Source organism: Diadema setosum, chromosome 20 (assembly GCF_964275005.1).
Source record: "Diadema setosum chromosome 20, eeDiaSeto1, whole genome shotgun sequence".
Lineage (NCBI taxonomy): Eukaryota > Metazoa > Echinodermata > Echinoidea > Diadematoida > Diadematidae > Diadema > Diadema setosum.
The window spans coordinates 2,260,701-2,382,789 of record NC_092704.1 but is presented as its reverse complement, the minus strand read 5'-3'; the positions used below and the strand labels follow the sequence as shown (position 1 = coordinate 2,382,789).

General features: G+C 37.4%; 3 protein-coding genes and 4 pseudogenes across 3 annotated transcripts; all 7 read right to left on the bottom strand.

The window, feature by feature from the left end:
* Nucleotides 1-2,801: 2,801 nt before the first annotated feature.
* Nucleotides 2,802-5,251, bottom strand: LOC140244000 (uncharacterized). The gene is made up of 2 exons (XM_072323654.1): nucleotides 4,952-5,251; nucleotides 2,802-3,779 (listed from the first exon to the last, which is right to left on the bottom strand). The coding sequence occupies exons 1-2, from the start codon at nucleotides 5,249-5,251 to the stop codon at nucleotides 2,802-2,804; spliced, it is 1,278 nt and encodes a 425-aa protein (XP_072179755.1).
* Nucleotides 5,252-5,256: 5 nt separating this feature from the next.
* On the bottom strand, nucleotides 5,257-11,615 carry LOC140243999 (uncharacterized; annotated as a pseudogene).
* Nucleotides 11,616-20,259: 8,644 nt separating this feature from the next.
* Nucleotides 20,260-22,784, bottom strand: LOC140243998 (uncharacterized; annotated as a pseudogene).
* A 14,657-nt stretch (nucleotides 22,785-37,441) lies between these two features.
* On the bottom strand, nucleotides 37,442-67,511 carry LOC140243658 (uncharacterized). The gene is made up of 4 exons (XM_072323323.1): nucleotides 67,439-67,511; nucleotides 67,181-67,398; nucleotides 38,382-39,615; nucleotides 37,442-37,526 (listed from the first exon to the last, which is right to left on the bottom strand). Exons 1-3 carry the CDS (start codon nucleotides 67,509-67,511, stop codon nucleotides 38,473-38,475), a joined length of 1,434 nt encoding a protein of 477 aa, XP_072179424.1. The 3' UTR covers nucleotides 37,442-37,526; nucleotides 38,382-38,472.
* A 10,598-nt stretch (nucleotides 67,512-78,109) lies between these two features.
* LOC140243996 (uncharacterized) lies at nucleotides 78,110-89,070 on the bottom strand (annotated as a pseudogene).
* Nucleotides 89,071-89,077: 7 nt separating this feature from the next.
* LOC140243995 (uncharacterized) lies at nucleotides 89,078-99,021 on the bottom strand (annotated as a pseudogene).
* A 12,003-nt stretch (nucleotides 99,022-111,024) lies between these two features.
* On the bottom strand, nucleotides 111,025-112,759 carry LOC140243994 (uncharacterized). The gene is made up of 2 exons (XM_072323653.1): nucleotides 112,457-112,759; nucleotides 111,025-111,972 (listed from the first exon to the last, which is right to left on the bottom strand). The coding sequence occupies exons 1-2, from the start codon at nucleotides 112,754-112,756 to the stop codon at nucleotides 111,025-111,027; spliced, it is 1,248 nt and encodes a 415-aa protein (XP_072179754.1). The 5' UTR covers nucleotides 112,757-112,759.
* Nucleotides 112,760-122,089: the final 9,330 nt, after the last annotated feature.

The following is a 122,089-nucleotide window of genomic DNA, read 5'->3' as shown; positions in this document are numbered from 1 at the left end:
AACTTCAAAAATATATATTTATATGTAGTGACCAATATATCATTTACAAGGTATTATTTTGTACTTTATGACAAAGACCGTAACTCAAAATCTTCAAAAATGGACTTATCGGTTTTTGCAAACAAGCTCTTCATATATATATATATATATATATATATATATGTAAAATTTTGTTAATAAGTGTGCATAAGTGTAATGTTTCATATCGGTATCGATATGGAATTAGATTACATTGAAAGGAGGCCCATGGCAGTTTTTAGGACCACGGATATTTTGTTCAATGGGAAAGTAAATGAAGTTTTTGATTCTGTATGAAAAACGAAATCAGAAAAAATGCAGAACATCGACAGATTATGGGTCCGTCCAGAGTATGAAGTTTCCTTAAACGTCCAACACACACACACATGTATATATATATATATATATATATATATATATATATATATATATACATTATGTAGAATTGTTATAAATGATATAATGATTGTTAGTGTTGAATATTTCTGTTGATACTGGCGCATTAATCTCACGGCTGTTATTTGTGTTGTATGTTCTTAAAATTCCGATTTGTAACTTTCGATGTATACCTGCAATTATCTAAAGAGATAGTTGACCTGGTTATGTATAAAACATTTTCTTGAATAAAGAAATGATTCTATCAAAATACATACATATATATATATATATATATATATATATATATATATATATGTGTGTGTGTGTGTGTGTGTGTGTTCATGTATATATATATATATATATATATATATATATATATATATATATATATATATATGTATAGACCTATACATCTAAAATGTTATGTAATAATATGTACATTCCCGCTGGTGTAAATTGGATCGATTATATTGATCGTGAATGATAGAAAGAAACTCCCTAACAACAGGTTCTGGCTCTGGGGAAAGTGAAAGGAAGCCTTCTTTTGAATGAAAGAAAAAAATAAAAACCATTTCCTTCTTGGCAACACCAATAGGCCATATGACATGGGTAAGGGCTCAAGCTCACAGAGAAACAGCTCATAGACTTCAGAAAGGCCAACGGTACCCTCAGTAGAGTAAGCTATTGAAAGAAATCCTCAGTCCTCAGTCCAATTTCTTTCAATATATATATATATATATATATATATATATATATATATATATATATATATGGAGTGTGACAGGTGTGTTTTCAGTTGTTAAACCCCTGGGCCGTCGCATCTTAGTAGTGTGTAGGTGAGAGAAAGGATGAGACGATAGACGTAGCTTCAATCCTCACGGTTTGATTTTTATTCTCAAGCTTTCGGGCCCTGCCCTTTATCAAGACTGAGGATGAAAGAAATTGGACAAAATAATGATGATGGATACAGAACATGATATAGATATTGTATACAAAAAAAAACACATAATGATGATCAAGATAATTGAGAAAATAATAACGATAATGATGAGGCAAAAATAGCAGAAAATAACATATATACATACATATATATACACACACACACACACACACACACACACACACACAGTTGTGTTGTGTTGTACTGATTTGCAATTTGAGGGCGCCAATTGACAATACCTTCGCAGAGTATGGTCACAATAATCATACATTTTTCCTACTTTTGGAGGCCCCCGCGTGTTAAATAGAAACCAGCAGGTTTCATAGATATATACTCGTCATTTCATTCCAGTGCAAGAAGTTCCACGTGAACAATCGAATGTACTATTTTAGGTTATATGCACTAAACGATGAGTATCATAACCCCTCATGTTCTCAAAACCGGTGTACAATGACCAGGTGAATCAAGATGTAAATGATCTGCCCTTGTACATACTATATACATTCTTATACCATGGAACTGACATTGATAATGGACAATGAACTGTGGTTGGAAGACATCATGCAGTTAGCACATTAAAAATACTGAAGAAAGCGTAATGCTTACTGGGAGATGTCATTATTCTAGTATACAAAACAAATGTATATAATGTTTAATTTCAGTCGTTACAAAACTTGTGTCTGATCTAAAGTCTAGCAATCTCATTCTCCCATGTATATTTCTCTTTAAATAGCACTGATATGTAGAAGTCTTGTTTAAAGTTTCGCCTGTTATGTATTTTTTTTCAGTGATTCAGTGATTCCAGCACATCAAACCCTGCTGCACATAAATAAATGGATATCCACAAGTAAATGTCATTCAACAGTAGATCAAAAAGGCACATTATAATGAGATTCACCCCTGGCCAGTCGCTTTTTGTCAGTGGCTTTAATACCGGAGAGCAAAGCAACAGTTTCTTTTTCTCATACCTCTTGTGAAATGGAATGAAAATTAAAAACGTATAGGCACTTTCGGGATCTGTATATCTCTCTTCTGATTTATCTTTGAATGATACAGATAGCGTTTCCCTGAGGGTGTTTCATAACTGAGAGCTGAGGTGTTTCATGGCTGAGAGCAAATTTGTCCGACAACTTTGTCGGACAAACGCTTCATGAAATACCCCCCCCCCGCCCCCCCCCCGCCCCCCCCCCCCCTCCAGAACTGATCACCAGTCGCTCGTAAGTTGTTCATAACTTTACGAACAGCTTTATGAAACAGGGCTCCGGTCGTTCAATACCGTACCCTCTTCTCTGTTATTCTTTGCTGGTGTCTTCCATGCTGCTAGATGTTGTAGCTGCGCTTCCTTGTCATTCTACTGAGTTATTTATCACTGGAGTAGTCTGATTGGCAAGTAATTAGCCCACACTCGGGAGTGGAGAGTTCAACTTAAGTTCTTACAACTGACCTATTGCCAACTAGTGCATTGTCAATGGTTCGTTTCCTCGCATAGCGGACTGTTCAGAGGAATGGAAGGGCCATCGGGAGGCGTAAATTTGCGATCGTCTCCTGTCAGGGAGCTTGAGGGCACATTCAGCATACATTTTTTGATGCATTTGTATTTAAGTACACATGAGATGCACACCACCATCACTGCTAAAAGAATTAACGTAACGGTAACTATTACTTTCACATTGTTATTGCCAGATGAGTTCGGTTCACCTGTAAAAGATGATGTAATCATGGTAATATTGCTAATTTCATCAGCTGATCCTTTTGTGCTCTTTGGTGAGTCAGTTGTAGAGCTGAAGTCTAAATTCGGGCAAAATCCCTCATGCCCTCCATTTATTGACTGCCTGGCGAGAGAAGGCGGCTCATGACAGACGGGACCATCGACGTAGACCCCGTGATCTCCCTGAGAATGTAGCCACATGTACCAAAGACGGAGGGCTTCCAAATGACAGTCACAGTTCCAAGGATTGCCTTCAAGAAACAAAACTTGAAGACGACTCAGTGTCTGTTCCATTACATTCTCAAGTCTTGTCAAGTTGTTATTGTGCAAGTCCAGAGTCGTGATTCGTGGGAGGATGAGGACTCTTCCAGCAGAAACCAACTGGTTGTCAGAAAGGATGATCGTTTGAAGTCGACGCAAGTGAGCAAAAATGTCGCTTGATAATATCTTCAGTTTGTTATACGCGAGGTCGAGAACTTCTAGATGTCTCAAATTATCAAAGACACCAGGACCAAGACTTGACAGGTTATTATTATTCAGGGCGATGAACTCCAATTTTATCACAAACTGGAAGGTGTCCGTCTCGATCTTTGCGATCATATTGTGGCCTAAGTATATTTCTCGAAGATCACTGTTCGAGCCATTCAGAGCAAGTCGGTGGAAAAGTTCGAGATTGTTACTTTGAAGGTTAATCGTTCTCAGCTTTGATGCGCCTGCGAAAGTGCTGGCTTCCACCTGCATGATAAATAATCATGAACAGCAATTGATTTGTAACGGTGAGAGTGTTTAGATTTTGTTACACACAATGACTGAAAGAGGTATATAGCCTTCAAGAAAAAATCCACTCTAGAATTTTGTTAATTTCATAAGAAAGAGAACAAATCCTCGCAAAACAGTGTAAAATGATTAAAATCGGATAGGAAATAAAGAAGTTGATTACATTCTGAAATTTCAACATTTTTCCGAAGACACTACGTCTTCTTGACCAGTCTTTATGAATATTCAAATCAGCAAGTTGATGATGTCATGCTCACAATTTCTTGTTCATTTCATATACAGAATTAAAAGAAATTCGAAAATCTCATATTTCAGCTGTAGAGATCCATAATTGAATGGAACAAATGTTAACTCTTATATATTTTGGTATGGGAATGTGTTTAAACTCTTGTTTAAACTGTATTAGCTAAAACAATTTCCCGAATTTCATAGTGAGCAGCTGGTTTTTGAGATGGGAGGGGGTGGTCTATAAGGTAGATAAAGCCTGTAAAAAGCCAGATAAAGGGGGTTCAGGAAGGGCACGTAAGTTTTGCCTCCCAAATCATGTTTTTTATACAAGAATCCACACAGTGATTTCATTGATTACATTTCCATTTTCACCTGAAGAATAGAATTTGAATTTGTGATTTTTCTTTGAAAAAGTTAATTCTAGTTTGGTTACACACATCCTGATCATATCTTAGTTGCTGTTTTTTATTATTACTAGAAACACTGAAATGACGATTTTTATTTTGTGTGTATTGTTCAACACTTCTAAATTTCACCATTTTACTACGAACTCTTTTTTTTTGTCACTGCTTGTTCGATTTTGATGAACTCTTTATTTCTTCTAAGTTAACCAAAGTTAACTTGAAAAATCAAACAGTGTAGTTCCCTGGTGACAATTGGTAACAACGGGTAAGCCTAAAAACTCGCTTGCGCTGCTTGAAGCAGATGCATTTTCTTTCAGACGACAACTAGTAAAAGAAGTCACTGGTCTCATTACTTGAAACTTTCTTAACTTCCACCACATGTGTTGTTTTTTTTTGTACATATCGTGTCAGAAAGTTACAAAAAAGAGCATAATCTGGGAACACTGCTTACATGATGATGTATAATATGTGCAAGTATCAACTTTAACGGCGTCTTACCTGTCTGATTCTATTATTGGACAGGACGAGAACCTGGAGGTCAGAGAAGCCCTCGAAAGTTCCAGGTTCGACTCTCTCGATCTGATTGTGACTCAAGGAGAGGTGGGAAGCAGCATTACATTCCATGGGTACCTCACTCAGCTGTCTGTAATTACAGTCTGCTTCTCGCGTTCCCTCTGAATAGGTACATTTGGTGTCGCATGAAGCAGGGCCCGGAGTTGTCCGAGTTGTCATGTCCTGCCCGCTATAGTGATCTAGCAGTACAGCAACCAGACACATGAGCATGATGTTTTTGCCCATCGCTGTTACTGGCGTTGTTCCTCGCAGATCTGGAGAGTAGAAATAGAGTTTGAATTTTATGTTTATAAAAAAAATATATATATATATTTCCAAATGATTCATTTTTGGAAAATAAGATTTTGCTATACGAGTGGCACGTTTCTCCTCAATAGGGCAAGCATTATTTAAGGCAATTGAAACACTGTACCACAACAACTTCGCCGATGCCAGTGTTTTAGAACACATTGTAACAGGAAAGTTAAAGCTAAACTGTTTGAATTTTACTCATGTTATCTGTATATTTTGTGAATGTTGTATGTTAATTGGACAGCGCTTTGATCAGGTCCCTGTAAAAGCGCTCAATTAGAAACATTATCTTTATTATTGTAGCCACCGTCTGTAATTCCTCAGAATCTTGTATGCGAATTACATTATGGTTTGACGGAATATTTAATCAATAAGAGTATACGTTATAGAAAGTTTCATTAACAAACCTCTTTGGTGATGTACTGTATTCAAATTCTATGCATGCTTTATCCCCAAAAGTTGCCACGTAGGGCTTGCCCGACCTAGCAATGAATAAGTAAATTCTTGCCTTAGAAGCGTAATTGGCAATTGGAGGGAGGAGGTGAATAAAAATGTTCGTTATCAGGTAAAGAAACAATCATAACTTTTGTAATGCTTTAAAGAAATTCTATTATCTTAGAATGTATTTTCGCACGTTTTAAAAGGGCAACAGTCACTCGATGCCCTCAGTTATCTCACCGGAAATGTTTGACATTGATAACAAAGTGCTTCGTTTTTGGCTGGGTTCCATTATTGTGTGATCCGCTCCGCACGCCATGATCTGCCACACTATATTATCGCGGACATATCACAATTTGCGCCACAACTTACATCGTCATTAAGTAATTGTGGTGATCGTGTGATCAGATCTTGTCAAATCTTGACGTCCATCGTCGCAATCGCGTTGATTGTATACAATTTTGTACTTTTCAAACGAGCATTGTGATTACCGTTACTAATCTCAAGATCCGAAACGATTTGTTAAGATATGTTCACTAAAATTACCCCACGATTCAGTCGTGGTGCAAATTGTGACGGACACCAACTACCAGTCACTTGAGGCATGTGTATATAGCATGTCGCATGTAGCGGATCGCATGACAGTGGAAAGCCATCATTAGTAGACCTATAGTGATATGGATATAAGATACGAGTCACAGACTTTTGAACACTGCAATGATGCTACGATGGGTAGCTAACGGGACAGAAGAAACACAACCTAAAATGAACGTTTGTTTGAGCCAGATAATCGGGTTCTTCGATTGTCAAAATCAATTCAACATTCTCATTTGAATAACAGGCAAACTCTGTAATTTTCTTTCCCACAGTTTCAAATCGACGTTCACCTTGGCTGTTATAGTAAACAGAGTAATAAGATCATAATAGTAGAAATTCCATCATAATCATTGCGATAGAAAGTTATCGAATTTAATAGCTTGATACCTTTACATGAAACAGAAAATATCAGGTATGAGAAATTAAAACGAACAATCCAAACTAGGACGAAATGGTGGTGTCATACGCTCACATGTCATCCATTTACCTACCATAAACTCTTCACCAAATTACCATTTCATATGAAAATGAATATGAAGAATGGATTGCATCATCATTCGCATCAGATTTTATACATTATGATAATATATCAGATTTGTAATAACCTGTTAACGATGACTTTCAACGAAAGGGTTGCAATAACTGGATTACCATCCACAAAACATTTGAGTCGTATAATATTTTTTTCTGAAAGACAACGGGAGAGCCGTGATTTGGAGAAGTCATCGCCTTTGGGAATTTCAATATCTATGTTGAGAGCACTATTCAGTGAAAACAGGTGAAACTTATAAATCCCACGAGTTTCTCATCTTTGTCCGAAACAGACGAAACTACTGTCATAGTCTCTAACTTTACCCTAGTTATAGTATTTCGTTCGCGCATATATGGTGTGAACTGTAAATTGCGATGCTCATATTTTGAATATATTATAAAGTGCGATTTTTGATTCACGCATGTTTCGATAAATTGAGTTGAGTCTTTTCGCCAATTATCAAACGTACATCATTTTGCCATCCGAAATAATGACCGAAACTTTAAACTTTAAACAGACACAGGATTTTTTGCTTTGCTCTTTTTTCGATGTGATACAAAATATGGGTAGCTTTTCTGCATGGTAAAACCAACGATGCCATTTGTACAAACTAACCATAAGATGCTGAAAAAAAAAACAATATGGCACATCATTTCCCTCGACAAGAAATTATGCGAAGATTGCAATACACATTTATATGTGCATGACAATAATATATTTGATGATGATGAATGATTAGTCTATATATTTTTTCTTGTTGCGGCACAGACTTGATTACTCGATCGAGTATTAATACTAAAATAAGGGTTTTGTTAAGACAATTAAGCAAATAAAAAGACAAACAAACACAATGAAAGGTGTTAAATGTTAGGAAGTACCTGCCAAAGTTGGAAAACATGGTCCTTTCACACCCAGAATGGCAATGGTGGGAACCAGACATGAGAAGGCACCTCCTTGAACAATAGGTAGTCTGATGAACAAAGCAGAAAAGCACGAAAGCATGGATGCATGGCGCTTAACCACAGTTCGATACTGATCATCGACACGCATGTCATATAGGCCCCCGGGAGCCAGGGGTGGTGGGGTGCAGCACCCCCAACTTTTTGAGTACGAAGTTCCCGAAATTTCTATGTTTGCACGTTTTACACGGTAGCTGGCAAAAATTTTCATGTCTCAATCATGCAACCCCCTTAAAGGGGAAATCCGGGAAATAAAAGTTAGTCCAAAACGAAAAAGTGAAATATAACAAGCCAAATTATGAAAGTTTAAAAAAAATTGGGTGAAAATCAAAACGGCATGCTGAGGGTGGCTCAAGGGATCAGCACCCCTGAAAAACGGCGTTCCATGGACCTGCTTCTCAATGTTCAGAAGTGTAACTGTAAAATGTTCTCTGAACGCATATACAAACATTACTATATGATGATGATGATGATCCACAGCATTTGTATGGCGCCATATATCTGTCACAGAAACATTCAAAGGCGCAGACTCCTCCAAGACAGTTAGCAATTAAATGTCTGGTGAAAAATGTGAGTCTTGAGTGAGGCTTTGAAGTGATCCAGTTTGTCAATTTCACGGAGGAAAGATGGGAGGGAGTTCCATAGGCGAGGAGCAATAGAGGAAAACGCCCGGTCTCCGTATCCCTTGAGATGTGTGATGGGCACCTGGAGAGTGAGGCCAGATGAACGAAGGCCAGGGCGAGGCTGCCGTCGCTCAATTAGGGAAGACAGGTATCCTGGGGCCAGACCAGAGTGTTTACTTCCGATCTGTACATGATAATTATTCTCTGGCCGTTTGCCAATGTGCTCTTGAGAGCTAAAGGGAGAGAGAGAGAGAGAGAGAGAGAGAGAAGGAGAGGGAGAGAGAGAGAGAGAGAGAGAGAGAAGAGAGAGGGAGAGAGGACCGCAAAAAGCAAACTAAGTCGCTAACTTGACAAATTCAGTCAAGCATTTATGACTCGGGCGGGCATGACTATAGAATAGTATTTGACTTCTGTTGGTTTGATAGCCATATAATATAGTCAGTGGTAAATGCTGTAGCTCTGTACAAAGGTCATCCATGATACTTCTGATGACCCGATTAGATAAGCAACAGGTAAATAACATTGTCTTTAACCGAATAATCTCTCCTCGGGCTCCCAGAATACATTCACTTATAACCTACAGCTCGTTACTCCGAAGCTCCTTTATTCCGAAGATTCACCATTCCTACCATTCCTTCGGTCGGTTATTCCAAAGTTCGGTAATCCTGACATCCAGGTTTGCAAATATGAAAATAGAATAAACTTCTGTAAATGAGACTCATCGTGTATGAACTAATTCAAAATCAAACGAATTATTTTCCCCCGTGTAGTTACGTAAGGATTGTACATAAGTGATTCACATACATCACTTTGCCTCTAACTAATAACTAAACTTAAAAGTGACAATCATTACACACAGGATTGGTAGAGGTAAAGCATTCGTCTCACCGAACAACTAAACATGTGTGTGTGTGTGTGTGGGGGGGGGGTATTCCCATTGGTTCGTTGCTCGCTCTGAAGAAATGAAGAAAGTACTGTCAGGATGCATATACTGGCGATCGTCGGTTGCCTTGATGTTTAACCAACCCATAACCCATCACTGCAAAACAATACATATCACAGGTAAAATGACTTTCGCGTTCGGTTTGCTTGTCGTAAGGTGTGATGTGATACTGTCGATTTCATCAGATGATCCTTATGTGCTCTTTGGTGAGCCAGTGGTAGAGCTAAAGATTAAGTTTGGGCAAAATCCCTTACGCACTCCATTTATTGGCTGCTTGGGGAGAGAAGGCGGCTCATAACAGATGGGACTATCGACGTGTGCTTTTTGACCTTCCCTCGAGTGAAGCCTGGAGTAGCAAAAAAAAAAAAAAAGGGATTCTAGTTGACAGTCACAGTTCCAAGGATTGCCTTCGAGTAAGAATACAGGAAGACGACTCAGTGTCTCTTCCGTTTGGTTCTCAAAACTTAATTTTCAAGTTGTTATTGCGCATGTCAAGAACTTTGATCCGCGGGAGGAAATCTATCGAACTCTTCCAATAGAGATCAACTTGTTGTCAGAAAGGAAGATTGTTTGAAGCCGACTCAAGTGAGTGAAAAGTTCTGGCGCTGAAACTGCTGACAGGTCCAAATATGTTAATGATTTCAAATCTGCAAACACACTTTTTGCTAATGCCGTCGGTTTGTAACGCGCAAGGTTGAGCCATGTGATATGTCTCAAGTTATCAAAGACATCATGACGAAGTCTGAACTAGCTATTGTTGTAGAGGTTAATGAACTCTAACTTGATCACAAACTGAAAGGTGCCACTTTCAATGTCTTTGATGTTATTGCTACTTAAATCTATGCTTTGAAATTCAATGTTCAAGCCGCTCAGGGCAAGAATGTCGAATGTCTGGAGATTGTTACTTTGACGGTGAATCACCTCAAGCTTTGGTGCACCAGTAAAGGTGTTGGCTTCCACCTGTATAACAAAAAAATGGGGAAAGCGATTACAAGAATTTTGTTGTGCTGAGGTTTAAAGTGTTCTGTGTACGTGTATGAAGTTGAGTTTTAGCCTAGATAAAGACTCAACCCCCTGTCTACTCTCTGGTACTCATGTGGTAATTGAAAAGTGGACGGTCCGAACACAGACTCAATATTGGTTTGGGAAATTGGGAGTGAAGAACTTCAAGGCGACTAGCAACTCCTGTCATTCTGAGGCATATCATTGAAATCATCAAATCTCTTTAGGAGTTAGGGATGTTGCTGTTACAGATAAACACACAGAATCGCCTATCTAGTGTAATGTGCATTTGTCATTAGTACCGATACTACTGTCCTACAATAACATGAAAAAGTTTTAGGATCATTGCTATCTTTTAATTCTAGATGTGATCTAAATATATTTTCTTTCATTCTTTGCTAATACGCCACCCATGTAGGTCAAAATGAACACTGAGTAGGATTGCACATTCATAGGGGGAAGCCTCGGGAACGAATCGTTGTTAAAATAAACGATTTTTAATGTACAAGCGACAGGGAGAGTTGTGATTCGATCAGTATGACGATTACGTCTTTACCTTGTTTAAGTAGACTCTGTTAGATGTCACTATTTCACAACAAAATTTATTTGTATCTTTCTCACATCTTGATCGAATCGATGAAACATTTACTGCTAAAAATCAAGGACATCTAGAAGTAATTTCCTATATGTTGTTAAAAGAAGTATTGCTTTCTATTGAATTTTGCAGACATTGGCTGAGATAAGCTCAGATACTTGTGTGTTTTTTTTTAATTCTGTTTGCCGCAGATGAACTTTTTCACAGGAAAGTGAGGAAAAGATGTTGTATCCATGGGCTCTTTTTTAGGAGTCCTAAACTTTTCACGTTGGTATAATAAATCATGTTACTAACGAGGAGTATATCTTTAGAAACACTTCGCGTGCTACTTCCACGGCGTCTTACCTGTCTTATTCTGTTGTTGGAGAAGATGAGAACTTCGAGGTCAGAAAAGCCCTCGAAGGTTCCAGGTTCGATTCTCTCGATCTGATTGTGACGTAACGAGAGGTAGGAAGCAGCATTACACTCCACTGGTACTTCACTCAGCTGTCTGTAATCACAGTTTGCCCGTCGCTTTCCCTCCAAATAGGTGCATTTGGCGTTACAGGTCCAAATACTCTGGGTTGGCATGCATTTCCCACTATGGGGATCTAAGAGACACATTATCATGACATTTCTCCCTCTCACTGCTGATGACTTTTAGCCAAACGTTACTTGAAAGTACAAATTAGATTTTGATTCCAATACCCCTTTTGAGGGCAGATTCAACAGCAATTTCCAGACCAGAAAGCTAAACTGACATCGAATGCGTCGTGTGGATTTTGTGTCTGAACTTTATTCCGTAAGATGGCTGATAATCATCGTGCCCAACAATGTATGTTGAGCTTCATGATGAGTTAATTTGCATTATTCACCACTAACGCGGATGCTACAACATATTCCTAAAACATTCAACCACCCCTTTTTCTTCACTTTAAGTATAGGCATAGGCTCGTATCAGTGGAACTAATTACGGGTGCACGTCACGAGACCGACACCCTCGAGTCATACAGCCCACGAGTCATACAGCTCATGAGTCATACGGCCCATGAATTATACAGCTCACAAGTCATACAGCCCATTAGTTCGACACTAAGCTAACAAGGCTCACGACACCGACTCATCAAGCCCCGTGTTGTATCTGTCGAACTCGTGGGCTGTTTTTACCTAGTGTCGAACTCATGGGCTTTATTTGCCTAGTGTCGAACTCATGGGCTGTATGACTCGTGAGCTGTATGACTCATGGACCTGTTTTCAATGTCGAACTCGTGGGTTGTATGACTCGTGGGTGTCGGTCTAGTGGGATGACCCCCTAATTACTACAGCTTTGACAGTGGACTCCTATTATAACGAAGTCCTCGGGACCGGCAGTTTTCTTTCGTTTTTTCGTTCTTTCGTCGTAACCATGCAAGCATATAAACAATAAAACACACACACATTGAGCAGATAATGTTGCGGCCTGAATTATTACTTTGCTCTTTCCGGAATTTCGTTATAATCGTGTTTGTATATAATGGTAATTAAATATCAAAATCAACTAACTATAGACTGGACTGGTTATATGTGTGAAATGACAAAAAAAAATATTATAACATTCATAATATGAAAAGAATATGATATAAAGTGCAAGTTGAATTTTGCACGGAACGCATTTATATTCTGGAATGATGTGAGTTGAATATGCAAGTTATCATAATTGCACTGATCCTCTGGAATGCACGTCACGACACCGACATTCACGAGTCATACAGCCCATGAGTCATACAGCCCATGAGTTATATAGCTCACTAGTCATACAGCCCATGAGTTATACAGCTCACAAGTCATACAGCCCATGAGTTATATAGCTCACTAGTCATACAGCCCATGATCCGACACTAAGCTAACAAGACCCACGAGACCGACACATTAAGCCCCGTGTTGTATCTGTCAAATTCGTGGGCTGTTTTTACCTGGTGTCGAATTCATGGGCTGTATGACTCGTGAGCTGTATAACTCATGGACCTGTCTTCAATGTCGAACTCGTGGGCTGCATGACTTGTGGGTGTCGGTCTCGTGGGATGACCACATCCTTTGTATAAAAACGTATGTTTGCGAAACTCAGCGCATGGTTTGTTTGATCATAAAATATATCTGTGTAAAGGAAATGTAAAAGTGGTTGACAAACACGGTGAAGATAAATTTTTTATTGACTTTATGTCTGGAAAGTCGTGGATTGTGCGTCTTGATGCTAATGAACGCCTACCACGTATAACATGAATTTAATTTGTAGAGGGAGACAAACTGAAGAAACTCACACCTGAACCTTCACCCCTCTGAATCATATCCTTCTTTCATGAATTTTATCATTGTACATAATTATGTTGGTGTGGCTCTGTTATGAAGTAATCGTAACTGTAATAGGTCTACTCTAAATTAAAATTAACATCTGCATGATAGAATCGTGGTACATATTACATTACTTATTCATTTCCAATTTGTTTAATTTACAACATACTTATCTTCTTAGAAATACTCGATATGTTCATTCCATTTTAAAAATCGATCAACAATACACCCCAAGGTACTTTACAGTATCAACTTGTTGAATTTGAATACAGTGTACCACTGATTCATACGTGCAGGTCATTGTATTTTGCCAACGATGATCGTGAGCAAATTGATGAACATACAGTCTTTTCAACATTTGGAATAAACCTATTTCTACACTGCTTTTTTATAATTAGAGGAAACAGGATTGTCACTCTGGACGGTTACTATCTGTATCAATCGTGAATGATTATACGGAAATTATCTGTAAAGACAGACATTATATGATTTTTAAAAAATGGGGAAACAAACAAATAAACATTACCTCCCGATGACGATATCTGTACGTCAAGGGTAGGGGTGAAAGCTCGTGAAAAAAAAAAAACAACAACAACCAAAAGGCTTGAGAAAGGCTAAGAGACGAGCAATACAAAGTAAGTTCTTTCGGTCGGAAGTCGACGTCCCCGCCCCCTCCCCCAAACAAAGACGTGTTAAAGGGCAAAATGGGCAAAAGGTACAAAGGTCGATAACGGCTCTGTCTGGTTTAGAAAAACGAACAATGTCGTACCTCGGTTTTTATACTCATTTTGTATGTGACAATGAATTTCGGGATATCCTTACGAATTATTTTATGTTAATTCCGACGACTGTTAAAGATAACAACGTTTTGTTTATCTTAACACGTTTGACCCTAATAGTTATGAAATTGCTGTTGCTAGTCAAACTGCAGTTTGACTAGCAGTACATTCAGATAGGTACAGGTTCGTCTTGATTGTGTAAAATATTTCCATTAAGCCTTATTGAATCAATATTTTTTCCCTCTCTCTCTTAACATTAAATCAAAGACAATAGGCCTATTCAGGGATTTTCTTACATTGCTGTAATTATATGCAATTTTCTAGACATTAATCGCTTTTCATCTGTCTGCCTTGCAGTATTATTAGTCACATAAAAGTGAAGCCCCACATCTGCTGGTGTTTTAACTTAATGTGACGGAATTGTGTAAGGATGAGCTAACCAGTGTGAAGTGAGGAAGTGTCATCGATGCTTCTAACCCAATGGAGCTGATCCCGGAAGGAAGGGGGATATACCCCCACCCCCACCCCCCACACACACAAACACAAACACGTACAAGTTATATTTGTTGTTCTTTTCCTATTGTAAGTAAGTATAGATACTCTAAAGATTCCATTACTTGCGGTTATGTTTTCTATAAATTCTCCCCCGTAGACTTTCTCATCACTGATCTTGGCAAAGTGTTTTCATCAGCAATGATTAGATCGGCAGTGGGAATTCAGATGAGATTGTCTAATTACGTGAAAGTCTCCGACCCTGCAAAAGAACGATTTGTTGTGGGTAAAACGATGATATATACACTGTTAACAGTCCGGTGTTAAATATGAAACACCGAGCTGGTGTTAAATTTCTGGTGCTCATTCATGGCGTTAGATTAACACCTCCGGGTGTCATTTCAAAATATAAAATTGTTATTGTTTTTTTTTAAATACTAGTAGTTTCTCAGGGACTGAATTTCTTGTTAATTCTGAACAAGACGATGAAGAATTTTCCGATAAAGTACTTGCCTTTTGAAAAAAAATTGTAAACACATTTACACCACAGTAACACCAGTTACCGTGGTCTCCTATTGAAGCTGGACGGGTGTTATACCATTGAAATTAACACCACCACTATCAAATCAACACCATGCGGTGTCATTAATGAATTAACTCTAGCGCAGTGTCAAAAATAAAAAAAATATCACCAGCCACCGTGTCAAATTAACACCACGAAGTGCCAGGTGAACACTTTTTAACACCGTCACAATGCATTTTATACACCTGTGGGTGTGGTCCTTTATTGAAGCTCGATCGGTGTTAGATTTAACACCCATGGTGTTAAATCTAACACCGATGTTTTTACAGTGTACGCACCACATACACACACGCGGACAAGTCCACAATACGAACGTAATAGTCTAGATAATGAGTGAGTGTATTTGTATCATATTAAGCATTTACATGATTACATCTATAAAACATTACAAACATTATTTTTTTATTTCTGAGAGATGTGTATGTATAATTATATACACACCTTACTGAAACACCAAGACTCGGCAGCAAACACAGACATCATGAGCAGACAATAGACGAGGAGGAATACACTTGCTTATTCTTCCAAGAGCTTTTGCATTTAACGAATTGAGTTTGCTCTTTGAAAAGAATCTTGACAGTCTTTACAGTAACATAAGAACCTAATGATTAAGATGAATTCACATTAAATATTAGTAAAATCATGATAATTAGGCCTAGATCAATAAGCTTGATTTTATAGGCAACTTAACGTCCTTGACATTCTCATCGACGCTAATAATTTTGTTACAAAGAGAACCAAGTGAACCGTAACCATGATAACAGACATGTAGTTGCATTATTTTCGTTAATGATAAAATAAATGCTTTTCCATTGTGTAGTAGACTGAATTACTACAATTAAAATAAAAATAGATGAAAGGAAAGATTGCCATCTCCATTGAAAGAGAAAAACATCAGCTAAAACACATCTGGCAAGACACAAGTTTCCCATCAAGATAGCAATGGATCGATTTACTTGCAGATATCAAAGCCCTATATATATATATATATATATATATATATATATATATATATATATATATATAAAGTAATAGAATTAAGACATATTAGAGTGGGGTGATACTGTTGATAAGTTGAAAAATGAGAAAGGAAAAATATTAATCAATGGAAATGATAATAGGAAATTAAAGGATGGAATTATAAAAAGCAAATCTATGACATTGTAGATAAGTACCCCAAACAATTTACGATAATATCTGTATACAAATCACAGATGGTGACTTTGGTTGTAACATATTCATTCTGAATGGAAATGCTATAAACTTGAGCAACAAACAGCAAGTTCTTTCAGTTGATGAATAGGTAATGACAACTGGGGCAATGTTCACCGTAGAGCTGTACAAAAGGCAAAGGGTTCAGAGGTTGATAACGCCTCCGTCTATTCATGGTGTTGAACACTGAACACTTTTTACTTTCTGAATAAAATCGATGGTGTAAATCTTACATTGATACCGGATCAATCCCCCACCCCCTCGGTATAAAGCAAATAAGAACCTAATATTGACAATGAAAATTTATCCATATTGTCATGTTCTATTATTATTTTCCCAATGTTGAACACACACACACACACACACACACACACACACACACACACAAATAATTACATACATTAAATAATTCTCTCACTTGGTCGCTTTATCACCTTGACCTATTTCCTCATTTCTGATACTGGAAAACCAGACTGCTTAAAATATCATTGAGGTATAGATCTGGCAAAGACAGGAATAAATTTGAAACAACCTACCTAGCCTAGAAGAAAATAACACTAAAAGCACCCAAACACACAAGCACAATCAATGACATAATGATATGAAATCGTAACAAATAATCACAAAGGATATTGCAGGATGCCAACTGCATGTTTGAAACTTTCGATAATTGTTTTTCTTTATCTTTATTGTCTGTATACAAACATGGTGTGATAAAGCAATAATCATAAGCCGAAGTTCATGCATAGGACAGAAATAATGAACATATCAGCTAAGAAATACAATAGAGTGAACATAATGGACTCACCGTGATTTTAACACAAGAAGTTAGGAACAACTTTTGCGATTACAAAGCAGAAACCAACGAAAGTCAGTTAAAGACACAAAGATGATTGGCATATACGAGCATAATCAGTGGAAGAATCCATTTTTATACATACTGTACATATATGATATTTATGGATTTTAATCACTTTTTTGTTTTTGAGAATATTTCTGTAATAGCTTTCAAAGCAGCAATAAACTGTAATGTTTAAAAATACATCGAATTTCATTCAGGCAGATATAAGTTTTGATATCTGACATATAAGATAGTTTGAGTCTTGAATTTCAATTATCTTATATAATTTTATAAATAAAAGGATGTTTGGGTGATTTTCTGCGTGATGCACTCAATCATTTTGTGAGTGAGTGAAATTTGAATATGAATACACAACATAGATGTCAAGGAAAATTACCTTGTCCAATGGAGGGAATGAACTTCCACCAAATAAACATTACAGCAATGCTCTACATGATTTTGATATAAAAATACAAGTGTCGCTTCAAAATACAAAATATACATGTTCTCTAATAAATAAGTTGTACAAGTCACGTAATCTGCTATGGTATTCCTTGACGTCGTTTTACACATTGCCCTATAAATTTCGCAAAAGGAAGCAAGTCGCAAATCTTAATACACATTTGGGTATAATAATGGTTGATTAATTGTTAAAGGACAAGTTCACCTTCATTAATATAAGGATTGAGAGAATGTAGCAATATTAGTAGAACACATCATTGACAGTTTGAGGAAAATCGGACAATCCGTTCAAAAGTTATGAATTTTTGAAGTTTTTGTGCAGTCATCGCTGGATGAGAAGACTACTGCAGTGTATGATGTCACATGCGTACAATATGGAAAATATAAAGATAATTTCACAAAATTTCATCTTTTGAAAAAAGTACACATTCCCTTGACTCGTTACTGACATATGTTATGGGTAATATTATTCCCATTGCCTTTAGAAAGAGGCAAGTCAAGTGCTCTAAATTATGCGAAAAAGTGAAAATATGTTGAATTTTCTTTACATTTTCTTTATACTTTTGTACTCATATGACATCATGAGCCTTAGTAGTCTCCTCATCCAGCGGTTCCAACACAAAAATTTTTAAAAATTCATAACTTTTGCATCGATTGTCCAATTTTCCTCAAACTTTCACTGATGTGTTCTACTAATATTGCTGCATTCTCTCAATCCTTATGTTTATGAAGGTGAACTTGTCCTTTAACATTAAAGTATTGCTAGGATTGCACAAAATTCTATTTCAGATGTCGAATCTTTCCCCTCCTCCCCCCCCCCCAAAAAAAAAAGTACTCAGCCTGCTGAGAGATATCCAAGGCAAGATATCTGTGCATTGCACTGATGGAAATAAATCAGAAATTGATTTCTGCTTATTAATGTTAAATATGACTCTTTTGCCACTTGCTTCAATTTTCTCAAGTATAGTGCAGACTACGCACAGACAATAAATAACAGACGGTTACATTTTGTTTAAAGAGTTTTGTTGCCAGAAATATGCGATTCCGTCCTGTAAAACCGAATCAAACAGTTTCAGCTTAGATTATTGAACACCAGAGAGAGATTGGTATGATAGGATAGTGTAATGAATGAAGCGTAGAACATTTTCTGTGCCGGGATGCTGTCCGGTTCCTACATCAATGGATGAGATGTTTTACATACAGGCAGTTCCTTTGTACTCTTGTGGACACATCAGTATACAGGCCTATAAAGCTCTCTTTTTAAAAACATTCACATGTACGGCACGAAATGCAGGACCCTTTGGGCACTTTGATAGACCCTCAACTGCAAACCTTTTTCTTAAAAAGAGAAAAATTGATGGCAAGAAGACAAAGAATGGCACAACATCCAGCAACAGAGACCAAATGATATTTACAAGCAACTTTTCGACAAAAGGAAAATCAAAAAAAGACATGGGAGGGATATCATGGTAAGTCATATCATGGAGCAATATATAACTCTATGGTCATACAACATGTTACCTGCATTTCTTTGTACAAGGTTCACTCATTTATAGCATTGATTTTTTTTTTTTATCATATAGTTAGGCAGGTCAGCTGTAATTCTCTTCAATATTTACAGCGAAGAGAAAAATCCAATCGTTTCACACAAACTCATCTTTCACTCTTTTACAACTATGGTTGTACTGTATAAGCTTCAAACACAATAGGCCTATGCACAGTGTTAGATGAGAGAAATGCTCGGAACTCGAACAAAACAAAATCTGAATCTTAAAACCTTATGTCTTTTTACCTTTTAGGTGTTGCAAGTATACTCTGAATAATCCCCAAGTACATGAAGACAATGATCATAAAGAGAGCAACAACCACACGCTTATATGTATCATCTTATTACCTCATCAAAACAATTTATAAAAAAAAAAATATTGTAATATTCTTCTTCTCATATAAAACGGTTTGCGTAGTTGGTTCTGTTTGCTGACTATTGTAAATCACGGGGCGAATGACAGGGATCGGCATCATTCATTCATTCATTTTTTTTTTTTCTCGTGTAGGCAGGTAATGTTTACACGGTGGAGTCGTAACATAATATTGTTATAATCTGTGATTGTTGCCTCCACTATAGACAAAGTTTCCATCGATAGACACTGTCACTATGATCATGAATTCCTCCTTCTTTTAGAGACCCTCCGTGTTGTGTAGAAACAATCAGTTCCATTGATACTCATCCTTTCATAGTCTGCTGCAAGAAATTTTGGAAGAATTTTCATGCACCGTTGTTGAATAATCATAATAAATATGCACTCCATGTACAAAATTATCCCTCATATTCTTGGCCTTGAATTTAATCTATGGTCCTCTGATATTATTTCTGCCATGGTGAAAGGACTATAAGCTCTCCCTTAAGCTTTTCTCTCTTCGCTCTGATATGCGAAACTCCTGGTTTTCATCTGTCCTTGACATTAAAATATAACACTAACGACGAACACCATTATCAAAGGTTACTATAAACAGCAGACACATGATGTAGACCTGTCGATTCGCGTCTTCTACCCTCGATTACGTCGCCCTCTACGACTATTCCAGATAGTCGCAACCAGGTATACCTGACGTGTTGTCACCAGAATGATACGCATCAATGTAATCCTCCTGCTCTTTCTCAAACATACACTTTCGGGATCTCCCTCTATTACCATTATTACGACTCAATGTACCACGCCGTAACTCAGGCTGTGTTTTCATGGGCTTTACAGCTTCAAGTGCCGTACCTTCATCTGGCATATTTGTCACTGGAGTAGTCTCATTGATCAGTTGCACGTTCCGAGGCGTCACAGGTTGAACTGATGAACCTACGACTGAGTTATTTAACATTTGATTAGTCTCATGGACTTGCTGCTTGCTGTCGGTGAATATTCCGTCAGGTTGGGCATCTTGTCGCTCATCTTCACTTTGTCTTTCAAGTGAATTATCTAACATTGGAGAACTCTCATTGGTTAATGGCTCATTCTCTCCCATGGCAATTTCAACTATTGTTACTTCGACCGACCTATTTCCCACTAACATATTTTCATTGGCGCGTTGCTCACTCTGAGGAAATGATGCGCTGTCGGGCTCAGTAGATTGTCGATAGTCCGTCGTCTTGGTATTTAATCGCAAATTATGCTTTCATTTTCTTCTGCATTTTTGTTTTAATGCACAAGATGCAAACACTAACATCACCGCTGAAATAATTGTCATTGGAACAATAACTTTCAGGTCAATTTCACTAGGAGAGGTGGGTTTGCTTGTATTAGGTGATGAGAAATTGTTTATTGCATCAGATGATCCTTTTGTGCTCTTCAGTGAGTCAGTGGTAAAGCTGACATCATATATAGGACAAAATTCCTCACTAACTTCGTCTATTTGCTGCATGGCAAGAGAATGCGGCTCATAACAGATGGGACTATCGACGTAGGCTCTGCGATCTCCCTGCGACTGTAGCGTGGAGTACCAAAGACGAAGAGTTTCAAGTTTACAGTCACAATTCCAAGGATTGCCTTCGAGTAAGAATCCTTGGATACGTCCCAGTGTCTCCTCCGTTAGATTCTCAAGTTTCGTCAAATTGTTATGTCGCATGTCCAAAATCGTGGTTCGCGGGAGAAGGAGAACTCTTCCGGTAGAAATCAATTGGTTTTCAGAAAGAATGATCGTTCGAAGTCGATTCAAGTTCCTGAAAAGTTCTGGCGCTAGAAAAGCGATAGAATTTGCAGACAAGTCCAAATATTCTAGTGATGTCAAGTCTTCAAAAAGGTGTTTGGGTACTGTCGTTAATTTGTTACATCTGAAGTCCAGACCCTTCAGATGTCTCAGATTATCGAAGACGCCAGGACTAAGTCTTGACAAGCTGTTATTGTAGAAGACAATGATCTCCAATTTGATCACAAACTCGAAGGTGCCCCTTTCTATGTTTGCGATTTTATTGTGGCTTAAGTACAAATTTCGAAGATCACTGTTCGAGATATTCAGGGCAAGGCGGTCAAATATCTCGAGGTTGTTGAGTTGAAGGTCGATCTCTCAGCTTCGGTACACCAGCGAAGGTGTTGGCTTCCACCTGTATCACAAAGAAAATATAGATTATATAAGCTGTATGAACTGTGAACATGAAAACATGCAAGTTTTGCTCAGTCGAGTGAAAGTTACATGTCAATGTATTTTGTTAATCATATTATCACTTCAGCTATGATTGACGGGTGATTTCATTCACAGGATCTTGGTTTTGAAGCCGGGTTTTTTTTTTTTATTCAAGTAATCTTCAGAAAAAGAAAACTATCATAAAACATATGGAACGTATTAAAGGACAAAGGACAAGGACAAGGCAACAATGTTAGTAGAACACCCCATTGAAAGTTTGGGGAAAATCCGACAATCCGTTCAAAAGTTATGAGTTTTTAAAAAATCTGTGCAATCACTGCTGGAGGAGAAGACTACTACAGTGTATGATGTCACATGCGGACAACGATATAAGGAAAATAAAAAGAGAATTTCACAAAACTTGACTTTTTTAATAAAGTGCACATTTCCTCGACTTGTTACTGACTTTTGTTAGGGGTAATATTATTCCCCCTGACTTCTGAAAGAGAGAAGTCGAGTGTTCTTTTATTATGTGAGAAAAGTGAGAATATCTTGAATTTCCTTTATACTTTCTTTATATAGTTGTACTCATATGACATCACAAGCTATAGCAGTCTCCTCATCCAGCCGTGACTGAGCAGAAACTTCAAAAATTCATAACTTTTGAACAGACTGTCCGATTTTCTTCAAACTCTCATTGATGTGTTCTACTAATGTTGCTGCATTCACTCAACCCACATGTCTATGAAGGTGAACTTGTCCTTTAAGATGTCAATTTGGCCACATGAGTGATATTTATGGTATCATGAAACAACACATTGCATTAACGTGCACTTGAATTGCATAGTTCCTTTAAACCGTGTTGTAATCGAAAAAAAAAGGACGATTCTGGCGCAGACACGAGATAAGTTTGGGAGTGTAGGGTACACGTCAAACGGACGGCTCTTTATCCTTCGTCAGATATCATCCCAAACACTTACCTTTATAATCATATAGAAACAAAACAGACCATTCTAATTCATGTCTATTGTTTCAAGACCATAGGCCTCTTTCTTGCTGCCAATACACATTTCTTTGTTTTCCATTCTTTTTTCTTTCTTTCTTTTTTCTAATGTGGGTAAGAAAGCAATCGCTTGTGACATTCGTAACAACTATAGAGAACTTTCAGAAGCAACTTCCTCTCCTCATGTATTATTGAATTCTCGACAGCTCATACACATTTATCTCCAAATTGTGTTAGTGATCCTATGACAGCTATAATTCTTTAAAAAATACTTCTTTTCAAATCAACAATATCCGAAATCACAACTGCATGAAGATGAAATTAAACAAATGACGCATATCCTTCGTGTAAAATGAATGTAAGGGTAATATTGCAATTTCCTAGCAATGATTAGGACCCTACAACTCTAGAGAAAAGAATGCTGCTCCCAAATTTTTAACGTCAAAACACACAGAATTTAATTAAAAGGTTTATACCACTGTTACATTGATGATTTTTTGTTCAGCTTAAAAAGTCAATTTGAAGATGGGGTGGTGTTTTCCTTTGTGGCAATAATTATTGTCGGTTACAAATGAAATGGTAGCGAGGGATGAGCTCGGACTTTACTTTTGTACTGCTTGCTGCATATTATGAATGCTGCCACAAAAATTGTGTAGGCCTATTGCAAGAAATGTATGTGCCCCATTCTAAATAGGCTCCCTATAGACTTTTACATGGATATCTATCTATCTATATATATATATATATATATATATATATATATATATATATATATATATATATATATATATGTAACGAGAAGCGGGCTTGGCCTCGTACGTGGTGGGTGTTGCATTATTGGGTATATGTGTGACGGGGAATGACTTGCAGTATAGACGTTGCAGTGATGTTCACTATAGCCTTTATTTCCCAAGCTTTCGACTCACCAGAAACTCACTTATGTTTACAGTGTCAAGAATATAGGTGCACTCTATTCACTACATAGATTTTGTAGAGAAAGGTGTCCTCTATTATTTCATTATAACTGTGTCTATATATTGTGTCATGGGAGTAGGGTACTTTTGCGCACCTCCCACAGCTTTGTCCTTACATAGATTTTGTAGAGTTAAGTGTGCTCTATCATCTCCATTATATTTCATGAAAATTAAAGTGTCTTTGTTACGTCAGGATCGAACGACTCCTTAAACGCATGTACCATGTACCCACATTGTCTTTCGCATTGGTACATACTGCATTGTGTCTATACATGGTACCATAGAAGTAGAGAAACGTTGAGCACCTCCCACAGCTTGTGTCTTCATAGGTGCACCCTATTCACTATATATATTTTGCAGAGGAAGGTCTCTTTATCATTCCATTATAATTGATAAAAATAAAAGTGTCCTTGTTATACGACCGGAACGACCTTTTAAAGGCTGTGTATGACTTCATTTACCCACTGAGGAAGAAATATAGAACTGATTTCAGCTAGTAACACACAGTGATACTATAGCTTAAGATGCCAGAAGATGTGAATCACTTCGTTGGGTTTGATTGCAACTGCGACGTGTGAATGAGACGCAGATTATGCGGCAAAGGGCTTTAAACATTTCAAAAATTTGCGCACTGGTGATCACATGACATAGAGCAGCAACCAGCCAATCAGATTAGCGAAAGTGTAGAATAATTCAAGGTGTCTATAGAGAATTGCATGACTTGCTTTAATAAATAAAAAAGAAAGAAAAGAAATGACGACTGAAAATAAAATGACTTTTCTAACGTAGGCACTTGTCGTGACAATTAAAGGACTATCCTAATTACTTCGGTTATTCTTCTTTCACTTCACTTTTATAGATATACAGACACGTCCTTAATCTTTGCAATGTGAGGACGGTAGGGAATTATGTTGCTGGTGTTAAATTTGGGAATTACATATTGTGACCTATCCATGGACTATGTTGGTGTTGGAGTAGAAGATACTAGTGTGTTTTATTACCTAGATGATATACAAATTTTAGGGAGTACGGAAGAATTTTGTTGTGCATGGTTAGGGAGGTGGAAAGCCTATGTAGGTTTGAATAATGCATATACTACTATCATGCTTTGTTTGCTTGTTTCTTCTCACTGTTTTGATAGTAAAATATAGGAATTGCATACTATATGTATGCTAATTTCACATCACTATTTCGACAGTAAAATATAGGAATTATATACAGATATACATCCAGGTAGCGTGAGTGCGATAATTCACACTGTTATGGGTCGTGCTGCATGTGCCTTTGTTTGCTTGACAATTTGACATACAACTTAGACATGACTTTTCAAAACTATACTGGGGAAATCTCATCGAATACCTGTTTGTCTTATAATATAAGAATCATAGGAATATCCACCATTGGATGGCTGGTGTCTGTGTTAGTTGTGAATGATTAAACGGAACTCATCAGGTAAGATGCCTCCTAGATGATTTTAAGAAATAGGAAAACAAACAAACATACAACAAACATTCTCTCACATTGTGCCATCACTATGTCAAGGGTAGGGGTGCAAACTCGTAGAAAATAAACCCAAAGGCTTGGGAAAGCCTACAAGAGTCCTATACAGGAAGCGTGTTTTTTTTTTAGACGGCACAGATTGGGGAAACTAAAAATCTATCGGGGACCCTATTCCTAAACCTAACCCTAATCCTAATCCTAACCCTAACCATCAAACCCTAACCCTAACCCTAACCCTAACCCCAACCCTAACCCTAACCCTAACCATAACCATAACCAAAAACCCCAACCCAACGTTTTTCCCATAGGTTTAACACGCGCCATGCCCCAATCTGTGCCGTTTAAAAAAAAAAAAAAAAACGCATACAGGAAGATCCTTCTGTCGTGAGTCGACGCTTCGCCCCGAACAAGGACCTGAAGAGCTTCAGGCGAAAAAGTACAAAGGTCGATAACGCCTCTGTCTAGTTTGGAAACATGAACTATGTGATGGATAGGTCATTATACTCAGTATGTGATGATGAATTTCGGGTCATCTTCTGCTATCTAAAGACGGTAAAGGATAACTGTTGTTTCATTTCAAACAGTCGACTCCCAGCAAATGGCTGTCGCTATCTAAAAGTTGGTATTACAGAAAATATATTTTTTTTTGTCGTGATTGTGTTAGATATCCTCATTAAAATTTATATCAGTCAAACGGAAGACCTCCACAAAAAACCCCAAACTAATCATCTAACAAGACAAAACTTTCCCCTGTTTTTATAAATGGCTCTTATTACTTGCAGATATTAAAGCTCTATAGAGGAAAACGGAATAGCAGGAAGACATAACTGCCCCCCCACGGAAAAAAGCAGTAACTGACATTTTTATGAATGTTTACTTTTTTGCAAAAATGAATAGTTTACCCAATGCTCTCCAATGTTAATAGGTCAGTTTTGCAAAAAGAAAAATGAAAGTGACCAAAAATACAATTTTTCACTTTTGCAAAAAGCAGTAACTGCATCCAGTTGATTCAACTTTGCAAGTTTCCCCACGGAAAAAAGCAGTAACTAACAAAGCCCACGGAAGAAAGCAGTAACTAACAATTTAGTCTTTATCATTCAGACTCTGTATAGTCCTTCCTGTATATTTTTTTCCCTAATACCATTTATTTTTTCTACTAATTTTTTTTTAACAATGTAAACAGCAGTTTCTCCCATAATTTAGGAGAGTAGATATAAAAAGATTGTTTCACCAGTAACTTGACTCTGCCCGCAGGGAATCATATGACAAGTTGTAGAAAAAGCTTCTTTCTGGAGACTAGCAAACCTGGCAGACTCAGCGCGCTCAGAGTGCAGAATACGCGTGCAGCAGCTGCATGCGCATAAATTCTGCAGCATACAGTAACTAGCTAAACATTGCATCACATCACAGTCATCACTTGCATGCACAGTATTGCAGGTCTGGTACAGTTTGAGTGATCATGCCAGTGCTAACCATGCTGTCACACAGTTTCTGCGGTCCAGGCATGCCTGTAAATCTATCATGAATTGCAGAGGAAAAGTCATGGTAGCCATGGCTTTGGCCAGAACCAGAAAATCTAGGTGAGCTGAAAATATATTGAAGGGAGATGAGCACTAGTATTAATGCACTAACGTTAGTCTAATGTTAGATGTAGGCCCTAAAGTTTAGAATAGGTCTACCAGATCTAAAGTTACAGAGTATAGATCTAGATTCTAATCTATTGTTAACTGTTTAGTGTTAGACAAAATGTCAGTAGGCCTAATCTAACGTAATAGATCTAGGTCTAGCACTAACATTGGGCATAGATATGTAGTCTAGCTTAAGTGTAACGTCAGAGTTCGACTAGGATCTAAGACGAAGAGACTTGACTTTATTGTCTAGTCCAGGGTCATGTGTCAGGGGCCAGGCCGGGCACTCCAAAGTTCAATTAGGGTACATAGGTGTCTACCTTATTTTTACACAGAATGCCATTCAATCTACAAGACCTAGTCTAGGCCTAGCGATAGGTCCTAGATCTTATAGATCTAGAATAACCAGAAAGTAGAAGAACTTTATAACCTGGTGGTGGTAACAATTCTCCTCCTATGGTCATGTGGCATGTGCAGTTACTGCTTTTTTCCATGGGGAGAACAGCAGACTCCTGGCCGTCTGCAGTTACTGCTTTTTTCCGTGGGGAAACTACCCAGAATCAAGGGTGAGCCACCGCAGTAACTGCATTTTCCTAAATAACATTTAAAAAATAACGGAAACATCATTTTTTCCTAGGTACTGTTAGACAACTAGGTATGGTGCATAATCATACCACAAAATTATTTTTGAATGTTTCTGTGTTTTTAAAGAATCTGCAAAAAACACAAAATCGCATTTATCTCAGCTCAGCAGCTATGCAGTTACTGCTTTCTTCCGTGGGGGGGCAGATAAGAAGAGAGAGAAAATGGAAATTGAAAAATGGGGGAACGTTAACTAAATGGAAATGGGACTGTTGAAACAAAGAGATGGGTATACATAAAGACTGAATCTTTGAAATTGTGAATAAAATGGACACCTAACAACCTAATGTATACCTTCAACTTCAACTTCAACTTTATTCTTCATTTCCATTAAATAAACAGGAGAAATTATATATAATGCATAAACAAAACAAATTTGTAGTAATTTCAAAAAAAAAACGTGCATTAACAAAATACATGTGATGATGAGTAATTGCATTTATAAGGTATATACATAAGCATTTTACACGGATGGGAATGGAAATGGAGGGTCCCACTAAAAGCCAAGCTTGTACGATATGTGACCCTCAGAAATACATAAAAAACGAATAATGACTTCATGAAACTACAGACAAATATATGAAACAAAATCAAAGAAACCAATGTCAAATGACATGAAATGAAATAACAGGAAAGAACGAAAAAAAAGAAGAAAAAAGGGAAACAAAAAAAGAAGAAAATGAAACTGCAACACACGCCATCGTGGACACAAGCAAGCTGGATTCCAGGATGTAGGAGTAATAAGACGCACCCTTGAATGATATTGGGAATATAAGAATTGGGTACATATACCAGAAAGAAATACAAAAGAGCGGACATATTAAAAGGAAAGAGTAGACACAATGATACCTTGTTCAATAACTGTAACATTTGAGGAGAACTTATATTCAACAGATTATTTTACTCTAATAGAAAATAGTTGATATGTAATGATTAATGTAAAGAAATGTAAAATGTAAAGAAAGAAAAATGATAACTTAATTGAGTTAATGAAACAAACCTAATCCGGTAGTATGTTATAAGATTTCAGTAAGAATAATTTCAATTCATTCTTGAAAGAATTCAAAGTTCTTGCTGTTACAATATCATTAGGAAGTGAGTTCCAATACTTTGGCCCATCGTAAATAAAGGTGTTCTGAGCCAGCAGAGTTCTGAAAAAGGGCAAATGAAATTCATTCAAAAGCCTTGTTGGGTAATTGTGAACGGACTGATTTCTTGGAAGCATTGTTTCAAATATATTTAGAAGATTTTTTGTATCATAATTAAACATAAATTGTCCTAGATTATACAAATACAAGTCCTTAATTTTCAATATTTTGTTTTCAAAAAATAACGGGTCAGTATGAGACAGAAATGCAGTATGACATATAATACGGAGTGACTTCTTTTGTAATAAAAGTAATTTATCTAAGAATGTTTGATAATTCCCCACGCAAGAATATCATAATTTAAGTATGGCAATATGAGAGATGAATATAATGTAATCAGGGACGACAAAGGAAGAGAATTTAATCTTGTTAATTATACCAATATTTCGTGAAATAGTTTTACATATACTATCAATATGGAATTTCCATAAAAGCTTGTTATCAACTGTTATTCCCAGAAACTTAATATGGGAAACGTTTTCCAGTGGAGTCCCATCAAAAACAATGTCAACAGGAAGTGTCTCTACAGAGACTACAGATGTACTTGCCTTTATCCATTGGGCGACATTTTCTAATTCAGAGTTTATTGTATTTACAAGAGTAAGAGGATTATTGTGCGAAAAAAATAAATTTGAGTCATCCGCAAAGAGAATAAAGGAAAGAACATCTGATGACCTACAAAAATAATTTATATAAACGAAGAACAAAAGCGGACCTAATAAACTTCCATGTGGGACCCCACATTTGATATTTGACATTTGTGAATTACAACCATTCAAAGAGACATATTATTGCTTCCTGTTCATGAGGTAGCTCCTGAACCACTCCAAGGCCTTCACACGCACTCCGTAATGATGTAATTTATCAAGTAAAATATCATGATTAATGGTGTCGAAGGCCTTGGAGAAGTCCAGGAACAAACCTATTAGATGTGAAGATCTGTCAATAGCATGTGCCACTTTTTCTACAAAACTTAATAATGCATGTGTAGTGCTGTGTTTTTCTCTAAATCCGATCTGAGAATTTGAAAGTATATGATTGAATTTTTAAAAAGTAATAGTTCTTTTATAAAAAATTTATTCAAGAATTTTGGACAATGTACATAACAAAGAAATCGGTCGGTAATTATTGACATCAAATATGTCGCCTTTTTTTAAACAAGGGGATGACTTTTGCTATTTTCATACTTTCGGGGACAATCCCATTAGAAAGAGATAAATTGAATATGTGAGCTAAAGGATCCGCAATTGAAGATATTACCCCCTTCAAAAGAAAATTACTGATGTCATCGTGTCCAACACTTTTTTTTAGAACTAAAATCAGAAACGATATTAATTATCTCCTGCTTATATGTTGGACTAAGGAACATTGAACTAAAATTTGGTGAACCCAAAAATTCAGAAAAGTGTTTCGTTGATGGAGGAATATTGCTTGCAAGATTTTCCCCGATTGAAGAAAAATAATTATTCAAAATTTTACAAATTTGATGAGAATCTTCAATGATTTCATCTTCAAACCTAATTTTGGTAATATTACATTTGTAATTTGATATATTCATTGCTTGCTTTAAAACTTTCCATGTGTTTTGCATATCATGCCTGTAAAAATGTAACTGCTTGGTATAATTTTTTGTTTTCTATACGTATAATTTTCGTCAACGTATTTTTATAACTAGTATATTTAAGTTTTGATTGCTCAGTAGGTTTCATTTTGAATTTATGATATAAATTGAGTTGAGTTGAGTTGAGTTTATTAACAACATACATGTGAATATGATAACATGATAACATGAAATTCCATAGGGTAAGATACAATAACATGAATTTTTTTTTATGAGAATACAATGATTTTGTACAAGGTTCTTACAGCTATGCAAGCATATATTTTACATACTTATTTATATTTATCTTACATTAGAATACATGTGGTGTAATAGATTTAGTTTCGTTGTGATACATTTATCACTGAAAAGGCAAAGAGCATGAATAAGTATGTAATGTAGAAATACGCATAGACAAAGGTTCTGAAAGAATAGAAAAACAGAAGATAATGTTGTTAAAGGGGGAACCAAAAGTTAGCACAAGTGCTAGTCGAGAATGGTTCTCCCATTATAGCTACATGTATATATATATTTAAGCTGCTTATTGCAAGGTCTACTCTTTTAAAGTAACTGTACTATAAAAGTACATTAAACTAAACACTGAATATTCTTTTCTTCACTAAACTTCATTTAACAAGTGCTTTTTTAGGTTTCTTCGAAATGAAGATCTTGTTCTTTCCTCCAGAATATTTTTGGGCAAACTATTCCAAAACTTTGACCCGACAAAAGATATAGAAAATGTACCATGTGTCGTTTTACATTTCGGGAGTCTAAGCATGGAACGATCTTTGCCTCTAGTCCTGTATGCATGATTCATTGGCTCATAATATTGCGCTACAGAATGTGGTAAATGTCCCTTGTGTAGATCATATACAAAGGTTGACACTGCAAGCTTATGCAGGTCAAAAACATCTAACACTTCTAGACTGGTGAATAATGGCCTTGAACTTGTTCTTAAGGGGGAAATGTAATTGCTCTCACGGCCATTTTTTGTGCTAAAAGTATACAATTTAAGTGGCTTCTGTAGGTACTTCCCAATACTTCAATTCCATAAAGTATATGTGATTGTATAAAGAATTTATATAAAAGCATGAGAACATGCCTTGGAACAAAGTATCTTAACTTAAAAATTAAGTCAATTTTGCGCCTAATGCATTTGTTGATACACTGAATCTGATCCTTCCACATCAAGGTCTCATCAATTTTGATTCCTACAAAAGATGCTACATGTACTCTTTCTATAACCGTTTCAGAGACTGTTAACACACCTTTAATTGCAATTGGTTGTCTTGGTCCTTTAATAATCATATAATTTGTTTTCTTGAAGTTAATAGTTAATTTATTTACAATACACCATTCCTGTACCTCATTCAATTTTCTATTTACGTCATCCATATCAATTTCTTTTGTACCTTTGGGAAATGTATGAAAAATGTTTGAACCGTCAGCGAATAGTCTGAACTGAAAATAGTTCGATGAGCTAGGTAAATCATTGATGTATAATAGGAACAGTGTGGGTCCCAGCACTGATCCTTGTGGTACTCCACATGTGATCGTTCTACTACTGGATATTCCATTCTTGTAGCACAATACCTGCGATCGGTTTGAGAGGTAATTTTGGAACCACTGCAACACAATGCCTCTTATGCCATAATATTCTAATTTCGCAGAAAGGATGCGATGATTGATTGTGTCAAACGCCTTTTTGAAATCTATAAATGTACGAAGGGTTATTTCACCTTTATCATTTGAGTGTATTAATGTATTAGCCAAATTGATTAATGATAATTTTGTACTGTATTTCTTACGAAATCCATACTGGTGTCTGTACAAAATTTTAGTGGACTCTAAAAAGTCCATTAGACGACCATTGACTAATTTCTCGAAAATTTTTGCTATTACTGGCAGAACTGAAATAGGTCTGTAATTACCTGGGTCATCTTTCGAACCTTTCTTGAACAAAGGCGTCACTCTTGCAATCTTAAGTGCATCAGGGAATTGGCCCGTTTCTAATGATAAATTAAAGATATAAGTCAATGGGGAAACAATATATGGTGCTGCGTCCTTACTAAAATTTGATGACCTGTAGTTTTTGTATAAGTTGTGCTTCTTCTTGATGGATTTAAGAATCGCTGATGAGATCCAAGGTTTCTTTGGGCTGTTCTTTTTCTGGGATACATTCTTCTTTCTGTTTATTGAACGCAAGAGTGATTTAGAGATCCATGGGAGTCTGGGTATTTTTTTTTTTTTTTATAATCAGATGGTTTTTGTCTACGTTTTGGAATATGGATATCCAAGAGTTGAAGAAAAATCTGCGTAAAGTATTCAAAAGACAAATTAACATCATTTGTATCAAAGATACAAGACCAGTCTGACATGTCTAAACTAGCACCTAGACTGGCTATATTTTCACGTGTGATTCTTCGTCTTAATAAACAACCACATTTATTATCAATAGTATCATTTAAAGAGAAACTAGTAGAGATGGGGAAATGATCTGTGATATCTAAAAGTAGTGTAAGGGAATCGGGAGGAGGAAGAATATTACAAAAGAATATTATCAATAAGGGAGGCGGATTCATTAACTATTCATGTGGGCTTAGATATCAAAGGTAAAAAAGAAGCAGATAAAAATATTTCCAAAAAATCTTGTGACATATTATTTTGTTTTAATAAATCTATATCAAAATCTCCCATTATGAGACATTTTTTTTTTGTTGGTAAATTGGGTTCTTCACCAAATCCGAAAGATAATCTAAAAATGATTTAATGTTTGCATTTGGAGGTCTATATACTACTCCTATGATAATATTTTTACTGCCAGGAACGGTTATTTCAATAAAAAGAGATTCAATGGAATCAGTCATGCTGTTAAGCTCATCACGAACTACATAATCATACATTTGTGAAACGTATAACGCAACGCCACCACCCACCCTATGTTGTCTGTTGTTAACTACAAAATCATATCCGTCAAGAGCGTATGGAAGACCTATGATTATATGGACATACGTATACATATGGTATCATGTCGATCTATGTACATCGTATATATATATATATATATATATATATATATATATTCATTTATTTGTTTACATAAAAAATTACTTTGGTCTCTGGGAGTGTTTTTTGTCGTAATTTTTAAAGCAGCCATATGCTAATGTTTCAGATCGACTTTGGAGTCAGGTAAAACAATGTTTTGATACAATAGTAATTACATAAATGACATGCAAATGTAAGTCCCGCCATGAATTTCAATAAGTTGATTTATTTTCATTAATAAACAGAATTTTGTTTTTTTTTTCTCTATAGACACTGAAGCATATTATAACGTCAAATTTGAATACAATTAAAGAAAAGAATATTCGATGAAAGGAAGATTCAATTTTATTAAATTCGATTCGATTTTATTGTCCAATTATGGAAATTTGTTACGTTTGCATGCATACAGATTACATTGGTACAGAGTACATACATCAAATCACAGGTATTGTTATTAATAGACATACAAGAAATACATACAGCTAGCAAAACAATATCAATATGAGAAATACTTATACATAACAGTAGAGGATAATAGTATATTATGAGTTAACATCGTGTTCGGTGTGATGTCCGTGTATACAAGCGTGTAGATATGTGTCAAATCAATAATAACTGTATAGAACAATTGTCTTGTTTAAGTGGAAGCGAAAATTTTCCACCAAAACACATCACAGCGATACTATACTGTAATGTATATTTAGGATATTTTGGGGATAACCTCCTGTTCATTAACAACTCAACTTAAATTCCCTTGTTTTTGTAAACTCACCTCAGAATATAACACCAAGATTATCTACTATTAATTTCCTGTCGCTAATTACCCTTGTTTGATGTCTACATCAAGGAGTCATTTAATCACCCTCGTAACAACCCTTCTTTGTCCCTGGTTTAATTACCCAAAGATTTGTGAACCACCAGACTCTTTGTCTGCCCCTTATCTTATAATACTTCCTCCTCCACAGAAGAATCCCCCTCTTTTAATTGGTCAAACATCACCCCTTAGGACAACCCCTTTGGTCACTCTTTTTAGTTATCCCTTTTTGATTGGTTGTCTTACCAAAATTCTCACCCATCACCCATTGAACATTTCCAAGTTTGGTGTTCTTTCCAAGGCCCCAAGAGAGATCATGATTTCGACATCAGAGAGTCAACCGCTACTTGACATTGTTCTCTCTCCTGCATCTTGATACTTCTATATTTTACTCTGATGTACATACTCGTCATTTAACTTGTCATTGAACTTCATCATGATATTTCTGAACGATTGTGAATAAACACTTTGCATCGATGAAATGTACCAAAACTGTACCTGAGCTCCTTCATTTCTGCTTCATAATAACATTCCAAATGTAACACCACCCGTTACATTACAATACATTACTATCATTTCTAACAAGACACGGTATCATGACGCGTGGTTATGTAAAGTTCGTTTGGCAGCATATATCCCACAATCTATTAGTTTACATGTGAACATCAGATCACCAAAATTACAAATGTCTCATTAAAATGCAATCTACACATTTTCTCCTGAACATATATACGCCATGTAATCTGCTGTAAGATTCCACGCATATCTTAACACTATTGGGCAAAAGAAAGCAAGTCTCAAACCTTAAAAAAAAAAAAAAAATCTGGGTTGTTGGTTTCTTAACATTACTAGAACAAAACATTATATGCCAAGAAGAAATACTCAGCCTGCTGACAGACTATGTCTTAACATTACACCGATTTTAATGTAAATCATACATTGATTTTGATCATCACTATGAAATATGGCTCTTTTGACATTTGTGTCATTTCTCTCGAGTAGAGCAGATTTGTTAAGGCGTCCTATGCCATAGTACTATGTACAGAGAAAACAAAAAAGTACAAACAGATGCATGTTTTGAGCGTTTAGAGAGTAAAATTGCCAGAAATATGAGATTCCGTCCCATTAAACTGAATTGCAAAAAACTTTAGCCAGGAGCATAATCCATAACAATGAGGTGATATGGTGCTATTAAGATGGAAGAAGCTTGATAAATTCTGTGTTGGATTGTTGCCTGGTGACTACATAAATTGTTTCAATTTTCTATTTCATTTCAATTTTATCTTTATTGTCCATCAATCTGGAAATTCTTTCTGCTTGAAGTTGTCGTACAAAATGACATATAAACATTGAACAGGAACATAATCACAAAACCACAGGACTTTCATCTCAAATACAATTTGACATTTTAAAGCTACAACATGTTTGTTAAAAGTCCCAACATTCACCAAATATGTCCTTCTCAGAATATAACATAATATTCCGACAACTTATCATAATTAAAACAACAAAATAAACTGAAAAACAATTTCTGAGAAAAACAAATCACATGGATAAAAACGGAATGCACAAAACTGTTACAACCATTCATAAAATATATTTGAATTGAATCTTTAAATAACACCCTTCCACAACGAATTGGATTTAAAACGGTGCACGCAGGGATAAATCTTGGCAAGTGTATGGTTACAAAAACGATGAATGTACTGAGAATAAATTGTTTATTCAGTTTTAATAACGTTATAATTTATGGCAAGGTGGGGTAACAAAACGGTGCATATACCGAGGATAAATGTATAGAAATCCCAAATGGCAAGTGGCAAAATAATGAAAGTGGCAAGCAAAACGCTAAGACTGAATACCTCACGATGCATGTACCGTGGGGCACAACTACTGTACATGATAAATCATCTACCAGTGCATATTAAAGATTCTAATGGAAAACTGGCACAAGAGAATTGATGAACCTGTTTGTCCTGCACTGGGTGGACCGAAGTCACCTACCTGAACTCAGAAAAAGAACATTTTTCATGCAATGGATGACCAAATTCAAAAAAAAAATACTGTCCAGCTTCTTCACAACTTGATGTTTACTGATATCTTCTCAGCAATAATCCAGCTCTGTGAGTTTACTGGCTTGTTTCAACAATCTCTTTATTTTGAGATTGTCTCTCTTTCTGAGACTACTGCACCATATAGCACACCCGTACAACATAGCACTTTCAATGACAGATGCACAAAAAAGCTGCAATATAGTGTTGTCAACATGATGATAATAATGTTTGCGTTACAATATTCATCGGGAATCGTATGTGTAAACATAGATGGGTAGACCTACATAGTAGTTTTGTTATTATGAATTGTACTGCAAAGAGGCAGAGCCCTCCTGGAACTTGAATAGACACTGGACTATGTGCAAAATCTCTTTTCTTGAAAGTAACATTCCTGTACGTTTAATATTCTTCCTCATTCATTTTGACGGGTTAGGGACATCCAATCTTGAAGAGTTACACATCATTATTGAAAACTGAAAATCTACTGTCGGAATTTTTGTAAAAGTTATTTTTATAGGCTTTGACGCGTAGGGTAAGCAACCTTTCGACAAACAGAAAACAAAACTGCCGATTGACAAATATCTTAAGATAAGTACTATGTTGATATATTTTGAAATATATACTTTGAATGTATATATGTGCATCTGTTATGTACATGTATGTATGTTTGATATGTCATAATATCTTTGTTTTGATATGACAGTTACATTTTGTCTTTTCCTCAATGTTTACAGTAAAGAGAGAAATCTATTCGTTTCCGATGAAGAATTCTTAATTTACACTAACAATTGGGCATCTTTCAGTATTATTTTCATGAGTCAAATACTTAGAACGGCCTGCATGATACAAAGCAAAAAAATCCGAATTTTGAAATCCTTATCTATTTTTTTTTTTTTTTGGGGTAATACCCCTATATACAGTAGCTGTTTAATGAATGCCCTGTACATATTGCTCCTGATGTACATACCAATAGCACTGGTAAAGAGAGGAATCACCCTAACGTAATGGCTGTGTGTAAACTGTAGATCATCTTTTTTTTTAAATCTTATCAAAGCTATCTGCAATACTCACGTTTGTCATAAGTGGGGCAGTCCGTATGATGAAAACATGTCAGTTTTAAAAAGTACTCATCATTATTTTCATAAAGTATGGCAGGGATTCGACTCACTTGCGTAGCTCGTCTGCCTCCCAATCCAAAAGAACCGAGTTAGATTCCCGGGAATAGGTTGTGTGTAATTATACCGTCCCCTCTAGGAAGAGGCAATACACTCTGTCCTTTGAACAGGACATTAAATGGAGGTTCCGAGCGTCAGTTACAGTGGTGCACTTATATACCGACAAGAAAAAAAAAACAAAAAAAAAAAAAAAAACGGGCGAAAGATGCCGACCCGTGAGGTGATTAACAATACAAATGTAGTCAGGAAACGGTATTAAAAAATTGTGTCATACGTTTGAATGAATGAACGAATGAGTGAATGAATGATGAATGAATGAATGAATGAATGAATGAATGAATGATGAATGAATGAATGAATGAACGATGAATGAATAAGACTGTTATTAACGGATTGTTATGGATCCTGGTATTGACTATGTGCGCACCATGCGCACTATACTGACCCCCCAACTGTGTACGAAGGTCCAGGTGAAATATATCTGCCTTTGTCGTAGTATTATGCATCCGATATCATTTCTCATTCCTAATAATAAACAACGAAATACCATCGGCAGACATTGATTCTCACTACAAGGGTGATCTATGTCACGATGCTTCCTGAGAGAAGATATCCTGCTCACAAGGTAGATATGGATGATCTTAATCTTTAGCAAACTGAAATCAGTTTTATATTCACAATTTGGATAAATCAATCTTGTTTCGTCTGACCTAACTTCTAGCAATACGTTATTGATTGAAGGAAGTTCAACCTCTGCCATGGATGTTTACTTCTTTAACACTGATATTAATATGAGAGTTGTCTACAAAATATCGAGGATTCCACGCACACTGAGACCTATTGCACAGCCACAAGGAATGTCATTCAGCAGTTAAAAACAATACTAATTGACGAGATTCATCCCTTCATCAGCTTTCATCCCAGCATCACCAGAAAAAAGCAGAGAAAAAGTGTTTGATTTCATGTACTCCTACTGAATAAAACGGGATGAGAATCAAAATTATACCTTTCTTCGGATTTTCTTTATCTCTTCTGATGAAGAGCAGAGTGACACAAGTGGAGTTTTCCCGCCCTTCAATGCTGTACCCTCAACTCTGTTATTCTCTTTTTGTGTGTGTAGTCTCATTCATTCGGTGCTCGTTCTCAGGTCTTGCAGCTTCATCTTCTGCTCCTTGAACTTGGTAATTCATCATTGGAGTACTGTCATTGGCTAGTTGCTCACTTTTGTGCATCATAAGTTCAACTTCAGTGCCTTTAGTTGAGATATTTCCCACTAACGCATTCTCATTGATTCGTTGATCGCTCTGAGGAAATGATCTGTTGTCCGGCTCTGTAGATTGGGGATCGTCTGTTTTGGTGTTTGATCGCAAATCATGCTTACAAATCCGGCCTTTGTATTTCAATGCACATAATATTATTATACACACTAACATCATCGCTAAAAGAACCAATGTCACCGGAACAATTACTTTCATGTGACTTTTACCAGGAGAGTTTGGTTCACTTGTATCGGGTGATGTGAAATTGATGATTTCATCGGATGATCCTTCTGTGCTCTTTGGTGAGTCAGTGCTATGTAAGCTAAAGTTCAAATTTGGGCAAAATCCCTCACGCACTCCATTTATTGGCTGCTTGGCGAAAGAAGGCGGTTCATAACAGGTGGGACTATCAACGTATGTTCTATAATCTCCCAGCGAGTTTAGCCTGGAGTACCAAAGACGAAGTGTTTCCAGTTGACAGTCACAGTTCCAAGGATTGCCTTCGAGTAAGAATACCTGAAGACGACCCAGTGTCTCCTCCGTTAGATTCTCAAGCCTCGTCAAATTGTTATTGCGCATGTCCAGAGTCGTGATCCGCGGGAGGAGGAGAACTCTTCCAGTAGAAATCAACTGGTTGTCTGAAAGGATGATCGTTTGAAGTCGAATCAAGTGCGCAAATATGTTGCTTGGTAATCTCTTCAATTTGTTATACCCTAGGTCGAGAACTTCTAGATGCCTCAAATTATCAAAGACACCAGTATTAAGTCTTGGCAAACTGTTGTTGTAGAGGGCAATGAACTTTAATTTGATCACAAACTGAAAGGTGCCTGATTCAATGTCGTTGATGTTATTGTTGCTCAAGTATATGACTTGAAGATTACTAGAGCCATTTAGGGCAAGACGATCGAATGTTTGGAGATTGTTACTTTGAAGGTCAATCTGTCTCAGCTTCGGTACACCAGTGAAGGCGTTAGATTCCACCTGTATGATAAAGGAATATGAACAATGATTATTTTGGTGTTCTCAAATTCAATGTGTTCAGATTATGTCACACATGGGGTGTGAAAATGAACTTTATTCTATAGTTGGCAGAAACGGGATATCACTTATCATAGTTCGGTAGTTTCGACCCGCTTTCATTTGATTGACAATACATCATTTTTGTTCACAATTGACCTATATGCCTATCACTTTCCTCTATAGAAACCAGTCAAACCATTTCATTTTTATATTTTCCTAGTCAGTAACTGCTAGGTTACTTGTTTGGCATTACACATTTCATTTTTTTTTTCCATTCTTTCCTCGTTTTAAATCAGGTAAGAATGAAATCACTATTGTGGTATTTGCATACCACTTTATTTAATTATCAGTCAGGACCACTTGTCGTTTTCGGCAAGTGAAAATCTTGCCATTGTTGGCAAATAAATGGATTCTGCCGCTGGCGGCGCTGTGCCATCATGCGACGATTGACGCAAAACTATCGCTTAGCTATCGACGATCGCTGCGTAACAGAAACAAAAATCCAGTCGTTTCATTAAAGGGAGGCAGTCCTGAGATTTTCACTGTACTGATAATTAAGAAGAGTAAAAAAAGAAATATAACCTTTTCACCAGTGCTATACGCGTGGAAATTAAAAACTGTCTCCGTACGCGATTTTTGAAAAATAATTCCTGCAGGCGATCGTGTAAGAGCCTGCAAAAAGATGCCTCGTCATTGATGCCCTACTCTCAAGTTGACAGCCGTGCCTCTAAAAACCAATTTAAGTGTTCAAATGATCAGTTGTAATGTTATCATAAAATGTGAAAATATGTGATTTTATTATTTTAAACAAAATATTTCAAGCTTAGTTATGTATAATATATGTAAATTAATATTGTAAACATAGATTTATAAACATCTTAAAATCAAATATACCATGTACTTGACATCAAATAGGCACGGTCCTTTTCTAGCTTCTGTCCATGTTGCGTACTACTTTGCGTACAAACCACTCTCGCGCGCGAATTGATCATACTAATGTACACAGTACTCCGTGTAGCTGAGTTTGGCGTTCAGACCGAAGATTACCTGGGCATAAGAGACTCGAATTCTTCAAAGGAAATACAGTATTGTTTCTTTCTCGATATTTCTGTAAGTACTCAGATATCAAACGAATATGACTTCTACCAGGCAGGGTAAAAACAGGGGACCGCAGGAATATGACTTCGCTCCACTTTGCCGTGCAGGTCCAGTCGGCACTTGCAGTGGCACTGTACTGCAGTCCAACCCTGGCTGCAGCCCCACCGTAAATGACACGTACTAGTAGCTAGCCACTTTGTTTTTGTTTTTGTTTTATTTATTTTCCGTATAAAAAACAACGACAAAACAATAATCGTACAGTCAACAGAATGACATTTTAAAATACGGCTGGATTGCCCTACTCAGCTGTGCCTACACGACACAGCTGTTCTACCGAGGGGTCCTTACCTCTCTAACATTTACGCTTCCTTTCCTCGGTTCTCTTCGAAGTCGATGCTCGAGGTGTTTCTTTTTTATAACTCATAGGAGAAAATATGGTCGGGATTGCATCTGGCTAGCTTCAGTTTTCTCGGCTTATAACCGAGGGCCACATCCTGCCTGCCCACGTCAAAAGCATAACTGCATGCGCGGCGACAGGGCTGCGCTGTGATAGACTGGAAGGGCAAACGCAACCGGGGTATCTACCGTAGATCTGTAGTACTGTAGTGCCGTCCACAGGTGTACTGTGCGAATATTTATAAAATGGGTTCAAGAATGTAGCCAATTGGAAGCGCTGAAATGAGTCACGTATGCGTGTATTAATTTCTCACTGACATGCACGGCCTGACGTCACAATGTTTTCACTAGCAGTGCGCACTCAATCAGTTGTTACAAGTGCGTCGCGCGCTACTATACGCGCTGTCAATCCTGTAAACAACTAGTTCGGGCTGCCGGCCTTTCTTGTGTGCATAACATGTGTGGCGTACGTATACTCTTATACGTACAGTACTTATATGTGCGGGATTTCCGAGTGCGACGTGCGTAAATGTTTGGGACGAACATCTTCGGACATCTTGACTCTTGAGCGAGTGCTACATGTAGCTGACTGGTATTGACCCACAAAGGTACGTGAAAAATGCTGTTAGTTTTCGACCCATTTTATAAAACAAATGATGCACAGGATTATTTCGTGGCGTTAGTGGAGATGCAGCTCACTCTCGGGTATTTACAATGCAGTGCAACATGCACTCGGCTTCGCCTCGTGCATGTTTCACAATTGCAAATACCCTCGAGTGCGCTACATCTCCACTAACGCACTCTATCCTGTGCATCATTTGTATAACAATGCGCAATACACACACACACACACACACACACAGTACGTAAAAACAATGTCAAATACTAGTAGCCATCGCTTTCTTCATGCATCCGGGTAACAATTAAGGTACGCATAATGAGCAGAACACGGCTGGGAAGAGTTGTGCCCAAAGAGGTTCTATACTGATAGAGCGCGCGCTCGCATATAGAAGCGAGGCCAATTGAACGACCCGCCGCCATTAGCAAAGAGGTCGACTCCCAGAAGCCTGAACCCGGAAGTGCCTATAGTAATACACGTAAAGTACAGCTTCGAAGATGGGGTTGAGTTGGAAAAATCATTCTAATTTTAAGGAAAATCAAGTTTTGTCCATATGCCTCCGGAATTTTATAAGAGAGATACATTCTCGACACAGTATACATGTTTTGATGAAAAAAGGACTTGCTCTAATGTGTCAAATATGTGCCTTAAACATGACGCCAAAATTGCCAAACAGGCATTCATCGCATTCATACTAAGTAAAGATTGCAGAAAGGTACAGTGTATACTCTTTGGTATGGGAGTACTGATTTCACATGTCACTTAGAAACATCAGACACACATACAACACATACAACACACTCCCACACACACACACACAACAAACACACACACTCACAACAAACACACACATACGTATTGTGTGTGCGTGTGTGTGTGTGCGTGTTGAAATTGAAAAACAAAAAGTGTTTGTGTGTGTGCATGTGTGTGTTGTATGTGTGTGTGTTGGAATTTGAAAAAAAAATGTGGTTTGGTGTGTATAGTACGTGTGTGTGCGTACGTGTGTGTTTGTTGTGAGTGTGTGTTTGTTGTGGGTGTGTGGGTGTGTGTGGGAGTGTGTGTTGTATGTGTGTCTGATGTTTCTAAGTGACATATGTTATGTGAAATCAGTACTCCCATACCAAAGAGTATACACTGTACCTTTCTGCATCCGAAGAATTACTGGATGATGCAACTCTTGCATCCATGAAGTTTTTGAGATATTCAAGATGGCCGCCAAAATGGCCGCGCCAATTAAAACCGGAAATTCCCACGTATTTCCTTCTAAATGGTGAGATATGGAAAACAATTGATGGTTTTGCCCTATTTCGAGGGTGCTGAATCCGAATCTGGATGATGCAACTCTTGCATCCATGAAGTTTTCGAGATATTCAAGATGGCCGCCAAAATGGCCGCCAATCAAAACCGGAATTTCCCACGTATTTCCTTCTACATGGTGAGATATGGAAAACAATTGAGTTTGAGTTTGAGTTTGAGTTTGAGTTTGATATTTTGAGTTTGCTGAATTTGAAGCTCCAGGATACAGCTCTTGCTTCCTTGAGGGTTTTAAGATAATAAAGATGGCCGCCAGAATGGCCCCTAAATGGCCGTTAAAAACGAAATTTTCCATGTAAGCCCTCTGTTACCTTCTAAATGGTGTAAAATTGAAAACAATTGGCGGTTTTACACTATTTCGAGGGTGCTGAGTCCGAACCTGGTTGATGCAACTTTCGTATTCTTTTTAAGGGTTTTTGAGATGTCCAAGATGACCGCCAAAATAACTGTCAAAAATTGGAAAATTTTAGACCCTATTCAGCACCCTCGAAACTTGGTTGTTGAAATTCATCCATTCTTTAGGGTTTTTAGACGACCAAGATGACAGCCAAAGTAAGTGGCAGAATTCCAATGTTAATATATTTTTCTTAATGGCAAAAGTTTTAAAATAAATTGATGGTCTTACCCTATTTCGAGGGTGCTGAAGGTCTTTGAAGGTTTTGGGACATCTATAATGTCCTGTATGAACGGAAACTCCTTAACATTTTCTTATACTCAAATTATTACCTTCCATGTTGTCGTTTGGGTTTTTACTCAATTTTTTTTCGCGTTACCTGTGATATGACCGTCCCCTCGTGTATATATAATGTAACATAATAAAAAAAAATTGAAGCATAACTATAAAAATGTCCCACTCGTGTCTTCAACAATGTCATCAAGACCATCAATATAAACCAAATAACCAATTTGAGTGTTCATGGATGAAGAGATTAAAACTGCTCATGGATTAAGACAGGTAATATTGGGTAATTTCAGTACACTTCTCTACATCACTATCACAATATGATATGTTTTCCATATCTCACCATTAAGAAGGAAATACGTGGGAAATTCCGGTTTTATTTGGCGGCCATTTTGGTGGCCATCTTGAATATCTCAAAAATTTCATGGATGCAAGAGTTGCATCATCCAGATTCGGATTCAACACCCTCGAAATAGGGCAAAACCATCAATTGTTTTCCATATCTCACCATTTAGAAGGAAATACGTGGGAATTCCCGTTTTTAATTGGCGGCCATTTTGGCGGCCATCTTGAATATCTCAAAAACTTCATGGATGCAAGAGTTGCATCATCCAGTTTAGGATTCAGCACCCTCGAAATAGGGTAAAACCATCAATTGTTTTCAATTTCTCACCATTTAGAAGGAAATACGTGGGAATTTCCGATTTTAATTGGCGCGGCCATTTTGGCGGCCATCTTGAATATCTCAAAAACTTCATGGATGCATGAGTTGCATCATCCATATTCGGATTCAGCACCTTCCAAATAGGATGGAATTATCAATTATTTTCAATTTCATACCATTTAGAAGGAAATACGTGGGAATGTTCGATTTTTTGCGGCCATTTTGGCGGCCATCTTGAATATCTCAAAACCGTCAAGGATGCAAGAGTTGCATCATCCAGATTCGGATTCAGCACCCTCGAAATAGGGTAAAACCGTCAATTGTTTTCAATCTATCACCATTTAGAAGGAAATACGTGGGAATTTCCAGTTCGGGCGGCCATTTTGGCGGCCATCTTGAATATCTCAAAACCCTCAAGGATGCAAGAGTTGCATCATCCAGATTCGGATTCAGCACCCCCGAAATAGGGTAAAACCATCAAAAAACATTGGGTGGACGGTAAAACAAGGTTAGGCCCAAAAAGTGGCTTTGGCACCCAGACTATCACGGTGGTAGGCTTGAAGGTGAAACTCCAAAAGGGCGCGGGCGGGAAGAGCGGCTTGGGTCACGACCCCACCCACAAACTGCTCTTGACCACTGATGCTGACCATGCAAGTAGGCTGTGGACCGGCAGCTCCCCCAATTACTTTTTTGTTTACAGCAAATGCGCAGGCCGCATCAAATCTGCTAGACACACAGTAGCTTTGATCACATGGATTTGGAGCTGCAGAATTAAAGAGCGCATCCGATTTAAAAACATTGAGATTGATATACTAGTAGAAGCCAACTTTTGCTCTATTTGGGTGGACTAATCATACATATTGTTCATACATTTTCAAATGGAAACTATGAAGTTGAATCAGTAGGTGATATTCCAAACCGAAAGTGATCCTACAAAACAAAACTCGGGATGCAAATCGAAACATTCCTAAACAATTCTTGACACTCAATGAGCGTTTTCATTTATCGCTTGTACTATCAAGAAAATTAAAGCGCTAAATACCGTACCACAAGTTATTGATTAAATCGGGGGTTTGTAGCTTAGGTTGCCCTTCTTTTCAGAACAACAGAAGTGCTTTTGAGTAGTTGTAGACTTTAACTGCTAGCTGCAGAGGGTGCGATGATCATCATCGCCAGTCATGGCAGACTGCATGCATGTGATATTCAGTGGCCGCGGAACGGGGGGGGGGGGGGGGGGAGGAGTTCATGGGGTCTAGAGTTCGATTCAACTTGCTCCCATGATCCAATAATGCATCAAACCATGTCATAATGTGGCAATAAATTCTTTAGTTGCATTTAGCATCATGCCCATTATAATTGCCGCGTTATAAATGCCGTAAGTGAAATAGTTAAACACATATAAATGGTTGAAAAATCAATGCATCTCTCCACAAAATGTGCCATAAGTTTTATATCATTCAAGTGGCAAAATTATTCTGAAAGTGTACACTTCAGGGATTATCTAAGACCCCGTTTACACCAACCCAAAGGCCGGCCTTTCGGTTGATGTAAACGCACAAAAGTCAAATTGCGGTACCAAATGGCGGCCCGAGACTACCTCGAGGAGGTAGTCTCGGGCCGGCCTCGGGCCGGCCTTTCGTTGGTGTAAACTCAAGCGGACCCTAATGCGGGACCTGCCTCGCAGCTAGCTGTAGAAATCAAAAAATCGTACACTATGTACGATCTTTGGTTTCATTTTGCGTTCACTTCCGTTGTGTCATTTTGTGCAGCTGGGACCGGTGACCTGCGTATAGAAAACCGGCTGCTGTCTCAATAATTTTTTAGATTATTTCCTTCTTGACAGGTATAGATATCTATATATGTACATTTGATTCATTTACCCTTATTTTTCCGATTAAAATTCTGTTATCAAACGTCGGAGTAATGTAGTCTATATTAAAGAATACAGTAACCCTTTCGTTTACAACAGTCCCAGTCCATTACAGCACCACAAACGACGAAGAGTAAACACACGGGAGGGGATTTCTCTCCTACGCTACTGCTCGACAAGGTAGTGTAAATGCACGAAAATGCGAGTCCGAGGACCGCAAAGCGGGCCGGCCCGTCACTGTAAACAGGGTCTAAGTGTACAAGGCCTATATTTTGTAAGATATGTAGTGGTGACGCACTTTTTGATCAGAAAGGTACCTATAATGATTTGATTCGTCTATAGCAAGCAGTCCAAATTTGAGCACATTTTGCTGTCTCCCAACATGCCCAATTCTTCTGCATGGGATATTTCGGAAACATAAGGTCGCACGAACTTGGGGTATCCAATTTCAGAAAGCAGAGATTCCGCTTCTTCTTTTTTTTGTGACAGGCCGATAAAAATCAGTTTCATTTGTTGAGCAGTCCGACGCACTTGACAGTGTAAGAACACCCAATCACGATTCCTGGCATATAGGGAACGTGTAAACAGAGGGCCTACAGAACTATCACATGACGGGACTGCCCACGAAAATTTGAGTCGTTGACAATTAGGTTTGCCGCTGTCAACAGTGTGAATTTCTTTTCAATCTTTTGTTTCTTATCAATACACATTCGAGTTAATGTCCAGATAGGGACCTACTTATGTATTTGGTTATACAAGTAGCCTTTACGACCAAAATATCTGTTATCACTTCGGAGCAGATAGTATAGGCTTGCTAAGGGCGAAAAAGGGGTGATCGCTGCATTTTATAGTACAATATTAATGTCCTATTTGGCACACGTTTTCCTCTGTACAATTGGAATTTTTTCATCTAAAGAGACAATCTGTATCAATGCAAATAAGCCTTAATTTGCATAATTTATGCAAAAATACTATATTTAAAAATATATGTGCATCCAGCAGAAATACCTGATTTCGGGCAATTCCACGATAAAGTGGACATGACCATAAAATTTTCAAAAGGGGCGAGTATTGACAAATTTGGTATCAAATGAAAGCTGAAGGATTGAATTTTTCAAGACTGACCATTATATTTGAAAATTTTGCAATTATCATGTTGAAATATGCGCATGAAATCAGCATATTTCCAATTAAATAGCCATTAATATGGTCCAAATTATAAAGACATATAGCTACCACATACTTGTACCGAGATGATGAATAGTCACTTTGTTAATTAATCAAAGCTCGTTAAAAACCTGTCATGGTGTTACAGTAACCGTAACACCGTGACTGCAACACCGTGACTTACATTGCAATAGCACAGGAGACATAATGTCTTACTACAAAAGACTTCTGCTGAAGTGACCATCTGGTTTCTGTCCTGTTGAGATGGAGGCTTGATGTTTCAAGGATTGTTTATCAATGAAAGAGCCCAGCTCAAACCACAGGAAGAATCAACTATACACTCTTTGCCAGCATCATCACTTTACAGCAGTCTACTCATACATGTAGTGTGCCACCTACCAGTAGAGAAATCTTGGAGCCAAATTTCTGAAAATTTTGAACTTTTGAGGCACCAGCTGCAGTCAAGTGAGTACCCTGTATTTTCTATTTGTCCATTATATCAGTATAACATATATGTAGACTAGATATTTTGTTCTTCATTCTCTCAATAGAAACGCATAACTATAACTTGCAAAGCACAATGGGGTTTGGGAATAACAGTAGGTCAGTGCCAGTCTGTATGGATAGTAACAGGGACAGAATGATGTAGCATTTAGAGGGCAAAAGCAAAATCTTTTGACATATTTTCATGTAAGTACCCGTAGTGAATAGAAAAATAGATTTTTGTTTGTTTGTACAGGACATTAGAAATATGGCAAGTAACTAATCTATTATTTCATGTACATTCTTCTGCAGGGTCACTATGCCACCCAAAGTACATGAATCAAATGCGCAGAGACAGCGGAAATACAGAGAGAATTTGAAGGAGAAAGGAAAGTATGAACAGCATCAGACAAGAAGAAATGAGCAAAGGAGAAAGAAGAGAGCAAGTTTGCCCATGTCTCAGCTGAAGGAAACTCGTAAAAATGATGCTGAGCGAAAGGCCAAGAGCAGAGCTACCATTAGGGTCAAAGAAGCAGAAGAGAAGTAAAGTTCCCCATCAGGCTACTCTTCACAGTCCTTGGGTAAAGCGATGCAAAGGGCTAGACAAACTCTGCCTCAGAGTCCTCGGAAGAGGAGCAAAGTAATACGAAAGCTGGCACAGTCATACAAGGTGGATATCAGTGAGAGCAATCATCCTACCAACAGAGGAAAGCAAAATCAAATACCTGCAGAAACACAAAAAGTTATCACTGAATTCTACTGTAGGGACGATGTATCTTGGCAGTGCCCGAGCAGAAAAGATGCTATTTGGCAGAGGGATGGCCATGGAAAGAAGATCTACATTCAAAAGAGATTCTTTGTTGTCACACTGAAGGAATGTCATGCCCTCTTCAACGAGGAGTACCCAAATCACAGAGTGTCCCTATCAAAGTTTTGCTGCTTTCGTCCATCCTACGTTTTCCTAATGAAGGACTTTCCACATAATGTTTGTGTCTGCAGGCATCACGAAAGCATTCGTCTCATTCTAAAATGTGTGCAGAATTCGCCCCTGCACATTCTCCTCCACTTCAGAGATTTCATCAGTACAGTCGTATGTGACCAAAATTCAGAAAAATGCATGAGTGGTAAATGTGCTGAATGTGTCCACATGTTTGAGGAGAACTACAACTTTGAAAATGGAGAGCCAAACACTCAAATAGAATGGTACCAGTGGAAGAATGTTGAGGGGAGATGGATGAAGCTTCTTTAGAAAGGTAGCCTGTGTAACGTTCTTCAGGATCTCAAGCATCAGCTCCCAGCATTTCCTCCTTCATACTTTCATAAAGAGGAAGCAGAGTGCCCATTTCGAAACAGAAAACAAAGAAAGCAAATGGGAAACATATTGTCATTCAAGTTGACTTTGCGGAAAATTACTCCATTATTCAGCAGGTTGAGATTCAGAGTGGTCACTGGGCCCACGACCAAGTGACCCTCTTTACCGCATGTGCCCACATCGACACCGACACCGTGAAGTCACATGTTGTGATTAGAGATGACACGGTGCATGGGAAGTACCAATTAAGTGGCCACTTTCTTGGGCAAAATAATCAAAGACATAAAGACAGGATACCCTGATGTTAAAAGTGTGTCTTTCTTTTGCGACGGAGCTGCATCACAGTTTAAGCAGCGGTTTCTATTTCATAACATTACTTTACTTTGAAGAAGACTATGGTAAGAAAGTCAGTTGGAACTTCTTCGCCACATCACATGGTAAAGGTGCTGTTGACGGCATTGGTGGAAATGTGAAACGGCTGGTTTGGAATGCTACGAGGGTTGGGGCATTTGTCAATAATGCACAGTCATTTGCAGTAGAAGCGGCGAATAGGGTACATGGTATTAACATCATCTATGTACCATCAGAGGAGATTATGGCTGAACAACAAGTTCTCTCAGAGCGATGGAAAGACACCATAACCATTCCTGGTGCACATGCCACGCACATTGTCATTCCAGTCAAAAAGCATATGGTGAAATATTCCACATATGCTGACAGTGATCATTACGAAACACATGCCTTCATTGCAGATGTACAGTGTAGATGAGCTGATACCTGTCGCTAATCCGCTGCCGTCTGAGGAGGATACTGTCAAGATTGGAGACTGCATCTTGGTCCAGTATGAAGGAGCACTTCAGAAGTTACTGAAGTATGTGGCACAGGTGATTGATATTCAAGATGGGGAATATCATGTCATACACTTTCACAAGAGTGATGAAAGAGGAACTCTTTTTGTTGCCAAGAATGTCACAGACAAGTATGGTTGGATGGGAAAAAACAAATTGTGCGAAAGTTGCCGGCACCTGTTATGGATAACAGAGAGCGGTATCATTTTGCGTTGTCAATCCAGGAGTCTAACTAGAAGGACATATTTTCAACTGTATGCACTTGAAGATAGGCATGATGTACAATGTAGATTGTCTGAGATAAAATGAAATCAAACATCCTGCTGGTTTTACGTACAAGAAACATACAAATTAGAGTGTAGCCCTGTAGCATACAGGTTTGTATTTTGTGTACGTATACATCTGATAAATGTTCAAAGAAATTTTATGAAGTGTCAGTAATCATTGTTAGTTCTAGACATATCTGTCTCGCATGGAAAAGTCAAACCACATTTCAATAAGAGGTACACCTGGATGTATCAAAATGCCTACAAGACTTTCAATAGAAATCAGTTCTTTTGTTCAAAAGTGGTTCAAGCATGCTCAGAATGACAAAACTTTCCAAAGCAAATCTTGTGATCATTTTCCAATTCTGTTACCTCATAATGGTATGCCCTTCAAGGAGCCATATTCGAAGTAATTCACATTGATAGTAATTAAGTTGCATGGTTATAATCATTTTGTGTGTTCCAATTCATTTTCATGGTACTGTATTACAATGTGAAAAGAACATTGAATGTACATTGTATGTTTGCATGATATGCCATATCTTCGTAAATAACTGTAAATGTTTACTCTCAAGTACGTTTGTCAAGTGAAGAAATATGAAATCAAAATTTCCAAATTGTATACTGTTAAGATAGTTGTGTCCTGTTAAAAAGAGTTTTTAGCATCCTCAAAATCTGATCAAAATTATGTACTATCTACAGAAGCGTTCAACAATGAGGGAGGAATAATGTCTCAAAGCCTGCGGTGTCTGTTAATGAATGAACAATGTTCAGAAATGTAATGTATATCGAGTATGTCACGGTGTTACGGTGCATAGTTTTACTTATTTTGTTTTTTTTAATTAATGCATTTGGGCAATTCCACGATAACACCGTGACACTTGAGTATAATTTCACTCATCAAATGTAAATGATAATCAAAATGTAACACTTGAGAAAAAAAATTTATTGTGTATCTATGCATATCGTCATAAGCAATTTTGAAAACAAAAGAAGGAAGAAAAACTGCTGTGGTAAATGAATTATGTGGCACGATTAATTACCACTGTAACACCGTGACGCAAAATGGACATGGGTTTTTGTGCACTTTGTTTACTGACAAAACTGTGTGAAGTTAATGAATATTTTGATAAGTGGATCTGTTCATTGGATGTACTAGAGACTCAGTGATAATAATGAAGTAAAATTTGATTAAATAATTGACAGGAAAACTTTGACATAAATTTTAAATAAGTGCACCTTAACACCGTGACTGTAACACCGTGACCTCTGAAATGTGTGTAGAAAACCTATGGAGAATCCTGTTGTCTTACTTTCAGGTCATAGTGTTTCTCCAGTAGGTAGAATGAAATGATGATTCATGATGAATGTTTGACATCACAGTATAACACTTCTAGGTAAAATAGAAAATTATTGAAATCATAACAGATTAACAAAAACAACAAAGTAAAGAAAAACTTTGCACTGTAACGCCGTGACATGTCATATACGTTTGTACACGTTACAGTCAGGAACACTGCTCTTTCAGTAAAATATACTTTATGTTTTGAGACATAATTCACTCTATCATCATTGAAAGCTTGTTAAACAGTTCTGAGTGAACTTTCAGGGTTTACAACTACTCTCTAAAGTCCAATTTGTATATATTTAAAGATGACATACAAATTTGAAACTTTGATTTTAATACCTTTGGTCACAAAGCCAGGTGAACCCACTTAGCAATTTCAGTAGCAATAAAAAGAATCATTCAAGCAATTTGAGTGGTACGAAAATGTACCATAATTATTATTCTTTTTCAAAGATGTACTGGAAAATGACCATGTACATAAAACTGATTACAATGCAAATTCTCATTCATACACATAAATCCTAGTGAGTGTGGCTCTTTTAATAGTGAAACTTGGAAAATGTAAGATTGTGCACAGCACCATGCACAGGAAAGTAGTATTCCAGTGAGATTAACTTTTGTTGGACACATCGATCTAGCTTCAGTATGCCCTAAGTAATTCGTTAGGATACCAGGGAAGCTGCAGCGAGACTTCAGACTGTTTATCATGTTAGGAACACATTTGAGTCTACAAAAGATTAAACAAAGGGTATTAACTCAACTGAAACTGTTGCCTTTACCGTAATTAAAAGTTCAAAACCTTCAGAAATGTTTGCTCTGGATAGTTATGAATCTGGTAGGTGGCACACTGTGAGTGGACTGCTTCCATTTTAACCCACCATGTGCTCTGAGTGTTGATTGGCATATCAAACCCCACTGCATTGTAAACACAGTTCTCGATTTTTGGCACACAAAGGGTTAAAATTGCATGATGCTGGCAACAAGTACAAGCGATAATCTTTGTGGATATAGCTTGACCCATCTGTTATGAACAATCCTTGAAAAACCTCTATCTTTTGAGTAAATGTGACAGAGAAATCAAATGGTCACTTCCACATTTAATTATCATGTGTAATCCGGTATGTGTCCTGTGTTATTGCAATGCAAGTCACGGTGTTATAGTCACGGTGTTACAGTTACTGTAACACCGTGACACACTTTAATCAGCTTTGATTAATTAACAAAATGAGTTACCATCATTTTAGTACTTGTATATGGTAGCTACATGTGGTCATGATTTGGGCTATCAAAATAAACCCTTTTGTGTTTGTAATTTTCAAACAATACTAAAAACATCAGTTTTTACTGTAACACCGTGACATTATTGATGATCGTATTTGCGATGTTCGCTGAAGCTTAGCACATAGAAAATCTTGCACTTTGATGATTTGGTAATGATGTTCAACCCTTAAAATCTGAAAACAAAGGCAAAGTTTTTACCTCCTTTTTCAGTTTCTCATGCTACATTCATTTAACTTCATTATATTTTTCAGATATTTATGTCAAATTTAATTATGCTGATTTTATGCATATAGTTTAGCAAAGTTAATGATGTAATTTTTCAACAAGATGGTCAAATATGAAAAATTCAGTCCTTAAGCTTTCATTTGATACCAAAATGAATGAGATTTTACTATTTTGAAAATTTGATGGTCATGTCCACTTTATCGTGGAATTGCCCATTTATGATTTATCTTGAAGTGTTACACAGCTATGTCAAACATTCACAGTAAATGATTGCTACATACTACCTACAGGAAAAAATATATGAGTTGTAAGTATGACAATGAGATTCTACATACGTTTTGTACACACATTTCAGAAGTCACGGTGTTACAGTCACGGTGTTACGGTGCACTTATTTATAATCTGTGTCATAATTTCCATGTCAATGGATTCTTTCACTGGGTTCTACTTGGTTATTGTCATTGAGTCTCTGGTACACCCATTGAACATAACCAGTTTTCAAAATGTTCATTAACTTCACAGAGTTTGGTCAGAATATAAAGAGCGCAAAAACCCATGTCCATTTTGCGTCACGGTGTTACGGTACTAATTAATAGCTCATAACTCATTTTGATACTGTGAAAGTGTATTCATTCTTTTTTTTTCAAAGTTGCTTGTGATGTTAGTCATAGATACACAATAAAGCTTAGTTCTCAAGTCTTACATTTTTTTTTTCAATTTGCAGTTAATGAGTGAAAATTTAAGCAAAAGTGTCACGGTGTTATCGTGAAATTGCCCTTTGGTAGAAGTACTCTATAGAGTATGTGGAAACAATTCCTGCCAAAATTGATTTTATACCTATGTAAATAAACAAAATTTTCATAATTACGCAATTTATTGTGCAAAAATCTGCATTTTTGAAAGAATTTCTCAACTATTAAGCACTGGATCTTGTAGTACAATGTTCGAACCTGGGATGGATGTTCCTTGGGTCAAAAGTAAATGATTCATCTGAAGAGACAAACTGTCTCTATGCAAACAACCTGTTATTTGCATAATATGCATATCAATACCTACACATCTATAGATAATCAGAACAAACAAAAAGCCTTAATGAAGCTTTAATGAAGCTCCCCTTAAATCTCATCCTAGATAGATATAACCCGTTACAAAGTAAAGTAAAAACATTATTTTTAACGTTTTTCTTACAGTCAAAGAACTGCATTTTAAAATGAAAACTACGGAAGTAGTATGCATTTCCTTTGGTCAAAAGGAAATGGTTTTGTAATATCAAAACACCATTTGTCTATGCAAATACCACCTAATTAGCATATTGTGCATATCAATACCCGAATGTACCGAAGTCAATGGTCAAGGTCGACTCAAGAAATTGTATCAGTTTACGCGACAACTCAAGACTTGATTATGCAAATTTCACCAAACCTGGTCCAAAGATGACGTAATTAATGGGGCAAGTGATTGAGCAGTTTTAAGTAAAATCGGCAAGAGGTCAAAGGTCAAAAAGTTCAAGGTCAATGCTAAAATTTCATTATTTTCCCCATACCTATGCAACGTCTGAAGGTACTTTCTTCAAACTTACTGACTGCATACAGTGTACTACCAAAATAAGATTCTCCAGAGAGTTTCAGGTCAAGAGGTCAAAGGTCAAAGTTCTGGTGAAAATGTTAAAATTTCACTTTTTTTCTCTGAATCTCACAAATGGTTCAAGGTGTCTTCATGGAACTTGGTACTGGCAGGGATTTTCTGGGGATTTTATGGGTCATTTGTCAAAGGTCAGGGTGTCAAAGATCAAGGTCAATTGGACCCTCAAAATTTCACTATTTCCCTCATGTTTTTGCAATGCTTGTAGGATTTTTCTTGAAACTTAATATATACATGTATTACCTAATGGATATTCTCTGGGAAAATTTCCTGCCAAAATGTCAAAGCTCTGAATGAAAGTGCTATATTCACTTTTTCTTTCATATCTTGAATGTGAATCAAGGTATCATGAAACTTAGTACATATTTGTGCATGTTCTACCTGACAGTGATACCTTTGTTGATTATTGAAAAAATGTTAAGCCCTCCCCTTATCAAGTGTTTTTGTTTCCTCTTGATAAGTAGGAAAGGACATGAAATTCAGTGACATGTTATAGTCATCACCATCATTACATTTAATGTATGGGTCGCATGGAAGTTAATTTTGATGCACACATGTATAACCTCTGACATTCTTACCTTCTACATTTTTACCTGTGTATTTCTTTTCATTTAACCTCTGACATCTTTACACTAAACCAGTTAACATAATTATTTTTTTTTTTGGAAAAAGCTTCAAGATCATTAAGTCATGATCATCTATACAGGTACTAGCTGATAATATGTGGTGGAATATAACATTCTTTGGACCGCCAGGGAGTTACATTATCCCAAGGAAAAACAATCACAACCAGGGAGAATATGACATATACGATTCTCGTAAACAGTAGCCTGTGACGATCTGTTGACAAGTCACATCCTAGTAACTGTAAAAGCCATCGAATATACTCTTTTATGGCTATGAACATATTATTTCTGCTTTGATTTATGGTTGAAATTGACTGATTTTAAGTCAGAGACTGAGATTATTCGACTTAAAGTATAACATCTCCTTTATTGTTCACATGACAAGTTTTGCATATTATTGCCTTATCAAAATGTTATTGTGTATAAATTTCCTAGCATAGTTTCCATGCCATAGTAGCTCATAGTATACTGAGTTAACATTTTTTTTTCTTTTCAGAAACAGACTTTGTTTCTAACTCAGGTTTGTAAGTTCTAAATGTGTGCAGATACCCTTGCATCCACATAATTTGCACAAATTTATAATCGGTGTGATGTAAAAGCCTCTTATTTGCTTGATTTGCCTACAAAATACAATGAAAATCAGAATTCACATTTTCACTATGGTAGTGTTTTTTGTAATGATTTTCTAACCATGACCTCAGTTGTGTACTGTTTGCAAGGGAAAAACAGTCCTTTTGTAAGCAATATTGTTCCGATTTGCACCTGTTCATATGTAGGCCCTACTGTTAGATTTGCATAATCATATTTTAAGAGTGTCACTATCGATTGCTATTTTTCCAAACCTTCAAAGCATTTATGCAATGAGGGAAAATTGATATATAGCAAAAGTCATTTCAAAGATCAATATGGTTTGAAATTTCATGTCTGATGTACTTATTTACATAATTTATGTATAAAATGCCTATGTTAATTAGATAATATGGAAACAATTTAATCAACTAAAAAGTGTTGTTGTGAGAATATTGTCTTATTCTATTAGCTTTCTGGATATTAAGTTCAAAGCGATTTAAGACATTGTCCCATTAAGGCTTTTTGTTTGTTCTGATTATCTGTGGATGTGTTAGTATTGATATGCATAATATGCAAATAGCAGGTTTTTTGCATAGAGACAGCATGTCTCTTCAGATGAATCATTTACTTCTGACCCAAGGAACATCCATCCCAGGTTCAAACTTTGTATTACAAGATTCAGTGCTTAAAAGTTTAGAAATTCTCTCAAAAATGCAGATTTTTGCACAATAACTTGCGTAATTATGAACATTTTATGTTTATTTACATAGGTATGAAATCAATTTTTGCAGGAATTGTTTCCACTTACTCTATAGAATACTTGTAACAAATTAGGTATTTCTGCTGGATGCGCATATATTTTTGATAATTTTTATATGTATTTCTGCAACATTATGCAAATTAAGGCTTATTTGCATAGATACAGAGTGTCTCTTTAGATGAAAATTTTTCAATTGCCCTAGGGAACATCTGTGCCAAGTAGGACATTTGTACTAAGAAATGCAGCGTTTACCCCCTTAGCAAGTCTACTAAGAAACAACCACAGAAATTCCACTTTCCGTCTCTTCTTACAGCCGGACTGGTGCATTTCCTTCGTAGGTGAATAATGTACAAGTGAATGAGTGCAATGGTCTCTTGCCACCTGCTGTGCAGTCCTGCACTTGTACACACGTGTTGTGCACAGGCAATTAACTGCAAACTGCAAATTTGACCAGATTTCTGTCGAATACACACACAACATACTACGAGGGAAACTAGGTAAACAATAATGTCCCTCCACGCACCGCACCGCACTGGGTAAGGCACCACCCCCCTTAAAAGGTGTCGACTAGCCAAGTATCACACACGCATTCACCTACACGAGCGTTCGGTGCGAACCCAGTGCACAACAACTGTTTCATACATGAGTGTACGTGTGTTAGCGGTCGGTGGTACACACACACACACACACACACACACACACAAACACACACGCCACACGTACGATTATAAGTGACGCACGCATATTTTCATTAGACGACTGGCAAAAAAAGACTATTCGGAAGACGACCGTTTCGTTTTCGAAAAAAAAAAAAAAAATTCTCAACATCACTTGACCGAAAGGTCGGTCTGTATCTGTCCGTCGGGGAATGTTCCGCGGAGACTGCGTCTGGCTTCACGGATCCCCAGGACAGCGTTAATGGCAAAATATAAAAGAGTCCTCCGGACAGACGGATCTTTCTGTCTAAACATGACTATGCTTTTTAAACGAATTCGCCGAAAGTTCAGCGGTGATTTTTCCCTATTTATGTAACATAGTGTGTCGAGAATTTTGAAATGCACAGTCCGTTACTTTGCTCACATTGTTCGGCGACATACAATGACTCCTCCCGGAGAATATTTTTTCATAGACGAAGCACGCACGTTCGTGACAGTGATATCGTCGTAGTATCGTTAACGGGCAGCAGTGCGAAATTCTTGCCACATCTGGCAAAATATGCGGCTTGCCGTTTTCGACAAGTGGTCCTGACTGATAATTATCTTTTTCCGCTCATCATTTATTATTTAGCTTCAGGCAGTTTGCACTTGTTTAAATGCAAGTACTAATATCTTATACTTTGACCGCCTGATATATGGAGCAACTGTTACTTAAAAAAAAAACAAAAAACAATAAAAAAAAACTTGCTGTTTCTACATCGACCTAATCAGTAATCATAACCATGTACGTAGGGTCCGAACAGAAATAAACAAAATGGTGATGCATATCACTCGTGTCAAATTACTGTAACATCGCAAAATTCCAGCAGTGATCTCTTTTCAAAGACCTGGATATCACTTCTGTAAATTATTTTTGAAGTCGAAAGCACAGCATTTATCAAAAGATGCCACTTTATCACCGCAAATTCATATCTTTCTCATTTCAACACATTTCAACATTACTCTTTAATCAAAGTCATTTGGAGGATGGAGGTAAGCTTCTCTTTGTGAAAAGTGTTCGTTTCAAATGAAATTTAATAGAGATGTATGGCGAAGAGTGTGCTCTGATATTTTCTACGGCTTACAGAAATGAATTTTGTCACAGGCATTCAGGACAAGAAGTCATGTTTATGGGACACATTTTGTGAATTCCTCACCTGGCGTTTTGTATGTCGTTTATTAGAAACACTGCTTTTTGACGATGTCTTACCTGTCTGATTTTATTGTTGGACAAGATGAGAACCTCGAGGTCGGAGAAGCCTGCGAAGGTTCCTGGTTCGATTCTCTCGATCTGATTGTGACGTAACGAGAGGTAGGAAGTAGCATTACACTCCATGGGTACATCACTCAGCTGTCTGTTTTCACAGTCTGCTTCTCGCGTTGTCTCTGAATAGGTGCATTTGGTGTAGCACGAAGCACCGGTCGGAGTAGTCACAGTTGGCATACATCGCCCGCTGTGGTGATCCTGATCTAACAACAATGCAAACAAATAAACTATGATGATATTTCTCCCCATCACTGGTCACTGTCATAACTTTGATCCGAGCATCACTGGAGAGCGAAAACTTGCGTTTGATTTCGTTGCATTAAGGATAAAAAAAATGATTTTCAGCCAAAGTCACACATTAAAACTATAGCTCAGGACTCAAAGATGTTAGCCACTTCCTTGGCTTTGATCGCGACGTGTAACTGAAACTGTATTGCGGTGAGAGCTTTAAACATTTCAAAATTTCCCGCAGTGTATTGTGATCACATGTCATTGAGCATCAGCCAGCCAATCAGATCACTTGGGGATCCCCATTCTTCCGTCTTGGAACCTTGCTGGTAGAACAATGCATAGCGTCTGTAGAGAATTTGTTTGACTTGTTCAAGACTTAATTTAGATTAAAAAAAAAGACAACTGAAATACAATACAATGCTATCATGTTTATCAACATCATAGTGAGATGATAAACATTACACATATAGAAAAAGGGGGACGGAGGGAGAATGAATGAGAGAGAGTGGGAGAGAGAGAGAGAGGGAGAGAGAGAAGGAGAGAGAGCGCGAGAAGGAAGGGAGGTTCAGTCAGTCCGCAGCACGTGTGCTAATGAGCCGATCCGGGAAGATTTATTCAGTACTCTCGTTGACGAACTTTGCATTCGACAGGTGTCTCGTCGTGCGAGATTTTGCGAGACTTTGATAGGGCTATGTTTTTCACAGTGTAGCGACTTTTACATACATTCGTCATGGCTACAAGTCACGGTAAATTGTTCTCCAGACTTTGATCTTTATTTTGATACTAAATTTGCGTATAACATCGGATCTTATCACGACTATATAATCAGTTGAATTTGCGTAAATTTTACCTGCTTTTCACGGAAGATTTTGTCGTCTAAAGTTCTTTTTAGGTTCCTGACCGGATTAAGAAACTGTTGTTTCTGATTTTGGCTTTTTCGTAGAGAGGAAACTTACTTGTCTGTAAAATTCACTCCTAAGCCGGAAGTATGCTCCACACAAAGTGCACAGAGGCGCAAAAGAGCTCTCTCATTGGACAGTGCTTGCATTCAGCGCTCGAACTACACTAGCCTTTTGTCAAGGCCCTCTCGCTGTAATGGGCGAGCGAAGCGAGCCCAGCCGAGCGCGCCCCACTCAGCTGGGCTCTCTTCACCATACAGCGAGAGGGCCTTGACAAAAGGCTAGAACTACACGCGTGCCAAGAAATCGCAAGTGGCATGAAACCGTTATGTAGCAGCGTAATGACGTAATGCAAGCGCTGAATGCAAGCGCTGTCCAATGAGAGAGCTTACTCTTGAGATTGCACGATTTCAAGCTGATCAGCACTGACATCGATGTATATTTTACTGGTTCCTGACCGGATTAAGCAACAAATTGTCAAGATATTTACATGGATACAAAGATTAGGAGATGGACTACCAAATAAAGCATTTTCATTGAGACGCAAGGTGAATTTGATATTTTTTTGACGTCTTGAACGTGTACTGCACGAATTACTTTTTTCATCATTTTTCAAGCTCAAATTACGCTATGATATTTTTCATTTACAATAATTTGAGTAACATGTGACGATAGTTTACATATTTTCCTTGAATTTGATACCAAATTTGTGAAAATAAGGTGCATCTTTGTAGCCGAAACCCCAAGGACAAAATCCCCTTACGCAGCTCATTACGTATGCAAGCCTAGAGCGGGCTTGCATACGAGTTGAATAAATACGAGCGAATTATCGGGTGCTGCGGACTGACTGAGGTTTTGATCAATCTAACACATGCACTTTATCATCCGAAACGATGGGCTATACAATTCTTTCGATTATTCCCCTTCCATTTACTGCACACATGTAGACATGCAGTGAGGCCAGTGGTAGCTGGTCTTTGATCTTAGAATCATATAAGCCTATTATAAATGCATTATGTATGCAAAGTTGTAGGCCTTCCAGACACTGACCAGTTTCATTCTACGCGTTGTATTCCATACTTTACAAGAAAATAATTATCTTTGGCCAAAAGGAGGTCGAAAGAACATAACAATTATGTATGTTTCACCTCCCTATCTCGATAGTAAAATAATATTTATAGTGATTACAGCTACTCACAGGCAGTGGGACATCATTCTATTCAATGGTGCGGTTGTGCTTTGGTTTGGCTCACCATTCGACATTGACCAGAGATCGGTCTGTATCTGGTCGTCGGGGAAGTGTTCCGTGGAGACTGCGTTTGGCTTCATGGATCCCCTCAGGAGGAGAGCGGTAACGTCAAAAAATAAAAGACTCCTCCGGACAGACGGATCTTTCTGTCTACATTCGACATAGCTTTGACATGACCACCCAAATCCCTTTTGTTTAATGATAGTACGAACTAGGAATAAGGATTCTCTGCTATTATAGTTAGAATCCGTATCAGATGTGAATGATTTAAAACGGAACTCTCAAAGTATTATAAAATACACATTATACAACTCTAAGAAATAGGAACGAACAAACATTTTCATCCAGATGGTTGCACGTGAGTGTCAAGCGGAGGGGTGCATGCAAGCTTGTATAAATTGTAGAGAAATAACCCACAGACTTGAAAAAGGCCAACAGTACCATTCAGAAGCAGTGCAATTCACAACAACAACAAAGCTCTTTCCGTTGGGAGTCGATGTTTCACCTAAACAAAACCAGTACTGGAGGCAAAGGGTGCAAAGGTCGCTAACGGCTCTGTCTGTCTGGAAACATGAACGCTATGTGAAAGCTAGGTCATCATTCAGTTGGTATGAGATAAAGGATTTCGGGCTGTCGTCTACCATACCATAATGTCAAATATGAAAAATGGAAAAATAATTATAAACGTTGTTCGTTGAAATAGAAATGGTTTGCCACACACTGTCACAGTACCCCTATTGCTGACTCACTTATTGTGGTTTTTCTCAAACCAAATTTAGAACGTTTCAAGAATGTTCGATTCTCAGAAGCACAAAAAATAAATGTTACTAAAAGCCTAATACAGAATTTACAATCTGTCGCAGAATCTTAAAGGCATAGATATATAAGTAAATATATCTTCTGTAATATGTTCTCTTCTTCATGTGACCATTTCAGCTGCTTATATAGTCTTTATGTATTCGTATGGTCTCCGTTTAATATCATTTCCGTATTGAAGATTGTTGGAGTTTTCATAAATATTTGAAACGTTCTCCTTCTGAGAGGTCGTGCCATCGAATGGTGTCTGCTATGTTCATGAATCTTATGCAATATTCCTGTACAAGACAGTGTGTGTACCGGTATGTATATTCACATCTATACGTGTGTAAAAAGGGATGGTTTTGTGTTCGTGCCTTTGACTGTGTTTGCTAACTTGAGAACTTGCCATAGAACAGTGCGACATGAATTGTATTATGTATCAATTCTTGCGAACATAAGTTCTAATGCTATTTCATTTGTGAGATTTGTTCCATTTTTTCTTTACAGTCTTCTTGACTGTTAAAAGATTTGCAAAAATGTGACTATTTGATCTGTATTCATATGGCAATTTTTGTTTGGTCTGTTGTTTCTGTAACTGCAGCTGACCTTGATTTGAATGCTAATATTTTTTGTCACGATTGGACCATTTTGTTTGTGTTCTTGCGTTTTATTTTAGGACTTTGATGAAAAACAGCTCATGTTGATCAAGACATCCTGTATTGATATGTTTTGATGAATACATACTAAATTAGTAGTAATAGGTGAATAAAATCGATAAATAAATAAGCATACCGTTGACTTCTAAGAGTACCTAAAAAAATGGATGTGGTTTCAAACTTTGGGAGAACGGGAACGAATATGTCATTGTTTATTTTCCCCGTCTCTTTTAATATTACATTGAAAACAATATTTTGCAATTTTTATTTACAACGTTGCAGTAACTATCTGAAAATCGTAAAACATTGATTGGTTTTTATCCTTGTGCCTTGCATTTTTTTTTTCAATGGTTTACTTACGTTATAAAGCCCATGTTAACTGTCTGATTGTGCCGTATGAGCTGACCAATGAGAAGTGAGATAATGTCATTGATGTTTCTTACCTCACTGTCATTTAGATCCCGGTGTAGCAGTCGAACGCTCCCCTGAAAGGGAAACTTATTTTCTACCCCAACACCCATGTCCCACCTTCTGCGCGCGTATGGACACACACACACACACACACACACACACATACACACTCGCCTGCACTAACGCCTGGGTGCTGTGTAATGTAATTTCTCCTCATTACAGGTTTTATGATTTGAAAAAAAAATACAAGAAATGGCAATGATGAAAATGCGAAGTTTTGTATATGTATATATATATATATATATATATAAAGTTTGGTTGTTGTCTTTTCAAATATGCACACAAAATATATATTATAGTATCTAACTTTTCGACTGGTACTCTCTAAATTCCTAATACATTGAGCTGAGGAACAAATCTAAAAGTACACTGAATATCTCGATATAATAGAGTTAGAATTCAATGTACTTTCTCAGTCTATAATTTTTTGATTTGTCTCTAACCACAGTATCATAAATTGATTTCAAATCTAAGGAAGTTAGAGAGTATTTAGTAACCTTCCGGTTTCATTTTCTGAATTCTCCCTAGATCTCCAATCACTGACATTGGCAGACCGTTTTTTATTAGTAATGCGGAGATCCTTGATGGGGACACAGATGAGATTGAATATATTAGAAAAATATAATCGGCCCTGAAAAAGAATATATCTTGTATGTAAAACAATGATACGCACCACGTACACACGCACCATCCGACAAATACGAAACATACTCCAATAATACTGTGTGTCAATATTTCTTTGATAAAAGTATTTCCATGATGAAATTATATCTCTATATAGGCCACACGCATGTACATAAGGATGCATACATGATAATGTACATAAGAATCTGGTTTTAAATCTAAGACAAGTACATATTTTTGCACTCCATGTATCTTGCTCAAACGGCAAGATCGCCGATATTACATCAATCTGCAACCAAGACGTCACGAGTACACAATTGGACGTGTATGCCATACCATCAACATAGCCTATAGTCACGTAAGACACTTGCATTACATTACACAAATTGAACTTGCTCTTTAAAAAAGTTCCGTGATAATCTTTAAAGCATCCCTCAAACTAATCAAAAAGAAGAGTTTACATTAAACACCTGCAAAAAATATAGTGTGATACAAATAGTACTTTTAGAATCATCTGTAAGTTAAAAGAAGTGCAGTCTTGAAATACATCTCTTTAAAAAAATCGAGTGAAAAAAATTCACTCTTAAAGGAGTGAATACAAAAAAAAAAGAGTGAATTAGAGCGAAATTAGAGTGAATTTTGAGTGAAAATGTTCATTTTCACTCGTTTTAGAGTGACCTCAGGGATTACTCGCAGATTTTGGAGTGATCCCTGAGGTCACTCCAATTTTTTTTTTTATAAAGTAATTGCTTTATTTTTGTTTCCGTATGTAATGCACTTGGTAACTACTCTCCGCCAAGCTACTTTGTTAACACAATAGTATCTTTTTGTGGCAAAAGGAACAAACAAAAATATAATGAAATTCATCCCCTATATCCGCAGATGAACATATAGTACAATGCAATTCATCCGTCAGGCTTGCATCAAACCTGCCCTTATTAACGGGTAGTCCATTAGATCGACATCTGAATTTACTTAATGTAATACATGTATACAGTCAGTCCGCAGCACCCGATAATTCGCTCGTATTTATTCAACTCGTATGCAAGCCCGCTTTAGGCTTGCATACGTAATGAGCTGCGTAAGGGGATTTTGTCCTTGGGCTTTCGGCTACAAAAATACACCTTATGTTCACAAATTTGGTATCAAATTCAAGGAAAATATGTAAACTATCGTCACATGTTACTCAAATTATTGTAAATGAAAAATATCATAGCGTAATTTGAGCTTGAAAAATGATGAATAAAGTAATTCGTGCAGTATACTTTCAAGACGTCAAAAAAATACCAAATTCACCTTGCGTCTCAATGAAAATGCTTTATTTGGTAGTCCATCTCCTAATCTTTGTATCCATGTAAATGTCTTGACAATTTGTTGCTTAATCCGGTCAGGAACCAGTAAAATATACATCGATGTCAGTGCTGATCAGCTTGAAACCGTGCAATCTCAAGAGTAAGCTCTCTCATTGGACAGCGCCTGCACTCAGCGCTTGCATTACGTCATTACGCTGCTACATAACGGTTTCATGCCACTTGCGGTTTCTTGGCACGCGGGTAGTTCAAGTGCTGAACGCACGCACTGTCCAATGAGAGAGCTCTTTCGCACCACTGTACACTTTGTGCGGAGCATACTTCTGGCTTAGGAGTGAATTTTACAGACATTTCAAAACGGAAAAACTAGTATAAATCATGCTTGCGTCTCCTTGACTCCAATATATGATGAGTATCTAAGTTTCCTCTTTACGAAAAAGCCAAAATTAGAAACAACAGTTTCTTAATCCGGTCAGGAACCAAAAAAGAACTTTAGATGACAAAATCTTCCGTGAAAAGCAGGTAAAATTTACGCAAATTCAACTGATTATATAGTCATGATAAGATCCGATGTTATAGGCAAATTTAGTATCAAAATAAAGATCAAAGTCTGGAAAACAATTTACCGTGACTTGTAGCCATGACGAATGTATGTACAAGTCGCTACACTGTGAAAACCATAGCCCTATCAAAGTCTCGCAAAATCTCGCACGACGAGACACCTTTCGAACGCAAAGATCGTCAACGAGAGTGCTGAATAAATCTTGCCGGATCGGCTCATTAGCATACGTGCTGCGGACTGACTGTATAATCGTTCATACACAAGACCTGCAAGTACTTCTGTTTTCTCACAGAGTTATCTTTTTTTTAAATTTTCCAGATAGGAAGTTTGAATGCAAATTACTAGCACATTACGAACACGCACATTGTGCCCATGCACTTGAATGAATGAATGAATGAATGAATGAATGAATGAATGAACGAACGAATGAATAGATGGATTTCATTGTCTGCTACAAGAAGTTTCCCATGAATGTGCAGTTATGCACTGTTCTTTATGCTCTCCACGTGTACCACCACCCCTCATGTCCACGAAACTTGTATATACAAAGGGCAAGTGAAAGAAAAATCAACATCTAGCCTTTTCAGATATTATTGTTGTATAATGTGTTTGATATGCACCATTCAAAACAGTGGACAATGAACTGCAATTGGGAGGACACCATATATATAATCTATATTTGCTCTTAATCATTTGTAAACTTGAATCAATTATTGATTCATAATATTGTTAAATCAATCTTGTTTGATCTAATTAAAAAAAACTCTGTTTGGTTATCGTATTATTTTATTACAGGCCTATTGAAAGAAGAAGTAATGAATGACAAGAGATGGGGAATAAAAATATGAAATTAGATAGGAATATACTGTTCAATATAGAAGCAAACAAAGATTTCTTTTTTTTTTTTGGAGGGGGAAATTCTAATCTATTCTAATCTTTGTTCCATCTTGAATTTTTCCCTTTTGTTTGATTTCCTAATTTCTAGTTATTTGTGGTTTCTTATAGCTGAAGTTTGGTAGTTGGTAAGTTAAATCTTTTGTTTAATTAAGTGATTAATTAATTAATCATCACATCACAAATCACATAGGTACATGAATAAACCTCGGTAGCTCGTGAGAAATTTTCGGCAGAGGTCGGCGGGTGTCCGCCGGTACGCCTACGGAGCACCGGTAGATGACCTATCGATCACCCGTCGGTCTCTGAGCGATTTCGTAAAAATCGGCCAGTTGCCAATGGGGCACCACTCGGTGACTGGTCAGTCTCTGCGAGGAGAAGATCCCCATATTTCGTGTTTTTTTTTTTTTAACCTAAAATCGACCGGTGACCGACGGGAAATCGACAGGGCATCGTTCGGCCATCGCTGGGATTTTATAGGCTGCTCGACATCTCCAAAAACTGCTGGGCAGTGCCAAAATTTCAGCGGCGACCGAGCAGGCTACAAATCGCTCTGAGTTGTGACCGTAGCTTTAGATAGGAAGATTTTTGTGTCTCTTTTTGAAGATTAGACCTATTATGGTTTTTGGTACATCGTGTACACTGTACTCGCGAGCAATATCTCGATCTCTTCGTCTGTAATCCTTAAACGATGTCTTACCTGTCTGATTCTATTGTAGGACAAGATGAGAACCTCTAGGTCCGAGAAGCCCGCGAAGGTTCCAGGTTCGATTCTCTCGATCTGATTGTGACGTAACGAGAGATGGGAAGCAGCATTACACTCCATGGGTACTTCACTCAGCTGTCTGTATTCACAGTCTGCTCGTCTCCAAGCTTCTGAATAGGTGCATTTGATGTCACACGAAGCATTGGTTATAGCATGGACCTACACGGAGGTCCATGGTTATAGCCTGCTGAATTGGTATACCTTGCCCACTATGGTGATCTACCAACAGTAGAGCAACCAGACACATGAGCATATTTTTCCCCATATGATCATTGCTGCTATTGTCGTTGCATATAGAATTTGTCATGTATACATGAAATGATTCCCAAATAATCTAATACTCCAACACAGACACAGGATCCAGAGGAACTTGAAGATATAGCGATCACTGAGGATGGATCCAGCAAGCGCCTAATATTTGGCGTGAATTCTGAATATTGAAAAATGGCGCCATACTCGCCGCTCGCGGGCTCGTTCGGTTCGCGCGTTGGTGTTCACGTGTCACATTCTATACGAGGCCCCATAGCAACTAATGAGATTCTAAAAAATGAAGCGCAGCAGGGTAATCCCCGAACACTGTTGTTACTGCGGTCTCTCACCTCCCTGGTAGAATACTGCACTGTGGTGATTTCGCATTCTCATACGCCTTGTATAGTTAGATAAGGTAAAAAGTTAGATAAGGTTAGATAAGTTAAAAAAAAAAACAAAACAAAACAAATCTAAAATTGAATAACCCAGTACATGAATTACCCAGGGGTCCCTGCTGTTCATGGCCTTTATCAAAGTTAGAAAGAGAGAGAGAGAGAGAGAGGGGGGGGGGGGGAAGGAGAGAGAACGAGAAGTGGAAATGAAAAAAATTGAATTAAACGGGAGATATTAGTAACGTCTTCTACAAGCCTATATACGAGCAAACAAAAACCCAGTCCCTCCCAGAATGTATTTCATATTATAGTCGTAGGTTTCATCAGTCACAGGTAACAATTATTAACGAAATTGCACATCCAAATTACTAAACTATCCGGATTCCACTTCCTATTGCTCTACTTCACTGTGCTCAGACATTTTCTTATTCAAGTATAATATGCTCTGCTGGCTGACAGGAAAATGGGCACACTGTATGTGAAAAAACAAAAACAAAACAAAACACAGATTTGCTGGTAATCAGATCGCGCTACTTTTTCTTGAAGTGTGTGTGTGTGTGTGTGTATGTGTGTGTGTTTGAGAGAGAGAGAGAGAGGGGGGGGGGGGGGGAGAGGGAGGGAGAGAAATGTATGATTTTGATATTCATTACCACACTGACAAACATTCTATCATGATAATGTACATGTGTGTGTGTACGTGTATGTGTGGACTTTGACTCACATTGACCCGGCTCTCTCATTCGTGATGGCGCGAATTATAATAGTGGAACTAACGGCCACGCTAGGGTATCACCATTCATACAAACGTTTACGCTAAGAAAAGAAAGAAAAATAAAACATCCTTTCTGTTGCTCGTGTCTTTGATTTGGATATTATGCATGGTCTATATTGGTGGTATTATTGTGAATGATTGAAAGAAATTCATGATCAACAGGTTTTAGCTTTGGGGAAAAAGTGAGAGAAGCATTAATAGGGGGAAAAAATATCAAAGCTATATCCCCCTTTGGCAACGCCCATGTGACATGGGGAAGGGTTAAGCTCGTCGGAACAATCCACAAGCTTGAGAAAAGCAAAAAGTACCCTCGCTACTAACAGTGGCGAATCTAGGAATTCCGTAAATGAGAGGCCCCTTCACATAATTATTAAAATGGGAGGCTCTTTTACATACATGATTAAAAAGGGAGGCCCCTTTACATATCATTAGAAGGGATGGGGCTTATGCGACTCCATTTTTTCTTTGGATTTTTTGTGTTTAAAAAAACTAAAGTAGCCCCCCCCCCCCCCCCGATCCGCCACTGAGTAGAGTGACTTCTTTGAGTCGATAGTCGAAGTTACCGTGGAAAAAAAAAATGTACAGAAGGCGAGGGTTCAAAGAGTGCAAAGGTCGATAACGCCTCGATCTAAATTGGAAGACTGACAGGGCTCGACCATAACTTTTTTTCTAGGAAGCCAGCCGGGCTCCTCAGGGACCTTTTTAGGGAGCCAAATTGAGTTTTAGGGAGCCACGGTTCCCTCAGTCACAATCAGCAGTAGAGGTCTATTGCGTGTGTTAACCTGGTGGAGAAGATTTCATTTAGATATAACATGCATTTCTCCACAGATACAAGCCTGAGATACCTTGTTCTTAGTCTCTAACACACAGTGTGTGTGTGTGTGTGTGTGTGCGTGTGTGTGTGTGTGTGTGTGTGTGACTGTGCCTGCCACGTGCACCTGCGTGTGTGTGTGTGTAGGTGTTTTGTGTGGTCCCTCTCCCATTCCCTTGTGTAATTTGTTACCCTGGTCTGATCATATCGTCTTTCTTTCTCGGTTCTTCTTTTTTTTTTTTTAGCTGCAAGGTGTGGGTTAGAAACAATTATGTAACGCCACATGTTGATTGATCAGCAGAGCTGCCAAGCTTTGGAAGCACAAATCCGTACTCGGCAGCTCCAAAATCCGTATTTTCCACCAGAATCTGTATTTTTTCCATCTCCCTCTTTTTGCCATTTTGAATTAAACTCGTCGACTTATAAGGCCTACTTAAGCTCTTTAACATAACATTACGACACATGCTGAAGTATCGAGCTGGTCACCAGCACGATAAAGAATCCAAACTACGCAATGTTCAGAGTTGATTGATTGTTTTCTCTCAATGCATGTGTACAAGACTACAAGTGCATGTATGTACCTCCAGAAACTTGCTGGGCTGGTTATGGAAGCTTCCACTATCTAGCAGGGGAGGGGGAATGCTTTCATCTTCTCAAGAAAGCTTCTGTGTCAGTGAATGCAAAACTCTGTTCGCTGTTTCCAACTATTGTTTACTACAAAACATAATCATGCGTTGTTTTCAGGCTTTTTAATTTTACTGGATTTTAAACATCAGTATTTTCCGAAAGTACCGGTATTCCAATTTCTTTTACCCTAACTGGAATCGGAAAGTCTGCTATAACGATGATCGCAAAATGCCGCGCTGTGTGTGGTTGCGCCAATGTGCAAACACGTGGTTGTACTTTCAAGTTTAAAGGAATGTGCCATGTGCTCCTGCCTAAGAGGTTACTGCAAGTTCGATGGATCGAATGCGCCATAGCTTTATAGCTGATGGCTTGTTTACGGTAAACATGCAGTTTACATTCGATACGAAGAAGTCATTACGTTTTTCACGAGGAAAAACATACAAAACAAACAAAAAACACCTACGAACGAATGTTGATAGCCAAAACTTTGAAAAGTAATAAGCAGTTATGATGAGCATGAACTGAAATTAATTGTCATGATTTTGCTGTCTAAGCAGGTGATGACTGCATCTCATTGGACCTACTCATAGTGAATTTGTCTTGGCATACGATACCTTTTAAGTATTTCTGTGATTACCTTTTTAATTGACTGATTAATCGATCCTATTTTATTGTTCAGGGAACATAAGATATTTGATTAAGTACACTATATTCGACTGTTTGATGTTTCCTACTATATGGGCCAAAAGAAAGGCTATAGAATCACGATATCTTTGCAATGATTCCTTTAATTCAACTAATGAGCTGGTTCTTCGATCGATATTTCCAGGATATTTACACGCTGTTTATTCCAGTGCGCGCATTCTTTCGTCTGGCACGCACCTGGGTGTGGCACCTGCTTTTGTGGAAATTTCCACAAGGGGAGAGGGGTGGGTGTCAAGTTTCTTCGAGCCGAAGAGACTGCGCGCATGTATTCAGTATTTCACGATCTCTTCGCTCTAATTTATTGTAATTCATGCTTTCCCCTTATTCCTTGCTGATATTGAACATTTAGATTTAACTTTACGAAGGTTGGTAGATCGTGGATCTTTTTTGTTGTGAGGTGTATATATGTAATTTCTTTTTTTTTTAATCATTCTTTGGAGGGGAGAGAACTTAGAAGAGTAAGGGGAAAGAAGAATAAGAGGGAAAGTGAAATAAAACGAACGGCACGTACGCTCAGCATGCAGTAAGCCGTCTTTTTATACCAGCATAGTTTTCATCATCACCATTAGCCCGACCAGACGCTGTTAATACGCTACGCGAATACAGCGTCTGACCAACGAGCGGGCACCTTCAAAGTGGGGAACCACAACACAACTACAAAACTTATGAAAATTTATACGTTCTTTATAAACAGTGTACACGTTACCAAACGTTACTCACCTTAAGTGCATGCTTGTATTACAGAAGGTTCGTAAGTCCATTGAGAGCCCTCGTGATAAGTCCGTGGAACCAAACAATGATACTTTCTGGCGGATTCCCTAACACCGTCAGGGTTCATCGTTGCAGAATTCAAAATGGCGCCTTGATCTCTGCGGAAATCTTTTGCGTGCGTGCGATGCGCTGCTTGAGTGTTGGTGTAGCAGCACGGTCGACAGCGCGACCTTTTGAAAGGGCATTCAGATCATGTGACCTCCCGGATATTGGAAATGGCCTGGCGTGAAAGACGATGTACCGTTCGTGAACCGTTCACACATGCTGCATATAACCATCATTTTAGGTAAGTTATCAAATCTAAATTTCAATATTCATAGCATAGATATGAAGTCTCATTATCATTTTGTTCGTCAGATGAGTTTGAAGTGACAAAAAAATGATCTAAAGTATCAAAATTCAATCCGATCGCATGCTATCGTTGGACCCTCTTCGTGTTTGGAGCTTCGTTGGTACAACCCTGTCGGGGTTACGCCATTTCCTGACCCACTTCATCTGACACACTCTTTCTGACACACTTTTTTTGCCATTCATTTTGTACACGGGGCAGTTTTCATGAGACGGGCTCTGTTATTGGCTACTGTGCTAATGAATATTCAACAGCCTTACGATTTCTTTTTCATAATGAGTCACTCGGTCTGATTCTGTGTCTGTGATTGGCTTTTAGCTATTGACTTACGCGTGGTATCGTGATATCGATCTCCTCAAGGGGGTCCATGACGATATCTGATTACCTGTGTGCGTGTGTGTGTCGAATTGCGTTTTAGTGTCAGTGAGTGTGGCAGAACTTCTGCAGGTCTCCTGTCCATTTCTCTCTCTTTTTCTCTCTTTTGCTTTCGTATCATCTTATCTCTGTTATTCTTAGAGTACAATCGTATTACCACAAGTGTTTTTTCCCCATTTTTGAAGTGATTATCTCGTTTGCAACAATTTAGAGGTGAGTTTTTGTTCGAGTGTTTGTTGAGTTTTTGTATTGAACACGATGTAGATTATCTACGTATGTGCGAGAACAGTCATACTTTGTGTGGTACCCACTCGTTTGTTTTTCGTGTGCATTTTTACCGTACAGTGTCTTCATTGTTCGCCTTCCAAGCAGCGGGTTTTCACCCTAGTTTTCTTCAACGTAGTTTTTTACCTCAAATTTTTTTTGCGGTGCAAGATGTTCAGTGTATTTTTTTCTACTGTAAAATGCCATCGTTGATGATCTCCATGTATTCATTACTAGTTTTCCACCTCCGTTTCATTTTGTGTACAACTAACATTGATCTAAAGTCTAACGTAGTTAGCTACAAAGTCTGCGATGTCTGTACGTTTGCTGATCAAGATGTGTTTTTTGTGAGCTGGGAGTGACTATGGTGGGAATGATATTCAGGGTTTTGCTGTGGTTGAGATGATAGTGATGATGATCATAATGATTCTGGTGATGATATACGAACCCTTTTGATGATGCAGTTTATTTCGTGTGACCATGACGTTGATGATGGCGAGAACGACACGAGTAGCCTAGCCTAGGCCAAGGACGAGAGTGACACTGTCCACGGGGGCTGTTGCTCGCTCATGCACAGGAGTGGTCTAGAGACCTGCATTTCATCATTTTCTTTAAAACCTTTTGGTTGTTCACTTGGGTGAGTGCTCCAAAAATTCGTTTCTCTAAAGAAACTCAACCAAAAGCTTGACAATAAGGTTGCACCAGGGCTACTCTTTAGTAAATATTAGATCTAAATGGCGATGCTAATTTAGTTTTCATTTAGAACTCGATGATATCCCACTTTCTTTGCTCATTTTTCAAATAATAAATTATTTAGAACTGTACTTAAATTCTGATGTACTGCATTCACCATTGTAAAAATCAATAAAAAAGAGCCCGCTGAGCAGGTGTTTCATTCTATCCTTTTCATTTCCTCCCTATCGTGTTGGTTTCCTTCCTGTCACTTCCTTCTTAGTTTGACCCTGGATGGAAGAAAAAAAATCCCATCTTGCCATGTAAAGACAGAACACATACCATCATGAAATATTATGACATTAGAATAGTTTTAAAAGATTATGTACGTCATCAAAATTCTTGTGCGTGAAAATAAATAATAAATGAAAGGTGATTTCTTACAAAGCAGTTCTTTCAAATGTCCAACAGCCTCAGAACAGCTTCGATAATGAAGCTAGTGAAATCTGAAAACTATCGTCATGGCAACAAGTGATATTGATAGAGAATTCTGACAAAAACTGTCACAAATTTGATGTTTACATTTGTCTAGTTTTATTGGATTAGGTCATGAAACTATAAATGCCACCGATAAAATCACAATCGCTCTCAATTTGAACAGAGGCAGTAGGGTAGGAATGACTCAGCAAACAGCTGATTATTTATGCGTCGTATCCATGGGCAACTGCGGGGTAACTGCAAGAAGACGCACGAAGTTTAGACTTGAGTCAAGAACTATTATTTATTATTAATTTTTATTCAAAATATTTTTTTCTTTGGATTGCAAAAAAAAAGTCAAAATATTTCATATTACGCTTCTAAAATGTATTATGAATATATGAAGTATTTTTATGGTGATTTCATGAAGAATTAGAATTATCATGAATATATTATAAATACTAGACGGGCTGAACAATGAAGTCTAATTTTGCCCCAAGAATTTGCAGCCCACCGTACCTGCTGGTGGTGCATTCCTAGCGTTCTTGCCGCACTCTCCCAGCCACGTGCACGCATGCATGCAACGGTCACATAGAGTACACGTTTAGCTACTTCACCGATCTCACTCCTGATCTCTTGCAAAGAAAACTTTCACAAGTGCAGAAAATTCTCTCGAAACTAAGCCAGACATGAATTTGGAACATACATTACAGTGTCAAGACCTTTTCAGTGGACTTTGATTTCGCTATTTGTCTGTTTAGCTCTTGAATGTAAGACTTCTTACGTCCGATTTGTTTTTTTAACTCACCACGTGGTGCTGTTTTTTCAGCCCCATGCTTCCTCCATATGCACACATGTTGTAAACACACACAAGCCACGTACCACCGGCACCGCGATCGAAGTTTGAGCGATAGCGATAACATGTGTGGAGCAGACATGCGGATTTCAGCACAGATGAGTAGTTGAACGTATCACGATTGTAAAACAAATATTTTTCTATGTCTCTGCCAATTTGAATTAGGTTATCTAAGCATAGATCGATTACGATTTTATTCTAAAATAGATTAGCTATTTTTTCATAATTCCTTCACAGTTTATTATATCTTTTCATAAAATTCACATGAATAGTGCTGTACTGAGTCAACTTAAGTGCACATTCCCACAAGTGTACATGCATCATCCCTCCTGTCGTGGGAATGACACAGGCAGTTTTTCTATGACGTATGAATACCCTTCGCGTGTAGATCGTGCCGTAGGGAAGATCGCGCCCAAGTTCACTGCCGACTTACTAGGCAGGCACGAAATTACAGATTACACAGAGGCCCAAGGGTACTGGAAGCGCACGTAGTAGCAAGGCCTACACGTGGATGAGGTTAGAAATTGCCGCGCGCCTCCAGCTCACCAGCTCCTGGCCGCCTCTTATTGGCCGGCTTTGAGCGCGACGTTCGACAAGCCATACCATAGTCTTGAATATTCATTAGCACAGTAGCCAATAACAGAGGCCGTCTCATGAAAACTGCCTCGTGTACAAAGTGAATGGCAAAAAAAGTGTGTCAGAAAGAGTGTGTCAGATAAAGTGGGTCAGGAAATGGCGTAACCCGCCCTGTCGCGCTACGTATGTACAGCGGCGACTGGGCTGTGTATAGTTACATCACCATCAGACATCACTCAGATCATTTTAGCCTTTTCCTATCAAAGAAACACGCACAGTCCCTCGAGATAAAAACCGAGGAAAATAAATAACAAATACAAAGTATCAACACCTACCAACACAAATATTTAGAAAAGACAACACACGTCGCTTCGATTCGAAAAAGTATTGCAGCAAAGTGGAGAAATCGCCGTTACGGAAATAACAGTGCGAGACACTTGAAAGAATTACGTTTAAATATTTCAAAGTATAAAGGGAACGGATAAAGTGATATAAAATGGAAGAAATCGTACCAAACGAGGTGTAAGAAACGACAGAAATAGAACGATAAGTTTAGTAGTAAGTAAAATTTTAATAGGCCCTAGCAAGTTTGCAGCACCGAAAGCTACGCGAAAATTAATACATGTACACATTGGAAACTCTGTATTGCGACGAGATCCTTGGACCTTGGGATCATCAATAAACGATACAAAACAAAGGAAATTAATTCATTTTGACCGGAAAATAGTTTGTTATAAGTATTCTGTTATATGAGATCTCCTTTAATAGGCCTAGAAATACATCGAGTTTCCACGATACTCGCGGGAAAGAAAGCTCGAACGCTTTTCACCTGCACATGCTGCAGTGCACATCAATACACGAACAGAAACTCACCTCTTCCTTGCAGAAAAATGATGCAATAACGTTACAAAAACACACACACAACACTCTAAAAATCATTTCGCACTTGGGAGGCAAGGGAAAAGCGGAAGAAGTAGAGAAAATGAAGCAGACATTGCACAACGGAGCGCTTCTACCCCGACTAAAAACGAAAGAGTGTACTGTTTATAGTGGCAGCTGGCTACAGTGTGTAGCTTAGCTATCATACTCACGCTCCCCAGCCGGCCACACATGGGGATACCACGGCGATCGATGTAAACATCCAGTATCCGTAGGCGACAGGGATTCAGGCGCGCGGAGTTCCGTTCGGTGTCCACAGTACGTAAGCAGCGAATTGCATGTGCGCACACTATTCTATAATAGATGATACGAACACACACACGTCGGGTACACAGACACACACACACACACACATGCGGGCAACGTGGGCCGGCTGGAGAATGAAACATGTTCAGCGTGTAGTCTATACTCCGTATTGCAATTTCAGGGATAATAACTTCGAGCGTCAGGGCTCGCTGCGCGCGCCGGGGCCGCTCGCGCTCGTCGATAGTGTGAGTGTGTACATAAACTATGATTCTGTCTTGAAACGTGAGGCTCTACGGCAAAAAAAACTTAAGGAGCCAGCCGGGCTTTTTTCATACATTTCTGGGGAGCCCGTAGCGATTCTGGGGAGCCAATGGTCCCCGGGCTCCCGCTAAGGTCGAGCCCTGACTGAACATTGTCACTGACTGTGTGATTATGATCGAGTGCTAAGGCCTTCATTAGACTATAATACTATAATGATCTTTGGATTGACCTCTTCCAGTTTCGATCATGTCTATAGGGAATGTAAGGGTAACAATTATGTATATTTTGAAACAGTTTGACTCACAACACTGATGAATATGGCTGTTGCTATTCAAACTTCAATCTTACCACCTGATTGATTGTGTACGAGAAAAGAAACATTACACTTGAATCGATGAATTAACGTTCTTTCTTGTGAAAAATTACACCGGATGGCAATAGTTGGCTATCTTCGATTCACTGTTGCGTCCATGCCTACTTTTGAATGTGAGACATTGATTGGACTTGATATACATCTGAATGTCTCCTTATTGATCTTTTGGCTCCCATATTCATGATATTGACTTTCCAATCACAGATCTTGATAAGACCTATAGATCTACTGTTGTTAATTATCATGGAAACATAGCGGGTATATCTTTGAAACTATGTTACAGCTTGGTATAGGCAAATAATGAGTACTGACCTTCCTTACAAACAGCGACCAAATCTGCTCCCATGTAACCATGGGCACAGTCTGCTATATACATTTGGCAAGAAAAAAGGAGGAAGTTAAACATAAACATTATAAAACAATGATAAAACAAGTATAAAATTACACGTGGGCAAACTATGATAAAGACATAAAGACGTTTGTATATATAATGTATACATAATCATATGCATATAAGCTCTATACATAGATACAAGAAAATGATATTTTTAATTCAATTCAAAGGTTTTATTTTAACTTCTTTCAAATGCCAACTTTAAAACTCTAGGTGGTGGACACATTGTATAGGCATAAGAATGTGTAGTATCCAAATGGTATACAGACGTTGCTTCTGCTTTCTGTTGCCTTTCTTTAGTTCGAGCTTTGAGCCCTACAGGCATTCATTTAAGCAGGATCTATACAAAAATAATGTATCTACAGGATTTGACAGTGCATATAGATCCTGATGGCCTTCAGAGCAGAAAGCTGGAACTAACTAAAGGAAACAGAAAGACTAAGCTACCTCTTGATTGGTGGAATACTATTTAAGCATGCATTAGTAATGTATTATGCACACACATACATATTACAATATATATATATATATATATATATATATATATAGTATATATATATAATATATACATGTATATATATATGTTATATATACATTATATATATATATATATATATATATATATATATATATATATATAGTGTGAAAGGTGTGTTTTCAGTTGTTTAACCCCTGGACATCTTAGTAGTGTGTAGGTGAGAGAAAGGATGAGACGATAGACTTAGCTTGAATCCTCACAGATTGATTTTTATTCTCATGCTTTCAGGCCCTGCCCTTTATCAAGACTGAGGATCAAAGAAATTGGACAAAACAATGATGATGGGTACAGAACATGATATAGATATTGTATACAAAAATAATAATGATCAAGAAAATAGTTGAAATAATAACGATAATGATGAGGCAAAAATAACAGAAAATAATATATATAAACAAACACACACACACACACACACAGTTGTCTTGTACTGATTTGCAATTTGAGGGCGCCAATTGACATTTATTACCTTCACACAGTATGGTCACAATAATCATTCATTTTTCCTACTTCTGGAGGCCTCCTCGTGTTAAGTACAAACCAGCAGGTTTATAATAGATATATACTCGTCATTTCATTCTATAGTGCAAGAAATTCCACGTGAACAATCGAATGTACTATTTTAGGTTATATGCACTAAAACAATAGGTATCATAACCCCTCATGTTCTCAAAACCGGTGTACAATGGCCCAGGTGAAACAAAACATAAATAATCTGCCCTTGTTGTACATATTATATACTACATACAGTTTTTATACAAAGTGTACCATGGAACTGACATTGACATTGACACTGACATTGGAAGACATCATACAGATCCCACATTGAAAATAATTTAGAAGACGTAATGCTTACTGGCAGATGTCATTATCCTAGTATAATAAATTATAGAATAAATGTATATACTGTTTAATTTCAGTCGTTAAAACTTGTGTCTGATCTTTCGTCTTTTATAGCAGTCTCATTCTCTTTAAATAGCACTGACACGTGGAAGTCTTGTTTAAAGTTTCGTCTGTTATGTATTTTGCAGTGATACCAGCACATCAAACCCTATTGCACATTAATAACTGAACAGCCACAATATAAATGTCATTCAACAAACTGGCACATAATAATGAGATTCACCCAGTTGCTGTACGTCATCGGCTTTTATACCGGAGAGGAGAGCAAAAGTGTCTTTCCAAACCTTTTATAGGAGGGGATGAAATATGCCTTTTCTGGATCTCTCATCCTCTTCTGGTTTATCATAAGACAGTAAGCTGTAATACCTTACTCTCTTCTCTGTTACTCTTTGCTGGTGTAGTCTAGATACCTTGCACGCAGCCAGATGTTGTATCTTCTCTTCGTTGTCCTTCTACTGAGTTACTTATCATTGCAGAAGTCGCATTTTGCTGGTTGCCCACTTTCGGGCGCGGCACGTTCATTTGTTGTTCTTTCAACTAAGCTATATCTCACTGACGACATATACTCATTGATTGTTTGTTTTCGGGCTGTTCCGTCGGGATTCGTTCGTAATTCGCGATCGTCTGTTGAAGTTTGATTGCAAATTCCGCATTTGTACTTCGATGCAAATGCGATACCCACTACCGTCACTGCTAAAAGAATTAACGTAACTATGATTATAATTTTTACATTACCATTGCTAGAAGAGTTCGGTTCATCTGTATAAGGTAATGTTATATTGCTGATTTTATCAGATAAACCTTCCGTGCTCTTTGGTGAGTCAGTTGTAGAGCTAAAGTCTAACTTCGGACAAAATCCCTCATGCCCTCCATTTATTGGTTGCTTGGCGAGAGAAGGCGGCTCATAACAGATGGGACTATCGACGTAGACTCCGTGATCTCCTTGAGAATGTAGCCACATGTACCAAAGACGGAGGGCTTCCAAATGACAGTCACATTTCCAAGGATTGCCTTCAAGAAACAAAACTTGAAGACGACTCAGTGTCTGTTCCATTACATTCTCAAGTCTCGTCAAGTTGTTATTGTGCAAGTCCAGAGTCGTGATTCGTGGTAGTGAGAACTCTTCCAGCAGAAACCAACTGGTTGTCAGAAAGGGTGATCGTTTGAAGTCGACGCAAGTGAGCAAATATGTCGCTTGATAATATCTTCAGTTTGTTATACGCGAGGTCGAGAACTTCTAGATACCTCAAATTATCAAATACACCAGGACGAAGACTTGACAGGTTATTATTATTCAGGGCAATGAACTCCAATTTCATCACAAACTGGAAGGTGTCAGTCTCGATCTCTGTGATCATATTGTGGCCTAAGTATATTTCTCGAAGATCACTATTCGAGCCATTCAGGGCAAGTCGGTGGAATAGTTCGAGATTGTTACTTTGCAGGTTAATCGATGTCATCTTCGATGCGCCGGCGAAGGTGTTGGCTTCCACCTGCATGATAAATAAATGAACAGCGATTGAATTGTAGCATTGAGACTATTCAGATTTTGTAACACACAGCGACTGATAGAGATATATATCCTTACAGAGAAGAAATTCACTCTAGAATTTTGTTAATTTCATAAGAAAGAGAAAAAAAAATCCCTGCAGTACAGTGCAAAAATGATTAAAATCCGTTAAGAAATAAGGAAGTTGTTGTTGTTGTTATAATTTTTGGCTTGCATTCAAATCTCGAATATTTCACGCCAAAGAATTTATTATTTTATTTTTGATACATCAATTTATTTTTTTTTCACACTTATCACAAACAAAATATTTTACAAAATATATGTAAAATACAAATGATAAACTGTCTTTTGCACTGGTCCACTCAACCTGCCAACCGCTGTCTAATGGTATAATAAGGAAGTAATCTGACATTCTGAAATTTCACAATTTTTCAGAGGACACAGCTTGACCAGTCCTTATAAATATTCAAATCAGCAAGTTGGTGATGACATGCTCTCACAATTTCTTAATCATTTCATATATTGAAATAATAAAAATATCATATTCAGTTGTACAGATATAAAACTTGGCTTGAAACCACCCACAATAAAATGGAACAAATGTTAAATTGATATATTTTGGTATGTTAAAATGCTTATAACTGTATTAATCTAATTTACTATATACCATCCACAGAGATTTTGAGGGCATGACATAATCAAATTGCTCATTTGAATATTCATATTCAAGGACTGGTCAACAATCGTTCCACCCCCCCCCCCCCAAAAAAAAAGAAATTTCAAAATTGATTGTCGTATGTTCCTTGTTTCTTATCCGATGCTTGTATTTTTTCGAACGTTCTGTACCTTTTTAAAAATTATCATTATCATTATCGTAGGGATGCATTGAGCAAGTGGTGTTTGAGATAGGCGGGGGGGGGGGGGAGGGAGGAATCTAAAAGGTAGATAAGGCCTGTGAAAGCCCGCGAAAGGGGGTTCAACAAGGGCACATAAGTTCCGCTTCCCAACTCATGTTTATACAAGAATCCATAAAGTAATTTGATTGATTTCATGATTTTTTTTTTCACTTGAAAATAGGATTTGAATTTGTGATTTTACTTTCAATTGCTGACTCTAGTTTGGTTACACAAATCCTCTTCGTTTCTTAGTGATTTTTCTTTCACTATTGCAGAATCATTGAAATGACGATATTTCTACCGTGTGTATTTTTAAACCACTATAAATTTCACCGTTTTACTGCGAATTCTTTAATATTGACACTGCTTTGTCCATTTCAATGAACTTTTTACTGCTTTTATTTGCTTATTTTTTTCACCAAAGTCAACTTGAAAAAAAAAAGAACAATGTAATTCCCTCTTTCATGTTAACAATTTTCAGTCTATCTCATCTATATATATAGATATTTTAAACAATTTTTGCTTTCGAATGAAAGGTCATTTACATTGGTGTTAACGGGTTAGCATAGTAACTTACTTAAACTGCTTGAATCATATGGAGTTTGCCTCAGACATCTCGTAAAAGAAGTCACTGGTCACAGGATTTGAGATTTTTTAACTTCCACCACATGGCATCTAAAGAGCATTAGGGCCTATCTGGAAAGACTACTTACATAGTATGCATTAACTTACACGGCTTCTTACCTGCCTGATTCTATTGTTGGACAAGACGAGTACCTCGAGGTCGGAGAAACCCTTGAAGGTTCCAGGTTCGATTCTCTCAATCTGATTGTGACTCAGGGAGAGAAAGGTAGCAGCATTACACTCCATGGGTACCTCACTCAGCTGTCTGTAATCACAGTCTGCTTCTCGCGTTCCCTCTGAATAGGTGCATTTGGCGTCACATGAAGTTGTCGGAGTTGTCGTGTATTGCCCGCTATGGCAATCAAGCATTACAGCAATCAGACACAATGAGCATGATGCTTTTTCCCATCGTTGTTGTTGGCGTTTGACTCGAGCATTACGTCTGGAGAGAAGAAATAGCATAGAGTTGGAATTTATGTTTATAAAAAGATTTCAAAATAAATTAATGTACCAAAGCACACTCTGGATCCAGAGGATAGTTGGCATATCCTTACCGACAACATCTATAAAGTATTCTTCAACTATTTACACTCCTTAAAAGCTACACTTATGCGGTCTGTAATAGTTATGAAATATATACGCTCCCTACTCTTTACAATAAAACAGTGACTATTATACACCTATACAACATTGTTTTTTTTTATTTCATTTCTTAGTATTCAACTGCATCGCATCCACTTGATTACGTGATTTCCCTCAAGAGAGTTGTTTCGCCAGATTAGTACTCTTTTTATGAACCCATTTCCGGCTTAACAGCTCAGGATGGCGGTTTCAATAAAAGCGTTCAATCACCTCTCATATTTACTCGGAAATATTTATTGGAAAATAATATTTGTATCTATCTTATTTATATGTGTCGCACAATGTTCATTGCATGTGATTGCTTATGCTTACCTATTTTTGTGTTTGTTTTTTTTTTTATAGTTGATTGAATGCAGAAATAAACCAAGTCAATCTAACTAAGCAAGGGCAAATCCCGTAAAGGGGAGGTTAACAAAATTAAGGGGGGGGGGGGGAGGGGGGCATCCCTTTTTTGTTTCTTTTGTATAAACAAAAAAAAAGAGGGGGTGCGCGCCCGATGCGCCCTCTGGACCCGCCACTACTGAGGCTTAATTCCAACAGATAGGCCTACTTCATAATTATTTAGTGGTTCGCCCCAAGTGACTAGCAATATTTAGCAACGGCATCAGCCAGGCACAGTGTAACATTCTAGAAGAAGAAGAATACTCGGGGTAGTGATCACGTGTCACCGAACAAGCACAAAAGCAGCCAATCGGACTTTTGAATGCAACAGGGAGTATAAGAGAATTGGAGAACAATGCAGAGTATCGATTCCTCATGTTCGAATGACTAACATTGTGTGTTTAGACTGATAAAATGATAACTTTGAGTTGAATTCGTGGGTTCAAGTTCAAGTTGATTTATTTCATTTCCAACAAACAAACGATATATACAATGAAACACGCGTACCACAATGCGATGAACAGAATAACATTGTAAAAGAGATACAGGTGAATTATCAACAGAGATACAAATAACTGTTACGTCACTGTGGTTATGGCAGAAGCAAAGTTGCTAGAAATGGAAATGGAAATAGGTTACTCAAGGGTTCATGATGATGGTGATAATAATATCATTAATGATAATGATAAACATGATGACAAAAATTCCACTCATAAAAAAAAATCTCCCTACGAAACAGGAGGTGGAGGGGCATGCATGCCCCTATCCCCCTGTTGTTCGTAGATAGCAATCCACGTATATCATCATTTAGATAGCTATCTATGTATATCATCATTTTTCTTAGTGTGTGAGGAGTTATTTGTGTGTATGAATATACACATAGTTGTAAATGGATAAACAGAAGCGGTTATTAATGTAATTGCGATGATTCGTTTGATTTGTAACGGAAATAATAAAGCGCGAACGGGAGTTGGATTTTGTCGTTGTTGTTGCTGAAAAGGATGAATAGCTCGTTATCTGGTCAGAGACAAAGTACAATGTACCTGGGGAAAAGAGACGCTCTAATGATATCGCCTCTGAAGCTTTGGCAAGCGACATTATACCCAAACTCGGTACGATTAGCGCGCTATTCCGTTGTTGCATTATCTGAAAATGATGTAGATTTTTAGTATGAGCGGCTGCTGAGAAATACTTCTCTTCGTTATACGTCTTTCCTCTGTTATTTTTCTCAGAGTCTTGCCACATCATGGTGCAGTGCACTGCAAATACTTCACCAGTAGGAGCACGCCATCATAGCAAGCTTCAGCAATAGACCGTATCAGTGATGTATTCAAATTCTATGCTTTATTCCCAAAAGTTGCCAAGAAAGGCTTGCCCGACCTAGCAATATCTAAGTAAATTCTTGCCTTAGAAACGTAATTGGCAATTGGAGGGAGGAGGTGAATGAAAATGTTCGTTATTAGGCCGTAGGAAACGAAACAGCCATGATTATTGTAATGCTTTACAGAAACTAGCTACTATCAACTATATCTTAGAATGTATTTACGCACGTTTTAAAAGGGCAACGGTCATTCGATGCACTCAGTTATCACACCGGAAGTATCTATGCGTTATGATTATGTTTGCACATTGATGATAAAGCGCTGCTTGGCTAGGTTCCCACTATTGTGCGATCCGCCATAGGCGCCGGAAGTGGGGGGGGGGGGCGGCCGCCCCCCCCCCCCAATCCAAAAAGTGGGGGGCAAAACGCATTTTTGCCCCCCCCCCCAAAAAAAAAGTCCCCCCCCCGGCCAAAAATAAATAAATAAATAAACAAATAAATAAAAATAGATAAAATAAGATAGATATGTATATAAATGAATAAACGCGAAAAAACATAGCAACAAACGGCAGTTTTTGGACTGTAGAATGTCAAAATTTTCAAGCTCGCTCGCTTCGCTTGCTCGCATTGAATCATTATGCCATTCTCCTAATGTTGCAGCCAGTAATTGCCAGCAGTTGCGCCCGATGCGCCCCCATTAATTTCCAAAGCGAAAGATATAGCTACAAACGCCAGTTTCGGGACTGTAGAATGTCAAAATTTTCAAGCTCGCTCGCTTCGCTCGCTCGCATTGAATGGTTATGTCATTCTCCTAATGTTGCTGCCAGTAATTGCCAGCAGTTGCGCCCGATGCGCCCCCATTAATTTCCAAAGCGAAAGATATAGCTACAAACGGCAGTTTTGGGACTGTAGAATGTCAAAATTTTCAAGCTCGCTCGCTTCGCTCGCTCGCATTGAATGGTTATGCCATTCTCCTAATGTTGCTGCCAGTAATTGCCAGCAGTTGCGCCCGATGCGCCCCCATTAATTTCCAAAGCGAAAGATATAGCTACAAACGGCAGTTTTGGGACTGTAGAATGTCAAAATTTTCAAGCTCGCTCGCTTCGCTCGCTCGCATTGAATGGTTATGCCATTCTCCTAATGTTGCTGCCAGTAATTGCCAGCAGTTGCGCCCGATGCGCCCCCATTAATTTCCAAAGCGAAAGATATAGCTACAAACGGCAGTTTTGGGACTGTAGAATGTCAAAATTTTCAAGCTCGCTCGCTTCGCTCGCTCGCATTGAATGGTTATGCCATTCTCCTAATGTTGCCGCCAGTAATTGCCAGCAGTTGCGCCCGATGCCCCCCCTTAATTTCCAAAGCGAAAGATATAGCTACAAACGGCAGTTTTGGGACTGTAAAATGTCCAAATTTTCAAGCTCTCTCGCTCCGCTCTCTCGCATTTCATTGTTATGCAATTCTCCTGATGTTGCTGGCAGTATATAATTTGTCGTGTCACACCGTCATTCCATAATCCATGTAAGGAAAACTTACAATGTTGCTCAATGACTGCGTTGTTGAATGTATCACATTCCGTAATGTATTGTAGTCCCATTATTGCGTGCAGCACACACGCACATGCATACACACCGTCAAAATTACTTTTCCACAAGGTGCCCACCCCCAATGTTTCGACCCACCGTACGCCACTTTACATTTGTATAATATATATATATATATATATATATATATACACACACACACACACACACACATATATGTATATATATATATATATATATATGTATATATATATATAGATGTGCGTGTGTGTGTGTGTGTGTGTATGTATATTGTATAACATATGTATGGTCTATTGTGAGCCCCCTCCAATATTTGCCCCCCCCCCCCATCCAAAACTGCTTCCGGCGCGCCTGCGATCCGCTACTTAAGCCACGATCAGCCATACTAGCTGATCGCGGATATCTATATCACAAATTTCCGTCGCCGGAATTGTTGAATACGGTGATCGTATGATCTGATCTTATCAGATCTTGACGTCCATCATGGCAATCGCGTTCATCGTAGACAATTTTCGAACCTTTCTACGATCATAGCGATTACCACCACTAACCTCAAGATCCGAAACGATTTGTTAAGATCTGATCACTAAAATTACCTCACGATTTAGTTGTGGCGCAAATTGTGACGAACATCAACTATCAGTCACTAATGGTCAATTGTGGCGTGTGTAGCATGTCGCATGTAGCGGATCGCATGACAGTGGGAAGCCATCATTAGAAGGCCTATAGTGATATGCATGTGAGAAACGAGTCACAGACTTGTGAACACTGCAATGATGCCACCATGGGCAGCTAACGGGACAAAAGAAACACAACCTAAAATGAACGTTTGTTTGAGCCAGACAATCGGGTCTTTTGATGGTCAAAATCAATTCAACATTCTCATTTGAATGACAGGCAAACACTGTAATTTTCTTTCCCACAGTTTCCACTCGACGTTCACCTTGGCTGTTTTGGTAGAAAGAGTAAGATCAGAATGGTAAAATTTCCATTATAATCGTGGCGAAAGAAGAAAGCTATTTTAATTTTACAGTTTGATACCTTTGTATGAAGCAGAACATATCAGGTATGAGATATTAGAACGAACAATCCCAACTAGGACGAAATGGTGGTGGCATTGACTCACATGTCATCCATTTACCTAATTGTTTGTTTGTTTGTTTGTTTGTTTTTTTTTGTTTTTTGTTGTTGTTTTTTTTTGGTGATAAAAGTGAGGAAGCAATGGTCCATTTATTTTGTGAGCGTGAAAACGTTGATCCTATTTGGCTAGCACTCCTTTCCAAAATTTCCCAAAATGATGTTCAAATAAATGTCACTAATGTTGAAAAACTGTTTGGAATTTTAATTGATAAATTCATTTAATACCTGTTTTTGCTTTTGAAGTGTCATATTCATATTTGTAAATTTAAGAATAATCTCCCAAATTATGCTTTATTTAAGGTATTTGTGAAAAAACAACAGGACTTAGAATATTTAAGCCAAGAAAAGAAATTAGTAACCTGCACACTTGCAAAAATGGCGATTCGATATATAGTTTTTACTTACGGTCAACATATCATAAGATCATTAAAATATAATTGTTTTATGTTTTGTTTCAAATAAAATGATTTGTTGAGATTAAGTGTTCCCTTTTTGTTACGATACTGCACTCTATGTGTATATTTTAGCAGTATTTGATTGTAAACATCATGTCATATTTTGTCAGGCAACTCATGTTTAGTAAATGTAATTCATTTTATTTGATGTAGTAATTGAAACTTTTATACATGTATATTGTTTTTCGCGACCAGCTGGGGTCTATCAATATCATCATCTAATTGCTAGAAAAACTACGGCATAATTCCAGCTTTTCTTACCATGATTATTGTATTTTTTTCTAATATTCACTAAATTACTTAATTTTGTTTTGATTGAACTTGTATCAGGTCATCGCTTTGCCTTTTTTTTTTGGGGGGGGGGTGCTAATTTTTACTGACGGAGTTTTCTACTCTGTGTAACCATTTTGTCTTTGTGCGATTTGTAATCATTTAATGATTGTTGTAAATGTTGTAATTGATTTGAATTTGTTCTAATAAAAACAAAATTAAAAGAAATAAAATCTTCTCTTAATTGCCAGTTTTTTATATGAAATTAATATAAATGAATGACATCATCATTCGCATCAGATTTTAGAATGTAATAATGTATAAAATTTGTAAAAACCTATTGACGATGGCTTTCAAGGGAAGGGTTACAATTACTAGATTATTTATCCCAAAAGCATTTTGAGTTTTATAATATATTTTTGTCTCCAAAAAAGGAGCCGCGAGGTGATGAAGTCATCGCCTCTGTGAATTTCTATATCTATGTTTGAGACCTCTATTCAGTGAAAACAGGTGAAACTTTGACATCCCACAACTTTCTTATCTTTGTCAGAAACAAAACTGCTATCATTGTGTTTGTCTGACTTTACTCTAGTTAGTAAAGTCGTTTCATTAGCTCATCATTTTCTCATGGTGTGGGACTGAACTTCCGATGCTTAGATTTTGAATATAAAGATCGATATGAGATTCATGTTGCAACTGATTGACAAATTGCCCTACATCGTCGTAAGATGTAGGGCAATTTAGCAATCAGTTGCAATGAAAATCTGGACGGAAGAATTTCTTGAATTTGAATAGATTCATGTTTTGATAAACTTCATTTCGAAAATAATGCTCGAGGATGGGACAGTGAGTGAAGTTGTTTGCCAATTGTCGTACATCATTCTGCCATCCGAATTAGTGATCAAACTTCAAGCTTCAAAACAGGAAAGGTATGATATACAACGATGTATGTACTTCCTATACTAAACATATACACAATCTTTTTCTTTTCTATATGACACAAAATGTTGGCAGCTTTTCTGCGTAAAACCAACAATAACATTGTACAAACAAACAATAAGACGCTGACAAAAATATTTTGTCTGGTAAAAAAAAAAGAAAGAAATGGAACCCTACTAAAAATGTATATAATATAAACAAATATAGCAAATATGCAGAATACCAAAATATTATTACACATCATTTCCCTCGACAAGAAATTGTGTGAAGGCTACATCTGTATTACACGTTTATGCGTGCATGATGTGTTGAGCGTTTTTTCAATGAATTATAATGACTTGAACTGATGTAACCACAATAGCATTGAGGCTGGATGATTAATTTCTATATTTGTTAAAAATGCGGCAGAGACTTGATCATTTGATCACATATCGCTATTAAAAGAAATGTTTTGTCAAGACAAACAAACAAACAAACAAACACAATGAAATGTGTTGAAAATGTCAGGCATTACCTGCCAAAGTTGGAACACATGGTCCTTTCACACCCAGAATGGCAATGGTGGGAACCAGAAATGAGAAGGCACCTCCTTGAACAATAGGGAGCCTGATGAACAAAGCAGAAAGCACGAAAGCATGAATGCATGACACTTATCCACAGTTCGATACTGATACCTGTGGAAGAATTTGTAAATGTGCACTCATGTCATTTACAGGCCCCCGGGAGCCAGGGGTGCTGGGGTGCTGCAGCACCCCCATACTTTTTCATTACGAAGCACCCAAAATCTCAATGTTTGCACGTTTTACACGGTAGCTGGCCATAATGTACATGTCTTAATCATGCAACCCCCGTACAGGAGAAATCTGTGACAAATAAAAGTAAGTCCAAAAAGAAAGAGTACAAAAACAAGCAAAACCATTAAAGTTTAAGCAATATTGGATAAAAATCAAAACGGCATTCTAAGGGTGGCTCAAGGGATCAGCACCCCTGAAAAAAAAAGCGTTCCATGGACCTGCTTCTCAATGTTCAGAAGGGTAACTGTAAAATGTTATCAGGATCTTGGAATGTACATACAAACATCACATTGTTTGCATGTGCTGATTTCCGATCTGTTCAAATAAATAATCTCTGGCCGTTTGCCAATGTGCTCTTGAGATATAAAGGGAGAGAGAGAGAGAAAGAGAGTGGAGAGAAAGAGGACCACAATGAGCAAACTAAGTCGCTAACTTGATAAATTCAGTCAAACATTTATGACTCAGGCGGGCATGACTATAGAATAGTATTTGACTTCTGTTGGTTTGATAGCCATATAATAATTATAGTCAGTGGTAAATGCTGTACCTCTGTACAAAGGTCATCCATGATACTTCTAATGACCCGATGAGATAAATAACACGTCATTGTCTTAAACCGAATGATCTCACCTCGGGCTCCCAGAACACATTCACTCATAGCCTACAGCTCGTTACTCCGAAGTTCCTTTATTCCGAAGATTCACCATTCCTACCATTCCTTCGGTCGGTTATTCCAAAGTTCGGTAATCCTGACATTCAGGTTTGCAAATCTGAAAATAGAATAAACTTCTGTAAATGAGACACACCGTGTCTATTTGAACTACTTCAAAATCAAAGGATATTCGAGTATGACGCATTATTTTCCCCATTCGTCTCACCGAACAACATGTGTGTGTGTGTGTGTGTGTGGGGGGGGGGTATTCCCATTGGTTCGTTGCTCGCTCTGAAGAAATGAAGAAAGTACTGTCAGGATGCATATACTGGCGATCGTCGGTTGCCTTGATGTTTAACCAACCCACAACCCATCACTGCAAAACAATACATATTACAGGTAAAATGACTTTCGCGTTCGGTTTGCTTGTCGTATGGCGTGATGTGATACTGTCGATTTCATCAGATGATCCTTTTGTGCTCTTTGGTGAGCCAGTGGTAAAGCTAAAGATTAAGTTTGGGCAAAATCCCTTACGCACTCCATTTATTGGCTGCTTGGCGAGAGAAGGCGGCTCATAACAGATGGGACTATCGACGTGTACTTTTTGACCTTCCCTCGAGTGAAGCCTGGAGTAGCAAAAAAAAAAAAAACAAACAAAAAAGGATTTTAGTTGACAGTCACAGTTCCAAGGATTGCCTTCGAGTAAGAATACAGGAAGACGACTCAGTGTCTCTTCCGTTTGGTTCTCAAAACTTAATTGTCAAGTTGTTATTGCGCATGTCAAGAACTTTGATCCGCGGGAGGAAATCTATCGAACTCTTCCAATAGGGATCAACTTGTTGTCAGAAAGGAGGATTGTTTGAAGCCGACTCATAGTTAGTGAGTGAAAAGTTCTGGCGCTGAAACTGCAGACAGGTCCAAATATGTTAATGATTTCAAATCTGCAAACACACCTTTTGCTAATACCGTCGGTTTGTAACGCGCAAGGTTGAGCCATGTGATATGTCTCAAGTTATCAAAGACATCATGACGAAGTCTGAACAAGCTATTGTTGTAGAGGTTAATGAACTCTAACTTGATCACAAACTGAAAGGTGCCATTTTCAATGTCTTTGATGTTATTGCTACTTAAATCTATGTTTTGAAATTCAATGTTCAAGCCGCTCAGGGCAAGAATGTCGAATGTCTGGAGATTGTAACTGGATTGTAACTGGAGATTGTAACTATTTGACGGTGAATCACCTCAAGCTTTGGTGCACCAATAAAGGTGTTGGCTTCCACCTATATAACAAAGAAATGGGGAAAGCGATTTTTTTGTTGTGCTGAGGCTTAGAGTGTTCTATGTACGTGTATGAAGTTGAGTTTTAGCCTAGATAAAGACTCAACCCCCTGTCTACGCTCTGGTACTCATGTTGTAGCTGAAAACTGTAAGGTCCTAACACAGACCCAATATTGATTTGGCAGATAAGAACTGAGAGGAGACTAGCAACTCCTAACATTCTTTTTAGGACTAGAGATAGTCTGGGCTCCGTCCCCTTTTCCTTGGCGCGACCAAGAGAGGGCGCAAATTTTCTGATTGCGATAATCGAGAGACTGCGCGCCCACTCGGGTATCGCAGGTCTCGGCGTATCGCCATCCTCGGTTGTCACGCCCTCATACGGCTTGTCGCGTACAATCACGGCTACGAGTAAAAAGAGTCCAGAAGCTAGACTAGACTAGAGGTTGTCGCTGCTACAGACAAAAGAAAAAAAGAATCTTATCGAAAGGATTGTCTATCATACACACCAAGGGGAAAAGTTGGACGAACCGCTACCATATCGTCTGGTGAACATTATTTTTGTGTATATGCATTAAAACTTGTTATTAGGACCCATACTACTGTTCAACAAAAACATGTGAAAGTTTTAAGGATCATTGTTATTTTTTCTTAATTCTAAATGTGATCTAAATACAGTTTCTTTCATTCGTTTTGATAATCTTTTTTTCATATAAGTCGAAATGAACACCGAGCAGGATTTTACATTCATGCATGGAGGAGTTAATGCATACTGAATTAAATATCATTTCCATGTTTCACAGAAATCTGAAAAAAAAGAAGTCATATCATTTCACCCTTTTTCAGGAATCCTAAACTTTCCACGCTTACAGAGTATACTATATAAGCTGTTATTTTTGCGAACTCCGAGAATCGCAATTGGATCGCGATTTTAACAATACGCGAAAATGTCTCCATGCGTTTTGAGGTCATTAACGTGAGCGTCGGCGTCGATTTGCGAAAACAACATCTCGGAAAAATGTCTATGACCTCGTCATTCGCGAAAATATCTGTCCACGAAAACAGCACTGAGCTCAACCAGTAATAAATCATTAAATTTACTGGCGAAGAATATCTCTAGAAAGACTTCGCATGTTACCTACATGACGTCCATTATAGGGAGGGGGGTGTCCCCCCTCCCACGGTAAGAACTTTTTGCATTTTGATGTTGTAAATGGTGCGATTTGATGCATGTTTTTGCGCGTGTTATCGAATTGAAACAGTCCCACTTGTTTAAGGTACCAAATATCATGAACGCGACTGAACCCGAGCGAGCGGAGCGAGCGAGGGAGGGGGGGGGGGGGGGAGGGTGTGTCCCCCTCATACGGTGAGAACTTTTTGCATTTTGATGGTGTAAATGGTGCAATTTCTTGCAGGCTTTTGCGCGCTTTATCGACGTGAAACAGTCCCACTTGTTTAAGGTAGCAGTATATTTTGATATAGATTATTATTGAACAATTTTCCTATAAAATGGTATGATTTAAATACACTTCTTGTATTAATTCTTTTCATTGAATATCATGAACGCGACTGAATCCGAGCGAGCGGAGCGAGCGAGGGGGAGGGGAGGGTGTGTCCCCCTCCCACGGTGAGATCTTTTTGCATTTTGATGTTGCAAAAAAAAAATGGTGCAAATTGATGCATGTTTTTGCATGCTTTAACGAGTTGAAACAGTCCCACTTGTTTAAGGTTGCAGTATATTCTAGTGCAGATTATTATTGCACAATTTGCCAATAATATATATAAAATGGTATCATTGAAATAAACTTTTTGTATTAATTCTTACTCTTAATATCATTATCGCGACTGAGCCCGAGCGAGCGAAGCGAGCGAGGGGGAAGGTGAGGGTGTGGGAGGGGGGTGTCCCCCCCCCTCCCACGGTGAGAACGTTTTGCATTTTGATGTTGCAAATGGTGCATTTTTTTAATGCATGTTTTTGCGTGTTTTTGCGTGTTTTATCGACTTGAAACAGTCCCACTACCCTGTTTAAGGTAGCAATCACTGGCGTAGCCGGGGGGGGGGGGCGGGCGCCCCCCCCCCCCCCCTAAGATTTGGACCGGGGATTTGCGAGGGGGAAAAAATGCGTGTATACTGTATGCATGCACATGAAGCGGGTCTTCTTTTCAACCTTTCATCAAATAAGATCATAATTTTTTGAATATTTCACTCAAAGTGTGCACCAGATCGTTGAATTTCAGTTTAAAATATGCAAAATCTCTCGTGCTTTGGAGGGGGATACCCCCTCCCAGACCTCCCCCTCTGTGCCTCTTTCCCTAGCCTTAGTACACTCTTTAGATTTACAAAAAATTATGACTAATTCTGAGTGCACATGACTTATCACTTATATTCCGAAAACTCAATGTTCCCTCATGTACAAGGGGAATTTCCCCTTTTTATCAACCCTTTCCTCCCTAAGCCCCCCCCCCACATCATTTTTTTTTTAAATGATTTCCCATATATTCCATCAAATATGCGTATACGAGATATCTCAATTTCAACCTTAAAAAGGCAAAAGCTCCATCGTACGGGAAGGGTGGGGATAACACTCGTCCACGCCTTCTTCCTGCTCGCCCGCCCCTCCCCCCCCCCCATGCATGCAGACTGTGGCTACATTTTGAACATAAACAGTTTTCCAAATATGACACAAAATGTGTGCACCAAAACGTTTAACTGCAATCAGAAAATTATATAGAATCTCCTTCCACAGACTTGCTACACTTCTCTTCTGATTGAAAAATTTCCAGATATTCCAACTAAAGTGTACGCCAGATTGTTGAATTTCAGTTCTAAAAGCTTAAAACTGAATAAAGGCTCCCTTGAATGTGGGAGAGGTATCTTGTCACAATTCCATTGCTTGTTACACACTGTCTTTAGCCCTAGTAGTAGTACATTTTTGGGAATGACAATTTCCGAATTTTCCACAAAAAGTGTGCTCTAGATCGCTTTATTTCAATTCTTAAAACGCAAAAGCTCCGCCGAGCGGCTTCCCCTAAGCTCTTCCTCACTAGACTTTGTACATACACACACAGATGATGCACATTCGGAATAAGAGCCAAATTCCGTGATTTTAACACTTCGATGAAAAAGTATTGCACCAAAAATTTGCACCAGATCGCTGAATTTAAGGTCTGAAAATGCAAAAATCACCTTCGTGTGGGAGGGGAAATGCCCCTATCTACACCCTCGTTTGCATGCTTTTTCTGTTTGATTGCTGAACAGACAGCGTTCATGATATTCAGTGTAAGAATTAATACAAGACGTTTATTTAAATAAGGCCAAAAAAAAAAAAATGTTTGTTTGCCCTTAATTGTCAAAACCCAAGAGGGTCGGTAGGTCGGTCTTTTTTTTTTTTTTTTTTTTTTTTTTTTTGGAAATACAGGGTACCCTTTTTTCCATGTCAATGCACTCAAAACTCCAAGAGATTCATTCAAATTTACGTCTTGCCAGGGCCCGGTACGCGAGGCAGAAACACTCACTGACAAACACTTATAACGTTCATCTTTGTTAAATTTTGCAAACAGCTCCAAAAAAGTACCTTCCAGTGAGATGCTGGCAACTGAACTCCAAACAGTTTTGGTGCCATGACAGCTGGTAACGGATGCTGCAAAAGTAGAAAATAAAGACAGGAAAAAATTAGAATGTTTGTTTGTGAATTAGTGTAAAATGATAATGAACAAAATCAGATTGTATCAAATGCGTTTGTGACTTTTTCTAAACATCAGCGCACGAACTTGCTGCGTAACCTGCTCTTGGTGGTCAGTTGGATTGCGATGATTTAATGAATTATTTTAGCTGTGATATTTTCTGATGCACGCGATACAGGGGTTCTTTATTTTTCTCCCGATAATCTCTTCGCATTTGTGCATGCGTTCTTGAAAGGTACACGACATGCAGGGCCGAATTCGCAATCCTTTTTGCGCCCATTTCCACCTCAAAAATATTAGCGGGATTGTGACGATTTCATAAATTACTTCGGCTGTAATATTTTACGATGCACGCGCCAAAAGGGGTTGAAAATGCGTCCTTTATTTTTACCCGATAAACTCTTCGAATTTCGTAAGTGCGTTCTTAAAAGATGTTCCACACGGCCGAATTCATGATACTTTTTTGCCCCTATTTCTACCTAAAATGTCAGCGGGATTGTGACGATTTCATAAATTACTTCGGATGTAATCTTTTGTGATGCACGCACCAGCTAGAAAGGTTGAAAATGCGTTCTTTATTTTTCTCCCCATAATCTCTTCGCATTCCGTAAATGCGTTCTTAAAAGATATTCGACACGGCCAAAAATCATGATTCTTTTTGCGCCTATTGTTTCCTCAAACTTCAACGGGATTGCGATGATTTTATGAATTATTATTCGGCTGTAATCTTTATGATGCACGGGCCAAAAGGGGTTGAAAATGTGTCCTGTATTTTTCTCCCTATAATCTCTTCGTATTTCGTACATGCGTATACGACACGGCCGAATTTACGATCCTTTTAGCGCCCATTTCTACATCAAATATCAGCGGGATTGCGATATTTCGTTAATTATTTCGGCTGTAATCTTTTGTGATACATGCACCAGAAGGGTTGAAAATGCGTTCTTTATTTCTCCCGATAATCTCTTCGCATTTGTGCATGCGTTTTCAAAACTATACACTGCATGCAGGGCCGAATTCGAGATTCTTTTTGCGCCTATTATTGTTTACTCAAATTTCAACGGGATTGCGTTGATTTCATGAATTTTTATTCGGCTGTAATCTTTTATGATGCACGTACCAAATGTGTCCTTTATTTTTTTTTTCTCCTCTATAATCTCTTCGCATTTCGTACATGAGCTTTTGAAAGGTGTACGACGCGGCCGGCCGAATTCATGATCCTTTTTGTGACGATTTCTACCTCAAATATTATATGTAAGCGGGACTGCGATGATTTCATAATTTTTTTCTCCCTAGTATTATCTCTTCACATTTTGTGCATGCGTTCTTAAAAAGTACACGGAAGGGCCGATTTCGTGATCCTTTTTGCGCCTATCTTCATTGTGAGATCATTCTGAACGAATGAAAATATCAATTTGTGAAATGACTGTGTAAAATGAAACTGAACGCAATCAGATCCATTTACTGTATCGCTGAATATCGAATATGTTTTTACTTTTGTAAAAATCGACACAAGTAAATTAGTTCTAACATGTCAACTGCAACGCTGCAGCGAAGCCGGGATCGGATCGTGAGTAAAATGACCCAGAAATGCGTGCGCTTCTAATTCTATCAATGCTTCTAATTCTATCAATGCTTCTTGTCTGGCATGACCATCGCAAGCAAACGAAAAGCAGTTACACTGTACATGCTTTGCATGTAATTGCATGGCATGGCAGTGCGTGAGCAGCGCCAATGCGTAAATATCATATTCTCCCTGGTTGTGATCGTTTTCCCTTGGGTAATGTAACTCCCCAGCGGTCCAAAGAATGTTATATTCCACCACATACCAGCTAATACCTGTATAGATGATTATGACCTACATGATCTTGAAGCTTTTTCCAAAAAACATAATTATGTTAACTGATTTTGTGTATAGATGTCAAACGTTAAATAAAAAAATACACAGGTAAAAGTGTAAAAGGTAAGAATGTCAGAGGTTATACATGCGTATACATCAAAATCAACTTTCATACATTAAATGCAATGACGGTGATGACTATATATACCATGTCACTGAATTTCATGTCCTTTCCTGCTTATCAAGAGGAAACAAAAACACTTGAGAGGGGAGGGCTTAACATTTTTTCGATAATCAACAAGGGTATCACTGTCAGGAAAGAACATGCACAAATATTCAAGTTTCATGATACCTTGATTCAATTTCAAGATATGGAAGTAAAAGTAAAATATAGCACTTTCATCAGAGTTTTGACCTTTTGGCAGGAAATTTTCCAGAGAATCTCCATTAGGTAATACATGTATATTAAGTCTCAAGAAAAATCCTACAAGCATTGCAAAAATATCAGGGAAATATTGAAATTTTGAGGGCTCAATTGACCTTGATCTTTGACCATTGACCTTTGACAAATGACCTCTAAATTCCCTAGAAAATCCCTGCCAGTACCAAGTTTCATGAAGACACCTTGAACCATTTGCGAGATACAGAGACAAAAGTGAAATTGTAACATTTTCACCTGACCTTTGACCTTTCACCTCTTGACCTGAAACTCTCTGAAGAATTTTATTTTGGCATGTATATATACATAGTACACGTATGCAGTCACTAAGTTTCAAGAAAATACCTTCAGCCATTGCATAGATATGGGGGAAATAATGAAATTTTAGCATTGAACTTGAACATTTTGACCTTTGACCTCTTGCCGATTTTACTTAAAAACTGCTTAATTAATTGCCCCATCATACGTCATCTTTGGACCAAGTTTGGTGAAATTTGCTTAATCCCGTCTTGAGTTATCGCGTAAACTGAAACAAGTCGACCTTGACCATTGACTTCTGGTACATTCGGGTATTAATATGCACAATATGCTAATTAGGTGGTATTTGCATAGAGAAATAGTGTTTTGATACTACAAACGAGAAATAATGTTTTGACATTACAAACCATTTCCTTTTGACTGAAGGATATTCACAATACTTTGGTAGTTTTTATCATAAAATGCAGTTCTTATACTGTAAGAAAAACTAAATGTTTTTACTTTATTTTCTTTAGTAATTATGTAAATTAGCTGGTAATGATGGTTCAATTATTCAAATTCTTTTCTCATTTTGTTCCATAGAGTGTTTCTAAAGGGTTATATCTATCTAGGAAGAGATTTAAGGGGGTTTACGAATTTTTGTTTACGAATCAATTTGAATAACTCGCATAATTATGCAAATTTTATGTTTATTTACATAGGTATGAAATCAATTTTTGCAGGAATTGTTTCCACATACTCTATAGAATACTTCTACCAAATTGGGTATTTCTGCTGGATGCACATATATTTTTAAACAATTTTTATATGTATTTTTGCATAAATTATGCAAATTAAGACTTATTTGCATAGATACAGATTGTCTCTTTAGATGGAAAAATTCCATTTGTACCGAAGAACATGTGTGCCAAATAGGACATTTGTACTACAAAATGCAGCGATCACCCCCTTTTTAGCCCTTAGCAAGCCTACTATGTAGCATGCAATGCATGATATAAAACGTAGCCTGTGGACCCGTGCGGCCCGAACACAATTAAGACGGGTCGATGAGATGAAAAAAAAAAAAAGAAAAACAAAAAACAAAAAAAAATATTTTTAGACTTTTTTTAAAACGGATAATTTTGGGTTTAAAACCATTCACAAATTTGTAGAAGATGAAATTTGTGGAAAAAAATAAACTTGAAAGAGCAAAAAAAAGAAGAAAAAAAAAAACACGCGACCCGAAATTTCCGTGATTTTCAGTCGGTCGCGAAGGGCAAACAAACCTTTTTTTTTTTTTTTTTTTTTTTTTTTGGGGGGGGGGGGGCTTACTTACCTGTCTGATTCTATTGTTGGACAAGATGAGAACCTCGAGATCAGAGAAGCTCTGGAAGGTTCCAGGTTTGATTATGTCGATCTGATCGTGACGTAACGAGAGGTATGAAGCAGCATTACATTTCATAGGCACTTCATTCAGCTGTCTATATTATTTTGCAGTTTGCCCTTCGCTTTCCCTCCAAATAGGTGCATTTGGCTTTACAGGTCCAAATTCTCCGAGATGGCATGCATTTCACACTATGGGGAGCTAACAATATGGCAACCAGATACATTATCATGACATTTCTCCTCATCGCTGCTATTGACTTTCAGCCAAACGTCACTGAAAAGTGCAAATAAGCGTTTGATTCCAATACCCTTTTTTGAGGGCAGATTCAAAAGGAATTTCCAGACCAGAAAGCTAAACTGTGAAAACCAGTATTGAATGCGTCGTGTGGATGGTGTGTTCTGAACTTTATTCTGCAAGATGGCTGATAATCATCGTGCACGCGGAACAATTAATGTTAAGCTTCAGAATGAGTTCAGTTGCGTTATTCACCACTAACTCGAATATCTGTACTACAATATTCCTAGGATTATTCTGCTACCCCTTTACTTCACTTTAGGCATGTACAGACATGCACATACAAACCGAAAAGCACTCGTGAGTCGTCCGATCTCTATAAGTTAACCTGTCATGACTCCCCTCGTATCAATGGAACTAATTACTACGGCTTTGACAATGGTACAATGGACTCCTCTTCCTCCTCGGGACCGGCAGTTTTCTTTCTTTAATTTAGAATTTCGTCGTATAAAAACCGAACATGTACACAATGAAAGAACACGCACATTGCGAGAGCGCCCTTAATTATCACTTCGCTGTATCGGGAATTTCGTTATAACCGTGTTCGTTTGTAATGGCTATTATTAAACAGGAATACTATTGTGTGTGAGAGGAATAACAGACTTCTGACATTAATATGAATAAAATGGCAAGTGTAATTTTGTACGGAACGCACCTATATTCTGCAATGTGGTGAGTTTGATATGCAAGGTATCGTAATTGCACTGATCATTTGTATAAAACACACACATACACACGCACACACACACACAACGTATGTTTGTAAACTCAGTGCGTGGTTTGCTGGGTCGTAAAATGTAGGTCCTATCTGTGCAAAAAAGAAAAAAAAATACAGCGAAAAGGTGGTTGATAAATACCGTGAAACTATACATTTTTAGAAGGTGTGTGTGAATTGTGCGTCTTGATGTTCATGAATCCCTACCACGAATAACATGAATTTTGTTACAAATTTATGTTGAGCAGATTTATTTCAGAACGATGCTTCTGGCTGTTTTGTGAAGCATTTGTAACTGCAGTACTCTAGATAAAAATAAACAACTGCAGGCTAGAAGTGTGGTATTACATTACAAAGTAATTTCAAATGTGCATAACGTAATTGGGATGAATATCTTATACTACAGTAACGTTTGGCTTCCTTACTGACTGCAAGTTTTCAACTAATTTTCGATTGTAAGATCTTCGTTTTTTTCGGTTTCTTTGAGAAGAGACTTCGTTATAACAGCATAGTAGTAGCAGACATTCCATAAAATTGTCTTGGAAGGAAGTGATTTGAGTGATATTTCTGGATTTTAATTTGGACATTTCTGCATGGAGTGTGCTTACGCAAAAATGGCCGCACCCAACGCAACGTATGAACGTAACAGCCCGAAGCCTGTCTTCGTGTCAGCGAAAGACATACCGCCTTCTAACACCCCACTGACAGGTGAGCATCTGTACATTTCTCTCATGAAAACCATAAAAACTGAGCACATTGCTGGTATTCAGAGAATTGGTGCACTGTGGCGCCTATATCTAACTGAACACGAAGACCGAGTGAAACTCATTGTGCATGGGTTGTGTATCAATGGAGTGAATGTGGCCGTCCATGATGTGAATCCCTACACTAAAGCAAAAGATGAGCATATGACACGAGTGCTCATCAAAGATCTACCGCTTTCGGTGGGGGATGAACTCATCAAGTCCAAGCTCGAAAGCTTGAAGTGTACGATTCGAGGAGAGATAACACGTCAACAGCTTCGTGTCGGTGGTCGCTTGACAACCTGCCTGAACGGTGATCGGATTGTGTACATTGACCCCCCAGCAAACCCCTCCCTAGATTCTTTACCATAGGCAACACTTTTCGTACGAGAGTTTTTCATGCTGGTCAGCCAGAGAAGCATGAAAGTACAGCCGTGTGTTCCAAATGTCTCGACTCGGCGCATCATGCTTCAACGTGCCAAAATCCTGTCAAATGCCGCTCTTGTAAACAACCAGGGCACTACAGCCACAGTTGCCCGGCAACCAACGCTGCTCAGGAACGAGACGCAGACAATGGGCTTCCAGCTGACAAGTTCACGAACGACTCGGCGAGCACTCCCCACCATGAAGAATTACGTAACACAGCTTCTGCACGGTTGACCGAAGATGACGCATCATCAGTGAACAATGCTCCACGCACGCGAAGCAACGCAGGTACATCCCAAGGGGAAACCAGCACACGCGTGAAACAACCCCGCCAAATGGAAATCTCCGATTTCTTGCGAAGCAAAAATCCCACAAATGCATCGGCCCAACAGGGATATGATCTTCGTCGCAAACAGAGCACAACCAACGACGAGGAGGAAGGGGATTTTTCTTCTTCTTACTCGAGCTCTAGCGATGAAGAGAGGTCTCCGTTATCGCCTGAAACACCAACACCAGTCAAAAGCAAACATGGAAAGGCTGCTGCAAAAAGGAAAAACAAAGGAAACAACACGAGTAAAAAAGATGAATGTGAAAGTGTTTAAGTAATCATAGTTCATAAACTCGAACACAACACAATGGCGAAACATAACGCCAAACGAAATGCAACTTATGGAAAAGGAAAAAGCATAAAATGGAATGAAAAGGTAAATTTATTTCATTTTGTTTCCCTTAACGTAAGGGGAATGCGTGATCAGATGAAGAGAAAGAAAATATTTACATGGATTCATGCACAGAAAACTGATATTGCATGTCTTCAGGAGACATATTGGACTAAAGACATAGAAGAACAAGTGGTTAAAGACTGGAGTGGTCGTATATTTTTTTGTAATGGTTCAAATCATGCCACAGGTGTTTCAATTTTATTACGTAGGAACTTACCTGTAGAAGTGATAAATACTTATTAAAAAGGTGATGGAAGATTTATTGCTCTCCGGCTAGGTTATCAAAAATGTTTCTATTTACTCATAAATATATACGCTCCTACAAAACCACGAGATAAAGAAATGTTTTATAGAAATGTATTGGTATGGGTCAATAAGATTAAGAAAGTTAATGATTTGATTATTTGTGGAGGAGATTGGAATACACCGCAAAACCCTTAAATAGATACTAGGGGCGTTTCTCAAAAACGCAAGCTTTTACAACCCTTTCAAAAATTTATTCAAGTAAACAAATTAACAGATGTCTGGAGAAAGATGTATCCTCACAAAAAAACAATTTACGTGGCGTCAAGTTTCCTTAGGTATTTATTCTCGCCTTGATTATTGGCTGGTGTCTTCTTCTATATGTGATTTTGTGCTTAGTACGGATATTCGTCCAGCACTCAAATGCGATCACAACGCAGTATCACTCAAGTTGAGGGTCTCAAGCACCCCTCGGGGTAAAGGTTATTGGAAAATGAATAATGCTTTGTTATTAAATGAAGAGTTTAAATATTATATTAAGAATGTGATTAAGAAAGTTAATATGGAGTATTTTAATGAAAGTTCACAGTTGAGATGGGAAATAATTAAAATCAAAGTTAGAGAATTGACAATTAAATATTCAAAATGTAAACAAAATTTGTTAAATGAGAGAATCAAACAGTTGCAACAGAAATTTTCAGATTTAAGTGAAATGGTAGATAACAATGGAAAAAGTGACGATATTCAAGAAATGAAAAATGTTCAGAAAGAATTAGATGAGATATATACGCACAAATGTAGAGGTGCATATGTAAGATCAAGAGAAAAGTGGATGGAGTTTGGCGAGAAGTCAACCAAATATTTTTTAAAGCGAGAAAAAATGAATGGAGTTAAAAAAGAAATTGGTTGTGTTATTGAAGATGGTAAAAAGTTATTTTGTCAAAGTGAAATATTGAAAAGTATGGCGAAGTATTATGAAAAATTATATTCTGATATAAATATTGTTGATGATAATGAATTAGATATTTTATTTGAAAGGAACAAGGCTAAGTGAGTTAGATGAATTGGATGCAAATAGTTGTGAAGGAATGATTACAGAAAAGGAATGTTATCAAGCCGTTATGTCTATGTCAAATAACACGGCACCTGGGTGTGATGGGTTAGGTATTGAATTTTATAAATGTTTCTGGATGGATATAAAAGATTTATTGGTTGAGAGTTTAAATGAAGCTCATGTTAAAGGGGAGTTATCTGAAAGTCAAAAACAAGGAGTCCTCACACTTATATACAAAAAAGGAGATAAACGAATTTTAGATAATTGGAGACCGATATCATTATTAAATACAGATTATAAGATAATTGCTGGAGTTATGTCTCAGCGATTACAAAGAGTGATTCATAAAATAGTTTCATGTGATCAGACCGGTTATATAAAAGGGCGTTCAGCTGTTGATAATTTGAGATTGATTCAAGATATTATTGATTATTGTCATGTATACAAAAAAGAAGGTATACTTATTTTTTTTTGGATTTTCAAAAAGCGTTCGATTGTGTGAGTCATAAGTTTCTTTTGCAAGTTTTAAGAAGGTTTAACTTTAAGGAATCATTTATTAAATGGATAGATGTTTTATATACGGATGTAATGGCAAAGGTTATTAATAATGGATGGGTTACAAATGTATTCAAAATCAAAAGGGGTATTAGACAGGGTTGCCCCCTATCAGCGTTATTATTTGTTTTAGTAGTTGAGGTAATGGCAACACGTATACGTTCTAATATTAATATACACGGTATTAGTATACCAGTTTATGATGACCCGTCTAAAGATGTTTATGATATACGTATTTCACAGTTAGCTGACATTAATTGTTGACTCGGTAGAGTCAGGTAATATTGGAATGGAAGAGGTATTAATTTTTGGTGAATATGCGGGGTTAAAGTTAAACTTTCAAAAAACAAAAATATTACCATTGAATATTGATATTAATGAAGGAAATTGTTTAGAAAATTTAGAATGGACAGAAGAGCCGGTTACATATCTTGGTGTTGTTTTGTGTCAGACAGAAAATGAATTTAATTGTTTGAATTGGTTAGTAAAAATTGAAAAAATTCAGCGAATAATAACAATGTGGAGAATGAGAAATTTAACGTATTATGGGAAAGTAGTTATTATTAAATCTTTACTTGTATCTCAGTTGATTTATCTTTCATCTTGTTATAGAATTCCTCAGAAATATGTAAAACAGTTGAATAAGATATTATTTTCATTTCTGTGGAATTCTAAAAGAGATAAAGTTACAAGAGCGGTTGTAATGAATGGTGTTTTACAAGGTGGGTTAGGAATGATTGACTTAGATGCAAAAATGAATCACTTAGGCTTTCTTGGTTGCCGAAATTATTAGATACTAGTGATAAATCCTGGAAATATATATGTAAATTTTGGTTGAATAAAATCGGAGGGGTTTATTTATGTTTACATTATAATTGTTCAGGAACAGATATGATGTTATTGTGTAAAAGATATAAATTACCGGTATTTTATTCTGATCTTCTTTCTACATGGGCAAAAACACATTATAAAAATATATTGCAGGTGACTGATATATCAAATGAAATTATTTGGAATAATACGAACATCAAGTATATGAAGGAAGTTTTATTTAACAGATACTGGGTTGAAAAAGGTATCATTTATGTTAAACAGTTGATAGAAAATGAATCATGGAAAAATCATGAACAAATATATGAGACAATGAATTTGACTTCTTTATTAATATTGTTTCAATATGAAAGAATTAAAAAGGCACTGCCACAGGTGTGGTTTGATTTTTTGTGCAAAAGGCAATGTACCAGAGATGTTTTGTTTGATAAAGAATTGTTCCAAATGAATACTGGGGATATAATTGAATTGATAGTTTTAAAGACAAAACAGTTTTATTCGTTACTGCTGGATGAAAAGAAATCCGAGCTAAGTGTAATATACTTTTGGACAAAAACATTATATATACCTCCAGAATTTGATTGGAAGGTGTTGTTTGATTTCAAGTTTGGAAAATTATTTAATAATAAAATAAAGCAATTTAGTTTTAAGTTATTACGTAGAATTTTACCATTTAAAGAAAATTTAGTGAAATGGAGAATTGTGTCTGATATGATTTGTAAGAAATGCAACGAAGTTGAATCGATTTGGCATGTCTTGTTACATTGCCCAGATACGAAGTTATATTGGGAAAAAATATCAAATTTTATATGCGCTTATTTTCATATTGATATCACTGTAAATGAACGAATGATATTAACAGGAATAGATGTAAGAGATAAATCTTTGATGTTGTTAAATTTGATATTAGTTTTTGCCCAATATACGATTTTTCGTTTGTATATACTTAGCAATTATACCGCAAAAGCAACGAATGTATATGCATTATTGACCAACTTCAGAACAGAGCTCAATATGAATTTAAAATTTTTAGTTAAAAAAAACTTACTTGATTTCACGAAAAGGCAACTTCATGAATTAGAGCAGAAGTTGAATCACATAAATGATATTTGATTAACTGTGGATGCGGAAATTAATATGTTGAGGTAATGTCACACTTATGAAGTATTTTGGATATATTTGAAGTCTATAATTTCCAGAGGAATCGAAATTCATGTGATGATTATGATTTGACAATTTATTGTTCTATGTTCGTATATCTTGTTCTCTTCTGTGAACCTTTTTAGATATTTGAAATGAAATAAAGTCCCTCGAAGGAGGATAAAGAAAAAAAAACCTACTTATCTTCTGAGAAATATACTCGATTACTTCATTCAATTTTAAAAAATCGATCAACAATAAGTCCAAGGCCCTTTACAGTATCGACTTTTTAAATTTTAATACCAGTAATTTGTACAGATCATTGTATTTTGCCAACGATGATCGTACGTGAGCCCATTGATAACCATGAACATACAATATTTCAATATTTGGAGTAAAACCTATTTGTACACTTTTGTTTTTAAATAATCATAGCAGATATAATTGTTACTTTGGCCGTTGTTTTTTTTTCGTATCAGTCTGAAATGGTATTAGGGATAAAGGTATCTGTATAAAAGACAAACATTATGTGATTCTAAGAAATGGGGAAACAAACAAATAAACATTCTCTCCCGATGACGGCATCTGTACGTCAAGGGGAGGGGTGAAAGGTCGTAGAAGAACACTCCAAAGGCTTGAGAAAGGCTAAAAGTGCCCTTCAAAGTAAGCTCTTTTATAGTCGAGAGTCACCCCCCCCCCCACAAAGACATGTACTGAAGGCGGAAGGGGTAAAGGTCGATAACTGCTTTGTCTAATTTTGAAACATGAACAATGTTATACCTGGGACTTTATACTCAGTTTGTACGTGGCGATGAATTTCGGGTTGTCCTTATATCATATAGGAGAAAAAACAGATGCCTTTTCCACTGCACAGTACAGTGATCGAATTACCACAATTAAAATAGAAAATAGATGACAGCAAAGATTGTCATGTCCAATGGAGAGGAAAAACCTCAGCGAAAACACATCATCTTACACGACACAAGTTTATTCTACAGTGGAGAAATAGGTCTAATGGTTTGAAGATTTCAAAGCCATACCAAGAGAAAAGAAGTCGAAATTAGACATATATGAGGGGGGGGGGGACCAGGTGAGAAGTTGAGAGATGAGAAAGGGAAAATGTTAATTAATGGAAATGATACTAAAGAAATAGAGGGATTGAATTATCAAAAAAAAAAATCTATGAAATCGTGAATAAATGTACACATAAAAATTTCCGAAAATACCTGTTGAACGTAACATCAATGGCGAGTGTCGCTTTTACATATTCATTCTGAACGCCATAAACATTAGCAACAAACGAACAGCAAGTTCATTCAGGTGGTGGATAGAGATGATAGCATCACCGACTCGGGGACAATTTTTACTATCCGGAGAGTTGTGCAGAAGACAAAGGTTGAAAGGTTGTGTTGATCTACTATGTGGAACGCTGAGCACCGACTGAATAGTATCGATGATGGTGTATTGGATCTAGGAGGGATACATACCCCACCCCTCCGCTATCAACAAATGATTAAAGCAGATGGGGGAGGGGATGGCAATGTTGCGTGATATAGCTTCCTCACTTATTTTGCAAAATAAAGCACTAATCTATTTTCAATTTCTTTTATCATTTCTTAATAATTAGTGAACACAGATTAAAAAAAAAATCACATGGTTTAGAATTCTCTCACTCGGTCGCTTTCTCACCTTAACCCAATACTTTTTATCAGTAATGTAGATCTTGCGGAGACAGGAAGACCTTTTAACGTATACCGTCCGGAAAAAAATACCGATGGACGTATCCAAACAAAGCAACAAAAAATAAGAAATGAAAAAGAAAGAAAAAGAATTCATATTCATATTCATATTCACATTCATATATATATATATATATATATATATATATATATATATGAGTTATGAAAAATGAGGAGAAATCGGTGCATAGCTTTGACATTATTATTCCTTTTACTGTTCCTCCTTTTTGGAAAAGCGCAAGAGTTAAAAAAATTGGTCTCCGCCGGAGATCGAACCGGGGTCTTTGGCATATATATATATACATATCTACGTGTGTGTGTGTGTGTGTGTGTGTGTGCGTGCTTTATGTGTGCATTTATAGAGTTTATGCGACTTTGCTCTTTGAGGATATTTCTGTGGTAGTTTTTAAGCAGCAACAAGCAAACCTAAAGATTACATCAAATCAATTCAAGCAAAATCTAGTTTTGATACAAATAGCAACTAAAATATCATAACTGACGTAAAAAGTATATCTAGTCTTCAATTGCCATTGTTGCTTTATTTTAATTTTAATAAAATGATTGTTTTGTCCTCTTCCTGTCCATGATACACTAAATCATATTGTACTTTAAGAAAATTTGAATACAACTTAAAAAGATAAGAATATGAAATGACAGGAATAATTGCTTTGTCCAAATGGAAGTTATTATGGATTTCCACAAAAACACATCACAGCAATATCATACATAGTTTTATTTTTTTTTTTTTTTTTTTTACAAGACACAATATTCCCATGGTAATGTTAAGTACGTTTGCCAGTATAAATGATACAACTATTACCTACAGCATATTATCAAATCAAACACACAAAAAATCGCTTCCAAAAACGACTCATGCACGTTTTGTGAAAAAAAAAAAAGTGTTACGAATCAATTAATCTGGCACAAAATCCATAGACGTTATATCACACGCAACCATATTTTGGCAAAAGGACACATGTCACAAATCGTCCAGATCTGGGAAATTGGTTAAAATTAATGAACATAGGTATCAACAAATGATTACACATTATTCCATTTAAATGCTAAATACAAATATATATATATATATATATATATATATGTATACACTCAGTTTGCTGAGAGATATCGAAGTCAAGGTGTTTGAACATTACACTGATGTTAATGAAACTCATAACTGTTGATTTTTTTTGCTTAATAATGTGAAATGTAACTCTTTTGTCACTTGCTTCATTCGGCTCATGCATTGTTAAAATTTTAAAATATGTGGTGCTCAAGTTCTATTTTGAGTATTTTTAGTTTTTTGCCAGAAAAAAAAATCCAATTACGGTCTTATAAAGTAGTATTAAAAATGTTTCAGCTTAGAAACTAACCATAAAAGGAGGACGGTACAATGAATAAAGCTCAGATTTTTTTTTCTGTGTCGGAATACTGTCTGATGCCTACATAAATGGATGATATGTTTTACATACCCATCACTTTGCCCATGGAGTTCCTTTTGAATCCGTTGCAAAGATTGGTAGGCCTTATAGTTTTTTTTTAATACATTCATACATTTATGATTACAGGTATTTATGTATATGACATGAAAGGCAGGACCCTCTTTGCACGTGACACTGAACTGCAAAACCCCTTTTCTTAAAAGTATAGTATTCCTGTGTGAATCGTTATATTTCGTCACTTGTTTATTTTTTTTTCTTTTGCTTGGTTGGGGACATCCAATCTTGACGAGTTTGAGATTGTTAAAATCTCCTCTCGCATTTTCTTGAAAGTGATAATGGGGTTTTTGTCATGTATGGTCAAATTTTCTTTAGTCCCTTTCATAGTTTGGTGAGATGATTTTGAAGTGACGAAAATTCGCACAACATCCAGTAACAGAGACAGATAATATTTACAAGTAACTTTTCGACAAATGGAAAACCGAAAAAAAGATCGGAAGGAACATGCGAGCGTAGATCACGGAACTACCAGCTCAGTGGTCATTACTATGTTACATAATTTCTTTTTACAAGTTTCACTCATTATATACATAACTTTTATTATGTGTGATCAAGGAGGTACTAGGCGAGCTCGCCTAGTACCTCCTTGGTGTGATCAGACAGGTCAGCTATGTTTTTGTAGTTTTATTCAGTATTTACAGCAAAGATGGAAGTCTTCTCGTTTTTTCCAGCATGTCCAAAGTAATATCTCGCCTGATATTCAATACTTTTTCAACAACCATGGTATACTCTTCAAACACATAAGACAAATGCTTGGAACTCTCTACCAAACAAAATCAGAATCTTGAATCATTTTTTTTTTTATATATTGCAAGAATATTCTGAATGCTCCCAAGTAAATGATGATAACAATAATTGTTAAGAGAGAAATCACCATACGTTTACGTGCATCATCTTTTTACCTCATCAAAACGATCCGTACTGTATGGTCTTCTTCACGTATGGCTCAATGTGCCTGGTTGAAACCGTTTGCTAATCACCTAGGGCATGGGACGAGCGACGAGATGTCACCATCATTCACCCGTGTATTTCATGTTGGTAGGTTATAGTATACACATAACATGATTTGTGATTTGTTGGCGCCACTTACATTGTTTCCATTAATAGGTATGGTCACTTCTTCCTTCTTTTTGAGGCGCTCGCTTGTTTAATACAAACAGTTTGTTTCATTGATACTCATTCTTTCATAGTCTTTGGTTAAAAGTGCAATCTCCCTTTCTAGGACTGGTATGCAAGGCTCACGTTTATTGTCTTTTCTGGATATGAATATGAAGATAAATAACGAACATAAATAGTACAAGAAACCATAGACACCGGACACGAGATAGCGTACCATTCGACACTTATGTAATGTCCGTCCGTCAACTTGGATCTACGTCGCCAACTACAGCCACGATCTATACAGTACACACACACACACACACACACACACACACTTACAAATATGAATATAGGTATATATACATATATGTACATATAACTATGAACACCGGTTAGTTGATCACTGTAATGATACCAATCAATGTCATCGGCATTAATCCGAACATTTTGGAGAGCAGACTTCAAGATTGAACTTTTACCGCCTGCTCTCATCATTATTCTAAAGAGCTATTTTCGGGCTTTTCCTCTACGGTCGGATGTATCTTTTCTCGGGACGTACAGGTACTCTCTAAAAAAAAATCGAGTGAAAATATTCATTCTTGGAGGAGTGAATACAAAAAAGAGTGAATTTAGAGTGATATTGGAGTGAATTTTGAGTGAAAATGTTCAGGGATCACTCGAAGATTTTGGAGTGATCCCTGAGGTCACTCTAAAACAAGTGAAAATGGACATTTTCACTAAAGATTCACTCCAATATCACTCTAAATTCACTCTTTTTTGTATTCACTCCGTGAAGAATGAACATTTTCACTCGATTTTTTTTTTAGAGAGTGCAAGTGTCGTACCTTCATCTGGCATATTCGTCATAAGAGTAGTCTCATTTTGTTCATAGGCGTCACAGGTTCAGCTTAGGTAGATACAACTGAGTTATTTATCACTTGAGTAGTCTCATCGACAAATTGTTCGTTCCGAAGGTGGCACACGTTCAACTGATACTACAACTGAATTATTTATAATTTCATTAGTTTCATCGACTAGTCTGCTAGTAGGTCGTTCTCAGGCGACACATGTTCACTTGATATACCTACGATAAAGTCTTTATTCGAGTAGTCTCATGGACTATTTGCTCATTTTTGGAGTGGAGTACGTGACGTCAGAATGTCTTCCTTCATCTATTGTAGTCGTATCTAATTTCACATAGCACCCAATATTCCGTTTCCTTTTGTGTTTTAACTTACTACATATTACATACACTAACATAATTGCTAAAATAGCGAATATAACTGGAACAATAATTACTTTCAGGTAACTTTTACCATTAAACATTGGTTTGTTTGGATAAGTCACTGTAAAACTGCTAATTTCATGAAATGATTCTTTTGTGCTCTTTGATGAGTCAGTGCTAAAACTAAAGTCTAAAGTCGGGCAAAATCCCTCTTGCCCTCCATTTATTGGCAGCTTGGCGAGAGAAGGCGGCTCATGACAGGTGGGACTATCGACGTAGACTCCATGATCTTCCTGCGAGTTTAGCCTTGAGTACCAAAGACGAAGGGATTCTAGTTGACAGTCACACTTCCAAGGATTGCCTTCGATTAAAAATACATCAAGACGACCCAGTGTCTCCTCTGTAAGATGCTCAAGTCTCGTCAAGTTGTTATTGTGCAAGTCCAGAGTCGTGATTCGCGGGAGGAGGAGAATTCTTCCAGTAGAAATCAGTTGGTTTTCAGAAAGGATGATCGTTTCAAGTCTACTCAAGTGCGCAAAAATGTTGCTTGGTAATATCTTCAGTTTGTTACACCCGAGGTCGAGAATTTTTAGATGCCTTAGATTATCGAAGACACTAGGATTAAGACTTGGCAAGCTGTTGTTGTACAGGGCAATTAACACTAGTTTTGTCACATATTGAAATGTGTCAGTTGCGATGTCATTGATATTATTGTAACTCAAGTATATGTGTTCAAGATCACCGGAGCCATTCAGGGCAAGACTGTCGAATATGGCGAGATTGTTACTTTGAAGGTCAATCCGTTTCAGCTTTGGTGCACCAGTGAAGGCGTTGGCTTCCACCTACATATGACGGAGAAAATAGGACAGTGATTATTTTTGACGTACTTAGAATAATCAGATTCTGTCTGATAGTAGGTGTAAATTTCAAATTTAGCTTGAAGATTGATAGATCTTTGTCTGTAAACTTTCAGTTTGATTATTACTTAGACCGATGTCACTGTTCGAATTCATCGTAATTCACCGACCTTTTCCCTATTTGGTCATGGATACTTGTTCATTATATACTATTTGCCGCATCAGATGAACTTTTGCACATATTGAGTAAAAGAAGTCCTATACGTGGATCGCTTTTTCGTGATTTCTGGAATTTCAGCATTGTACTCTGTATGCTGTTGCTTATATGTGCAATACCATTTTTACTCTAACATAAGAGGGTTAAAGAGAAAATATTATTGAGCATCTTTCTCAAACATAATAAAAATTATCCAAGGAAAGTGTACAATCTTAGAAACAGTGTTATAGTGTCAATTTGATGGCATCATACCTGTCTGATTTTATTGTAGGACAAGATGAGAACCTCTAGGTCAGAAAAGCCCTCGAAGGTTCCAGGTTCGATTCTCTCAATCTGATTGTGACTCAAGGAGAGGTAGGAAGCAGCATCACACTCCATGGGTACTTCACTCAGCTGTCTGTAATCACAATCCGCTTCTCGCGTTCCTTTCAAATAGGTGCATTGGGTGTGGCAGGAAGCACGAGTGGGAGTACTCATAGATGACATGCATTGCCCGCTATGGTGCTCCGACAATAAAACAACCAGACAAATCATCATGAAATTTTCCCCCATCACTGCTATTGATGTTCATCCCAGCAATATTGGAGAGTATGGAGAATATGATTTGTCTCACATGTACACATGTATACAAAAATGATTTCCGAATGATTTATCCAAGAAAACAGACTCCAGTAGATTGAGAGGAAATTGTGGACTTCGCTCACTGATGTTGCCATCAACAGTTACCAAACTATGTATACTGCGCATGCTTTGGACAAAATATGGAAATCGCACGGTTCATCTCTCACAGAAAAGCTCATTGGACCTACACAATACTCGGGGAAATTCCTGTGCGTGCATGATTAATAACAATGGGGTAACTCCACGCAGGGACACCGAGGGAGGTGCGGGGAGATGATATGGCCCTGCTTTATGGTTTGTAGCTCCATGATGTGACATACAATGACGACAACAAGACATCTTTTTTTTTTTCATTATCATTCTTCCGTGCGTCTCTGTGTGCCTATGTGTTAGTGTATATTAATCACTAATAGTGAAGTCACTTCCTTCTGAAGTTGTACTTTGATATAATGCTATAATGAGAATATTATATCTGTGTTTTGGGAATTGTGTTTCAAAAGCAGTCATGTTTGTTATCATATCATATATATATATATATATATATATATATATATATATATATTCTGAAATGTATGTAGTTTCTTTTTTTTTTCTTTTTTATAAGCAATTCATATGTAATATTGTTCTTGTTATGTTGTGTTACTGTGAAAACTTCCTCAATGCGACCTGTCTAGGCTGCCATGCTAGTTGGTTTTAAACCATAGATGAATGAATGAATAACTAAATAAATAAATAGATAAATAAAAAAGACACACTGAAACGTACACACACACACACACACACACACACACACACACAAAACCCGCAATTCTAGCACTTCTTGTGTTGCTTCTTCATCACTTAGTTAGTGGTGTCTTCTTAATAGGAATTGCGATATGGCCCATGATAGTTGCGTTAGCTATATGGATGATTAAATACGATTTGTTGACAACAGGTTCGTGCTTTGAAAAAGAGAAAGGTGTAAGACAGATATATTGTTATTGACAAGCTGAGGGAAAAGTTCTATGTGGTCTATGTTGGTTCTGTTAGTTGTGAAGAATTAAAAGGAACTTATCAACAACGGTTTTATACTTTGGTGGAAAAAAGGTGTAAGACTGTCCTTTTATGGCTGGATTGACAAACTGAAGAAAAGTTTTTCTCACATTGCAACACCAGTTTGACATGGGGGTTCAAAATTGTTGAGTGCGCAACCATCAATAGGGTTCCATTGTGAAGCTAGAGGAATGAGGTGCACGCATACCCTTTTCATCAACTTCTTCCCGTACCCTTGAAAGTCGACGTTCCATGCACAAATGAAGAATGATTTGTACAAAGGTAGTAGATTGGAAAGGTGCAACATGACGGCTTTGTCCATTTTCAGGAACCGTGAACACTGAGTGTATGATCATGATCGAGTGTTCTGTGCTGGATAGTTATGACTTCTCGGTTGACTTCTTCCAGACAGTGCCAGAAGTGTAGATCTTTTGATACGCAGAACACTGCTGAGGGTAATAGAGATTCTCTGATGCAGTTGGGAAACCGCTAACAATAGAAATGAAAATGGCGGTTGTTGCACGGACTTCGACATTATAATAGTTTTTTGCTTGATCTTGTAAAGTAATTCAAGTTGGACTAACTAGTACTTGTGTGTAATCAATACGGTGCTCCTTGTATCGGTAACAGCAGAGGCCTCTATATAGATACACATTACACTAACATCTTCGATTGAAAGCCCTTTGCGCTGCTTTATAATTTCTCAATTGCTGATGTCTTTGATTTGGGAATAAATGATGTATGCCTGTGATGGTTGTCCAAGTTTGCAATGATCCTCATACAATACTTTTCTTATTTGAAGAGAAGAGGAAGAAGAAGACAAGACACCCCCCCCCCCCAAAAAAAAAAAAATCATTAGTGGCAAAAAAAAAAGGGGGGGGGGGTCTCCTCAAGGCAGCACCATGACACAGAGGTTTCGAACCCTGGCCTACTGAATCTGAGAGTGCCACCGAGAAGGCGAGCCAGGAGGAGAGTAACGTTGTGTGATCTCTTCTTCTTAGATCCAACCTTTTGGTTAGATTTTCTAACTTCTCTTTCATAGACTTTTTTTCACTGATCATTCTATCAATCTGTTTTTATTGATAATGAGTATAGATCAGTGATGGAAATGCAAATGAGATCTTTGAAACAGATAATAACATAAATCTGCTGAAATAATACCTTTGCATAAGTCAATGAATTACTTTAATACAAAGATGCGATTTAACATTTTCTCTTCAGCAAAAACACGTTGTGTATCATACAAAACTAGAAAAATATGTTCGATTACTGTATCATACTTCTGAAGTATAATTATCATTCTTTGCCATCACTTTAAACAAGAAATATACATGAAGGAAATAATCACATAAAATTATATATATATATATATATATATATATATATATATATATATATATATAGTCAATTTAGTGCTATCTAAGTCAGCATATTTATGTATAATATATTTGTATATTATCAAGAGAACATAAAAACTGAAACCACTTCTGAGTTCTGTCTACTTTGGTGTGGCAGCAATCATGACATTGTGTGATATCATAGTTATTATTGTATTGCACTGTAAAATATCGCGCTTGTTACATCATGGCACATTGTGCCATCTAGACAATAATTGTAATATGTCGTCTCTTGTAGATCTTAATGAAGGCCATGACAGGCGGAAAGCTTGTTTAAAGGGAAAAGTAGAGAGCAACGTCATCCTCAAACTTGATTATCTATGCAGTATATAGATGTAACGAGCTGAAAAATGGGGGGCTCCCGAATAGGGTGGGCATTATAAAGGGAATAATAAGAAATTAGAGGGTCAGGAAGTAGGTAGGGCAAAGCACATAGGGCAAAGCACAGGGTGAAAGAATAAGGGAATAAAAGGAAAGGAATAAGGTTCAGACAGCGGGCTTAGGGCATGGTAGGACAGTGTAGGGAATCAGACAAAGGGAATAAAGAAGAAAGACATTTGATAGACATCAAGTGATTTTTAAAGGACAAAGAAATAGATAGGACCGGCAGGATGTTAGGAGTAGATGTTTGACAAGGAGTTGAGGTGTTTAACGAGAATATTGTGGTAGTGTGAGTTAAATCGGGAATCCTGCTGGAGGAGTAAGTTAAAGGGCTCGTAGTGAAGCTGGGTTTTGTTTTATAAATATTAGGAGGAAGGGAGAGTGTCAGGTTGGGATCGAGACGCAGGTAGGTTACGCAGGTGAGAGGAGAGGGTCAGGTGTGGGGACAGGTAAGCGGATTGGTCGAAAGGGAGTTGTCAATAACTCAGGTGGGGGAAATTAATCAAAATGATTGAATAATGGAATTGTAGGAGGGATTTAAGGGTTAGTTTAAAAGAGCATGTATTGTAGGGAGAAGACAGATTTCAGGAGATGTCAGGAGATTTCAGAAGAATTTTGTACACACTTCGAGAGAGATTTCAGGAGAATTTCTTGTACACATTTCGAGAGATTCTGGACACAATGTGGAGAGAACTTCTGCGAGCATTCCTCGCAAGAACTTTTGCCGGTTCGGGAGAGAATTTTGTCAGATACTTTGAATTTTAGTGAAAATGTAGCCCGTGGCATCAATTTTTTTTTTTGAACGTTGGTGAACGTTGAACGTCATAGGCGCCGGAAGTGGGGGGGGGGGGGGGGGGCGCCGCCCCCCCCCCCCCCCCCCCAATCCAAAAAGTGAGGGGGGGGGGGCAAAACGCATTTTGCCCCCCAAAAAGCCCCCCCCCAAAAAAAAAAAAAAAAAATAAATAGATAAGCAAATAAATGAAAATAGATAAAAATAAGATAGATATGTATATAAATTAATAAACGCGAAAAACATAGCTACAAACGTCAGTTTTTGGACTGTAAAATGTCAAAATTTCCAAGCTCGCTCCGCTCCGCTCGCTCGCATTCAAACGCTATATGCCATTCTCCTAATGTTGCAGCCAGTAATTGCCAGCAGTTGCGCCTGGGTCGCCCCCTTAATTTCCTAAGCTAAAAAAAATAATAATATAGCTACAAACGGCAGTTTGGGGACTGTAAAATGTCAAATTAATCGTCAAATTTATTCGTTATGCCATTTTCCTACATTACAGCCAGTAATTGCCAGCAGTTGAGCCCGATGCGCCTCCCCCTTATTTCCAAAGCGAAAAACATAGCTACAACGGCAGTTTTTGGACTGTAGAATGTCAAAATTTTCAAGCTCGCTCGCTTCGCTTGCTCGTATTGAATCATTATGCCATTCTCCTAATGTTGCAGCCAGTAATTGCCAGCAGTTGCGCCCGATGCGCCCCCATTAATTTCCAAAGCGAAAGATATAGCTACAAACGCCAGTTTTGGGACTGTAGAATGTCAAAATTTTCACGCTCGCTCGCTTCGCTCGCTCGCATTGAATGGTTATGCCATTCTCCTAATGTTGCCGCCAGTAATTGCCAGCAGTTGCGCCTGGATGCCCCCCCCCCCCCCAGTTAATTTCCAAAGCGAAAGATATAGCTACAAACGGTAGTTTGGGGCCTGTACAATGTCAAAATTTTCAAGCTCTCTCGCTCTGCTCGCTCACATTTTTATTGCTATGCAATTCTCCTGATGTTGCTGACAGTATATAATTTGTCGTTTCACACCGTCATTCCATAATCCATGTAAGGAAAACTTACAATGTTGCTCAATGACTGCGTTGTTGAATGTATCACATTCCGTAATGTATTGTAGTCCCATTATTGCGCACGCACACACGCACATGCATACACACCGTCAAAATTACTTTTCCACAAGGTGCCCACCCCCAATGTTTCGACCCACCCTACGTCACTTTACATATATATATATATATATATATATATATATATATATGTATATACACACACACACACACACACATATATATATATATATATATATATATATATATATATATATATGTATGTGTGTGTGTGTGTGTGTATTGTGTGTAACATATGTATGGTCTATCGTGAGCCCCCTCCAATATTGCCCCCCCCCCCCCCAATCCAAAACTGCTTCCGGCGCGCCTGTTGAACGTTGTTAATGAAATATACAGCCGTGGCCGAACTTCTGACGTGGGGAACGCCATCCGTGCCACTGTTCGATGAGCTGCCGTGTAACAAGAGAAAAAAAGAGTTTGTGAATTGTGCACAACCCCCCAGCCTGATGCCCACTAATATTCCGAGGAGGCCGAGGAGGAGTGAAGCGACGCCCAGACCAGCTGGCAGGGAAATGCTGCGGCGAGCCGCCGGTGTGACGGAAGCGATTAGGGCCGAAGCGACGAAGGCAGCCACCGACAGAGTCACGTGTAACGTCAACGACAAGGACTGAGAGAAGGAAGGACTTCCATAAACGATTGCAGTTATCCGCGGACAATTTCCCTCTCTCTATTAACCCCCCCCTTTTTTGCACTTGCACCCGAAGCCATGTAAGTAAAATAACCGAGATTGAATATGCGCATGCTTGTTTAATTTGTGTATCATAACGCTGAATTGCCAATCACTGTGGTTTAAATGATTTAACAAGAGGAGATTTTCCCCTTGAATAAATGCCAAGTAATTTTATAAAATTGAGTAACGTTTGTTTAATTTTTTGTCCTTAAATATTAAATTAAATATTAAATTAAAATTAAATCAAATATCAAATTAAATTAAATATCAAATTAAATATATATTTAATTAAATTAATATTGCTGATGATGTGGCAGGTGTGTCTATAAATACGAGTGCACTAACCAAATCCCCTCGCGTCTTACAGACCGGGCGCGAGCCAGCCATCCCCTGCCGCTGGTAGCCCAGCCCAGGGCGGTGAGCTGAGGCGGGAAAGTAGAGGGTTAGATATATATATATATATATATATATATATATGCATATGTATTGATTGAATGTATATGACTATGTTCTTGGAGAATATTTCAGTGATATACTTTATATAGCAGCTATAAGCTAATGTGGGAAAATTTTCATTCAATTCAATTCAATTCAATTCAATTCATTTATTTCATTCTCATTTTCTTTCCAACAAAACATAACACAAGGTAAATCAGAAAATCCATCATAAGCATGTATACAGTACAAAGTGCGAAGGATTAATGATATACAACAAACTAATAGAGATGAATCATGTATACATACGGGAAAATACAAAGTTATATTTTGAGGAGAAAAAAGAGAACTGAGAGGTCCACTAAAAAGCAGTGCTTGTAGATTGTGGACCACTCAAGAATTTCTTCAAAAAAATACAGTACTTCACATACAATTACAAATACATTACACACAACAACATGACATAACTAAACTAAGGAGATACAATCGAACGGAATGGGACAAAAACAATATTAGTGGAAGAAAGGGAAAGGAAGAAAGAGAAATGAGAGAAATGAGAGAGAAGGGGGGAGGAAGGGAGAGAAAGATAGAGAATGCCTACACGCTGAACAAGAGAAACGGAAGAGAGAATTGATGAGGTGCTTCGAACAGCTGGTGACTGCACGCAGCTGTGTAGAAATTATGCAAATAACATGCCGTATTTCATTGCCTAGTAATGCCGTTTTTCACTGCGTAAAAATTAATTAAATAACCGATGATGACCCTCATGTTTGCTGTAACCTGTATAGGTAATGAAAATAAATATCTCAGCTAGAATTTAACAAAAAAGATTTCAAATTACGCTTAAAAATGTATAACGATGAAGAATGTTTTATTTCAGGACCTAATGAATTCCAAAATTTAGGGCCGATGTATATAAATGTGTTCTGAGCTATAAGGTTCTCAAAAGGGGTAAGTGAAACTCATTAGACCTCCTAGTAGGATAATCATGAAAAGATTGATTTCGTGGAAACATTGGAATTAAAAATATTGGGAAGAGCATTTGTGTTATAATTGAACATGAACTGGCCCAGTTGAAAATGAAACAAATCTTTAATTTTTAAAATCTTATATTCAATGAACAATGAATCTGAATGAGAACGTGGCGAAACCCCACAAATAATACGAAGTACCTTCTTTTGTAATAATAATAGTTTATCTAATAAAGTTTGATGGGCGCTACCCCATGCTAAAATTCCTTAATTAAGATAAGGTAATATTAAAGAAAAATACAACGTTAACAAAGACGACGATGGAATGTGAAACTTAAGTCTGTTGATAATACCAATATTTCGTGAAATTATTTTACTTATGTTGATAATATGAGGCCTCCACGAAAGTTTATCATCCACTGTAATACCAAGGAATTTTATGTGGGATACATGTTCTAATTGAGTTCCATCAAAAATAAGATCTGTGCTTAATGTTTCTATGGATTTACTAAAAAGCATATACTTAGTTTTCTGAAGATTAAGTGATAATTCATTAGCTCTTATCCATTGAGTCACTTTTTTTTTCAGTTCAGAGTTGACGGTGTCAATTAAAGTAACTGGGTCTTGATGGGAAAAGAAAACATTTGAGTCCTCAGCAAAAAGCATAAATGAGAGTGTATCAGATGACCTGCAAAAATCATTCATGTAAACAATAAAAAGTAAAGGACCTAATGTACTACCCTGAGGACGCCACATTTAATAAATTTGAAACTTGAGTTATTCTCGTTCAGAGATACATATTGTTTTCGGTTTTGCAGGTAACTCCTGAACCACTCCTGAACCACTCCAAGGCCTTCCCCCTTATGCCATAATGTGACAATTTATGAAATAAAATGTCATGATTAATTGTATCGAAGGCCTTGGAGAAGTCCAGGAAGATACCAACAAGATGTGAATGGTTATCTATTGCATGCGCGGCATTATCAATAAACTTCAATAGAGCGTGAATAGTGCTGTGTTTCAGACGAAACCCAAACTGAGAGTTTACAAAAACATTATGAGAGTTAAGAAAATTAATTTTTCTTTTAAATATTTATTTTTCTAAAATTTTAGATAAGGATGAAAGTAAAGAAATGGGTCTATAATTGCTTACATCAAGATCATCTTCTTTTTTAAATAAAGGGACAACCTTAGCAATTTTCATTTGATCAGGAAAAACACCTTAGATTTATTGAAAATATGTACAAGTGGGTCCACAATTGAAGATATAATACCCTTTAAAATGAAATTACTTATGTCATCATAACCCGCACTGCGTTTGTTATTCATTCCAGTAACAATATCCATTATTTCATGTTTCGTAGTTGGAACGAGAAAAATAGAACTAGAATTAGATTCACCTAAAAAATGTGAAAAATGTGTATTAGACGGTGGTACTTCTTTCGCCAAATTCTCTCCAATCATTGAAAATAAGAATTAAAGATATTTGCCATATCACCAGAATCTTCAAAAATTCTATCATCGAATCGAATTTCCTGTAATACTTGATTTCTTTTTTGATACATTCATGGCCTGTTTCAATACCTTCCATGTATTCTTCATATCATGTTTATATTTTCCTAACTGAATCGCATAACATTTCCTCTTTTCAAATCGTATAACTTTAGTTAAAACATTTTTATACGATGTATATTTCCTTTTTGACTCTTCATTTTTTTTTCATTTTATATCTATAATATAACCTATTTTTCCTATTCACAGAACGCAAAAGGGATTTAGAAATCCATGGAAGCTTAGGGGATGTTTTATAATTAACTAACTTATCTTTTATTTTGGGAATATATTCATCTAAATTTCTATTAATTATCTCTAAAAAATTATCACATGATACATTAACATCATCATTGTCACAAACACCAGACCAATCAACTCTTTCTAAGCTAGCACCAAGGCTAGCTAAATTTTCTGGTGTGGCTCTTCGTCTAGTTGGAGGAACATGAAACTTATTAACCGCATGCTTAAGATAAAACCAAGCCATAACTGGGAAATGATCAGTCATATCGGATAAAATTATAGAAGAATCTAAAAATTGTAATAAATTACCAAAAAAATTATCAAGGAGGGTGGCGGAATGATTTGTAACACGTGTGGGTTTCGAGATTAAAGGCAAAAATGAGGCTGATAAAAGTATTTCAAGAAACTCTTGTGACATGATATCATTTTTTATCAAATCAATATTAAATCCCCATTACAAAAATATTTTCATTAACAAAAAGGGGACTCTTTAACACATTTGTAATACAATTCAGAAAATCATTAGGATTAGAACTAGGGGGTCTGTAAACAATACCGATTATAATATTCTTACTTTGTGGAACAGATATTTCCACAAATAAAGATTCTATAATATCATTCATTGAATTTAACTCATCGCAAACGTTGTAATCAAATTCATGAGACAAA

Bases quoted from the DNA above. Each gene is read 5' to 3' on its own strand.
- LOC140243994 (XM_072323653.1), bottom strand. From the start codon at position 112,756: ATGGGGGAAAATTTCATGATGATTTGTCTGGTTGTTTTATTGTCGGAG. The intron at 111,973-112,456 runs GTATGATGCCAT...CGTCATATGTAG, and splicing joins CCTACAATAAAATCAGACAG to GTGGAAGCCAACGCCTTCAC.
- LOC140243658 (XM_072323323.1), bottom strand. From the start codon at position 67,511: ATGGGGAAAAATATGCTCATGTGTCTGGTTGCTCTACTGTTGGTAGAT. The intron at 67,399-67,438 runs TTCAGCAGGCTA...TGTAGGTCCATG, and splicing joins TAGTGGGCAAGGTATACCAA to CTATAACCAATGCTTCGTGT. The intron at 39,616-67,180 runs GTAAGACATCGT...TTTATCATACAG, and splicing joins CCTACAATAGAATCAGACAG to GTGGAATCTAACGCCTTCAC.
- LOC140244000 (XM_072323654.1), bottom strand. From the start codon at position 5,251: ATGGGCAAAAACATCATGCTCATGTGTCTGGTTGCTGTACTGCTAGAT. The intron at 3,780-4,951 runs GTAAGACGCCGT...TTTATCATGCAG, and splicing joins CCAATAATAGAATCAGACAG to GTGGAAGCCAGCACTTTCGC.